Source organism: Mytilus galloprovincialis, chromosome 8 (assembly GCF_965363235.1).
Source record: "Mytilus galloprovincialis chromosome 8, xbMytGall1.hap1.1, whole genome shotgun sequence".
NCBI lineage: Eukaryota > Metazoa > Mollusca > Bivalvia > Mytilida > Mytilidae > Mytilus > Mytilus galloprovincialis.
Genome location: NC_134845.1, coordinates 34,142,393 through 34,286,571, shown reverse-complemented (window position 1 = coordinate 34,286,571; position 144,179 = coordinate 34,142,393). Strand labels below are relative to the sequence as shown.

General features: G+C 32.0%; 3 protein-coding genes across 3 annotated transcripts in view; 1 reads left to right on the top strand and 2 right to left on the bottom strand.

Moving 5' to 3' along the window:
* Positions 1-49,667, bottom strand: part of LOC143085626 (glutamate receptor 2-like) — a 50,757-nt gene extending 1,090 nt beyond the window's left edge. Inside the window, exons 1-18 of the mRNA XM_076262087.1 lie at positions 49,017-49,667; positions 47,519-47,668; positions 35,075-35,317; positions 25,485-25,690; positions 24,335-24,388; positions 19,554-19,715; positions 18,205-18,402; positions 17,594-17,701; positions 16,796-16,906; positions 16,258-16,333; positions 11,339-11,481; positions 9,376-9,725; positions 8,312-8,510; positions 3,932-4,179; positions 2,884-2,995; positions 2,085-2,219; positions 1,366-1,488; positions 1-607 (exon numbers count right to left, since the gene is read on the bottom strand). The exon at positions 1-607 is cut by the window's left edge and continues 1,090 nt beyond it. Of these exons, the coding sequence (XP_076118202.1) occupies positions 476-607; positions 1,366-1,488; positions 2,085-2,219; positions 2,884-2,995; positions 3,932-4,179; positions 8,312-8,510; positions 9,376-9,725; positions 11,339-11,481; positions 16,258-16,333; positions 16,796-16,906; positions 17,594-17,701; positions 18,205-18,402; positions 19,554-19,715; positions 24,335-24,388; positions 25,485-25,690; positions 35,075-35,317; positions 47,519-47,668; positions 49,017-49,125 (2,859 nt within the window). The 5' untranslated portion in view covers positions 49,126-49,667 and the 3' untranslated portion in view covers positions 1-475. The remainder of the gene's footprint in view (positions 608-1,365; positions 1,489-2,084; positions 2,220-2,883; positions 2,996-3,931; positions 4,180-8,311; positions 8,511-9,375; positions 9,726-11,338; positions 11,482-16,257; positions 16,334-16,795; positions 16,907-17,593; positions 17,702-18,204; positions 18,403-19,553; positions 19,716-24,334; positions 24,389-25,484; positions 25,691-35,074; positions 35,318-47,518; positions 47,669-49,016) is intronic.
* A 9,074-nt stretch (positions 49,668-58,741) lies between these two features.
* On the bottom strand, positions 58,742-94,606 carry LOC143085624 (glutamate receptor 2-like). The gene is made up of 17 exons (XM_076262085.1): positions 94,004-94,606; positions 77,089-77,277; positions 76,226-76,468; positions 75,197-75,417; positions 74,277-74,330; positions 72,850-72,996; positions 71,937-72,110; positions 70,710-70,820; positions 70,228-70,350; positions 69,639-69,884; positions 67,503-67,852; positions 65,194-65,392; positions 63,612-63,862; positions 63,226-63,331; positions 61,733-61,867; positions 61,185-61,283; positions 58,742-59,717 (listed from the first exon to the last, which is right to left on the bottom strand). The coding sequence occupies exons 1-17, from the start codon at positions 94,149-94,151 to the stop codon at positions 59,625-59,627; spliced, it is 2,889 nt and encodes a 962-aa protein (XP_076118200.1). The 5' UTR covers positions 94,152-94,606; the 3' UTR covers positions 58,742-59,624.
* LOC143085625 (glutamate receptor-like) lies at positions 94,463-137,502 on the top strand. The gene is made up of 17 exons (XM_076262086.1): positions 94,463-94,834; positions 98,123-98,269; positions 112,443-112,688; positions 113,052-113,248; positions 116,245-116,298; positions 117,495-117,608; positions 118,460-118,630; positions 119,434-119,550; positions 120,529-120,642; positions 121,738-121,950; positions 123,867-124,213; positions 124,845-125,043; positions 126,502-126,746; positions 127,100-127,211; positions 128,172-128,309; positions 128,750-128,863; positions 135,073-137,502. The coding sequence occupies exons 1-17, from the start codon at positions 94,687-94,689 to the stop codon at positions 135,145-135,147; spliced, it is 2,751 nt and encodes a 916-aa protein (XP_076118201.1). The 5' UTR covers positions 94,463-94,686; the 3' UTR covers positions 135,148-137,502.
* The last annotated feature ends 6,677 nt before the right edge of the window (positions 137,503-144,179 follow it).

The following is a 144,179-nucleotide window of genomic DNA, read 5'->3' as shown; positions in this document are numbered from 1 at the left end:
CTAAACTCAATTAACGACAGTAAAATCTACGTTTTACGAAGGACAAGCTTAAAATACAATACAGTTATCTCCTAATTAATCTATCAAAATCGCTACAAAAACAACACCTTTAAAAAAATCAATATAAATATAAGAGTGTATTATGAAAAATCTGCTAAAAGCTAGTCGAGACAACAAGTATCTTTGTTCTTAATTTTTACACGAAGACATCAGCTGCAGTACTTCAAAAATATTTTTCTTACTGCAGCTTCATAGATATATACATGCAGCATAACAAAGTAATTTATTGTAAATGTTCGTTTCATCTAAAAAATTCAACATCTTGTTAGATGGAAAATGTCATACATTTGTATACAATGAACACAACTCAAATGCTTTAGCACCACCAGACTACCATAATCCTCAAACCATATCAGACTGTGTGTTTAAAGTGTGTATGTTTTCACTCCCATACTATCACGTGACCTCTATAGCTTCATGACTTTTTCTTGGCAGATAATCGTTGTACAGGCTCGTGTCTGTTTCTGTGCACAGAATTATCTATTGATTGACACACGTGATGATCCAGGTTAGGTACTCCGATTTCGTCATTTTCATGCCAACCTGCCTAAATAATAATATTAAAATCATCGTAGATACTAGGCTTATAATTCATACACTATCTAATGTTTAAAGCACCTGGGACAACACGAGTGTTTCGTCTGTAAAAGCGAATTACACAAAATCATCCAAAATGAATACAATTTTTCAGCGAATACTTAATAGATATAAGAAGATGCCGATGAGACAACTCTCTATTCAAGTCACAATTTGTAAAAGAAAAACCTTTATCGGTCAAAATACGGTCTTCAACGCGGAGCCTCGGCTCACATCGAACAGAAAGCTATAAAGGGCCCCCAAAAATTACTATACAGTAGTGTAAAACTATTCAAACGGGAAATAAGCTTATAAGCTATAGAAACAAATAAGATAATTTAATATTAACCCTATGGTCTTTACAAGTGAATCTGAATTTAAGACTATTCCAAAATTTGGGTTCCTAATTTTTAAGGAAAGTAGTGATTTGGTCCAGCTGAATAAGGTTAAAAATTAGCACTTCAGAAGCTGTCAAAAGATTTCAAGACGCCCTAAACATAAAATTGTCCATATTTTGAGTTAGAGCCGACGAAGTTTTTTATAATTTTGATATAATTTGTCCCAAAAGTTGTACAACACACTGTAAAAATTTCATTGAGAAAACGCAGGTGGGATTTTTTTTAATTTTCATTTATGTTCTAAAAGAAATGAACTACGATATAATTCTGGTATCGGACCAATACCATTAATGAGATAGTGATATGATTCATATATATATATATTATATACCTGTGGTTTTTCTCCATTTGAACGACCGTTTGTTACGACACGCCCATTCGTGCTCTCAGTTGGACATCGTGTATACTCAATGTTAGCTGTACATTTCATGTCATTTCCGAAGAAATATAAACCCTGCAAATTTAAAATAATTGCATTATATTGTATAATGATAATTTCCTTTCTCGGCACAGTAGAGTGGTATGAAAGGTTATCGCTAGAAATTAAGTTCGTTGTCAATGAAATTAACAAAGTCGTCACAGGTTAAATAGCGATAAACAGATTATCATTGGTCATCTCAACGATATCATAACTCTATAGACAGGACATTATTTTAAAGATATAATTTGGTTTGAAATATTAAAAGTTGAATAATGTATGTCCGTGCAGTGGTAAAGATGTCAGAACAGATGAAAACAAGACAGACTGTATGACGATATACGGTAATATTTGATACCCGGTAGGTAAAACTAAATCCCAAAAGAAACGTGAAACATTGTGCGCTATTGTGTGTATTGAAGTGAAAGTGTGTACGTGTCAATCTGGCTCAAGAGTTCCAATGTCCCCCACGTTGCACATATTTTATCTATCCAAGGTACAAGGTCAATAACTAAATGCTACACTTTTTTTTGTAGCGCTAACAAGGATATTTTCCATGTTACGTACAAACAGACGCGTTACTTGGGGGACAAAAACGATGTATAAAAGTTATACTAATATGTTAAACTTACGCCTAACTTTTGAACTTTGGTCTTTGTTTTATGGAAATGAATGACACCAACAACAATTGCAAACACAAGTCCACCAATGAGAATGAAAAAAACTCCTGCAACTTTATTTAACGATAGTGATCGTTTCTTAGACTTCTAGAAAAAAAAGGAAAAAAGTATAAAAATCAAAGAATTACATGTATTACAATCAGGTCACGGTATAATTTATATATTAAATGGACATATATATGTACAAAATTCTATGTAAAGAGTTAATATAATATATGGAAAAATGGAAATATACAAAACTCCTTTTTTTAAGTTTGTATTTCCTCGTGTTTGCAGCATTGCTAAGGAAGTATCATATAACATACAATTACAAATACCAAAGATAATTTGAGGGAAAACAATTGGCCTTTTGAAAATAAATTTTATCATCTGCTCGTTAATTAGATACCGAAAGTTAAAGATGAGGAGCAATAAAACGAAAATATCACACAACACAGACGATTAGAAGAATTTTAGAAACATGTATGGGTTAGAATAGCAATTGTGTGTAGCATTCACTGCTTGATTTAATTTCTTTTGTATTACTGTGGATTTGTTACTATTCGTTGGATACCAATTTTCGTGGATTTCGTGGTTACCCAGAAACCACGAATTCCAATGTACAACAAATTACAATTTTTTTAATAGAATGTATGCAGACCTTGACAAAACCACGAAATCAAATATCCACGAAAATGCAAGTTCTTCCCAAACCACGAAAATAGGTATTCAAGAAAATATATGAATCCACAGTATCAATTTATTACGTTACCGAATGTGTTTCCTGGACTCCACATCCACCCTTTTCAATCCACCATTGGTTTTTCAATTTAATCAACATCCCATTCTCTTTAAGTTTCAGGACAGCTATTGATATCTGATCCCTGTAAAATATTTTCATTACGACGTAAAATGATTTACAACACAATATTTAACATGTGGTGAGGTTCAAATAATGAACAAATAGTCCAGGAGCTTCCAGATTTAAATACCAACTAGAACACACCCGTTTCACATTTAGAGCTTGTTTCAAAGTATGTTAACTGTTGTAGGATGAATTTTTTTTGTAAAAGATTACATGCATAGGCGGATTTAGAGGGTTTTTCAGGGGCTCGGACCCACCCCCTCTCCCCTTTGTGGGAACAATTTGTTGATTAAATAGGAAACCAATGATGCATGACTGGAGCGGGACCCTTCGTAGGCAGTCAGAAATGCAAATGGTATTGAAATATTTTCTACCTATATATACTCTAAGTCGCCGATAGCTTTTCCGTATGCATTAAACTTTCCATTACAATATCATTTAAAATTCGGCAATCGCACAGCGGATGTGCGAAGAGAAAACCCACGTTAAAAGACAAAATACAACCGTGGAAAGAAGATATATTGCTGACCTATTCTGACAGAAATCATTAAATACAACAAATAATTTAACAACTGTAATGACAAAGCGTACATAGGAAATGGAAATGCATTGCAAATAATTATATGAAAAAAAAACTTTGCTCTATCATCTCACATACTGTTTTATCAATGTCAGGAGGAGTGAACATCGACAAAAAAAAAAAACCAGGTATTTATTTAAGCAGCCAGAGATAATTGACAGCATAAAAAAACCTACACATGATACTTAATTATTATACATAATAAGTTCTTGTGCAAGTATCCAATATTTTCTTTATAATCATAATCACAAGAAAATCGATTTAATATAATTTTAAGGGTGAAACCTTTATTTTTCAGTAGAAATGTTTTCAGTGTTACTATCAGCATTTTTTTTCAAATCCTGGACTATTTAAAAGGGGGAACATTATGATTACCTTAACCCAGAGCGTTTCCACGTGGCGATGCCATAACCTTTTGAATTAAGATTAGGTCCAACTTGCATGGTATCGCATGGTTCTTGATGATTGAAGTATTCATTATAAACGGATTCCATTAGGAAAGCATATTTTCCTTTCATATTACGAACACGTTCTACACCTTCTTTCGATGAATCGACAAATCCCGTTGGTTGGGCAGAAGTCATGTAATTCCACATCGCTTGGTATACAGGCACCTCGGAATTCTATAATAAAATATTAAATTAAAATGATGCTACGTACTTGTATATACGGTTAGTAGTAGTGTTGCGTCCCTTTATAAAAACAAAACGGTACTGAGAAAAATTCTTAGAGGTTTTAACAGACGGAAAAATTGATGATTATAGTCCATCAGCTGGTAAGGCAAAATTTCAGTTCTGTGTTACACCCCAGGGTACCGCAATTTTTTGGTATAAGTCTAAAGAGTAATGTCTGAAGAATATTTTAAGAGGTGTTAGACTTTTGAAAAAGTGTCCAAAAGGGGTTAAAAGGGGTCTTATTTAAGAGTATATCAAAAATTTTGTTTCACACATATATACAGAAAAAATAAAAAATAACCAAGTATTCGGTACAATTACTCTGATTAAATTGAACAAATCATATCTTATTAATACGGAGGCTAATTTTTATTTAATTTTTAAATCGTATAGGACCAAGAAAAAAAGGGGGAGGGTATTATCCAAAATTCATGATGTTGAATGAACCAAAGCATATATACTAGTTTTCTTGATAAAAAAGGTATATTTTTTACATTGAAACATAGAGCATCAAGTAACTAAAGGCAGTTGAACAAAATTCAAAGGTAAGAAAGGAAAAAAAAACATGGAATCAATGACAAACACAAACATAAGCAATGTACATCGATCACAGTCATTGAAAACACACATAGTACTAAAAAAATAAAAGAACTGTCAGGGTTTCAAGATCTATATCAAAGTTATTTTAACAACAGAATCACCACTTTTTAAGGTCATGAAGAAGGCCAATCCATAGAATCATCTTCATTTTCGTCAACGCCATCTACCGAATCATCATCACCATCATCTTCATCATCTTCGTCGTCATCGTCATCCATATCAACGATTTGATTATTCTTGTTGCTACAATCACTTGTATATTTGCAGCCATCTGTACAGGATAAACCTTGTCGAATACATGAACATCTTTTGGTGGCACAACCAGCGCAGCTATACATGGACAGCTTATCAGTATCAATAAAGCATCTAACGCTGGCGGTTGGTCTAGCCAATTGATGCTGATCAAATCGTTCTTAACAATCCAATCATGGTTGTTTGGCGATGGAACAGTGTTGTGTTATAGAGTAGATTTCCAAATCTTTGCCTGAATGTTGAATCGTTTGATGTGCTTTAACATTGCATCTTTTGTTGGGTCAGTAGATGACAATGAATGTTTTTTGCATTGTAAAAAAAATTTGAAATTCATTGATGTTATTATAATCGTATTCATATATAGCACACAAAAACCTCTCGAGTGGTTTTGACATTTCTTCGCCTAATTCTTTAAAATTTTCACCAAGACGGGATAGACCTTCTGAAAACTCCACAGAACGATTCAAAACGCCAAATGCTTTGCTTTTTCCCTTACCAGACAAAGCACTAACTGAATCACAACCACTAAAGGCGTGAAATCCTGTCAGTGCTCTACAAACATTCTCCCCAAATTTTGCGCACATTGATTGCACATTTAATAATCTGCATTTGGAAGACGTACCTACCAGAAGAATAATATTTGAACTGATGCGATTCTGAAAAAAGCAGGCCAATACTTCCACATCAGATTGATTTTATTACAATGGAATCGTAACCTTTGTCAGCTGCGTGTTTTGCATGAAGAAACATTTTTGTGTCGGCTTCTTCCTGTTTGCTTAGAAGCTCAGTGCGTTTTACACTTGTCACTATTTCATTTTCAACAGTGATACAAATAAATCAATTCCTTCAAATGTATAAAATCTATAGGATTGTTTACTCCATTCCGACACAAGAATTTAACAACAGCAACTTTTTTTCTACCAACTGACAACAATTTCTTCCTTTGCCGAGGACACGATTGTGATGGTCTTGAAATTATTGTTATGATTTGCCCTCCCAAGGACCTGCGATCCCGTTCTAATTTTTTTTATGGATATTGTGGGATACTGATCAGTGACAAAATCAATGCGGGGAGCTCTTTTTGAAACTGAAAGGATGGTTTTAAAAACAACATTTGCCAAATCAGAAAAAGTACTTGGTATCCTTGTGATAGATTCAATGACTGTCATGCCATTAAATATCCACATGCTTTCCTCAGGAATAGCCTGCATTTGTTCAACGCCCTTTTCTAAAAGACCAGCAAGAACAGATTTATTTGTCTTTACTAGTGTACCATCAACGTTTGCAAAAGACTATGGAAGAGGACATAATTCAAACTTGAGGACCTCTCGCATATCCAACTGTCTTGTCTGGGCTATTAAAATAATAGTGAAGCAATATATCCAATCAAAAAGGAAAGAAAAATGATAAAAAGCACTATCAAATGAGGAACAATGTATATATTACGAAAAGCAAAAAAATAATAACCAGATGGTATGTCAAATCGACATAATTGTGTGCCAAAGAAAGTAAAAAGTCTTAACAAATTCCCCAACTGACTATTTGACCTACGTTCAAAGCAATGTTTGTCGATTGAATGACTTAACAATCTTAACTCAATCACCATATAGCTAAAACACAAAATGTAAACAAGCACACCTTTATTGAGTTCGATAGAGTGCACCTTTTCAAAATGCAAAAAATTAACTTTAATTTGTAATTTTTTCATAAATATTTTGTTACACATTTACTTTATAAAATAATTTGTCTCACAAAAACAACATAATCGACAATTAAATGTTTGTTTTCAGTTGCAAATTAATGAACTTAAAGTATGTATGTGTGCACTCAGGTATGAATATATTGTCGTCTGAATCGAAGACGGTAATTTGATGATTTCCGGTATTTTACGAGGATTTGCACGTACATATGTTTTATTGAATAATTCATATTTTAGACGATATATGCATACTGCAAATAGTTTAAACATTGCATACTGGTCAAGTTTAAAGTTTAATTCACAAAAACGGACAAATTTATTACGAATTTCTTCATGAAATGAGAAAATATGCCTTAATTTTAACCCCAAAAAATCGGATTGTTTGTAATATAAATACACACTTTTTTAAAACAAAAAATCTTTAGTTTTACATTAAATATGATAGTTTTATATCTGTTTTAGTTGTTTTAACCTATACTTTATTTTTTTTCAATCGCTTTATATTAAAAATTTTAATTAAAAATTACTTAGTCGTGATAGCTAAATAAGGGGACCATTGTAAGGGACGTTTTTAAACCTCTTTTGGACACTTTTTATTGGGTCTAACACCTTGCATTTTATTAATAAGATACTGAAGTTGAATTCTATCAAACAAAATCGCGGTACCCTGGGGTGTAACACAAACTCCTTAACTAGAGCGCTTTTGAAAACTAGCTGATGGACTATTAAGATGGAAATGAATTCATAAAACACATTTAAACCTAACAAGTTGTTATTGTTTGCATCTGTTTTTGTAGGATAAATGGAAGTAGTTTCTTAATGCTGACAGTATGGAAGACTGGCTTGCTCATTTTGATAGGTAACTAGTCTAAATTTCACACTAAAGATAGTCAGTAAGATAAATTCGTTACATAGTGTACTAGTGACCTAATACGGTATATATGGGGTCAGTAAATTCCGTGTGGGGATTCGAGCTTCGTTCGCTCTCACCCCATATGGAATTTACTGACCCCCATATATACCGTATTTGGTCACTAGCACACTATATAACTAATATTATATGTCTGAATATGTCGCTCACCTTCTCAGCAAAGTAGGAAAATCTCTTAATCTACATTTAATATATAACCTGCATACGCATAAAATAAGAATGCAGTCAAAGTGAGCAAACTTTTGCTATTGAAGGTTTTTTTTTCTGAGAGAGACATGCCCAGTTATGTGCATTTACAATGTGCAATAAGTTTCAGAAGAGTTACATTCCCGTATTCGTCATTTGTCTTTATAATTTAACCATTGATGAGAATGTAAAAAGCAAAATTGTATAGACCAACTGGCTATTAAAGAATGTTATGTTTGGAAAAAAAAAATATCATAGTGGACTTTAAAGGAGGAAGAGAACGGACATGTATGCATGTGTTTATTAATAGCTGTTAACTAGGTTAACACTTTCTTTGTCAGTTTAATTGATTTCAGAACAATAAATAATGGTAATAAAAAAGACAAACAATTTTAAATGAAATACCAACTGACACGGAAAAAATCCTGTGTTGATCCTGATGCCAGTGTTCCATATGCGATTTCTGTTTGCTTTGCCAAATCGTCGACGCCTTCGATAGGGGTAAGTAACTTTTCTATGGTCAGAAATGCCGCTAGATTTGCTGTATAAGATGAAATTGTAATCAGCACAACAAACCACCAAGCTCCACCAACTATTCTTCCAGCATTTGATCTTAAAATTAGTAGAAAAACATATATTTACATATAAGGCACATTTTATAATCTCTTAATATGCAGTGATTTCCTTATTTACATGCTCACTTCTATAGATGAGATGGCAGGCCATGAGTTCGGCTTATCTCCTATAATGGATTATCTCAAGGTGTGAAAAATTTCAAATGTTTTGCTGTTATTAACCTTCTTCAAATAATACTTTTTAAGCTGTCATGTTTTTGCGAATACTTCAACAGTCAGAGGTCAACGTGTAGATTGCATGATTAATTGATTGATTGGCGTCACTTTGACTATATCGTAAAGTCGGTTATTATTGGTGGAGCAAGCCAGAGTGCCCGGAAAGAATCACTGACCTTCGGTATGAAAACGCACAAACCTTATCAACTAAAAATGGAGTTGTAGAGTTATGTAAGGTTTGTTTGACACAATGATCGTAGTTGTTGCTCAGTTTTTAGTTTTTTGATGAGCCATGATGTTGTCGTTTTCTCTTCAACTTATGTATTTTGATTCAGATCTGTCTGGTATCTTCAGCGTTAAATCCGATGCCACGTGAAGAAAGGATACCGCGATTTCTGGACGTTAAGAACACTTGTAAACCTCTTGCGTGGTCCATAGGTAGCCTATTACAAGGCAGAATATCCGTCCCTATCAAATTTACCCTCATTTTCCAAGTGGCAGTCTTAATTTCCCGACCTTTATTCTGGACGGCCTCTATTTTAGGACCTTCCTATTGTTTTTTTTTATTTGCTTACGCACGGAACATGCATAGAATATTTGCCACTGCACGTTAAACAATCAGGCCAATATCTTTAGCCTCTTTTTTTTTATAACTATCTCTACATCCCAGATACATATTCACCTACCTTGGACAAGTGTCTGATCCCTGCAACATCATAGATCCCATGGTAAACCAAAACGAACTCGCTAAATTAAATTTATTATTTCCGAGTTTAAAAGGTTTTGACCATTCCCATTCAGATGGACTAAATCTTCCAACTAGAAATATTCCAACACTGACGACAAAGTATGATATTACGATACATAACCACAAAAATATAGAGAAAGGTTGCATAAACGCAAATACTCCGGGTTTCTGAATATCTGGTTTCTTTATCATAATGCTGATACCAGTATTCATAAATGGTTCTGAAAAGTCTACATACTCTTCTCTATGTCGTGTAATCGTCAAAGGAGCGATTGATATATCAACTTCCTGCAACATAATAAAAATAATAAATAATAATAATAAAAACAAGAATGTGTCCCCAGTATACGGATGACCCATCCGCACTTTTATTTTCCAAGTTCAGTGGACCGTGAAAATGGGGGGAAATCTCTATTTTGACATTAAAATTAGAAAGATCATATCAAAGGGAACATGTGTACTAAAAAATGGAAAACAACACGTTTAATAATTGCATGCGTCCGAACTGTTTTTCTGGATTTACCTTCATCAGGAACGCTCAAAGCCAAACATTTGAAATCCGAAGATGTACAAGTACCGAACCCGTTGAAAAGTTATATAACAAAAAATACCTAAAAATATATAGCCAAATTCAACTAAAGTCAACTTTGCCTGAGGGATTTGGAACCTTAGTTTCTTAATAATTTCAAAATTTATAACTTTCAAGTTGATTGGACTTTAACTTTATCAAAAAATACCTCGACCAAAAACTTTAATCTGAAGCGGGTAAGACGCACGGGCGTACGGACGGACGGACATACAGACCAGAAAACATAATGCCCATAAATGGGGCATAATAATTATAATAAAATTGATAAGAATAATAAGAATAATGAGCATGATTGATTGTCCAAATATTGAATGCACCGAATGAACGTTTTATAACACATGGTGTTTCATGTCTTTCTGTAATTTCAAATATAACTGTTCAATATATCTTGCGTTTCTATATACCGGTAGTACTTGTGATTTATGTATATAACGGAGGTTCTACTACTGCTATATATTGTCACAAACAGATATTTTAATATGAATTACAATACTGCGCTTTTAATGGAACAATATAGATATGATAGAAAGTCACGAGCCAGTAAAAGACTGATAAAAGGATGATGCAACCATATTAGGGTAATTGACTTTTAGGTCTACTATCATTTTAAATTGTGTATGTCTACATCCTTCGATACATTGGTTGTTCCCTACATTCCTTTTCTATTTGATTTATGTTTTATTGATACGAATTTATGTGTATACTAGATAGTTGTGGAAATGAACAAGACAAAATCTACAAACACGAGATATTATCGTTTATGCAATAATCATAAATAAGAAGATGTGGTATGAGTGCCAATTCTACATCCAAGTCACAATGTATAAAACATTAAACTTTATAAGACTCATTAGTTCAATTTGGAAAATATTCTGCGCAAACAATTAACTGCTTCGATAGGCTCCCTACTTAGTATATCTCATTTTAGCCAATAGAACCATATATACCATCTTATAAGGCAACCAATCAGAATATTTTTTTTGTTAAGTTATAATTTCAAGATGGTATGCATACCTGTCCACTTTTCAAAATGCCCATGTGGGTTTTACGTCCAAGATGGCTCGTTTAGTTCTACAAAACCTTCATGGGGCCTTTAAATGTCTTTTAATGTTGTCTTTTAGCTTCTCTATACTTTTACAAGGTTATAGCCATTGTAATATAATAATTGTTTTTTTTAAATTGTGAACAAAATTGCTTATTCAAAATTTCCATTTGGGAGCCTCAATGGGGGAAATCACCCGCAAAAGGTGACAGTTGGCAGGTATGGGTATGAATATCGAATAAAACGTTGTACACAAACATGCTTCATTACCTTCCTTATGATTCGACCAATTAATCCATTCCATGATTTGTTTTCGTTTAGATATGTTCCGTAAACTCCGTCAGTACTATGCTTTAACTTGTATTTAAAATCTGCAATGCTTGCAACTTCACGTATCAACTCTACGGAAAAACCTGTGAATAAAACATAACAGTAAAAGGTAAAAGGCAAAAAATAAATACTACTTAAATAATTTAAAATTACAATATTCACATATTGTTTTTCATCAATGACATGATAATTTTAACGCAATTTATATTTTTTTTTTGTTACAATGTCATGTACACTGACCGAACTGTATCAAGATTGACCATTGAGAGGAGGATAATATAACGGAAAAGTTGTGTAGAAAAGTTTAACATTTTTCCTGAATATTTCCTGCAATTCGAACTTTCTATTTCAAAAATACCAATCAATGACTCATCAGGAACAATAAAATCTTCCCGTGTTCCCGTTTTTGCATTAAAATCTCCAATAAGAGAGACATATGCATAAATTTATCAGCAAATGTCAATAATTCATTTTCAATTTCTTCTAATGCATCAGTATTTGTATATTTAGAATTTGCCAGGGGTTTAAAAACAGCACCAAATAAAACATCTTTTTCACAGTTTAGTAGACATTTTTGAAATTTAAACCACTGTACATACTGACCTTCACTTTCAATAAAACTGATGTACTGTTTCAAAATATATATTGCTATTCCACCTGAATTTTTAGTTACACCCTTTCTATTCTTTGTTACATATGAAAAACCGTCAGGAAGATCAATTATATCTAAATCATCTAATTTAATTTCAACAAAAACCAATACATCATATGTTTGAAAGATATTTGAAAATTCAGTAAATTTTAGTTTTTACTGTAAACTACATACATTAAGATAATAAACATTCAATCCAGATAAGTGTTTATTTTGATTCAATACAATATTGTTCCGTTCCCTTTGTCCTCTTGTACGCCTGTCCTAGTGTCCTGTGGTATTCTGTGGTGGTGAAGACTCTATAAGATTCTTCGGCATGGTCCTGTTGTTGTTCTCAGGTACAGACATCGGAGTGTGTTGGTCAGATGGTGGCTGTTGAGCTCCATGATCAGTTGATGGGGTTCTTGTTGATGCTGTAGGTTAATCTCAGGCACAAATTGGCGTTGAACGAAACGCTTTTTGTCAATAAACAATTTATCCTCTACTAGGACTGCTTTATGTCCTTTTTTCACGAGCATCTTTCAGAATTGGGATTAGTTCACGCCTCCTTTCTATTTCTGTTCATGTACATAGTATTGAGGTTTTTGTTTAAGTTTGTTTATAGCTGCCTCCAAAACTCTATTTCTGTCTTTTCCCCTTTCAAATTTTGCAATTATATTGCGTGGATCTCTGTCCTGTCTGGGCATAAGCCTGTGCACAACATAAAAATTCATTTCTTTACTTTCAAGTCCCAGTTCTCTGTTAATAAAGTCTGTTTCTGTTTCTTCTGTGTTTTCAGCAGAAATGCCTTTAAATATAAAATTGTCTCTCATCGACCTTTTTTGTTGATCAATGATTTTTTTCCTGTAGATTATAATTTTCATCAGTTAATGATATATTGTGTGTTTCTATTTCTTGTAATTTCAAGTGTAACCACCAAGACCCTTGTCCAATGACACATGGTCTTTTAACTCAGTTTTAATGCCACAAATTTCACTGTCCAGCTTATTCCAATGTTCTTCCATATCAACTAGCCTTAAGAGTATATCTTCCAAAATGTCAAGTTTTTGTAATATTTCTCTGACTACATGCATTAACAGTATTAAATCAGGATAAGGCGGGGTTGATATAGGGTGCATAGGAATTGGCATTGAAGGTGTCTGATGTCCCATTGAGCTGGTGTTGTACATGTATGTGGGACTTTCAGGTGATATGGGATGAATGCATAGCCATTGTCTGCTCCATACAGTACTTTTCTAGATGAGGAAATACCATTACTTGACAGCGGAGTATCATTTAAGTTCGGTGTATACTATGTAGGATATTGATTTAGACATGGTTGCATTAGTGTTGGAGGTAAAGAGTACTGTTTTGAACCTGAGTCGTTCAGGTCAGCCATCTTGAAGATGGCTGACCTGAACGACTCAGGTTCAAATTTTTGAAGATGGCTGACCTGAACGACTCAGGTTCAAAACAGTACTCATTCTTGTTTAGTGTGTTTGGAGAAGGAGTATCTGTTGTTTTTCGTTTATTATTATTCATACTTCATAAAATTCTTCATAATGCAGTTAGAACATCAGTTCGATTAATGTTCTCACAAAATAACTAATCATTGTGCTATAAAACCACTTATAACTTCATGATAATACTTTAAGTCTCTGCACAATTTTTCATGACTCCTACTCCTGCCGCCATTTGTTTTTAGCTAGTCTTCTTCTTCCTCCATATTCAGTTCAGACCACCATCTAGTGTATTTTTGAACTAATGAGTGGTGTAGACAAACCAATATTTACAGTGCTGTTAAAAATACTATATACAATTAAAATCGTGAACAGTTTTTAACACACAACTTTTTCTTCTACAAATCACACTTAAATGTGTTAACTGGGTTGCAGGCTTCAGTAGTTGATGGCAGGCTGTTCCATGATCTGATGGTGTCTGGGAAGATCGAGTGCTGGTATAGCTGCCTTCTAGCAAATGGAACAAGAAATCTTTAGTTGTGTCCTCTTAAAAGGTTGCTGTTGTTGGAATTAGGCAAGATGTTAGTATTGCAACCAGGTGGATAACTATGCGGCACATCATTATGACGTTGTTCATAGCTCTGCGCTCTTGTAGGATTGGCCATTGCAGCTGGTTTTATAGGTTTGTTACACTGGTAGTTCGATGGTAGTCACCAGTAACAAATCTTGCAGTCCTACGTTGTACCATTTCTAGGTTATGAGTGTATATTATACATTAGTATATATATATATTTCTCTGCAAAAAAAGCCCTATTGTTGTTGGCTTTTCTTACTACTTGGTCTATGTGAGTAGTCCAGTTCAGTTTGTTGTGGATGTTGGCTCCCAGATATTTTGCGGATTCCACTTCCTCTAAGACGTGGCAATGGATGTTATAAGGCTGTCTTACAGGTTTTTGTCTTGTTGTTAATGTGACTGACTTGACATTTGTTGCGATGGAATTTCATGAGCCAATCATTCTTCCATTTCGTAGGGTCTCTAGATCTTTATATAGTAGTGCTGCGTCTGTGCTGTTTTTTTTTATTTCACTGTACAAGGCTGATTTCCTAATAAGATAGGTGCAGTGTTGGATCTTCCATTTTCGAGGACGACGTGCTGTGTTTTTTCGTTTAGAAAGTATTTAATCCAGATATGGAGACTATACCGTATTCCATAGTTATGTAATTTATGCATGATTCATCCATGTGGTACCTTGTCAGTGAGTACTATTCAAAGAACATAACATATAAATCGAAAGAGGTTATTAAGATGGTCTTTTAAGTATAGAAATTTGAAAAACCTGTTTTGTCTTACTCATGCCAACCATGTAATACAAGTTAGGCCGTGTTCCCATTGACCTAAACTCGGTGTTGTGTAAGTGTAACTCACACGTAAACTAAACAAAATTACGTTCCCATTGATAAAACTCAATTTTTACATGTAGTGTAAATCATGTTTTGTCTACATGCAGTCGATACTCGATGTAGGTCTTGTGTAGATTCAGTGTACATAAAACTAGGCATTTAAAACATTAGTTTCACCGTGAATATTTAAAGAAGAAACGATTTTTGAATAAAATTGATATTTATAGCAATTATATTAATAAAGCTACGTTAAGTTTTATTTCTAAACAAAACAAATTAATAAAAGTTCTTTACAGAAATATATTTGTCTAAACTTGATATATTAATTTGTTTTGTTTAGAAATAAAACTTAACGTAGCTTTATTAAGCCCTTATCAAGACTCAAAGCAGCATCGTTGCCGAACACATAATTCATTTGAAAATTAAGGTATTTCCGAATAAACTTGACTTACACAGAAATATTTGCCACTGGTCTTTACTCAAACAACGATTCACTCATAAATGCATTACTTAAAAAGTGTGAGGTAAATGTATTGTTTGTGCAGTATCTCGGATCCGTGAAATTACACTTAAAAAGTCAAAAAAAAAAGAAAAAACATTACCCCCCCCCTTTTGCCAAATACTTCTTGGAGAAGAGTACCATTTGAACAAACAGAAAAGATAGAAATGATCCCTAATATATCAATCCTTCTTCTTCGTCTGTAAGCACGCTGTTGCAGCCTACGTTTTCTAAAGCTTAATCGAGACATCTTTAGTATATTTAAACTACTGCAAATCATCAAAATGGCTTTCATAAAGAAGCAACCACTTAACTTCAAAAAAAGGGGGGTATTTTTTTTATTTATCTGAGTCAGAATTATTTCCGCGCAAACGTTTTACGTTTTTTTTTTTTTTTTTTTGATGCTGGTAATCAAATTTGTTTTCTTCAATATTTAACACTATAATGTATGGGGAAACTCTTGATTCAGAATATTTTTTATCATCTATAGAACCAGAATTGTTTTCTTTATCCAATTGGGGTTTGGAATATTTCCATCCCCCCTATTCAGAGTCAAATGGTCGTTCCCTTACTGCTAGAAAAGTTGTCCGAAAACTTTTCATTCGATTCTACGTAATGAACATTTAAATGACATAGAGTTTACAAGTGTGAACGACTCTTATGTACAGGTAATTAAACAAGAACAAATATAATGTGAAACCAATGTCAAATACATTAAACTAATTGTAAACAAGTTTACTGTACATGGAGTTTGGTGTGAACACGGCCTTAGACTCTGTGCACAAACAAACATGTATTCACAAACAATGTCGGCTTATCAGAAATACACGGTTGCAAAATTATATGTATGGAAAAAGTGACAACATACCTTCATATCGATCGTTTCCTGTCCATGCTGATCCATTTTTCTGAGGTTCTGATTTAAGCATAAAGAACGGTTTTTCCTTCAAATAGAAACGCACTCATCATATGCATGTTTATTGAAAACTGTTATTTTAACCGTGCTAACTTAATCGAGACGGTCATGTATTCATGATCTAAACCAAATCGACAAATCAGAAGAGCAAAATATGTGTTAACCGTTTCCGAACAGAAACACTAAATACAATATACATGTATGTGCATAAAAATGCGTAGCATATTTTTAATGGTATATTTTTGGTATTTGGACCTCAGATACAATCACAATGTGTCGTCGTTAATAATACTTACATGCTAAATTGAATGATATTTTTCTGTTTGTTTTTGGCGTTTGCTTTGTTGATGGTATTTATAAGAATTTCATCCTTAAATTTGAAAACTGATCATCCTTTATTAAATCGTTCACAAATATTGTTAATTGTGTATTTCCTAAGTGTGATTTTATGTAGGCAGATGCAAATTTTTGAATATATGTCAGTACTAACCAGCACACTTATCACAATTTTGATATCTCTGTCAATGTTATCTATCTTTTCTTCATACTTCTCCTCTTGTCCTTTCCATGTGAAACCATTGACGGAATGCCAATCACCTATCTGAAAGAAAGTGGTCTTTATTATAATACATAGTTGGAGGAATGCAAATACTTATTTAGGTTATTAATACATGTAATAAATGTATAGAATTGTCTATATATAATTTTCGAAACTTAATTTAGAAAAAAATCAATCAACTATCTAATAATGCAATCTCTGGTTCGAAGATGTCAGCACATGTTGGACGGGAAACCTATTTTTGACTAATTTCGCGTTATTTGTCTAGATTAAGTTAACTTAATGTGAAAAGGCTTTTTTGTCATTTTAATAACCCAAAAATAATAACAACATTATAATTGAAGTCTGTCGTTTTAAAATCAGATACAGTTATTATAGATCTATATATCACATAACATAACTATACTACATGAACAGAAATATCTTTATTCTAGTAAAATATAAAGTACATATAGGTCCCTATGGAATTATTTGATGCGTACCAATTGATAGGTTAGTACATGATAGCTGATGGTCTTGTGTTTATCATACCAAAGCAGTGTGTGCCATGAAGTCTGTGTCAGCTATAATTTGGTCCGTTAATTTGCAATAGATTTACTCGGTAAATTGCAATTAAAACTTGTGGATTTCAGTTTCCAGTACACGATATCGATCTCCGTATCGAAATTCATAACGGAGAATTTTAAATGAATAAAAAAGTAAATATTGCAAAGATGAAGAAATCAGTACCTTTGTAGGCCCAAAATCAAGGGACACTTGATAAACTCCCAAATTAAAATGTCTGCGCATACCATTTTTGTCAAAAGTTACCCTTCCTGTTAAACCATCAAAGTCCATCTAAAATACAAATCAATATTACACATCAACATATTTTATGTAGCCAACTTTTCTGCAACTGATCAATTCTATTTTGAATGAGGGAAAACCTACTTTGACAATAATTTTTTTCGCAATGATGAAAAGTAGGAGACACGTTGTTTTTTCTCAAGAGCCTGAAAGCAATACTAATTTCAATGCCTTACCCAGGTTAAGATAATTCATGGGATAATAACTTTACCAATGATTGAACAAGTGTAAATACTAAATGATAGATAATTTATTAATTTTTAGGACATATATATCACTGGTTTGTTGGTATATCAATCGTGAAATTATTACATGATATTTAAGTTTATGATGAAACGTGTTGCGTATATTTTTCATTCTCTTTTATGTTAATCTTTTTTTTTTTTTAAATAAAGCTACATGTAATTTCAAATCTCCTATTTATTCACATAAAAAAGCAATGAAATGTATGGGTTAATTTAAAAAAAAAAAAGTTATTCATGCACTGTACGTACCGATTTCATCCTTCTCATTATTTCTTGGCCATGCATCCAAGGCCTGCCACCGGAACAAGGAATTCCTTTGGTCGTATTAAAGTTGTAAATATCAGCACGTCTAAATGTGGTTTTAAATACATTAGGGTCACTTTCAAGCATTCCTTTAATCGTTTCCTGTAGTATCGTTGCTGCATCAATAGAAAGAGCTGCACCAACCTATTGTATTTGTAAAACTATCTAAAGTTAAGTGTTGATGTCAGATGATAAACCTTGTTAAAAATTATTAAAAAAAATATACATGTATGTGAATAAATCGCAAAGTAAATATATTGCTGTTTTCATTTGTTTTAAAAATAGGTCGGAATTAACGTGGTTTTTTTAACTTTAGCAGTACATGTTTATGTTTGTGTCCAACAGCAAATCAGTTTATTGTTTGTAATGCTGCTTTCGACTTCAACATATAAAACAAGCATTAGCCTTTCAAAAAGGGCTAGTCGACTCTTAGCTGATGAAAATGGAAAGTGCTCTCGCTTTGTAGATTAATTCATTTACTAGAATAGCCACGTGCATCAATCAACAAATTTTACCACACACGTGAGGTCACACGTTATGAAGTAGTATAACTCCAGAAGATTCGGCTATTTATAAATAAAAGTTACCTGTGTACCAATATCATAAATATGCATGATTAATGACCAGGCAAAATCTAATTGCTAAAATAGAGAGGACAAATCCGATACTCTACGGGATTGAAGGACATTTACTTTGTTTGGATTGTCCTAACCAATCAATAAACTTTGATTATTCACGTCTCGTATTATCTTCCAATCAGGTAGCAAGAAAAATTCACGCACTAACTGTCCATCGTTCAATTCTTAATATCGACTCATAGGAGTCGATAATTATTCTAGACGACCTCTTTAATAATATGTTCTATCTTATCTCCTTCGAACGCGTATTTAATTTTTATGAATTGGTTTAAGGGAAAATTTATGTGATCGTTCGGAATTATTTGTTTAGTATAAAACCAATATCTTTTCATGAATGTGACCTACCGAATAAGACTATTTACCGGCTTTGTAATAACATGAGCAACACGACAGGTGCCACATGTGGAGAGAAATCTGCTTACCCTTCCAGAACACCTGAGATTACCCCTAGTTTTTGTTTCGTGTTGCTCAGTATTTAGTTTTCTATGTTTTTTTTTTTTTTTGTGTACTATTATTTGTTTGTTTGTCTTTTTCATTTCTGCCATGTCGTTGTCAGTTTATTTTCGATCTATGAGTTTGACTGTCCCTCTGGTATCTTTCGCCTCTCTTTTTGTATCTCCACTACAGTCTCAGAGAATTTTTATCAATGCTACTTACACTTATTCTGTTACCCCCTGCTCCGGGCCACAAAGATGTTGATAGTGTTTTCCATTGCCCTATAAACCGATGTACTTTGTATGTTGAATAATCTACCAGCTGAAATCCTGTGATCTTTACACCACCATGGCGAAACTTTTCTACTGGCAGACTCACAATGTCCTAATAAATATCACAGATGATATATTTGATGTGCAATTCAGCAAAGTGTTTCGGATGCACGAAATTTACAAATTGTTATTTTTTCATTAACAAATCATTATGGTTTTAATGTCAGATATTTGTTTCTTTTAATTTATTCACAACTGATATACGATCCGACGCTTTAGATCTTAATATATTTCACAAGCAACTGTCTCTATTGTTGCAGATTGTTTGCTGATCTCAAGATATTGCATGGTTACTTTTGTCGATTGGTTGCTGTCGTCTTGACGTTTACTTCTCCCCCTCCCACCTCCTTTAAATTTTAGTCATATTATTAATGATAAAGGGGAATGTGGTAAGGATTGGTGTCACGGTGGGTATGGTTGTCCTGCGAGAGAACGTTCTGTGCTGGTGATTCGGTCCTGACGGGTGCTGGTGATCAATGAAAAAATGTAAACAAAGACGAAAATGATAATTTTTGACGTTTTCACTCATAAAAAATGGAAGAAAACAGTTGGATTTTTTTCAATTTTGTTTCTTATGGGTTCATATGTAAACCATTAAAAAGTTGACCCTCTAAACTGTTTCAGTAAGCGTAACACAAAAATGCTCATTTTCAGAAAATCTAGAACTGAAAAAATAAAACAAAAATGCTCATAGAGTCCGCTTTCTATACCACAATCAACACGACAAAACTATTTTGTGAAAAAACATTGCAATTTATTAAAATTTATCATTTTCTCAATTTATTCATGTCCTGATACTGTGCTGGTGGGTCCTGTCATTGTGCTGGTGGGTCCTGATACGGTGCTGGTGATTTTGGATAAGAAGTTGGTCATATTTGAAACAAATGTTACAAAATCAATAAAATTGGGCAGATAATTGTTGTCAATAAGATCTATGACTCCTATTTTAGCTCTTGTGCATCCATTTGGCTGTTTAATATGTGTTTTCAAATGATCGTAAACTTGTATTACATAATTACATAAAAGGGCAACATCTTTCGTCCAATATCAGATAGCAATCTTAAATTGCTAATAAATGTTGCTGGACCCAGTTTCGTTATCTGATCTGAATTTTCTGAAATGTGCAAGGTAGATAGACATTGGCCTTTTGAATTTTTTTTACTCGGTAAGTTTTGTCCTAATTGCTTGAACTTTTGCAATATAAAAGCCGATTTCAATGAGTGTGTAGACAAAGGGAATATCTTTGGTTATCTTGCTTGCTGAACAGAAAAGTCATTGTTAGGTTATGTTAACTACCCTACTTTAAGAGTCGACTAGTCCGACAAATGACACATCTTTCTGTCTGTAGGACCAGGCTACTTCGAGGGTAGTATACCTTACCTAACAATGACTTCACGGTTTAGCTAACAAGCAAGCTAACCAAAGATATTACCTTTGCCTACATACTCAATGGAATCGGCTGTAACTATTATTATTACACATTTGATTTGTATTCATAAAAATATTTAAATATAGAAAAGAAGGACACATTGTTCACTTCCTCCCCCGTAATTCTTTATCAAAAATATTTATTTATTTTGGAATTTTGAAATGAAAAAGCTAAGAAATCTTAGTTTTGTTAGTGTTCTCTAGGTTATCTCGTCTTCATTCTCTGACATATTCTAGTCTGCCCTTTCATAAAATAGTGATTTTTTTTGTAGTGTTCTATCGAACTTTCGAAAAAAAATACCTGATATAAACCGTTCAGACAAAAAAATTATGTTGAAAAAATCTTACAGATACAGTAAGTGATTCTTAATAGCTATAAGATACATTTTTCTTTTAAAATACAACTTTTAAATCTTACGGGAAACTATTCCAAGCTTAAAACTTTCACTGTAACCTCGCTCTAACAAATCCCCCCCCTCCCCCAAAAAAAAAACAACCCAAACAAACAAACCCGCAATACTATTGTCATTCTTATAGTCAGCACTAAATTGTTCACAAACAATTGTGTTTTAAGCTGCTAAAGACATATGATTCAAACGCTCAGAAAGTCCTTTGTTCTATATTTTTGCTCTCCATTTTTATGCAAAACTTTTTACATTTTTATTTTATGGGTTATTGTTGAAGGTCGTACGATGATGTATGGTTGTTAACACATACTTCCTTTGGTTTCTTATGGAAATTTGTCCATTGACAACAAACATACCACATCATCTACTTTATATAAGTATTGTATAAATTACAACGTATTTTGGTGATCTTGCAAAATGATCGTAATCCCGAAAATCGTAAACATATTTTCTTATCTTAAAAGGGGGCAAGAAGGGTTCCATTAACAGGCCAATAAATAAGATTACAGTTAATTTAAAAAAAAAATTAAAAAAATAGGGGTATTTTTTCTCTCATAATAACAGTAAACAGATTCACAAGTCAATTTCAAGAAAGCAGACAACAATCAATTAGTCAATAACAGTACAGCATCAATGATCTTGAATATATGCCACTTTTAACAAAAATATAAAGGCACAGAACCAGGACATAGGAGCACAGAACCAGGACCGTTTTTCTTATCACCAGCACAGCGTCAGGACAATTCCATTTAACGAACTTGCACGACTTTTGCAATATAATATTGTTGTAATATACTTTGCGTGGTACTTATGACACATCAGAGAAAAATTAAGCAACAAAACAGTCGTTTTATTGCCGTTCTGATACAATGTAAACAAACCCACCAGCACAGAATCAGGACCCACCAGCACATGACAGGACCAAATCACCAGCACAGAACGTTCTCTCGCAGGACAACCATACCCACCGTGGGTGTGGGACAACTATCCATACGTATCCAAGGACAAAGGATGGGAATATTTAAAATTTCATTTGTATAAGACCAAATAAAATACATGACAGTGTTGTTCCAGTTACCCTATCTACATGGGTCGAAATTGGCGCTGGTCCGGTGGTCCGAGACCAGTAGAATTTGTGTCGGACCAGTAGATTTTGTCAGCGGGTGGTCCGGCGGACCAGTTGAAATTTTTCGTTAAAATCAATGATTGCATCTGTATCTCGGTTTGTTTTAAAAAAAAAATAAACCTGAGAAATTATTTTTAGGGTATTGGAGTGCTATTTTTGGAATAAAGAAGAGGAAAGCAGCTGAGAAAAATAAAACTAAACATCTGTCATATCTTTTAGTGGTTATCAAATGAATTTCATTTTTGCAGGACCAGTAAATTTTGAGCCGGACGAGTAGATCTAAAGTCCACTGGTCCGGCTGGCCAGTACACTAAAAAGCTTAAATTCGACCCCTGCCTATCTACCCTACTTTTCAGTCTTAATAATATTGAGCCTACCCTTAACAGTTGTTTGTCATGTTTAATTCAGCACTGCTAAAGTCAGAACGTAGCTTTCATAGACTCAGTGTTAAAAAAATATATAAAAAACCTACCTACCTACCTTAACTTTTTTTTATGTAACTTGAACCACAAATTCTATTTTATTTGCCCTAAGACGGGACCAATATTTTGCAAAACGTTTAATCTAATATACATGACCGACTCATAATACATGTAAATATTGCAGAATTTAATTATTCGTCAATAAAGGATTTTTAATTCAAAAGTGTAAAATAATCATTTTTAGATTACCAATAACATTTTAATTGAAGACCTAAATTATCCTAATGGTTAAGATAAATGAAGGAATTGATTATATCATATTGTTTGGTAAATACAAATTAACATTATGAAATGATTGCCACACGCACGGTTTAAAGTAATTCGTTTTTTTTTAATCTTGCTTCACTTTCTATTATAAATAAGATATTCAGGTTTAAAGAAGAAGAAGGTATAATTACTCTAAAGAGTGTTTGACAACCTGAACAAACTAAAAACGCTTGTGATGCTTGTGGTGTTAGTTTTTTCTTTTCGTGTCTAAAACAAGACTGAAAAAACAAAAGATTGTTTTAAAATCAAGGAAATTTTGTAGAATGAAGCAATTGTTTTCTCTTTAAATTACGATTTGAATTTTTCTATATTGGTTGGTTTATGTCATCAGCATGTAAAACCATGTGTTTTTGTGTGCGGGATGTATAAATACATAACCACGTCCAGTCAGACTGAGGACGTAAAACCCTATGTCTCTTGTAGAGAGTGTACCACGCATTTCGTACGGCAAGAACTCTTGCAACAATCATTTTGAGGAGTCCGTTGCAAGGCTAAATCTCTGTCCCTATATAGTATACCTTATTTTTCAGCGGCATTCGAGATATTCTGCTGTTTATCTCTGTAGACAACTAATACAGTACCTACCCTAAGCATCATACATGAAATATTTGCAACTGAACGTAAGGCAACCAAACAACAAGCAATCCTTATAATTTTTTTAGGTAATTGTAATGTGTTTTTGTTGGATGTATTTAATAATGAAATGAGTGTGCCGCTTGGCATTGTAAGCATTGCATAAATCATGTAAATGTATTATGAGCGTTTATGTTACAAGTCCTGATTTTTATTTGTCAAAACGTTCATCGTGTATCAGTGTATCAATTGTTTTGTGAAATAATGTATTTCCAACATGCATGTATTATAATACAATATAGTGTTTGTTTATTAAACGTAGTTCTATGACTGGTGTTTTACTGTCAATTCATCTGGCTTAATTTACAATTTTAGATGTCTCTCTTACCTGCGTTGCTAAAATGTATGAATAGTTTTGTTTATTCATTCCAACTTCTCGTATCTACAAGAAACAACAACAGTGATATAAAGAGAAGTAAACATATTCAAATCATCATTTTCACATATCAACTTAAGAAATATAATAATGGTTTGCTTTTACAAATTGTGACTTGTATGGAGAGTTGTCTCATTTGCACTCATACCACATCTTCTTATATCTAATTAAGATCATTCTTTGGTTGTATTTAAATGTATTTACCATGTATAGTTATAAGGTATTTATTGCACACATGAACCCATGCATCGCATCTCGAGTCGTGTTCTCGTATTTATTCCACACATAAACCCATGCATCGCATCTCGAGTCGTGTTCTCTTGACTGTTATATCATTATGTTCCCCAAATACTAATATTTGCTATCCATTTAGCCATTTCCTTGACGTCTAATTAACATATTTTCTTGTATCGTGTAATCAAGCATAAGAAAAAGTGGACACCAAGTTTAATTACACTAAAATGGTTTACTTTTTACAAATTCTGACTTGGATTGGGAGTCGTATCTTGTTATATGTATTCATGACTTCTCTTTTTTTTTTTATTTGAAAGTTTTTATTATTCAAAAAAGCGCTATGGCAAAACACATGTATCCAGTATTATTTTCATTTTAATAAGACTCACAAGTGTTTGTACGTATATGTTATTGTGCGCACTACACAGTTCTACAGTTTATTTCCCTTACACACGTGAATTATTTAACGTCAAGATATATTCAAGAAGATACATTATTTTGCTTCTTTTTTGATAATAGTGCTGTCAAATGTACATTAAATTTAGTGATTTATCCCCTTTGATGCAACGACGATGTCTTGATGAAGTATTCATTTCAACTCAAGACCCAAAAGAATGTATGCCCAAATTAATCAATACACACAAAAAAAAACCCAGAGTAACTGATCACAATGTTATCATTACAGATATTGTTCATTACTGAATGGTTTTGACTTATGATGATCTAAAGCTCGTACAATCAAAGGTTGACTGATGCAAGACACAATAACATTCTTAAATCGCTAAAATAAATCAACTATTGTTCAGAAAGAAAAAAAAAAAAAAAGAAAAAAAAAAAATGGTCACACACTTTATTTATAGCTACATACCTGCTGCAGAATTACAGCATATGATTCCTCAGACTCCAGATCAATTAAAATCTGTTTTGTTGTAGACCTTAATTCTTGTGAATCTAGAGATTTGAGGTCGTCATGTGCTTGTTTTATGTTCTGTATTCGTCGTATTTTTATGTAAACAGCATGGTCAGTATTGTTCTGTAAGAGTAGTTCTCTTAATTCTTGATAACGCATTAATCCTTCAAATATATATATTAATAGTTTATAATTAACTGAATATTTGAAAATGCGTTTCTAGCGAAAAAATGGAAATAGGATTTGTCTATAATTACTGTTTCGGTGTGAATTAGTCTAAGGACTAAATCTTACTTTTGACGTGATATTGCAATTTTTGTACCAAGAACTTGTACCGCTGTTTATATTTGTACCGCTGTTTATATTTTTTGTCTATCAGTGTTGTATTGCGATCTGGTTGTGTTTCATGAAAAGAGGATGAGGGAAAATATGTTTTTAGTAGGCCATTTATTTATTATACTTCCGCTCCTAAAATGATATGTGTGAATCTAATAATCATTGTTAATATAAAAATGTTATGATAAGTACGAAATAAACGCATATTATCATAAATGCAATGTACTACACAGCTACTTTTGCATAGGTACTATTTCTGTACTTAAAATCTGTAGTACCGGAAATTTACTTTTAATATTTAGTATTATTTCTTTACTTTAAAATTATTGTAAAATTTAGGTCTTTGTATTTTCCAGTACTTGATTTGTACTTAAAATATTTGTACAAAAATAATACCAACAATGATCACAGTATTCCATGTTGGAATATCATATCTTTATGAGATTTGAAAAAGGCAAACTTTCAAAATGCTGAAAATGTAACCGTGTACCAAAAATTCTGTAGTACCTAAATTTCAAGTACAAATCAAGTACTGTAAAGGTACCTAAATATTACAATAATTTTAAAGAAACAAAATAGTACTGAATATTAAAGTAGATATCCAGTACTTCAGATTTTTGGTACAGAAATAATACCTATGCAAAAGTAGCTGTGTAGGATTACAATTGTGTACATCATATGCGGGCTTCGTCTTTATAAGACGCATCAGTGACGCTCGAATAAAAAGTTAAAAGATCAAATAAAGTTTGAAGTTGAAGAGCATTGAAGAACTTAAAGCATTGAAGAACTTAAAGCATTCAAGAACTTAAAGTTTTGACGACATCTTATGAAGGTAATCTATTCCCAAAAGCTATTGCAATTTTTCATAGTAAGAACTCTTAGACCCCTCCTGCTTACAATCCTTGATAAAAATGTAAATAATTTTGCTTGTTGTATATTGGCTAATTATGGGCCGAATACCTTACTGCATTCGACATTCTCCAGATATAGTTTTATGTGTACCTGACGATGATGATTATTATGGAGACACGACTATCCCCACTGTGTTATACCTTTATACCACATAACTTGTCGTTCTGTTATTCCGGAATCCCGTATCGGCTGCATAACGTTTGTGATTCCATTCATTTTTGCTAAGCATCAAGTACATGGCAACAATTTTACGTATATTTTTCGGCCACGAAACACTTAACAATCTATCTAACAGGTTAGTAGTTCTATATAGTTGTAAAGGTTAGACATGCAGACTGGCATTTTTAAATAAATGTATATTCAATAAGGCAAAACGTTTGCCTTGCCACAAACCACATATAAACCCATCATTGTTACAAGTCTTAAGAGTTTTTAATTTTCGAGACCGCTGCTTATATGCTGCATGAGAATAGAATTTAACTACCCATCTGACCGGACACATCTACATATTTATACACCACACGCAGTCAAACTGACGCCAACTCTCAGGCATTAGATAGACTAAAGCTAGCCATGGTAGAATTCCACATATTAATACTTTTCTTTATCCCTAAACTTTTCAGGATACACAAAGAAGAAAAAAACGTTTAATGATTACTAATGAGACAACTATCCAACAGAGTTCAAAGGATGTTTATAGATGAAATTATAGGTAACCTTGCGACCTTCAACAATTAAAAGAAAACATAGAGTACAATTGGCTATAAAAGGCACCGACATAAAAAAAAAAAATGACTCAATTAATTCGATTGATAAAACTAACAACCTAATATATGCCACACCAATTTACGAAAGAATGAAATGAAACATGAACATATGACAACCATTAAATAAGAGGCCCCCGACTTGGGGCAGGCACATACATAATTTGTCGGGATTATACATGTTTGTGAACGCCCAACGCTCTCCATACCAGGGATAGTGATGCAAAAGCTCAACAAACAATAAAACTCAGACGAAGAGGACTTAAATCATCAGGTCAATACAAAGCAGACACACAAGTTACCAAAACACAGATCAGACGTTACAAGGTATTATAGTACATCATCACAACAAAACGAAGACACTTAGTATAGATCTTAGATTACCAGCATATATAATGACAGCTACATGTAGTTCAAAGCCAATAACAACATATAAACTAGAGGCTCTCAAGAGCCTGTGTCGCTCACCTTGGTCTATGTGCATATTAAACAATGGACACAGATAAATTCATGACCAAATTGTGTTTTGATGATCATGATGTGTTTGTAGATCTTACTTTACTGGAAATTCTACTTGCTATAATTATCTCTATCTATAATGAACTTGGCCAAGTAATTACAGTGGAAAATATATTCTAAAAACTTACAAAAATTCATGAAAATTGTTAAAAAATTACTATAAAGGGCAATAACTCCTTAATGGATCAACTGACAATTTTGCTCATGTTGACTTATTTGTAGATCTTACCTTGCTGAACATTATTGCTGTTTACAGTTTATCGCTATCTATTATAATATTCAAGATAATAACCAAAAACTGCAAAATTTCCTTAAAATTACTAGTTCTGGGGCAGCAACCCAACAACAGGTTGTCTGTTTTGTCTGAAAATTTCAGGGCAGATAGATCTTGACCTGATAAACAATTTATCCCCTGTCAGATTTGTTCTAAATGCTTTGGTTTCAGAGATATAAGCCAAAATCTACATTTCGCCCCTATGTACTATTTTTAGCCATGGCGGCCATCTTGGTTGGTTGGCAGGGTCACGCCACACATTTTTAAAACTAGATACCCAAATGATGATTGTGGCCAAGTTTGGTTAAATTTGGCCCAGTAGTTTCAGAGGAGAAGATTTTCTAAAAGAATACTAAAATTTTAGAAAAATGGTTAAAAATTGACTGTAAAGGGCAATAACTCCTTAATGGGTCAACTGACAATTTTGGTCATGTAGACTTATTTGTAGATCTTACTTTGCTGAACATTATTGCTGTTTACAGTTTATCTCTATCTATAATAATATTCAAGATAATAAGCAAAAACTGCAAAATTTCCTTAAAATTACTAATTCAGGGGCAGCAACCCAACAACAGGTTGTCCGATTTGTCTGAAAATTTCAGGGCAGATAGATCCTGACCTAATAGATTATTTTACCCCATATCAGATTTGCTCTAAATGCTTTGGTTTTGGAGTTATAAGCCAAAATCTACATTTTACCCCTATGTTCTATTTTTAGCCATGGCGGCCATCTTGGTTGGTTGGCAGGGTCACGCCACACATTTTTTAAACTAGATACACCAATGATGATTGTGGCCAAGTTTGGATTAATTTGGCCCAGTAGTTTCAGAGGAGAAGATTTTTGTAAAAGATTACTAAGATTTACGAAAAATGGTTAAAAATTGACTATAAAGGGCAATAACTCCTAAAGAGGTCAACTGACCATTTCGGTCATGTTGACTCATTTGTAAATCTTACTTTGCTGACCATTATTGCTGTTTAAAGTTTATCTCTATCTTAATAATATTCAAGATAATAACCAAAAACAGTAAAATGTCGTTTAAATTACCAATTTAGGGGCAGCAACCCAACAACGGGTTGTCCGATTCATCTGAAAATTTCAGGGAAGATAGATCTTGACCTGATAAACAATTTTACCCCCCTGTCAGATTTGCTCTAAATGCTTTGGTTTTTGAGTTATAAGCCAAAAACTGCATTTTACCCCTATGTTCTATTTTTAGACGTGGCGGCCATCTTGGTTAGTTGGCCGGATCACCGGACACATTTTTAAAACTAAATACCCCAATGATGATTGTGGCCAAGTTTGGTTTAATTTGGCCCAGTAGTTTCAGAGGAGAAGATTTTTGTAAAAGTTAACGACGCAGGACGACGACGGACGACGACGGACGACGGACTCCGGACGCAAAGTGATGGGAAAAGCTCACTTGGCCCTTTGGGCCAGGTGAGCTAAAAAGTCATGTATTTCATATGCAATGAAATAAGTCTTTATGTCCTCATACAATTCCGCGAGATTTGACTTTTGATAATAACCTTTTCCAAATGAGAATACTATAACTGTATTAGTTAAAAGTACGTTTAATCAGTAACGTGAACTGAGATTGAAACATGTGCATTTAGTATAGTAATGTGTTGTCTATATCCACGTACTATAGTCTCAGCAGCTGAATACATGTAGTTGTCTCTTCGGTAATTATTCCGGGATTTCTTATTTTACATTTAAATAGGGCAGGTCAGGTTCCTATTGTGGAAGTCAGTAGACAAAGGAGCATTTTCTATAACTAAATGCTACAAAAATGGTATCGAAATAGCTTAGCACATACGTTGTATATAAGTCAGACATAAATAGTACAGATGACGTGAATTACTATAATATGCTATTTTATAACTTAAATACTAGTATACCTAGACAAATAAAACCGAACAAACAGATTTATCTAAACCAGAGAGTTTTATAAAACATTTACACTCCCTTGATACTTTCTCATGATTATAATAATGATTTGAAAGACGAATTAAAGAAAGGGTTTCGACGTATTGAACTCGTTGATTGTTTTTGTAAAACAAACGAATATACTGCACTGAGAAAGATGGTATTGAATTCAACAATAGAATAAATCGTGATTGAAAATTTAATAACTATCGGTATATATATTTTCTAATGAATTAGGTGTCTATTTTGAAACACCAAATAAATGCCAATATTTTTTTATGGGTTTTGAATTAAGATCATATGACTTTTTATACATTTTGATTGATTGACAGACTTGAAGGGAGTAATTTCCTAGTTTATAATAATTGTATTATTTAATGATGAATTCTGTCATTTTGATAGTTGCATACCGATTTCCTTAGGCAACGAAAAGGCAATCACAATGTGTAGCTGTACTTGCCATAAAAATAGCGTTACACTATATTAGTCAACGTAATGTTACATTGTTCGTTTTGGGCAATTACTCTGATTGAGTCGAAGTTAATATACGTGCAATTGAAGCAATGCTTTAATTGATTTCTATAAAATTGATTTGGTTGAAGGGCTTAAAGTTTACAATAGAAAATAATTTTGATTAGAAGTTATAAAAGCCAAGATAGCTTTGCTCAAACATTGAAAGCAAATAAAACACTAAATGCTCGATAACCTATTACAATTCGTACTTTTCACATGTGTTTCATTCTAATCTCTGTAGGATGTTTAATATCTGTTTTAATCTTGTCCTTTGGGAATAGACTCATGTAAGCTTCAATGAATTTGGAATTTCCTGCTTTTAACCAGAAATGAAAATACAAGAAATTTTATGGTTTGCTATACAACAACTATACAATTAAACCGTAAAACTTTAACATGGAGGAAACAAATGACAAGTTTGAAGTCGTTAATTTTCAATTTGTTAGCAGTCGTTATCTCACTTATCTGAAGTTAACTTAGCATTGAGAATGGTTTCACACCGCATGATCTCATCGAGAATGATTATCACAATTTCCGCAGCAAATTTTCTTTGTATAATACGCAATGGATTCTAAATAAAACTAAATCTTTAGAATGTTTGGTCTCCTCTTTACACATTTATTTTGTTTAATCGTCTTATGTGGAAGTCATTACAGAACCAATATATTGTGACATTTTCCCGGACGAATTAATCTCGTTCAAATTACAGTAAATGGAAGACTTCACAATAGAATGGTTTTTAGAAAGCTTTAGTTCTGCTTCATATTATTGTATTTACCTAAACATTTAAGTGACACATCGATTTGGTCTGAAATAATAGGGTTTCAGCATGATATCTTTTAAGAAAGGGACACCTTAATTAAAGACAACATCAGGTTTATAGAAGATGTATTAGGTTTTATTAGGAAAAGTCTGACGTTTTGTCAGAATGATCCCACGGATTATTAAAGAAACTTAATAGTCTTAGGATTGTCAAGGAACGACACTAGAAAAGTATTTTGTTTCTACACAATCTCCTCGCAACGACAAGTTGCTTAATTGCATTATTAAGAGATCAGAAATGGAGGGTAAACGAGGGAAGTGTATAATTACAAAGATAAAAGATTGTTTAAGAGCAAGAACTGTTCTGAAATAATTATTGTCCATAAGAACTACCAAGTCTGTTAAAAATGTCAACTACGACGCGACCTGAAAGATTTCAGAAATGATTAGAGGGGATTTTTTTCTTTTTAATTTTCGAATGATTTTTATTGAGTTTCAGTTTTTATAAAAAAAAAAAAAAAAATGACTCGAAGTTCAATCTTAAAGAAACAGAAAAGAATAGAAAGATAGCGCCATTCGTTTTGAGGATTGCGAATGTGTAATTGTCAAAGGAAATTATAATTATAAAAGATTAAAAAAACTAGTATTCATTTGACAAAACATTCTCCTTAATTAGACTGACAAGATACTGTTAATGTTGAAATATTATTACTCTTTCCAAGAAATAGTTTTGTATCAAGTACAAATGTAGAAGTCAATTTATATAACATTCTTTGATATGAAAATAACGTGAGAAGTACATGTATGTTTCAGAGTTAATATTCGAAAAAGCATTGACAATCAAAAATGTGTTTTTAAATTTTACAACCACTGACAAAACTGCATCTGCAGGTTTTAAAGGAAAATACTAACTCTTTCCATGACGAAGAGCGAAAAAATATCATAAAATAACAACTCGTCCGTATTCAAGATCTCCGAATGACTTTTGTTTCAGTGGTAGCTCCTCCAAATGACTTTTGATTTGGTTCCACATGTGACACCCGCCATGTTACAATAGTTGATAACAAAAATTGTACTGATTTGTTATAGTCTGTGACATATATATATTGAGAAAGAAAGGAAGAAACAGTTAACTCGGCTGAAATTACGTTGTCTATAAGATATATGTATAGCACTGGCACCATGCATATCATAACCATAGTTAATCGTCCTTTAAAAACAGGTCACGAACCGAAATAGTTACCGACGGCGTCAGTTAAAAAAAAAAAAAAAAAAATGTGTGTTGTATGCATGGGAAATAGCCAAATTACGTTTGGAGAAGCATCAAAGATAAATTATAATCTAAATACCCACAATATGATCTTTTTACTCTTAAACTTATTTGACCCGAAAACTTGTTATTTTTATTTTTTATTGATTCATGGACAACAAGGCCATGTTCAATACAGAATAATGATTTATGATTTTTTAGGGTGTGTTAAAGTTGGTTAATTTGGCAGTCTAGTCGAATCTGTTTTTTTAATTAGATCTATAAAAGATGCAGATGCCAATTTTTAGATGGATACTTGAGGAAATAACTAGAAAGGAATAATCGTTCGAGAGAAGACGTAAGCATCATATTTCATTAATATTCCCTACTTGCAATAGTATAAGTACTGCAATAATGAATCATTCCCATACATGAAGCTGTAGATCCAATTAAAAAATCTTATAAAATCTTATTTATGTATTTATATTTTTCTATATAGCTGGTAAAGTATCCCCAAACATGAATGTCTGTTAACGGTAGTCTATTCATACACCAATAAAACGTGAATTATGTGGATGAGAATTTTAACCTTAAATTGCATAAGAAATAGGACTAGAGCATGACATTACGACGAAACCAATAAATAACGTGGTACAACACACTCAAAACTAAAACATTACAAACTTTTACATGCCAAGTCAATTATGAAACAGAGGTAAAGATATAAAACTTCCTGTAATTTACACGATTGCTTTAAAATTCATTGTGTTTTTTATATCACAAAATGTCATCAAGTAGAAAAGAAAACCATTCCATTGAAGGATTATCATATGGTATGGTGTTACCTGTGATTATGTTTCCTCATCCGTATCAGAAGTAAGCGTGATTTATTGCCATGGGGTCGATTATTCACTTGACAAGAATAATACTTTACTAAAAAATACTTTCGAAATATATTTTGGTTCATAATTTGAAGATATATGTTTAATGCCTCAAATTGGAAGTATGGGGGTGAAATTACATTGTAAAAAGATTTGTTTCCAGAATTTTAAAGGAAAGTAGTGATTTGATCCAGCTGCAAAAGGTTAAAAATTAGCACTTCGGAAGCTGTCAAAAGATTTCAAGACACCCTTAACATAAAATTGTCCATATTTTGAGTTAGAGCCGATGAAGTTTTCTATAATTTTGATATAATTTGTCCCAAAAGTAGTACAACACACTGTAAAAATTTCATTGAGAAAGCGCAGGTGGGATTTTTTTAATTTTCATTTATGTTCTAAAAGAAATGCACTACAAATTAATTGTGGTCTCGGACCGATTTCAGGTGTTTTCGTGCTCAGAACAACCCTATATATGAGTTGTATTAAAACTGTATGCATTAATATATGAATTGGGGTCACATTCCAGCTTCACTTCCTTTTTACTCATTTTTAACTGAAACCCGAAGTAATCCACTATCCTTTACGGTATACTTTTTGCTATGCAGACCATTATACGTACAGACAAAGCTGAAATGATGACGACACGTAATTTGTTTTTGTTAATTTGCTAATCATTTACCCAAAATATATTTCGAAACATGCTCCGCTCCGCAGATCAATATTTTTGCACCCCCTTCCACTAACATTAAATCATAGATTGGCACCTGATTTATGGTATTTCCGTCCTCAGACCCCCCCCCCCCCCCCCATCCCCCTCATTTACGAGTTAGGTGAACATTTTATGCATTAATATATGGATGGGGGTGGGTCACATTCCAACAGCACTTCGGTACCCATTTTAATCGAAAACTGAAGTAATCCCCGCACCCTTTTAATGTTGAATTGGAAGGAAAAGCTCTTGACGTGTAAAAATTAAAAATCTGTTGTTAAATTGCTGATAGCGTCAAGGGAATGTGTATCACACAGTGTTTCGGTGTATAAAAAAATATTTATCGTATCTGATACGAAATACAATCTAATTTTGCCAGGCAGACTTTCAATGACGGAAATTATTTCTATACTCAACTCCTCAGTTCTTCAGACAGTGGAGGAAAGATACAGAGCAGCAGCAACAACAACAACAACAAACAAACAAACAAACAAACAAACAAACAAACAAACAACAAGCAACAAACAACAACAACAACAACAACGATGGCACGTAAATTTCAGAACCGAACGTCGTGAAGGACGGTCGAACTGTTTTTTTTTCGATTTTAACTCCCAAATACTCCCAAAACGAGCATACACTAATACTTTAAATGCGCCAAGTAAACAATACCAATACTAACAAAACTAGTATGCTTACCTGCATCGGAATCATAAACATAGAACATGTTCTTCCACTTTTTGGCAAAGATCAAATCTCGCAAGATACGTGTTAATGGTGGCTTCATGTGGACTTCATACTTCCCTTGCATGCTTTCCAAAATAGAGCTGATTGTAATATATGGCATATGGAATTTGTCAGAGTATGACGTCAGGATATCTTGCGAACGGTAAGATTTCGTACCAAATAACGCAAACACACCATTCGACATCGATGTGCATACTGAAATAAAGATATTTCAGATAAATGTTCATGTATGAAGTTCAGAAGTAACTTAGAAAGCTGAATTACTTTTATAAATGAAACGATATACAAATTGTGAAATAGTTAAAGATAAAGTCACATTAACGTTATTGTACATTTAGTAACTTTATATAGTATGTAGCAATTTGCTGGTAATCGTACTTTTTAGCGAAGCAAACAGGGAAGAAGTTTGGTATCATAGATATTGTCAAGCTTTGTCCTTCAAACGATTAAGAAAAATATGCTAGAGCGAGTTTTGAAAACCTTTGATTATTAAACCTACTAGTATTTTGTATGTTGCTCACATAACCCATTAACGTTATTTTTTGTTTAACATGTCTTAAATCGTATCACAATCTTTTTTACTGAACTCACTGGAATTAAAGTCATTAAATGGAACCGTAGTTACTTTACTGTGTAGCTTTCTAATTGAAATAATTTATCGTGGCAGAAAAGCGCTGTTCGTTTGATTCGTTTGTGGTCACAATAAGCTATTGATAAGCTACTTTTAAACGAGAATGATAATTCTACTAGATACGTATTTCAGTGTACTAACATATATCTTGTATATTAATATAATCGGCTCTAAGGACTTATAACTGAATACGAAACGCGAGAATTCCAAATAAGCAACCGGAACAAATTTATTTATATCGTCAATAATTATACATGGAATGATTTCGGTTTCACTCCAATGTTGCATAATTTGAATAGCACGATAGGAATGTCAATTTATTTGGTATGGTATAAAACTGTTAATTCGAAGAAATAAATTTGGCATATAAGACTAATTTTTAAATGATAACCACTCCATCCGTTACTTTAAAGATACGCTTGTAAATAAAGTTCATTAAATTATTGAGCTCTTATATAATAAGTGCTACTGACAACCAATCTTAGATTTTATGACTGCTATTTTTGCTGTCGACATTAAACTGTATTTCAAAATATTTATAGAATTGTGCTACGTCAGCAAAAGCTTGCTTGGGAATACAAGATTAGATTGAAGTTAAACTTTGTGACAATATAAAGTAGCATTTTTTAATCAAAAATAGATTACCTAGTAATTTCAATGAAAACGAAAAGGTTATGTATATATCAAAAAGTAATCTATGATGTAAAATCCGTAGTATGTTCATCTGAGTTCTAGAAATCATAAATAAAAACAAGTTTATAGTGTTTCATTGGAAACAATAGGTTTATGTTACTATTCAATAAGTGTAGTGTCGCTATGTATTACAAAAACACGCCTTGTTGGTGATAATTTGGTAGTAAAATGGTAAAATGCATAAAAAACAAAATAAGAGAAAAAAAAAAAAGAGTACAGCATATTAATTCATAATTTCATTTACTAGTTTTGCTATTTTTAGAAGACAGTGATTTTATAACTATAGACAGTTATTCTGGAAAAAAAGAAAGGAATTTGTTCATATTTGTTAATGTTCTTGATACCAATCATTGCATTAAAAAAATATCAAATAAAATGACAATATTCATGACACTTTTTCCTGTTTGTGCCTTCATCATCGATTCCAAAATGTTTAAAGTATATCAGATGTCAATATTACGTTTTTTCTTCTTTCCTTTATCATGTTCATGGTAGTTAACATACGATCATAATGATCTCATTAAAACATGTCGTCAATTATGGTGCTGCCAGAAGTTACTTTTTTGTCGACTGAAATAGCATCGCTAATAATTACACAAAACCTCACAGGAACAGGTTGATTAAGTCTGTAATGCATTACGAAGGGCTGTTTCTAAATAGAGACAAGAAGATTTGGTATGTTTGCCAATTAGGCAAATCTCAAACCAGAGACCAAAATAACGTAGAAGTGAACATAATTTTATAGGTTATCGAACAGCCTTCAACAATGAGCAAAACCAATAACGCGATATAACTACGAACCATGTGTTGTACATTACCGTCACTCTACACGAAATTCACAATGCAGAAGTCCAAACGATATTCCACCCTACAAGGACACATTAATCTGACTCTGAGTCAACCCGTATTTTCTCCGACTCCTTATTGCTATGTGCTGGCGGAAAAGCAGCAATTATCAATTGTATAAAGCTTTGATTTGATCTGACCGGAAATCGAACCCACGACTTTCTGAAATGGATCCGCGCATGCTATCACGAGACCATCATGAGTCCACCGAGACCGTATATATATATATATATATATATATATATATATATATATATATATATATATATAATCATTGGGTTCTGGATATTGATACCATAGATCTTCGAGTCGACAAAGATTCTTTATTTATAAAAATCTGTACCGAACATGGACATACGTGAGATAACTATAATAGTTGATAATGATTTATAAACCACACGAAAAGAAAAGTAATATTAGATTTAAAATCTATACACACTTAGTCCGGAAGGATGTTTTGGTCAATAACAGTACAGCCACTTGTCTAATAACGACTTATCATGATAAACGAGCATCATTAGGAACCTAATCGCAGGAAAATGTTCTTTAATAACCGTATGATATAAGTCGGGTCTTAATTTTCTCCTTTAATGTCTAGAACTCATGTTTTATTCATTTTAGACTTAATAGAATGACACTGTATTGCCTTTGGGACTGTCGAATTAACTCACGACTAGAAACACAACTTATCGCATCTATGCGTACAAATGGCGCCTATTATCCATTTTAACAACTACTGATCAAATAAACTACAACGAATCTCCATTGTCAAAATGTTACTTCAAGAGATGATATTTTCTGTTGATCAACAATGCTGCAAGCTTTAAAATCCCCTTTCAATATAACTAATCAGTTCTACTCATGCGTCTTTGAAGCAACACGTAAGGAAAGAAACATTGACGTAGAATTGTTTTCAGTTTTAGTTTGACATGCAGAACGGAAGCAGCTATCAAATACATTTAGCTGCATCTTTCTGAAAATTGTTATTCTGGATTTTGTCATACAGTCTTGCTTTTTAATCGAAATAAAATTGACTTTGATAAAATTATTATGTCACCGTTATGTTCTATGCTAGATAATATGATATTTATTTTGAATGTGTAACTTAATCATCCCATTCTTGTAATCCATCTATTTTTTCTCATTAAAGCAATTGCATGTATTCTCAAAATTCATTATAAAAGTAATCTTTTATCCATTCTTCGCTATCAAAATGTCAATTCAGGCAAAGTTAAATTTTAATTTAAAAGTCAAATTGACAATTAGCTATAAATGTTTTGGTATAAAGTGAATTATTCAGCCAACTTTGTAATTGAAAATTGATTTGCATTTTTTTCAGTTTGGCACAATAATAAAAGAGGGGCGAAAGAAAAATCAAACTCAAAGATCGAAAACAAACTGACAATGCCATGGCTAACAAAGAAAAAAGACAAACAAACTAATAAAGTTGCAATTGGTACAATAAAGATAAACAAGTTTAGAAAGAATGTTTTTACCTACAGAAAAGAAGCATCATATCATTTTGGACTCTGTAAGTAATTTTATTACACCTTTTAAATAGAATACAATGTCCGATAGTTTTCGCATTTCTAAATAATGGGCGAATTTAACCATTAGGAAAATAAAAACGAACCGATACAGAAAAGAATAAAATTATTTGTTGGAGTTAAAAACTTTAACAACAGTCAACATCACCATTTTCGTATGATAAACCAGCGTCATTTAAAGACGCATAATAGTCTTGCAAAAAACATTTCAGAACTAAATGATTAAAAGATGCTTATTCTCATGTGACTATTTTTATATTTTTTAACGGAAAGAAAATAATTACGATAGCTTAAACACAGAGAATATGCAAATTAAGTCTCAGGATCTGTTTTGATTAGTTATTGCCTTTGGACTAGCTGTCAGGAACTGAGAGTACTTTCAGATCTGTACTTAGTTTATTTTCTATTTTAGGTATATCTACATACTCTTCCATATCCGGTCTGTAATTTGGTACATTAATTTTGTAAGTGTTGTCGTTAGTTGCTGTATGAAAAAATTGTATTTCGTTCATTAAATTTTTTTAAAATCAGGCCGTTACTTTTCTCGTTTGAATAGATTTACATTTGATAGTTCATAGCCTTTTAAAGTTGACTATGAGGTATAGGTTTTACTCACTGTTGATCGCCGTACGGTGACCTATATTTGTTACTTTCTAAATCATTTGGTCTCTGTGGTGGGTTATTTTATTGGCAGTTATATGTTGTTCTGTCCTATATGTTCTCCTATTTATTTGTATTGTAGGCCTGTCATGTAATGTTGTCATTTTAATGTTATATTTAACATTGCCATAAAAGCGGGAGGATGGGCATGCCACAAAACCAGTTTCAACCCACCATTTATTTTCTTAAAATATCCTGTACCAAGTCAGGAAAATAACCATTGTTATATATAATTATAGTTCGTTTCTGTGTGTGTTACATTTCTGTTGTGTCGTTGTTCTTTTCTTATATTTGATGCCTTTCCCTCAGTTTTAGTTTGTAACCCGGATTTGTTTTTTATCAATCGATTTATGAGTTTCGAACAGCGGTATACTACTGTTGTCTTTATTTATACAACATTTTCTTACTTTATAAAGTGGAACTATATGAGTGTCTTTCATTAATATGCCGATGCACTTTTCTTTTCTCTTTGTGATATTGTGGTAACTGAACGAGATGCATTGGAAAATAAAATTTTATAATACTAATGGTCCAAATAGTCTAACCATTGTATTGAAATTTTGTGTTTCTTATGATGGTTAGTATATCAAACTCATAGTAATACGCAGCGTAAAAAAATCTACGTTGTTGCATAATATCTTAAGATAATGCAATAGTTGTTGTATGTTTAAACAATGGTTATTAATTATTGATGTATTGTGATGAGATATCCTTGTTTCTATGTCCTACTTCCGATTATACTAACAATGTTAAATTGTTACATGTCAAGTGCAACAACTAATAACAAATGACACATGAGTTTCCGTCTAGTTTATGTCTAGTTTACATGGTTATGGAAACAAAACTCTTAAATTTAATGAAAACTAAAAGTTGTTTTCTTCCACAATATTGAGCTGAAATTTCTTTCCGTAATGTTAATTGACAAATAAAACATACATTTTCAATATGGAATTATTTTTATTTGGATTTTGAATAAAAACTAATTTACTATTTGAAGTATTTCAACCAAAATTTGTTCCTCTTTTTATTAGTATCGTATCGCATAAAATATGTATGGTAACAATCCATATAAAAAACTTGAACTACATGTAGTCGTTTTTTGAAGTTGCAAAATTACGGCGGGTTAAACAGTCTTTTTGAGATTTCACCCCCCATACCTCTAGCCAATGTAGAAAAACAAACACACAACAATACGCACAGTAAAACTCAGTTTAAGAGAAGTCCGAGTCACATGTCAGAATATTAAACATTTTTCAACTGATTATTATTAAGTTTGTTCCAATGTTGTGCTGTTACATCACTATTCCAGGTTACGAGGAAGGTTGGGCTCCTGTAAACACGTTTAACCAGCCAAAGTTTATATGTGCCTGTCCCAAGTCATGAACTTGGAATTTAGTGGTTGCTGTTTGCTGCTGTATTTGGTTTTCGTTCATACAAATCAGGCAATTATTTTCCGTGTTTGAATTGTATTTCATTTGTCATTTCGGAAACTTATATAGCTTGACGTGAGTTTTTTTTCTCATTGTTGGAGGCCATACAGTGACCAAGTGTTGCTATCGTCTACTTCATTCTCTCTGGGAAAGTTTTAAATTGAATTAAGGGTCAATATAAAAGTACAGTGTAACTGCCTAATCCGACATCTGAGTATTCCAACATCCTGCTTTAACCGGCACATTTTCATGGTATCAAAATATGCCTATCCTTGAAGAAAATGCCTTAGTATTTCGACACCCTGCTTAATTCGACATTTTGTTGTGATCCCCTCGGATTACACAAGCTACAATGTAATATTACTGACGGCCAGAAAAACACGTAGTAACAGAACGATTTCCACTGAATTTTGTTAAACGAATGAGGCTGTGACCTTTTAACCTAATAACAGAATAACACAGAACACACCGACTATTACTTAATGTTATCGAACGAATTTGTTGTTGGGTGTCCTAATATCAGACGGAGACAATTACACAGAACACAGTGACAGACCGACTATAACTGAATGAAAGCCAACAACATGGCTAGGTTTGAAGACAAAAAACTTTGCTCAGTGCTCAGAGCACAACAAGCATGCTCGAAACATGAATTCCGACATGTTGGTTGGTCAATTTTGGAGTACGAGTACAAAAAACAGACTCGAAAGTTTTATGACTTCAAGGCCTGTCTTAATAACGGAAAACGCAAAAGAACTTTAGATAATCCGTAATTCACGGACAAGTCGTGTCTAAAGCAAAAACTGTTAATTGAAAAATAGTAAAGCGAGAGGGTTGTAATTTGTTTAATCGCACGTTTTGAAACCTTTAGAGATTACAATCGTACAATTAATATCATTTCAATTCTCGATGCTCTATGCGATAATTCACTTAAATGATTTTTCTACTATATGCGTGAAGAACAAAACGTATTCGATTAATTTTTGAAGAGATTTTAATGTCGGTTTATTTCTTTGTTTTGAGTTATGACAGCTGAATTGGTAATGAAATTTATATCTGAAGGCAGAAACAAAATGTTGCCTGCACACTCTACTCTATCGGAATTTAAAGTCAAGTTGTACTTTTATATAATCTTTAACCGTTTTTACATGTATTTGCTTTAATTTTGTTGTAAGTCTTTTTTTTTATAATTAATATCATTATATGTTAGGTGAGTGTAAGTATCAGAAACATGACAAGAAAAACGCATTGCTTTCAGTATTTTGTTTGGGTTAGCAAGAACGTTTTGAAAGTGATACACAATAGATCGTACAAGAACTGAATCGAGTGCACTCAAAACATAAATAGTTGAAGCATGAACTTGTGTATTACCTTTTGAAATATGTGTTATACAAATGTAATATATATGCAGTAATACAACTATTTATAGTTACTTTAAAACACTTGAAATTTTATAGTTCCATGTATTAGATAATTTCTACTCATTCTGTCATCTGTAATTATAATATATTATGTATAAGTGATGTTCCAGTAGCGAAGTTACTGCGTCTGAGTTTGTTGAATAAAAGTCTAAAAAGTTTTAAGTTAAATCTCCGAATCAAACGAGCACTTGCTTTCTGTCGCATAGGAAACACTCAAACGGAAATTCATGTACTAACAACATATAGTTTTTTTTAAGAAATATCTTTGGAGTAGAAATTTAAGATTTTATAATTTTAGACAAATTTAAGAACGATTTTAGCAATATTCATTTTTTTTTAAAATAATTCGTACAGTGTTATTTCAGACAAGAAAATAGAGTTATTCTTTCCGATTTTCATAAATTTTTCAATAATTTTTTCATAAACTCTTGCTTTTTAATCGAAATAAAATTGACTTTGATAAAATTATTATGTCATCTTTATTTTTCATGTTAGATAATGTAATATTTATTTTGAATGTGTAACTAAATCATCTCATTCTTGTAATCGATCTATTTTTTCTCATTAAAGCAATTGCATGTGTGCTCAAAATTCATTATAAAAGTTATCTTTAACCAATTCTTCGCAATCAAAATGTCAAGTCAGGTGAAATTCAGTTTTGGTTTAAAAGTCAAATTGAAAATTAGCTATAAATGTTTTGGTCTAAATTGAATTATTCATTCAATTTTGAAATTGAAAATTGATTGTCTTTTTTTTTTTTTTAGAGTTTGGCACAATAATAAAAGAGTGGCGAAATATACCAGAGGGACAGTCAAACTCATTATCTTATTATAAAAATAAACTGACAATACAATGGCTAACAAAGAAAAAGACAAACAAACAAATAAAGTCGAAATTGGTACAATAAAGATACACAAATTTAGGAAGATATTTTTTATCTATAGAAAAGAAGCATCATATCATTTTGGACTGTAATATTATAACACCTGTTGCTTGGAATACAATGTCCGATAGTTTTCGCATTTCTAAATAATAGACGGATTTAACCATAAGGAAAATAAAAACTATCCTAGACAAAATCAAAATTATAAAATTTAGTAAACCCTTCTATTGAAATTACTAAGGAGTTTAACAACAGCATCATTATATGTTCGTATGACAAACCATTGAGAATGGAAATGGGATATTTGTGTCAAAGAGACAACAACCCGACCATAGAGTAGACAACGGCACAAGGTCACCAACAGGTCTTCAATGCAACGAGAAATTCTCCGACCCGGAGCCGTCCTTCAGCTGGCCCCTAAACAAATATATACTGGTTCAGTGATAATGAACACCATACTAAACTCCAAATTGTACACAAGAAACTAAAAGTTAAAATAATACAAGACTAACAAAGGCCAGAGGCTCCTGACTTGGGACAGGTGCAAAAATGCGGCGGGGTTAAACATGTTTGTGAGATGTCAACTCTCCCCCTATACCTCTAGCCAATGCAGAAAAGTAAACGCATAACAATACGCACATTAAAATTCAGCTCAAGAGAAGTCCGAGTCTGATGTCATACGTCATTTAAAGACGTATTTTAGTCTTGCAAAAAGAAATTTCCAACTAAAATGATTAAAAGATGCTTATTCTGATGTGAATATTTTTATATTTTTAAACGGAAAGAAAATAATTACGATAGCTTAAACACAGAGAATATGCAACTTAAGTCTTATATACAGGCTTTGTTATTGCCTTTGGACTAGTTGTCAGGAACTTAGAGTACTCTCAGATCTGTACTTAGTGTATTTTCTATTTTAGCTATGTCTATTTCGGGTCTGTCATTTTGTACATTAATTTTGTAAGTGTTGTTAGTTGCTGTATATCAATTTTGTATTTCGTTCATTGTATTTTACAAAAATCAGGCCGTTTGTTTTCTCGTTTGAATAGTTGTACATTAGTCATTAGATTTTCATTGCCTTTTAAATATAAAAAAAAGAAGATTTGGTATGATTGCCAATAAGACAACTGTCCACAAGAGACCAAAATAACACAGAAATTAACAACTATAGGTCACCATACGTCCTTCAACATTCACAAAGCCCATACCGCATAGTCAGCTATAAACGGCCAAGGTATGACAATGTAAAACAATTCAAACGAGAAAACTAACAGCCTTATTTATATAAATAGAAATGAACGAAAAACAAATATGTAACACATAAACAAACGACAACCACTAAATTACAGGTTCCTGACTTGGGACAGGCACATACATAAATAAATTTGACTATGATGTATAGGTTATACTCGTTCTAGATCGCCGTACGGTGATCTAGATTTATTAACTTCTAAATCATTTGGTATCTGGTGGAGAGTTGTTTCATTGGCAGTTATAAAACATATTCTTACTTTTATAAAACTATAGGAGTGTCTACCATAAAAGTTGCGGACATTTTTTTCTTTTCTCTTTGTGATATTGTGGTTACTGAACGAGAATCATGGCTAAAATTTCCGTCCATGTTTTTTTTTATAATAGTAATGGTCCAAAAAGTCTTACCATTGTATTGAAATTTTCCGTTTGCGTTTGTTATGATGGTTAGTATATCAAACAGCGTATAAAATCTTTGTTGTTGCATAATATCTTGAGATAATGCAATAGTTGGTGTATGTTTACACAATGGTTATTAATTATTGATGTATTCCGATGAAATATCCTTGTTTCTATGTCCCACTTCCGATTATACTAACATGTAAATTGTGTACATGTCAAGTGCAACAACTAATAACAAATGACATACGGGTTTCCTTCTAGTTTATGTCTAGTTTTAACTGATTATGGAAACAAAACTTTAAAATTTGATGAAAACTAAAGGTTTTTTTCTTCCACAATATTGAGCTGAAATTTGTGTCCTTAATGTTTATTGGCAAATATAACATGGATATTCAATATGAAATTATTTTAATTTGGGTTTTAAATGTATTAAACTAATTTACTCTTTGAAGATTGTCAACCAAATAGTTTTCCTCTTATCGTATCGAAAACATGTAGAAATCAATATAAAAATATTTAAAAGAAAACTTGAACTGGTTGTTTTTGTAGTTGCTTTTGTGCCTTGTTTTGTCTGATCGATGGGTTAAACACTTTTCAACTGTTTTTTTTAAAGTTAGTTCTTATGTTGTGATGTTACATCACTATCCCACGTACCGAGGAAGGTTGAGCTCCTTTAAACATATTTAACCCCTCAACATTTTGTATATGCCTGTCTCAAGACATGAGCTTGTAATTCAATGGTTGCCGTTTGTTGCTGTATACCATTTGTTTCTCGAAAATTGTCTTTAAACAATCAGGCAATTAGTTTTCGCGTTTGAATTATTTCTTTTTTAAAGCTCGATTTTCGGTATTAGTTTTTGTACTTTGTTGAAGGCTATATGATGACCTAGTGTTGCTATCGTCTGCCTCATTCTCTGTGTGGTGCCCTCATATCTGACGAACAGAACAGAACAGAACACAGTGACAGTCCACAGTGACAGACCGACTATAACTGAATGTAAGCAAACAAAATGGCTGGTCTCTTAATAACCGAAAACGTAAACGAATTTTAGCTAATCCGTTATTCACTGACAAGTTGTTTCTAAAGCAAAAACTGTTAATTGAAAAATAGTAAAGCAAGAGGATGGTAATTTGTTTAATCGCACGTTTTGAAACCTTTGGAGATTACAATCGTACAATTAATATCATTTCAATTCTCGATGCTCTATGCTCTATGCGATAATTCACTTAAATGATTTTTCTATTATATGCGTGAAGAACAAAACGTATTCGATTAATTTTTGAAGAGATTTTAATGTCGGTTTATTTCTTTATTTTGAGTTATCACAGCTCAATTGGTAATGAAATTTATATCTGAAGGCAGAAACAAAATGTTGCCTGCACACTCTACTCTATCGGTATTTAAAGTCAAGTTGTACTTTTATATAATCTTTAACCGTTTTTACATGTATTTGCTTTTATTTTGTTGTACATGTAAGTCTTTTTTATATAATTAAGTAAACCTGGTACTTTTGGTAACTATTATATAATTAATATCATTACAAGTTAGGTCAGTGTAAGTATCAGAAACATGACATTGCTTTCAGTATTTTGTTTACTTTAGCAAGAACTTTTTGGAAGTGATACACAAAAGTACGGTTGAATTTCTGAATCAAACGAGCACTTGCTTCCTTTCGCATAGGAAACACTAAGACGGAAATTCATATACTAACAATATATAGTTTTTTTTAAGAAATATCTATGGAGTAGAAATTTAAGATTTATAATTTTAGACAAATTTTAGAACGTTTTTCGCTTATTGTATGTGCTTTCTATATAAATATTCACCTTTTATTTTTACATAATTCGTTCAGTACTATTTCAGACAATAAAAGAGATAAATACATTATTTTTTCGATTTTTCAGTAATGTTTCAACCAACAAAGGTTGTATGCAAAATTAAAACAAAATTTGTGACATAGCCCATTTACTGTTTCGTGATCTTAAGTTGCCTTAGTGCGTATCATAATAATTATATTCACAGGATATTAGCTTGAACTACCAAATATATTGTAAAAAATGAAAAAAGAAGGGCTTTTTTTAGTTACTTTCACCTGCAACGCTGCCGGACTTTCGGTTTTGAATTTTCCTCGGAGTTCAGTACTTTTGTTATTTTACTTTTCACCAGCAACGCTTAAAGCAGAGTATTTGATGCCAAGGACGTATATATAAAACAGTTGAACAGCTATATATATATATATATAATGAAAGAAAATGACTAAAAAATCATAGCCAAATCGTTCTTATGTCAGCTTTGCCTGAGTTTAAACTATAGTTTCTTTATAATTTCAAAATTTATAAACGGGCAAATTTAGTAAGGTTTGTTATTAATCATTAAAAATACGACAAATCACACACACAAACAACAACTCCCAGGCCCTTTAAGCACACAAAGAAAAGCAGTAAACAATAACAAATAGTCCAGAAAACAAACATGTAAGGCACCATCGTGGGTTAAACCAGTTTTATGGGCGCACAGAATTGCACAGAAACCTGCACAATAAAGATACGACAGAAAGACCCCTATTGTTTACTATGAATTAAAGACGACATATAGTTTTAAAAAAGGGTAAACAATGACTAAGAATCTTACTTGCTTGAGCCAGTTTATAACTGTCCGACTTGTCGACATATTCAACAGGAGTATGTAGCTCGAATGTCTGTGATGGAATTTGTTTTAACATTTGTACACTATAGTAAAACCCTGTAAACGTCACTTCGTCTCGTCTGTCCTGGATTATACCTGGAAAAGAAGGCATTTCATATGGCAAATGTATGAATCATCTTTAAATACTAGGTATTTCAAGTGTTTCTCATAAAATTCCACCATACACTTGGGATTCAGAAATCTTATTGAGTTACGGTAATTGTTCTTTAAACATACATTGTGCACAAGGGGAATATCAGTATTTCCATTGAAAAGGTGCATATATATACATGGATATAGTTGTTTATTAAGATTTTCATAGCTCCTGTTCATAATTTATTGCCGTGACCTATACCATTAGAAATAGTAATGAAAGTCCTAAAAATGTAATAAAAAAAAAACCTTTAGAGACCATAAACCAATTATACTTAAACTAATCAGCTGAAAATGTTAAGGTTAAGTTTTTCTATTGACAATGACATGTTTGCTTAAGTATAATTCTAAAATATATACTGAAATCAATTTTTAAGCTAATATATTTATAATGTTAGTAGCCTCAATATTGTTTTTAACCCCAAGTTATGGACAAAAATGCTTAGATGTCCATCGAAGTACATACATTTATTGAGATAATACATGTGTGTACAAAAATAAATTGTGACCATCTTCTATCATATAATGTTATATTTCAATGCATTTGTTAATATGTTATTAATTTCGAAATTTAAAATTAAACAACTCAATTTATTTTTGACGTATACTGCAATTTGGAAACACAACTGTACGACTATTGCATAAGTATGATCATGTCTACAAAAATTGGGTAAGGCCGCACAATAGTTATTGTCAAATAATAGGTTTTATGCGTTATAATTTTTTTAATGAAAGGGTATTATTTATAAAAAATATGAAAAGTACAAATTGTAAATCTTAACTTTATGCATCAGGATTTTTCAAAAATTCATAGAATGGAACATTTGAAATAACCTGTTGTAAGAACATATCTGTCTTGCACCTCTCTAATCTAACAATTGCAAACATACAAATGAATATAAATCATATAAATGGTAATGTGATTTTAAAAATTAATCCCTTTTATGTGTTTGCCATGATACTACGTCCTATCCTTTTGTTAAACAGAGATCTGGAGTTTACATGTATTTACAATATCTACATACATATATATAGAAAGTACCTTCAAGTTTACAATAGAGCAAACATTAAAATGCTTATGTATAAACTTATGCAATCCTTACTTATTTCCAAAGTGCATCGTTTGAACACACGTTCATGCGATCACATTTTTATAATACTAAGTACATGTACGTGTACGTGCTAAACAAAAACTTGGTTACAATAAGAGATATAAATAACACAACTGATATAAAAAAAATTAATACAAACTGAAATACATTTTGAGGGATAAGAAATGCTTATTACTTACCTATAGGTATCTGCCATTGGATATTTCTATCACGAAGTTCGGCTATGATGAAATGTTGGAATAAAAGGACAAGTGCGATCCTTGTCACCATACTTTGGCTATCCATCATAATAATTGTAGAATTGTCCGTTTATTTCCGCGTACTGTTAGACAATCACCATTAACAGTTATGTCTTCATTATTGCACTCGATGTCATCTGCACCTGATCAGCACTTGCGGGGCAATCCCTTGTGCCATTAAAATTAATTTGCTCCAGAAAAAGCATGTAAATTATCTCTAATGCCTTATTTATTGTCAGCATACGAAACAGAGATCATTAATAAAGACAAACGGGATTTATTTTCAATCCGAGCAAATCTCTGCACTGAATTAAAACAACATCATATTTTCAAAATAATGCCTTTGTGATGCATGAAGATAAAATCACTCTATTGAAATTTTCTTCTGTTCATAAATCGTTATCTGTCTTTTATTCAAGTCTATTGTAGTCAGTTTCTCTAATGTTCTTGTTTATTGATTCTGATCAATCACTCCTGATTGTTCCTCATAGTATTGTACAGAGTCCAAAAATATAGAATCTTTCTTTTTTTTCTGCTTCAAAAACGATTTAATTTTTCATCATTCATCACAAATCTGTCATTTTTAACATCTATAGAAATGACTTCTGTGTCATACGCGATAGTCAATTATAGTACAAAACGTTTTAAAAAAGCAATTATTTTAGTTTTTTATATGTCTTTTATCCATTACGCAATTCCATTTTCTTTAGGAAACATTGCTGGCATTTCCTCTTTATTGTAGATTTTTCTATTGACATGGCACTGTCTTAAGACATTACTATTGTCAACAAGCTGTCACCGGCTCTAAAGAAAAATAATTACACGGATGTTGTTAGCAGGGGAAAATGATGGATTCCAAAGTTCTATCCCTTTGCTTATTAAATCAAAAACGATCTTGTAAGACACCGATGAAGATTATCTCATAAATCATAGAAAATTGTCTGTGGAAATGCCGATCCCTGATTAATTTGAGCAAACATACTGGTATCAAGTAGAGAGAAAAAAGATTTTTTAAGTTTACAAATCAAATAAGAAAAGGAAAGCGTTGTTGCGAGGTGAGAATTTTCTAAGAAATTGAATCAATTATATGTAATTATTGTAAATTTCTGCCGATGACATCCGTTTTGTCAAATTATTGATGACACTAATTAATGATTTAAGAACCAGAGTTTCTCGGAAATATTGTAAAGTATATTATATGAAATAACTGTGGGCAATTTATCTACTGCCAAATAAGCGTAAGAAACCAATGCATCATAATGTACGTCGTCTATTTTGAACTGGAAATAGCGATAACACTACTAATAGTGTAATTATATCTGAATTCTTGAGATTTTTTTAAAGTACGAAAAAGACATCTATAATATCTAATAAATTGTTGTTGTCTTTTATTCAAATTGTATCATTAATAAGTGTTTTGAATAGATTTTAAAGTGTGTGTACCTTATGTTTTTCAAACCAACCAAATTAAGAAAAAACAGTTTTTAAAAGAAAAAAAGTGATACCTTCAATTCGCCATATGTAGATTTTCACGTCAAGCCAAGAACCGAATTCGTCAACGATTGCCTTTAGTTATATCTATATAATTATCAAAGGTACCAGGATTATAATTTAGTACGCCAGACGCGCCTTTCGTCTACATAAGACTCATCAGTGTCGCTCATATCAAAATATTTAAAAAGCCAAACAAGTACAAAGTTGAAGAGCATTGAGGATCCAAAATTCCAAAATTCGGCTACGGTAATCTTTGCTTAGGATAATCCATGCCTTTGTCCTAAAATTCTGTGATTTCCATAATTCTCCGTTGAAAAGTCAAAATAATATGAAAAAAAAAAACATAGGTCAAGACTCCATCGGAAAAGTTCACCATAACTGGATGCATATGATTCGGAGATCGACATTTTTGTTATTTGACTTTTCTTTGTTTGTTCCTTTTGTTTATATGACCCACACTTTTTACAAAGTATTAACATCAATGGCTTTCAAATGTTGATGTTTCAGAGATTCTGGTGAAGATAAATCTGAAAAGTGATTCGGACGCATTGAAAGTAAAATCACAAAATTACTGAACTCCGAGAAAAATTCAAAACGGAAAGTTCCGAATCAAATGGCAAAACCAAAAGCTCAAACACATCAAACGAATGGATAACAACCGTCATTTTCCTGACTTTGTACAGGCATTTTCTTACATAGAATGGAGGATTGAACCTGGTTTTATAGCTAGCAAAACTGTCACTTGTATGAAAGTCGCATCAAATTACATAATATTGACAACGATGTTAAATTTAGTTTTCATTATCAAATAGTAAATCTCGATTCTTCTACATTACAATATCAAATGTAAGAAAACGCACTTATGTTGTTACTTTATTGCTAGAAACGTATACTAAGTTTTACTCACAACTTTTCGAAAATACTTTGTATTTAATTAGATGGAAGCATACAAAATATAGCAATAAAAAAACATAAATCACACACAAACACTGTCTGCTATTCTTAGGAATATTTAAATTACAGTTACCGAAAAGAGATATTTTACCTCTTCCATTTTGATCACCTCTTTATAAAATCAGGAGACACCAAAAATGACACCCGAATTTCATTTGACACGGTCCTTTAAATTACATTTACATACTGTATACTGGGGAATACCGTATTGTAGTGTAGAAGTCTTTTATCTTTCTTTTGTTCGTTTCCATCAATACAATTACGTATGTATACGAATTGATATTTCTTATTAGTATGATAAAAGATGAATTATTTTAGTTTGGACCAGTGATTTTAAAAGCTCGAGGGTTACGATTGTGGTTATACTGAGAGTAAATACATGTCGTAAAAACCACCACATTTGTCAATTCCTTATGACGAACCTTTCGAACAGCTACGTTTTCACATGACTGTCCCATATTTTCTTTATGTAAATTTCATTTGTTTTTCTTGTAGTGAGGTGACCAATATATAATGTTAAAAATGATATCAAATTTATCAGCGAAACTTCGTGCTTCCTGAATAAAAATATTCTGTTTTTAGTACTAGTATATAAACTTTTTTGACAAAAATCACCATTTCTATTTTTACTATTGGTATTACAATTGTGTTGATTCAAAGTAATCATCAACATTTTATAAAGAATATTTTATATAGTTACATATTGACAAGTTGAGACTGTTTTCATATTTAGAAATGTTTCATCAATTCTAGATTAAAGCATTTTACTGTTAGAATATAACAGTATTAAACGAATTTTACGAACGCAGTAAAATTAATAAGTTTTGATTACGAAAGAACGATATCAATTCTGAGTTTCAGTTTATAAAATATAAAATATTGTACGCAATTTTAGAAATTTTAAGACTAAAATCTGCAAAATTATTTGGTAAACTAAAACTCATTTTAAAATTGTAAAATGCCATCGTTCAATATCGGAACATGCAGATCAGATTCATAAAGTTGTAACAAATGTCTAATTGTAAAATCATCGTGGTACAAAAGAGAGGCGCTGAGGATACCAGAGGAACATTGAAAGTCAGAAACATACTGTCAACGCCATGGCCAAAAATAGAAAAAAGACAAACAGACAAATAAAAGTACACAAATCACAACATAGAAAATAAAGAATAAGAAACACAAATTCCTCTCAACACGGGGGTTGATCCCACGTGCTCCGGAAGGGAAAGCAGATCCTGCTCAACATGTGGCAGCTATCCAACGTGCTCCGGAAGGGTAAGCAGATCCTGCTCAACATGTGGCAGCTACTACAACTGCCACATGTTGAGCAGGATCTGCTTTCCCATCCGGAGCACGTGGGATCAACCCTTTACAACTTAAAGGTCTTTTATTTCTTTCATATAAAAAAGATAGACTAAGAAACAAGTTCAACTGACTTTTATTAAAATTATTATGTAAGAGTCTTTTCCAATGATCATACATGGTACCTAAATTCATCCCATATGTCATGTTCTTATCTTTTATTTTGATGTTTAGTACAGCGCAAACCGTAGGACATCAGTATTTGATTTAATGCTTGAGGTATTCTAAAATCAAATGATTTTTTTCCATAGAATTGACAGGTTTGTGCGATACCTACAATGTAACATTTTCTATAATTTTTTGGTATCTTAGGTTATCAAGTTTTATTTTCATATAAACATCGGTTTAAAAAAAAAAAAAATAAATAAAAACAGTCAGACGTGCTGTGTTATTGTGCAAATGTATGTTTACATATTTCTTTGTTTTTATGGAGATTAAGATAATATTACAATGTTGCCTCCTGTATCCATATTTTTGACATTTTTACCTATTATGACTGTTTGTTTTGTTCACACATCGTTGTCAAATAATAGAATTTAATGCGACTTTAAACAAGTCAGACGTAAAGCTAGCTATAAAACCAGGTTTAATTACCCATTTTCTACTATAGTGATTAAGATAATAACATAATATTGACTGCTGTATTCCTATTTTTGACATTTTTACCTATTATGGCTTTTTGTTTTGTTCACACATCGTTGTCAATATAATATAATTTAATGCGACTGTTAAACAAGTCAGACGTAAAGCTAGCTATAAAACCAGGTTTAATTACCCATTTTCCACTTTGAAAATGCTTGTACCAAGTCAGGAATATGACAGTTGTCCATTCGTTTGGTGTGTTTGATGTTTTTGAACTTTTGATTTTACCATTTAATAAGGGATTTTCCGTTTTGAATTGTCCTCGGAGTTCAGTATTTTTGTGATTTTACTTTTTTCAGAACGTGCAAATATATCAATATTGTGTATAACATCAACGATACCAATTACACAGCACCATTAATTGCACATTATGACAACAATTGTATCTCCAGTATTGCTCGGAGCCAACACATTTGAAAATCGAAATCTTGATAAAACCGTAAAGGGTAGCAAATATAACATTTTAGATTTGCAGGAGACTGAGTTCCATTAAGTTCTTTCGAACTAAATACCCATGATTTGCTTTGTTAGGGAATAGTCTGCTGTAGAACGAAATAAATGGAGAACATGGCCATGGGACACAGATGATGCCCAAACTTGCATATATAAAAACTCAAGAACATCAAAAGTGATGCCACCCAAATTCAAACTTGATCTGAGATTTGTGAAGACAAACTTAGCTAAGAAAACGAAAACCAATTTCGGGACATACGCACAGACGGACGGACGGACAGAAGGACAAGGGTAACACTAAAGCCCCCTTCGCTGCGGTAAGGTCATATAAAAAAACTAAAGTCATCATGGCGATTAGTGCTGCAGGAATTTTCACTGGCCAGTATGATATTAAATTATCAATATTCGGGATCAGCAAATATTCCTCTTATCTAAGTTTTAGCTGTCTGTTAGATTGCGTGTCTACAGCTTTTTTTCTAGAATTTACTGTTTTATTCCAAGTTTTAAATTGGGTATTGAAGTTAAAAGTTAAACTAATTTCATTGAGTTATTATCAGGACTTTACTTAACAATTCTGTCGCCTTAATTCTACAATACAATAATTCACTAGTAAATCAATTTAGTGCCTGGTTATTAGAGTATAAACACCTGGTTATTAACCGAACAACATGACAGATATTGCCACCGGCTAACTCTATTACCCTCACTCATCCCTGTTACTACAAGAGCCATCATTAAAACATCACAAAAGATTTAAACGGCAGAAACGGAGGGGAAGCAAATTAGAAAATCGATAGCTTCTTCTAAGATGTTAAGCCTACGTGCTTAAGCCGCAAAATGTAATGAGTTTTCTTTTTCTGATAAAGTCGGAAAATAACGTTATCCATTGATGGAGACAGTAGGTTGTAAGGCTTGGTTTTCAATCATAGTCTTAATTTTTCATATTACTCCATTATAGTGAATTATGACGGCGAGGTCGGATCCTGGGTTTGTTATTGGAATCTGTCGATGAATTGCAGTATATCATTAGAATCGTTTTAGATCATCTACGAATAGACAGAGGTCCTACATGGGTTTCACAGGGAAAGTTATCACCTAAAAAATCTAGCGTAACTGAAAATATTCAGAATACCAATTTTTTTTCAGCCTTTATTGTAATCATTTCTAAAAGGTTTATATTTTTGATTAATACGATAACAATCTACAAAACCTAAAGCTAATATGCACATAAAATAAACAGATCTTTTTATACTTAGAAAGACTTAAACAAACCTTTGTACCTTATTTTAGCTAAGGACTAACATGAAGCTCGTGATGCTTTGTAAGGAAATTGATTTAAGTAAATACATGCTTTCCACTTCTGCGTAATTTTGCAAATAGTATACAATGAGTTAATGTAATAAACACATGTTTTACTAGACACATACAAGATGCCATACATAAGAAGTACGTTCAGACGTATTGTTTAACTGTTGGCTGCATGCAGACTGCCTATTTGTGATGGCAATGTCTGAAATGATCCATTGATTATTTATCGATTTTCCACAAAAAATGGTAAATGATCGTTATATTCTAATAATTGCAGTATGTACATTTGTCTACTCTTTGATAAATATGAAAATTTAGTACTACAAGAAGATAAGAACTCGCGAAAAGGCTTCCAAAACAATATACATATAATTCTTTGAAGTTCTGGAAATAACTGTTTTCTGAAAATGTATATGAAACGCAGGGAAAAATTATGATCATTTCACAATTAATGAAAGTATAATTTGGAAATGGGGATATTATTTTCAAATTTTCTCTAGATAGAAATAAACGTTGAACTATAACTTTAAATGTATTACTTTAAATTTATTAAGTCTCCTGGTACTACATCCTGTAAACGCCCCCTTTTACACTCACTTAGTTGGATGTGAAATGACTAATATCTCTAGTCTAAGAAAGATGATTTATTCAATAGTTTCATTGGATGTGAATTAGCTTTCAGTAAAAAGTAAAATAACAAGAACTCCGAGGAAAGTCCCTAATCAAATGGCAAAACCAAAAGCTTACACACATTAAACGAATGCATAGCAACTGTTCCAGACTTTTACAGATCTACACAAAACCTGGTTTTATAGCTAGCTAAACCGCTCACTTGTATGACAGTCTCATAAAATCCAATTTTCCAGTAAATGCGTGTATACTTTAACTTCTAAGATCGGTACATTTAGTCTTTTTTAGTGGTTCGTGCCGATATACTTACTGAAGTAACTTCGAATTGAGTTTTACATATTGTTCTTATGTTGTGCCTTCAGATGATCTATAATTGCCTAAATCCACTTCTTTTAGTATACTGTGGATAATTGATTAATTACATCTTATATAGATATAAAATATTTGGTATGAGTGCCAATGAGACAACTCTCCATCCAAGTCACAATTTATGAAATTAAACTATTATATGTCAAAGTACGGTCTTCGACACGGAGCCTTTGCTCATACCGAACAGCAAGCTATAAAAATTACAAAATTACTAGACTAAGTGTTAAAAACGAAAAACACTTATAAACCACATCAACAAACGACAACTACTGAACATCAGATTCCGGACTTCGTTCAGGTACAAACAATTGCAGCGGGTTTAAGGTTGCATTTCTGTAAATATTGACAATACAATTTCCTATAGGAACTCCTTTTACGGCTAAAACTGTACCACTTTTACTATGAAGTTTTGAAAAAACCTTATCCTAGAATTGAAAGTTCATATGCACTACAATTTTATTCAAAGGTCAAAATATAGTGCTGGGCGGCATATTTCCAACGTTGATATACCCTGAACTTTTCAGAGTTTAAACTAACACCAATTTTCTTTACTACCCCTACCTCGAATAAATGGTTACCAAAGATTTCAATGTAAACAATCTGCACATGTATATTTACTGGTAACATTCCCAAGATATGTATATATGCGATGGAACACAGAGAGCATAAATGGGAATCAGTATGTAAACAAAATCAATTTTCTATGAATTTCCTAAATCTCCCCAAAAGAGGCGTGGTTTGAGAAACAGCTGTATTTACAAAGTGCAACCTTAAATGTCAAAATGATACCATATCTACAAATGAACATTTTTATTTTTTTCACATTTTAAGGTAATCCATGGTTTTATCGATATTTATCATATTTTATTTGTTTTACAATCTAGTGTTTTCTTTTAGACTTTTTAGACTTATGAGGTGTTTTGTTCTATCAATATATGTATGCGTCTTTTTTTGTAAGAAAACCCTTAATAAACCTATAAATAATTATAACAATCGACCGGACTCAAACTTCCTCTAAAATAAGTTTTACTGTGCGTATTGCTGTTGGTTTCTATATTCTACATTAAATAAATGTATAGGGCAGTGTAGAAATCTCGCAAAACATATCTAACTTCGCTTCATTTTTGCTCCTGTCCCAAGTCAGAAGCCTCTGGCCTTTGTGAGTCTTGAATGTTTTTTTAATTAAAGTGCATACTTAATGAGTTCAGTATGACGTCAATTTTCATTGAACTGGTATCAATTTTTATTTAGAGTACAGCTGAGGCCCAACTCCGGATGCAGGATTTTCTCGCTGCGTTGAAGACTCATTGGTTGTCTTCGGCTGGTGTCTGCTCATTGGTCTGGTGGCTGTCTCTTTGACATATTCCAAATTTCCATTCTCAATTTTAATATTGATGTTGCATATATTACATTTTAGAAAGAGAAGAAAGCTTTTTAAACACACCTTCTGGATCTGGATAAAGGATCTGACAACGCTCCATTACATTTTAAGACCAAGTACAAGATCCTATAGTTTTTGTAATATTACTTATCGTTAATAAAATAGACTTTTTCATTGCCTTGTAAAATAATTACCTGAAAAGAAAGTAAAACAGAATGTTGTAAGATCCTAGTGTTGCAAACCGAAACTGTATTTTGATTTATTTAACGTTTGTAAGAATGAACAAATCTCATTTACAAATAAAAATGAGAAGAATGCTAGGAATTGTGGATATTGAAAGCAGTATGTAGACAGGGGAGAAAGCATCACATTTAAGTTGTAAATTAGGTTTTAACATACGACAATCTGATTTTTATAGAGTAAACGCCAGAATAAAAATGAACATAAAAGCATTATATGTGGTCTTGTGTTTAGAATATAAAGCAGGGTAATTCTTTAGAACTGGACGAAAAGTTAACCTTGTTTTAACTTAAGACTATCCGCACATAAACAAAAATTGTAAATCTCAAATCTTTCGCCAAAACGGTCAAAAGATAAAATCATAATGAACACGTGAACTGGCTTATGCGACAGCAACTTCATGGTGTACCAAATTCAAAGATGTGACCGCAAAGACGTGGTTTACTAGTTGATGTGACAACTTCAATGGTAAATTAGATGTAACAGTAGTACCGATGTTGAAATGTAATAAATGCAATAGTTATATACTAATCAAGGTTAAAATAAAAAAGGCAAGAGAAGATAAGTTGAAAACTATAACCCCTATCCTAACCTATATAGCTACTTGCAAACAGATGAACAGATAGACAGACAGAAAAGTACGGACAAGAAAACATAATGTCTACTACTATCGTAGTTGCGCATAACAACCCAAAGACAGGCTAAATTTACCAATATAAGGAATGTTCGTAAAACCAAACTATTAAGGTAAGTACTAAATTGCAAAAATATAGGGGTTTCTAGACCTACGCAATAAGAATTTGAATACAAAAAAGACGAGAAAAAACAAATGTACAGGAACGAAATTTTACTCAAATCATCACTCTCGTCTACATATGTTGGTACCAGTTTCATTATACAAAATGTAATGAGCAAATATTATACGAAAGCATGTTTCATTTTAATGACGACAATATAAAGAGATCTTTCACATAGGGACTGCTAAATCCGTTTGTCTCTATAAATTCAAGTTGATTGACATTTAGGCAGAAGAAATAAAACCGTTCTTATTATAAAATCGATTTTTAATTCCTTTGTTTACGTAAACGCTCAGTCAAGACATTTTACGATTGTACATAAAACAGAAACGCAGAAGTGATGAAAATTACATGTCTGTTAGTAAAACTAATTACAAAATGATAAAATGTTCTAGTTAAATCACAAAGGCCAACTCCATTGGAAACTTCGTTTTATTATGAAAAATTCTCCTGATATGTAACTTGTTATCTGTGTACATGCATCATTTAGTATAAAACCTTAGTCTTTTAATTAATAAAAATATCGATGAATTAAAGGATTAGCACATAATCTGTAATATAGATATATTAACGAAATATTAATTGACTTGAACACATGATAGTTGTCTCAAGTATTTAGCATATCCTTTTTAAAAACTACCTATAACTATTTCTTTTTGCGTCTCTTAAGAGTATTATATTTACATTGACATATTAATATATGACTATGCCCTCTTTTTTTAAAATGAAAATATGCATACACTTTGCATTTCAAATAGAACTATTGTATGTACGTTTTCAGCTATAAGTGTTATTTATATATTGTATACGATTGAAAGGAAAAAAATAACAAATATGCAAACAGCATGCAACTGTTGTTTGAAGTTGATATACGAAAACATTTTAAACAAATCTCCCGTCCTGCAAAATAATCATAATTCAAGAAAATAATGCTTCGTCCCCTTCAGATCTGTACGTTGCTCCATCGCTGAACGTCTTTAGATGATCATAATCAGGTGGTCCTTGGGCATACTGAAATAAAAATTAAACCCATCCTGTCTGATTAAAACATATCTATGCTAATTTTCTGTGACATTTCTGTTCCTACGCATGATCACATCGCACGAACAATCAATAAATGATGACTTTAAAACTGGCTTTTTCCAGATTCATAGTTTTATGATTTATTCGAATACTTATTAGGTTCTATATCAAAATCTTGGAGAGACATATTTAAAAGCCTGATAAGATCAAGGCCAAACATTTATTCACTGTCAACTCAGCCCAACATGTACATTAACCTGAGATCGCCCCCAGTTTTTGCTGGAGTTTTTGTTGATTATTCTTTAGTTTTTTTCTGTGTATTGTGTACTATTATTGTCTGTTTATATTTTAGCCTTGGCGTTGTCAGTTTATTTTCGATCAATGAGTTTGACTGTACATAATTGATTAATGAAAATAACTTTATATGGTATCAAATTGACTGCACCAGTTTCTTTTTTCGACAAATGATTTCCCTTTATTGATTCACCCGGCTTTGATGTTAAAAAAATTCAAAACAACACACAAGCATTGAAGATCAAATATATATCAAAGGACCAAAAGTAGAGCCAAACCAGTAAAGAACTGAGAAGTGTGCCTGAAGTAGTCAAATTCCTTAATTTCAAAATCATTTTCATACCTGTTGGAGCACATTTAACAACACATATTTCCAAGCACAAAGTTTATTTTAAATCATGCCATAATGAAGCACTTGTACTAAATTAAGTACCAGTAGACTGTATGTTAAAATTTTGAAAATTGATGTAAAAGAGATAAATCAAGAAATCAAACAAAAAATAAGGGAATCGCTAGCAGGGCGATACTTATCTAGTCGACAGGACAATCGTCTCTTCTTATGCGGATAATACATTCTGTAAAACAAGTAGTAACGGGGCTCTAATATTCACGTCCTCAAATGGGTTACAAGTTTACGACAAAATCACTTTAAATTAAGGAATGCATTTTTATCATGCATAGCACGGATTCCTTGTTCTTGTTTCGATTTACGCTTGGTCCTTATATGTTTATCAGCTTTACAAGATTTTGACATTTTCAAATATTTTAGCCTTGAACGACTGAAAATATTTCAACTGCCTACATGCGCTTCTTTAGCACCAACATTTATATTGTGCATGTTTTAGGAAGATGTTTTTGTACTACCTGTGCAATTGTAATCATCATTCATTGGTTTCAAGTCGACAACACCACATAGGTTAACAAGTTAATTGTATGGGCAACATATACACAAGGTATTTCTCTATTTGTAGTCACTACAAGTCAACAGAACATCATTGCAAGAGCCATTATTTGTTTTAGTTTTTTCTTCTTTTTTACGATGGTGTTTAGCTTCTTTTGATTAATTGATCGCCGACTTTGTTTCTTCAAAACCTTTTTACACAATCATTTTCTAAATCTTAATCAATAAATAAATTTAGTTTTTTATTCATTTGAACTTACCCCTGAATTATCAATTTCTGAGTACCCTGCAGCCTTTAAAACTTCCAGTGGATTTTTCTTCTCTATTTTAACTGTCGATTTTACTGTAGATTTGTATCTCTAAAAAAATATCTAAACACATGAAGCAGTTATGATATCATTTGAAAATCAAAAAACCAAATTAAGCATGCATGTACATTGTAATTAGAATGTTTATTCTAAATACATGCATATTAAACAAAATATATAGAATTTAAAAATAAATGTACATGAGAACTATTCCAAGTTGCTATGGCTATTATGTAAAAGTAAATGCTGTAGAGTTCATCTGTACGAACAGAAGAGAAAAGTCGTGAAATTGTATTTATCAATTGCAATTGCATTGCATGTTAATATAAGAAGCTATCACCCACATTCTACAAAATGGAAATGTTTGACGTAAAGATGAGGCAAACTTGTTAAATAATTTAAATACATGTATTTTCACAATCTAATGTATAAGGTTTTTCAAACAGTCATTATGAAACTTTAATCACATTATTGTGAACTAAAATATGACAAGAACTCACTTGTTTATGTTTCTTTCTAATGCTGTGAATAATAAACTCAAATAGAGCAACACACATTGATATTACTAATCCACCAATTAGGATATGGAATATACCAGACACATTACTCAAAGTCAATGCGCTTTTCGTATTATCCTAAAATATATAGGTTTATTTACTTCATCAGTTTAAACAGTATTTCTACCCAAAAAAATTCAATTGGATTTGGCAACAAGCAAAACCTATGTTAGCCCTCTATTTAAAATAAGGCACAAAATACTACAATCAAACAAACAATACATACACAAACAAAATGACAAAAAAAATTTATTTTTCAAAAATACCTCATAACTGACTGGAGGATGCCTCAAGTAGTTAACTCATTAGTGATATTCTATGAATGTTTCAAATAGTTAACTCAGACATTTTTCATTAATATTCTAAGTCATAAACTCTAATATTGATAAAGAGGCGTTACGTTAAATTAATCTGTCTCCAGTTAGCTGTTCAATTTTGTTACTATTTTGAAAACTCCTTTTTTCAAATTGTATTTTGTGATTGATATCATGCACATGACTGAGTACTTATTTTACTGATTTATTGTGAAGAATAACGACAGTTAGTAAATAAACCTATTGATACAATACAGAATCTTAAATAATATAAAAAATAGACAAAGAATATTCAAAAGATGATTTGAATGATATAGAAAATAGAAGTGCGTTTATTATTTTTTTTTTAGTTTAATAATATCATTTATTGTCAGCCGTTTGGGGTCTTAAAAGTTGGACACAGAATAAAATACAGACATACAAAGTAAAAAGTGTATTTACTTCATTAAATCAAGTTAGCAGTCATTACTACGTATTTTCAGTTAAAAAAAACCTGAGAGGGATTGAATCATTTCCCCTGACAGTTGTTTCCATTCGTTTGATTTGTTTGAGCTTTTGATTTTGTCATATGATTAGGGACTTTCAGTTTTATATATCACTCAAAATTTTGGTACTTTTGTGATTTTACTTTTTTCTATACATTGGGAATTTCTCAATTCCGTTACCTCAAAAAGTAAACATCATCATTAAGTAAATGCTGTCTTAGTACCGGTAATTCTGAAATTATTCGTTATTTCCCAATATGGTAAAGTAGATTGTAATTATCTCCCTTACACATGGTTTCATAAATAAATGCAAAACATTACAGCATATTTGGTTATGGAATAAATACAAATAGTGACTCGGTCTTACAATTATGGTTGGAAATATTCATAACAAAATTTGAGAAAAGAAATTCTTACAATATCTATAAATGCATTTTTTATGTAACTCAATTGATATACACAAAAAGACAGTCTGATTAGTAGGCCTACAAACGCAAGTGAATAGTAGGGGCTGATTTCAATCAGACTGACACACGGATAAACAGTTTTTTAAGCAATACGACAAATGGCTGCATATAACCCTATTTTAAGAATAGAAGTACGTTGACCTGAAATTAAACTTCCACTTCTGACATACCTTTGTATCTGAGCCACATTCACCTTTGTCATACCACCAACGTTGTTCCAATCTGTACATCACGCCTTCTTGATTCAACTTTAATATGACCAAAGTCAGATTCTTTCTGAAGTTAATAATGTGAAGATAATCATATAATGTTTAGTCTTACAACAGTGTGTTTAAATTGCTCGATCTCAATTTCAAACGATAGAGAGCGAGAAAAAAACTTAGATAACGTAACAAAATAACCTAACAAAATAATTGTATGTTTCTATAAAAACTTATTTTAAATTTCAATAATTTGTCTCAGTAAAAACAATACTTATATAAATACGTGCTTTGGAAGTATCTATCTGGATTGATCTTAATAGTAACAAAAATGACAACAAAGAAATTATAAAAACCTGAGTTCGGAAAGTTCAAATTGTGTAGCTATCCCATATCCTTTGTTGACCAAGTTTTCTCCAACCTTCATTGTATTGCACGGTTTCTTCTGGTTTTCATACTGATTCCTTGGTGATTCTAACAGGTAGGCATAGTCGTGTTTTGAATCTCTTACTTTTTGAACACCTACTTCATCCTTGTCTACCATTACACTGTCGTAGTTAGCAAGCATGTATGTCCACATATTAGAAAAGGTTGTAACTTTTGATTGCTGAAAAAATATATAATCACAAATTCGTTTCCATGTATGTTGTATTGTCTGTTGTTGTTTTTTTTTTTTGCACTTCAATGTTTCTGTTATTTTCCTATTATAGTTGATGTGTACAGTAGTTGTCGTTTGTTTATGTAATTTATACGTGTTTCTCGTTTCTCGTTTTTTTTAAATTCTATATAGATTAGACCGTTGGTTTTCCCGTTTGAATGGTTTTACACTAGTAATTTTGGGGCTTGTTGTTCGGTGTGAGCCAAGGCTCCGTGTTGAAAGCCGTGCATTGACCTATAATGGTTTACTTTTTTTTTAAATGTTATTTGCATAGATAGGCACTCGCACCACATCTTCCTATATCTATTTACCTCAGTTATAGTTTGTGACCCAGTTTTGTTTTCTCTAAATCGATTTATGACTTTTGAACAGCGGTCTACTACTATCATGACTATTGTCCTTATTTTTTTATAGTTATCAATTTCAATGAAATTCAGTTAAACGAGATTTTTACTCTCACATTTAATACAAGGAGAACATTCGTTCCGACAGAAAACAAACAAGATATTACAGAGATAACAATACAGTGTAAAACATGTAAAAAGTCAAAAGATAACAATACAAAAATAATTTTACCAAAAAATGTAATGAAAGGCAACATTATTAAAGGAACAATAAATATTCACAAGTCGGAGAGCACCATACAATGTCATGGCAAAATTATGACGAAAAGACAAACGAAGGGCTTCTTATCCATCGACTAATGACCAATCACTAAGCATTACGAAACTTCTACACAAAAAAGATAAGTTGCCTAAAGGTGACTCTACCTAGATATTATAAATCTAAGCCCTGGATTATCAAACCAAATGGGACTATATATAGAGAGAGTAAAAATTAACATGGGAAAGCTGAAATCATTTTATTTACCGGAAGGCTCTATTCTACACCAACTAGAACTGGTAATTTCTAGATGTTAGTCAATATTTAAGGCCGACTTAATCGTGTATGTAGTACCTATTATTTGAAAGTCGCTGCGATAAATACGTTCAACAATGTTAGTACAATAGTTATTAAAGGTACCAGGATTATAATTTAGTACAACATGTTATTGATTTAAAACCGACGAAACGTGAACACAAATCCCTTCTTTCGAATATCTATACCGTAAGCCTGTACAATTTAAGACAAAACAAAGGTAATATAACTTGGTACAGACACACTATGGTTTATGTTAGCACATATCCTTACCACTTTCCAACAGTTGTTCTCTATACATAAATTATTAACATTATTCATTTTGATATATGCCAAGCAAAATCATAGTTAAAGATTCATACCTCAAAGAATTTCTCAGTAGCACCACCTTTGTATGCACCATACTTTATTTTAGTCTGACCTACTAAATCATCAGCACCTCGAATAGGTGTCAGTAATCGTTCAATAGTTAGAAAAGCTGCTAAATTAGCAGTGTATGAAGATATAAGAATAAGTGTAAAAAACCACCATGCACTTCCAACTACTCGACCGGAAATGGACCTGCAACACAGAAATAAAAAAAAAATTAGGCATTTACATACATGTAAACATTTTCCCTCATAGTACAATGATATAAGTTAAGTTAAAGATGCAAGAATGTTCGAAAGAAACTAAAGTCCTTCAAAAATACTTAGTCTATTGAACAGCATGTATAGTATTTAAAACTAAACCATATCTTTACATTAAACATGCATGGTTCAAATGAGGGTCCAAATGGGGTTAACAGAATCGAACATAATGGACCAAGAGATAGGAAATATTACGAAAGAACAGAGTAAAATAGACCAAAAACAAAGAATAAAGAATAAAGTGGTACTAAATTATGAAGCAATAGAGTATTATGGGCACACAAAAAAGGAAGAGGAAAAAAAACAGAAAAAATAAAAATGAAGACCATCCCGGTAACCTCTTTATAACTGTTAACATAATACTTACCATGTTATTGTGTCGTTTAAACACGAACAGAAATAAGTGTTTGCATTATTCGTTATGATATGCATCCAGACTTTGATATTTGCCCAAGGTTGGTTTTATTTGGCAAAGGCAAGATCAATATCTTAGATACAGTTTTAAAAGGTTCTGGTTGTGTAGTGCTGCCGGGTTATTTATAGCATCACTGATTAAACATTTATTGTTTATAATAGTTTATTTTAAACCAAAAGCAATACAGCTTATAGGTATATCATAAATATGTACATGTATATCATAACATTGTAGACATCCTTTATGAGCAAAATGATCTCATTCAAAATGAGGAAAACATTTAGTTTATCTTTAAAGAAAATTTAATATTATCATGGATAGGATAAATTCTCAAAAAACATATTGTTCGAAGTATTTTAGTTAAATATAATCTCATTTGTTTTTTAAAACCGGAGTCCAGATTCTATTTTAAAAGGGTTTTCAATTTCTTCGTTTAATGCAAACACCACACGTAGAATTGCTTCTTTTAATTAGCTAATGAAATATTTTGCAAAATATGCATTTTAATAAATACAAAAATCATCACACAGATTCATATTTTATCAGGGAATTTATTATTCTCTTCAAGAATTTGAAGAAGACTTCAAAGGCTTCAAATCTTGGATATTAGATTTTTCATATGAACTTATCTAACATGTATTTTTTACATAGTTATTGTGTTTGATTAATGGGTCTCTTTGTATACAAATACAATGTCAGTATATTTCTTGAGTAAGAATATAAAGTCATATTCAGCTATTAGTGTTATCCGAATAAAAATGCACTAGGGATACCATTGGCTTACATGGGAGAAGAGGGGTTAATTGGTGAATAGAGAGGTTCAACCCTGCCTTTTTTGCCTTTAATTATACATCCATGTTGTCTATTAGGATGAGATTGCGGTGTTGGGAATTATTAAACTTGATAAAAAGTGTATGTGATTAACAGTTAAAATGTGCAATAAAAAGTGCATGGAAATTGTTGGAGGTGATGTAAAAATTTAGAGGTCTACAAAAGATGATTGCATACCACTTGTGCATCTTACCTTATTCTGGAAAATAAAATGTGAAATCAATAACCATCCCTTTTACTGTGTGTAGTAAACACCAGATTCATACACATGCAACATACATAATTTAATTAGAAGTAAAGAATTGCAAAACTTTAAATTTAACGTGAAAATAAGTCTTGCACAAAATTTCAAATGTATGTACAGTTAGTGTTTTTTTTTATCAAGCTTTTAATATCAAAATGACAAAAACATGCAATTCTGGTGAAATGTATGAGATTTAAAAAGTGATTCATTGAACGGCTTATTGAACAAAAATAATTCATACAGAATTCGAAGTGATTTATGCTACATATTACTGAAAAAAACTGTAGAAATAGTTAAATAACATTATTCAAAAAGATAGTTTTCATCAAGAGCATCAATACATGCATATAAAACGACAATAATCTCAAATATAAAAGATAATGACATTCATGTCATGCTTTGTTACAACAACATAATTAAGAGTGATATGTTAAAAAGGGAAGACATATATAAACATATTCATATTTATATGCATCTATTTTATATATACAGACAATATGGAGCTGATTATGTTTATACGCGTGTATAACCATCTGGTATATCGAGACCAACCTTGGGAATATATCAGATCCCTGCTGCATTAATGCCCCCAAAGCAAACCATAAAGTGTTAGAAAAAGTAAATGCATTCGATTGATCTCTTGAATTTAGCATTTCTCTCCATTCATATGGGCTCCATCGTCCGACAAAGAATAAAACAAGACTGACTGCAAGGAAGCCAACCATCACACATATCCATACTTTAACATCTAATGGATCCATGAAAGAGAACACGCCTGGCTTTTGTTTATCTGGTTTCTTAATCATTATACTAATGCCCATTTGCATAAAAGGAGTTGTAAAATCAACAACTCTTTGTCTCTCTTCTGTGATTGTGAGTGATGACAAGGCTAAGTCTGTTTCCTAAAATGGAAAGAGATAATTTCTACTTATGACATTAGGGATACAATATCAGGATGGTAACGCTACATGTTAAACATGTTACATATGACATTGAAATTACAAAAAAGAAGAAGTGAAAACAAATCATTGATAGACAAATATAATAAGATCATCAACACGTAAATGAACAATCTGAAACCATTTTGATTATTGACTTTCCAAATTGATTTTCCTCTAAGTTCAGTATTTTTGTGATTTTACTTTTTGACAATAAACAGTTATACACTTAGAACATTGCACCACTAAAACAGACCAGCTGCCTTTAAGAACCTGACGACTATTAAGTGAGTAAGTCTTAAAGAAGATATATTAGTATAAATTAGTGTTACATGCATGACTTCTGTGACTTAACAGGTTGTTGACTCTTCCGAAGGATTTGAAACACATTTGGCTTATCGTTCTCTTCTTGTTACTCAGTCTTTAGTATTTTCTACGAAGTGTTGTATAGGCTGTTGTTTGTATTTTTGTCATTTTAATTTGTTTTGAAACGGCATTTTGATTTGTTTGTCTTAGAGTTGTGCATTTGAATAATATATCCATTTGGTATTTTCCTCCTCTCTTCTATGACAATTAAAAAGCATTTGTGTTATCTGTGTTGATTATTAATAATTATTTTCAATTTCCGAGCGGGAAACCTCTCTTCCTTTTCCGTTTTGGGAACAACTTCTATAAGATCATGATCATGATTGATGTTTAATAGAGCATCACAGAGTTCCATCTCAGTTTGTACGGGGAATTGTCTTGTAAAATTTTAACTTTTTACGTATAATATTTTGTAGACTATTTAACATTTTTGTCTTATTTCGACGTGCTAGAATGTTGTGTAATATTAATGAAATTAAAACTGTTTGTTTATTGCTTGCTTGTAGTGTCTCTGTCGTATTTTGTGGAACTTTTCGCGACAGACTGACATTGCTACATTTCTTATACTATATACAGCTAGTACAATGTATCTAACTTATAAATTGGTTGATAACTGTATTTGAATCGATATCCACTAATCAGATTTGTAGACAAAACGCATCTATGAAATAAATTATATGCCTTGTATAATAGATGAGTATTAAATCGGCACGATGCAACTTGATGGTAGACGTTTCATACACGAGCTTGGTTGTTTGCTCTGGTCCTGACTTGACATATAATTAATATGTTCATTTTCTGTAAATCTATGTTAGAAAACTATTGAAATATTAGAAAGACTATAGTTTTCTGTACCCAGGCGAAACTTAATAATAAGTCGGATGTTACTTGATTTATTTCACTTGACTGGACTTGGCTTAACCAGTTCGCTTATTTAAGACTAGTCCATCTATAGCCAGGTGTGTCGGGATAAACTCATCAATGTAGTGTCCATATATTCGTCCCATATCATGCATTCAGTTCATTTGTATCTGTTCGGTGACACTGATAGGTGATTAGAAATCATATTAATTATAACGGCCATCATCTTTATCACACACATCTTCAAATAGATTGTCATTATGCAAACTGAAACGTAAGCTCCGCCCGATCAGATGAAATAACATTGGTAATATCGTTGATGAGTTTGGACAACTTTTATTTTCAGTGTGCAGATTGTTACAAACCATGAAGTTTAACAAGGACCTCTAAATTCATTGTTGAAAAAGTCCTTTAGCTTCAATAAGCAGACTGCCATTATTTATATGATAGCACGAATTTCATTGAAGTACGTCAACTAACTGTCAACTTAAATTAATCCAAAAGCTATCATACTTTTACTTACATTTCGAATCAATTCACCGACCATACCATTCCATATAAAATCTTTCTGGCATTTTCCAAATTCATTGTCTTTCACAAAATGAAACTTGAAATTAAAGTCGGTTTTGTGTTCTTTTAGGTATCGTTCCTTTACTTGTTGTATTAGTTCTATACAGTATCCCTCGTATAATTTACCATCAATCTCTATGACGCCATCTGTACGTTTATCTGTATGAGGTGAGGTCACATCTTGGACAAATGGTTTTGACTAAAAGGGGATAATTTTTATATATTCAGTATTTATATTCTGATAAGAAGACTGGAGTTTGATAGGAAAATTCAAAATAAAAAAAAAAAAAAAAAAAAAATAAGATTGTTTTAATTTGATCGTGAAATGTAAATTGGATCTCAAGTATACATGTCACTATGGCTTCAAAAGCGTTCCATATTTTACAAATCTTTTTCTTAAACCAATTTTCTCTTTTCAATATATGTTTACCAATTATTGTCTTTTCTCTAAACCCCAACCTGACCCTTCTATAACTTCAACAACCAAACTGTAATCGACTTACATGTAATACATTAGGCATTATATAATTAATTGTACGTACTATCTTGGTTGCAATTCTCCATGTTCTATTTGCATGAGTCAAAGATCTGTCCATTGGCATTCGGGAAGGAATATTTGTCTCAAATCTTTTCCCCGAAGGTCTATTAGGTGACCAATCACCAATCTTTAATAAAAATGTGTAAATTGATAAATATGTCTTTCTCACTGCCTTCCATTTATCAATTTAATTATTTAACATGCAATTATGTATGCAGTAGTTGTTTCTTAACTCATACAATGTATATGAAATAAGCTTTTTTTTTAAAGTAAATTGAAGACTGATTAATGTATTTTATTTTAATACTAAAGGTTTCATGTGTTTTTTTTTTTGTTGTAATTTTGTTTATAATCTTTTTTTTCCTAACTTCTACTACCATTTGATGGATTTTTGTAAGACTAGGAAGCTTGAGATAATTATTCATTTCGAAATTACTACGCTACTTTCCTTCTCATTTAAACACAAATGAAGGGAAATGTCTGCACCTTCGTCAATTTAGACTTGTATCCCATTTGATGAACTTCTAAAGTGTAATCTTTTCGCAGCCCATTTGAATCGAACGCAACTTTCCCCGTTAGGCCTGCCGGTAGTTCAACCTGGAAAATAGTATTAACAGCTGACTGAGTAAAAAAGTAAAATTACAAATATACTGAACTCTGAGGAAAATTCAAAATGGAAAGTCCCTTATCAAATGGTAAAATCAAAAGCTCAAATACATCAAACGAATGGATATGCAATGTATCTCCGAACTTTAATACAAAAATCAAGTGTGATTAACCTATAGAAAATAAACAGACAAGTAACAATTATCTTAAAGGTTAATAATATATACAATATTTCGTAAAAAGTACTAAATATTTTGTTCCAGAAATTTGATAAACTCTAATTAATAAATATAACATGCACTTTATAAAATTCGTGCGTATAAAGCTTTTTTTTCTGGATTTCTTCAACAGGAGTGCTCAATCGCAAACATTTGAAAACCATGGATCTTTCTGTGTTGTAATTTTACACTACTGTCACATGCTAGGTTGAAGGTTTGCGCCTGTTAAAACGTTTAATCCCGTTGCATATGTATGCATTTTTCCTAATCAGGAGCGTGTTGTTCTATAGTTGCCGTTTGTTGTTGTGGTTCATAGGTGTTTCTCGTTTATCCTATTTTAATTAGTACATCAGAAGGTTAGATTTTCTGTTTTAATTGTTTGTACTAGTCATTTTTGGGCCCTTTATAGCTTCTTGTTCGGTGTTAGCCAATGCTCCGTGTTGAAGGCCGTACTTCGACTTTGATTTTTTATATACCTTATGACTTAGACGCAGAATGTCTCGTTACTACTTATAACACATCTTCATATTTATAAGAGCTCGTCACGCGAAAAGCTATAATTCCTATATGCCCAAACGGGACCTTCATTGAAATTCATGTAAGGTCAACTTTTACTGACGGAGCTAGAATCTTAGTTTCATAGTATTTTTTAAATCTATCATTGGAGAATTTAATAACAGTTTGTTATTGTCATGTAAGTACCCAAGCACTGACATCTGATTTGAATATACCCTCGTGTTTAGTTGTATTGCATCAATTCAAACGTGTATGCACTATAAAACAAACGATTATTACTTGTACATACCATTCGGCAATCCTCGGTAGAATCCGCTACTCTCGTTAGATGAGGGTACGGAATCGGCCGAGTTGAGACGAATGTTGTACATACCTGTTTCATTGATTTGGCAATTAGACTTCCACGAGAAGGTGTATCTTTTAAATCTTTTTTGTAATCTTTATTACACGTCGCTCCTTTAAATGAATATGACGAAGAATCAGCCAAGTACTTATCTATTCCTTTGCCAATAAATCTCACAGCATCTATCATCATGGCTTTATCAATCTGAATCAAAAATCATTATTCTAAATACATAAGGATTATCAAAACGTTAAGACTAAACAAATGGTAAGTCATGATAGAGAGAAAGAGAACAAACATTTCTGAAAAAAGATATGCACCAAATTAATTGCACGTAAAAAGCTTTTCTGGACTACATTAACCGTTCTCTTTATGTTTTTGAATTTATAGGAATAATTTTGTAAATCCATCAAATATATCGCAAGCAAATAAATAAATCATAAAAAACTAAATTAAATGTTTCATACATCTAAAAAGTCCATTTCAGCTAATGAATAGACACATTCAAATGCATGATTCTATTCCAGCAACTGCTTTGTATAAGTTCACAAATAAACCATCGTTTTAAATATATCAAATTTGTACTTGTGATCTAAATTGTCAAAGTAAGCAAGACAGGTACTTTTTTGTCTTTTCTGGTTTAAAAGTTTACAACACATTGTGTAATGATATTCATCCTCAATGTCAGCTAAGTTACAAAGCTGACAAAATCTGTCATTTCTTGCCATTTTTGCCATCTTTAATTTCGTTGCAACTGGCATTTATTAACGCCTCTATTTTTCGAGTAAGACTTATAGTGGTTTACTTTTATAAATTGTGACTTTGACGGAGAGTTGTATCATAGGCACTCAAATCACATCTTCCTATATCTATTTAGTGTGTGATTGTCTATGTTTTCTTCTCATTCCTTTCTTTATTTAATATTCAATGACTATACACTTACCGTCAGTGGATTTAGATTTTGGTAAACTTTTCTATTCATATCTGAATCTATTTCTTTAAAAGTTGCTGAGTGAGCGTTTAGCATCGAAAAGCCAGTGATGTTGACGCCACCATACGCAAAAGCACTAAGGTCAAGTTCTTGTATTCCCTGGGAATATTTAAAATAAAATAATATATTATTATATACTTATCTAAGAAAAGGTAAAAAAGAAATATGTTTAATCCCGTCACTTTCCTAGTCCAAGGTCTGGAGCATGTAATGCAGTGGTTGTCGTTGGTTCATGTCTACCATACTTGTTTTAATTGTATTGTATTAATAAGGCAGTTTGTTTACTCGTTCGAATTGTTGCATATTTTTCATCATGGCGGGGCCTTTTATAGCTGACTGTACTGTATGGGTTTTATTCATTGTAAAAGACAGTACGGTGACAAATAATTCTTTTTTTTTTGTTCTTCGACATTTGAACAGTGCAATTTATTTTAAAAACAATTGTCTTTCAGAACGTCCAATTTTGTATTTGTTTACAAAATGAACATGCAATGCGTACCAGTCCTAATTCAGTTTAATTGAAAGTAAAAAAAAAACTAATGTAAATATTGATGCTTTTTCATTAAGGAATTCGCTGGGGAGTTTCAATATAGTGATAACATTTGACATCGGCTTTTCGCTGCTTAGTTTATAAAGCAAAGGATTCCAAATTATTCATTAGACCTTGAAGATATTTGCTGAATAATTTGAGCGATAGAATGTCCATAAAATTAATTAAAATATTCTTGATTATTTTTTATGATATTACTTTTTTTTTAATTTGGAAAATAACAGTGTTCTCTTTATTTTTAATTACGCGTGTATTTGGATGCTTTCACTGTTAAATAAAAATCAAAACCTTCACAATATTTTCCAGGAATGTAATTTTTTATATATGGGAAGAAATTAAAAAAAATGTGGCAAAATTTTCTGATTACTTTGAAAATGATGAGGAGGTCAAATACTAAAAGCAAGAGGAACCGTCATGTTGAACTTGTCAGAATAATTACTTGTAGGAAGCAACAGATTTGTTAATGACAGAAAAGCTATCTCTTATTAAGATGATGAATCGATAATGTTTTGGCCTATACTAAACGTCATGTGACAAATATTACAAGCAGATGAGGACGAGAGCATGTTATCCTTATTAGAAAATTAACCCTACTTTGTATTAATCCTACATACTGAGCCGACATTTGATATCCCAGTATACACGGTTAGGTCCACGGGAGTATAAGACAGGCTCCCCAGACACACTATTCCGATACAGAGTCTAACAGTCTCTGCAGAGAATCTTGCATACAATCTATTATCAACAGATAAATGACTTCTTTTTAAAGATTGGAGATAACTAAAACAAAGTATATCTTAGTACAAAATAACAAAACAATTAAACTTACTAGTCCTCCCAGAATGTAGTGATATTCATCTCTGTTCATACCAACATTGATTATCTAGATAAAAAGTAAAATAGAAATGATTAAAAATTATGATCTCTGACTGAAATATACAGACTAGACCACCTAATTTTTAGAGTGATGTTGCTAATAGAACCCGTAAACTTGCATACAATCAATGTAAACTCTTTTGGATAAACTTATTTTTGAAGATATCAATTTAGCAAGGTAGTAAAATATTTAAGTATCGTTTTATCGGTACTAACATTGATTCTCTATTTAAACAAGAATGTGTCAATACTACACGGATGCCCCATCCGCACTATCATTTTCTATGTTCAATAGACCGTGAAAATGGGGGAGAATCTCTATTTTGGTATTGGAATTAGAAAACTCATATCATAGGGAACATGTGTTCTAAGTTTCAAGTTGATTGGACTTCAACTTCATCAAAAACTACCATGACCAAAAACTTTAACATGAAGCGGGACGGACGAACGGACGGAAGAACGAACGAACGAACAAACAAACGAACGCGCAGACCAGAAAAAACATAATTCCCATAAATTGGACATAAAAATAAATATGCTATACATGTATATGTTTAGTTATGAGTGCTCATGATAACACATCCTGTTGATACTGTTTACTTATATTTTGGAATTGTACATAATAAAACGTTGTTAAACTGGTAAAGTAGAAGCCCTAGAGCAAGACCTTGAATTAACAGGAATCAGATCTAGCATATGCATGAGAAACATACATTCCTAGATTTCCAAAATTTTACAACAGCATTTATCGGTATTTTCTTTCCATAATAGACGTTCTGGCTACTGGTCTTTGTGATACCATCGGGGACTAACAGGTATCGACTCAGTGATAGTTAAATAATGAAAAGCTCGATCTTAAATGAGTTGAGTCACCTGTTCTAATGTGAGATTGAAAGCTTCCTTAGTAGACAGGTCTAGAATTATTCTCATATTACAGGCAAACTGCATATCGCTATCACAATATCTATGTTTGTCAACCGATCGTAAAACTGCATAAGAATCACTGATGTTGACAATCCGTTTAGGTCTGAGGGAAAATGATCTTGTTCCTAAACTTTTCTGCGCTCGGTAGATTTCTTGAATTCTATGTAGACCTACAAGTAAAAAAATGCATTTATATCTTGCTGTTTATTAGCAAACATAATGTGTTTATTAAAAACTGTATAATTTAAATTCGTACGTTGGTGTACATTCGGACATGTGACCAAATTATATAATTTAATGCTTAATAGTGGTCCAAAACTGCAATGTTGACAGACAAGATTTGGTAAATATCAAGCACTTATTTTATATTTACAAGAGGAGTTGGTGTTTCCTCTTTCAGAGGGACAGAAAACGAATACAAATATAATTCGTTAAGTCAAATGAAAATAGCACTTAGTAAAATATTATTTGATTGTCCCGAACCACTATTGTTAGATTAACATTCTTTAAGAATGCTCAAATTAAAAAAAAAATTAAAACTGAAAACTAAGGATGTATTATATAGATATATATTGATATAAGAAAATGTTGAATGAGTGCCAATGAGACAACTCTCCAACCAAGTCATAATTTGTAAATACTATTTGATTACGTTAGAAACTATACAATCAAATCCTTCCCAAAAGGAAAGGTCTAAGCATTACACGAATTGTGTGGAAATTTAAGTATTGGCAAGAGACTGTACGAAGACTTTTAACATTTACATTTTATGTGTTTTGTTTTGTTTTTTTTTGTTTCCTTTTCTTACTCTACTTCTACTGTCTGTGTTTTTTTTTAAATTTTATACACTAGAATTTAATCGGTATATCCTTGCCTGATCTTAGTAAATTCGGCATAAAAAAAACTGTAAAGTCATCTGCATAAAGTTTAAAACTTAAGCTGAGTTGCTTAGTATGTTCAACAGTTTGTATTACTCACTTTCTTCAGAGTCGTAGACATAATACACAACTTTCCAACCAAAATACTGTATATAATCGATAATAGCCCCAATAAATGAAGGCGTCATATCAAAAACATATTCCGAGGTGTGATTGTACCCGGGTCCTCTTGGTAAGACTATTGGAATTTCCAGGTTACTCGACATCGACTCGTAGACTTCCATAGATTGCTGCGATGAATCCGCAATAAACAGTATGATATTCTTTGGTAGTAAATGACATACTGAAAGATATAAGACTGAGTATGAGATAAACTTAAATATCTAAATTATCTCCAACTTATATTTCTTTAAACTGAAGATAGTAATAGTAATAAATTGGTTGTAGGGTTTGCACAGACAAAAAAGGTTGATTAAAAGAAATAGAAAAATAAATGACACATTAGGAATTTTTATCAAAAGTCTCATTTATTTGTGTTCAATTAAAGAAAATGAGCATTTTTCTTCTTGTGCCATTTTTTTTTTTTTTTTTTTTCACTAAATCATACATGAAGTATAGAGTATAAGTGCCAAATAATTTTTACATGTACATAACATTGTTATATTTATTTACCAATTTACCTTTCTATATAGTTTAGAAACATGTTTTTCGATTATTCTTTGTGATAGTTGATCTGTGAAGCGCAAGGACGAAAAGTATATAGTAAAAACATGACTGTGTATTTTTATATAAGCACACAGAAAGAGAAAGAAGTCATCAAAAAGATGCAGTACCTGATAAACACGAATTACAAGCAAGAGTATACAAGTCGAGCTGGTATACAGTGACATATAACATTTACATATTGAATGCATTCTATACATAACCTATACTGTTTAATAAAAATAAAAAGTCTATCATTACTTTGCCTTGTAAGCTGGTAGCTGTTGTCTATGTCGGTGACATTATGTCCTTTACTCTTTAAGATCACACTACTGATATCCTGTCTTAAGCTTTGGTCATTGTTGAAGGTTTTAATTGCATAGTTGAATGCATCATCCATTCCTTGTCGGTCAAGGTAGTGCAGAGTGGAATCTTGTATCAGTCCTATGTCTAACGTAAAAAAAAGCATGAATTACTATTTTGAATGAATTGTCGGTTGTGCTTTTTATTGTATTATACTTTATTTATTGTATATATGCTCTTATATAGATATTAGAAAATGTGGTATGAGTGCCAATGGGACAACTCTCAAACCAAGTCATAATTTATAAATTTAAGGTAATATACCATTATATATCAAAGTACGGTCTTCAACACGGAGCCTTGGCTCACGCCGAACAGCAAGCTATAAAGGGACCCAAAAATTAATTGAACACATTTTTCTAGGTACCCTGTCTGCAAATGCCGCCATTTTATAACGGGGTATTTTCTTGATAAAAATTATATACTATCATAAATACATGAAATAAAGATAACATATAATGGTCAAGTAATCTGTTGTAGAATTGTCATTTTTATTGATGGAATTTGCTGGTATAGATATCATGTTTTGTTGAAAGCTTTCAGACTCTGTTTAATGGATCATTAACTTCAAACTACGCAACGACTTAATAAAATACAGATACACCAAGTAATAAGGCCACTTAGGGAATTAGAAGGCATACGTGTGAGATAGCCTAAAAACATCAATTTACAAACACGTTATCAAAATATATTTATTTCCCACACCCAGTTTCAACATGTACAATGGTAAGAAAGTAAAGACCATCAGAGAATGCTTGCATACGTATCGAAAGAAGAGAAGACAACTTATATATTGTATATTTAAAATTGAAATTTAAAAACAATTTCAAAATATATACACACAAATATCAGCTATAGAAAGTTCCCATGCTTGCAACGCTTCACTTTTCAACAAAGGCATAGCTTTTGTTTATACTTTGAAATCTTCAAGACTTCTGATAACCATTCGTATAGATAAGAGTTTCGAATAATACGATATATTAACAACATACAGTGAAACCTGGGTAAACCGAACCCTGATAAAACCGAATTTCAGTTTAAACCGAACAATTTTCAAAGTCCCACAAAATTTCCCTTTCAATTAACGTTAATTTAACCTGAAAAAACCGAACCCTGTCAACACCGAATTCCGAACGCTTTTTGAAGGCTCGTTAGAAAATGTGTATCTAAAAATTACCTGTCAAAATCGATCAATACCAATCAAAACAATAAAATATAATTAATTATTTGCATGATTTAATTAAACAAACACAGGATGGCAGAGTATTCCCAAAGGTATTTGAGGTTTAATGAACTTGTGAGTTGTTATTACAAACTAATTAGCATGTCTGTGTCCATGTATAAAGTTATTTTTTTGTAAAGAAACGTAAAACTGGTCAGCTACCCCCATCGCCGATAATGACAAGAAAGGAACTTTCCCTCAGATCAATTAAATGCACCTTACTCAAATAATTACGGCCACAAAATCGAAACTGCCATTCTGTAGCTAAACTGTTTAATTAAATAATAGTTTTAAAGCCTTTCACCGGATTAAGAAGTCGTGCAACACAACAAGGTCAATTGATTTCGATTGCTGGATTCCCTTTAGAGGCCCTATATATTTGATTCGAATTCTCCCGAAGACTTCCGTTAGCTATTTAGCAACGATAAAGTGCGAGAATAAACTGGACCCCTGCTGTTGTTTCACTGTTATCGTTTGCCGAAGTATCAATCAGCGGGTGACCAGTTTAGTCCGAGAACTCGTGTGTACAATGACATTCCCGATTCAACTACGGAATCGTCATATGACAGTGACTGTGAATCTGAATTGGTCAGTGAATTAACGGATGAGAAAATAATTATAAAAAGCAAAATCGCTCCACGTCGGACATCTCCCAACGACGACCGTGATTGACGGAGTGGCGTTTGATTTATAAACAAAAATGTAGCAAAACGTCTATCTTTTATCTTTTTTTTACATTTACATCTAAATCAACACAAAAATAAACTGTCGGCTGTTGTGTCACCTATTATTGCTGCCAAAATTATTTTGGTGTCGACTTCCGTCTACCTCTACAATCCGAACACCTGTGAAAACCGAACAAAACGCAAAGTCCCGTGGGTGTTCGGTTTGGACAGGTTTCACTGTATATGAAAGAAACATGGATTATATACATTGTAGTTCCGCTACCATGTTGTCAGAATATTATTCTGCAATATTAAGATGTATCGATATCAAGCAATACTTTTGAATTTTAGGAATTTAGCAAGAATGTGTTTATTAGCAAGAATATGTTTATAAAGAGATCCGTGTTCCCAATCATTTATTTGCTACCTTAATTTTTTTCCAAATAAAACAAATGATTCAAAACAGATCGAAAATTGGTTTAACTTCCGTTTTATATATTGGTATGCTGCATGCGGGATCGATCTATTTTTTCTATGTTGAGCAAACAGGAAGGTTTACTGCACCATTCTGTAAAGATGGCGACTTTATAGGAAATTAAAAAGCAAGTCTTTTGAATGAAAACGGTGAAACAGAAAGAAACATGTTAAAGTTATTAGAGTAAATAGAATCCTTGCATTAACACTAACAAATCTGCAGTCGTGGCGACCTATTTAATTGTAACTAAATTTTACAAATGAACGATTTTTCCATTTGGTGAATTTACATGCATTCCATTTAGCTTGATTGAACATCATAATTATGGAATTCGATTTTTCAAATTCTTTTATAATGAAAATGTTGTTTTATTTTGGAGGAATTGTGTAACATTGTGTAACATGCCACTCAATTTGGTCGAAACTGGTAACGCTAGCGCCGATAGATAATAATAAATTCCAAAGAACATTTTATTTTCATTAGCTGACTGTTTACAAATGACAAGAATCAATTAATAGGGGGTATAGTTCGAGTGCAAAATAACATTTTACGTAATATATTTCTATCTTTTTAAAAAATCTGTTTCAGATTTCTATAAAAAAGAAAAAATTCCATTAGAACATTTCAAAGTAAATTCAAATGATCAATAGCCTAACAAAATCTGATAAATTTGAATTAAATAAATCCATTAGGTATTTGATTTCGAAAATGAAGTATTGAAACAATATAAACGGATAGATTCCATTAAGATTATGCTACTCCGAAAATAAAATATGGAGAGATTTATTTTCTATATCGAATAAGTTTGAAAAATGGATCTTTTAAAGTAATAAATTTTTTGTAATAAACAATATTATAGTGTTACAACATTTATGAGACAATTTGTACATAAACATTCTAATACATATGAACTGAACATATGCAAAAGAGTTTAATTAAGCCAAATCCATTTATTTATTTTTTCATCATGTTTACGTTTTAACGATGCTTTAAGTTGACTAAAAGCGGCATTTTTTAAACATTTTGGCAAAAAATGAGATTTTAAAAGAGACATTATCTGACCCACAACCATATATTTTAATCGTATTAACATGTCTTGTAGCAAAAAAAGGGGGTTCATACCATTTGGTTATGGACATTAGTTGGTGTGAAATTTTGTTTAAACATGTTCTCTTTGCAATAGTGTGTCAAAACACGTGTACAACAGCTGCAATATAAGATTGATCGCTGTCTGACTAATTATTTGATTATGTGAACACAGTTTTGTTAGTATACCATTGCTAAATAATGTTCAAATATATCAATTATATAAAGACACTTTAGCTGAAACATTTCAATTCCATCAACCTTCTAATTTTATTCAAATAGGACAAAATAGTCATAGAACAGAGAATGGAAACGGGGAATGTATCAATGAGACAACAGCTCGACAAAAGAGCACAACCCGTCAAAGGCCACCAATGACAAAAGGGCAGAACCCGTCAGAGGCCACCAATGAATCTCCCACGCATCGACAAAATCTAGCACACGGAGACAGATTATGGTGACCCTTTATAGTAATAAAAGATTTGGCAACCTCTAATTACAAATTGCTTCATTTTGTACTATTATTTTGAAGAAAAAAACTTATAAGTGTATTCATATGGATTATTAACTACGATATATTGATTTTATACTGAGTCTTTAACAAAACTTTCTTCTCTAGAAACTTTCCGTTCACAATAAAGATTTTTAATCTGCATGTCTTACAAATAATGCCTAAATAAAGTACAAGTTTAGAGAATTCAATAAAAAATCTAAAAGAATTGTTAATAAAGGCAGAATATCATTAAATTTCATTTTGAATAGCCGTTTTTGCTAATAGTCAATAATGATTTTAGGATTATAATGTTATATGTTACATTTGTACAAACAAAGATTTATTGGAAATGAGAAGGAACAACAACAATACTATACAAATAATTAGTCAGAGATTAAGGGTTGAATCACAGGTTTCCAATTTAGAGATTTAATGTACGAAAGGAAGAGAAAAAAATAACGATTAGAAATGTTTAATACTTAAAAAAAGAAATACAAAATAATTGGAGGGATTTATTGTTGTTTCAAATTAATACAAACAATCTTAAATAAAAAAACAAATTCTTGTAAATGCAAGTTGTTTCAAGTAAATTAAATATAAAAAAAAGGAGATGTGGTATGATTGCAAATGAGACAACTCTCCACAAGAGACCAAAATAACACAGAAATTAATAACTATAGGTCACCATACGACCTTCAACAATGAGCAAAGCACTTACCGCCTATAATCAGAGATAAAAGGCCCCGAAATGAAAAGGTAAAACAATTCAAACGAGAAAACTAACGACCTAACTTAATATGTAAAATTTGAACAAAAAACAAATAAGTTGATTGGCATTAAATAGCAACATGTAAAAATGATTTAAGAAGTTCTTAATAGCAAACATGATTCATACTACTATGTAGTACATGTATGTCAACCAACCAACTGTCTCCAACTGACTTAGACGTAAACATATAAATTCCACAACTGCAACAAGTGTATTACGATATTTCTCCACTCGAGACAGTTAAATCTTAATATTTAAAGCGCGAGTCTTGCCGAGCTTTTTAAATAATTTAAATTTAACTGTTGAGAGTGGAGAAAACTATTTCTCACATACGACTATCTACAAATGATGAGCAAAACCTATACTGAATAGTTAGCTATAGAATACTATTACATAATATGAAACCGTCGGGAAAACCAACGATTTATTAAAGAAATCATATGCAAAATAATAAAATTGTGGTAGTTCAACATATTTGTAAGAGCTCAACCTTTCCCTAACCTGGGACTTTGAGGGTACAGTAACAGTCGAATTTGGAGCAAAAATACGAGTAAGAAATGGCTTGTCTCATCAATTCTTTAAGACAAATTAACAACAACTAAAATATAGACAACAGGTACATATAACTGATCCAAGATTACTCGAAGTAACTAAACAAATTTCAGAGCCAACTACAACTGATAAATAAATCATGTTCTCCCAGACTAAAAATATCTTAATAATACAAACTTACTTAATAAGAAACCTTATCACTACCGGTATATTACGTTTAGAATATCTATTATGGACAACGGTTTCATACAAATTCTTGAAATTTCAAATGAATTCTAACTACCAACATAACTTAGGCACATCCGATGTCTCCTTTAATCAAATAATTAAGACATTTAAAAAAAAAAAAAAAAAAAAAAAAGAACAGACAACCGCCGAAGTCCATCGATGGGTTTTCAACGCACCCAGGTGCCTCAGCTAGCCCCTTAATAAAAATGTGTACAGTCTAGTTCAGTGAATATGGACTTCATACTAAGTTCCAAAACATATAAATGAACTAAAATTAAAAAAAAAACATACAAGACTAACAAATACCAGGCTCCCGGACAGGCGCAAAAATGCGGCGGGGTTAACCATGTTTAAGTTTAACATAAATGTCGGTCTAGCATCATAAACTATTTGTCGGTCTAGCATCATAATTTATTTGTCGGTCAACATCATAAACTATTTGTCGGTCTAGCTAACATCATTTGTACATCACCAGACACGTACATGCTGCTTTATATACTAGTTTGATTAAGAAATAAATAAATCTATAATTTCTAGACAATTTTGACAAATACTTGATCTGTGATCGATTACATTAACCACAATGTTTAAATAACTGATATTAATTAATGTAAGTTGTCCTGGTGTTCTTAATGACCATAATCGTCATAATCATCATCATCAGAACCACCATAATCGTCCTCGTCAACGTCGTCATCAAAAGTGTCACCCAATAATAATAATAATTTATAATAATAATAATAATAATAATAGTAATAATAATAATAATAATAATAATAATAATAATAATAATAATAATAATAATTATAATTTTAACTATAACAATAATTATACACACGCACACAATACTCTAATGTTGAAAGTTGCAAGTGTTGATACCGATTTTCTTGTTGAAGGATTGTACTACCAGCTGTGTCAAATAAAATATGTTTTGGGTACATTATGGAAGTATTGTTTCTGTTGTATCCGGTATTCTAAGTGCAATGTAATTTTCATTTACACAAAGATGTAAGGATTATCGAGTCACAGAAACAATCTTACTGGTCTTCATCAAAATATAAGTTATGTCTCAAGAGTAATGTATAACGATGTACACAAGCCATCGGGTATATGCACCAGCATGCTTCCAGGGAAATTGATCAAGGATAACAACAAAATCATCCCCTTCCCCACTTCCCCTCCCTCCAAAGCATACCAATAAGATACACGTAAATTATATGACTAAAGGGACAAATAATTCATCTTAATTTTCAGCCTTTTAACATTTTTCAGCTTAAACGTAAAACTTAAATAATGTGTATTTTAGCATGAAATAATCACAAATCTAGAAACATACATACATCAATTTTAATGTTTTATCAATTTAGATTATTGAAATCCTATCATCTATTTGTAAAATATTGCAATGTATTTAATAAGTTTAGAGCAGAATCAATGTTAATTACTGGTCAAATTGCCATTAAGACTTGCACAATTATTATATAAAGCGCAAATAGTTGATGTGAAGAATCTATTTCCAAGTACAAGATAATCGATAAGAGAACTTGGAAAAGTATAGTGAACATATAGGATAAGACGTAAATTTCTTCAGACAGAATAGTCAATAGAAGATTCTGGGAAATGTATCATTTATTTAATAACAGGGGAGTAACGTTGATACCAGACACCATAATAAAATGATACCTCACGTCAGTTAATCATAGCTTGATGAAAGGATGAAAACAAACATTGAAGTTAATAATTTGAAAAGTAGTATCATATGTAAAACAAAAGTCATAATTATTTTTTGTTGAGTAATCTGATCGAAGTTTTCATGTATAATAATGCAGCTTAGTTGAACATTTTATTTCCAGCAAACAGTTAAAGATCAATTCAATTTAAATGTCCCATCCTCAAAAATAACCTATCACTGGCGATTTCTTTAAAACGCTAAACTAATGAGGTCAAGATTTACATTGAATTTCATTATGTTTCACGTTCTGAATTAGCATAAAACAATTGGCCACTGGACGTTAGGTCAATTTGAATTAATCATCATCTATGTGGAATAAAAAATACTAACCGTGTAGGAGAAAAGCGAATAGATTAAATAGACTTATAATATGACATCCGAACTAACCTTGTTCTAGTGTAAGTATTTTATTTTAGCTGTTCATTAGCACTGTTAGTGTGTGGGTGAATAAAAAATGTGGATAATGATACAGAACCCCTCATATATTTTACAAATGGCATCAATAGTTCAATAAATATAAGGCATTTAACAATAGATAAAAACATATGACATATATCAAGTATAGATACAGGAAGATATTGGGCACACGCCAATGAGACATAAAAGGTTTTACGCTTACGTTCTATTGCATTCTCTTAAGCTAAATGTAGGTTCACACTGCCGATCAGACCAACTCGATCAATCTCGATCAATACAAATTAAACGATCAGGAGACTGGTCTGTCTCAATCGACAAGAATGTTCGGGGTGGTCTACCTTGATCGTCATCGATCTGACTTTCTACCCGAGAGTTTTTGACATGTCAAAAACATTCGAGTTAGGATCGAGAAGCCAGTTACTCGAAAAGAGATCGAGAATTCGTCGAGTAGCGGTTGAATTGATCGGGAAAGGATCGTGTAGAGATCGAGTTTGGTCGGAATAAAAATAGTTTACCGATCAGTACTCGATCATTTCGAGCTTTGCTCGACTAATATCAGGTCAATTCCCGACCAACGACAACCTGTAAGATATGTGGTAAAGATTAACTCGACTAATGCCCGATCGCTTCATGATCACTACGACTTCTAAATATTCTTCATCCCAGATCAACTCGACCAATACTCGATCTCTACACGACCACATTCGACCACTTTTCGATCTCTACTCGGCCATACACGAGTATACATGACTGCTACACGATTCTCTTAAAATGTGTGCAGCTCTGATTAACTCTCATAACTTTGCTTCTGCAAAAATATCTTGTCACTATTTATTTTTAACTTTACACAAATTCCTCCATATACAGTACGCGTCTGTACTTTTGCAAGGAGGTGTAAAGGTTTAAAAGAGAGAACACAGATACCAAAGGAACAATCAAACCCAAAGCTCAAACCGACACAGACATAGCGAAAAACGAAAGCCGACGAGAAGACAAACAGAAGAGAACATAACACAACACACAAAAAAAATAAAAACATAGCAACACGAAACCCAATTAAACCTGGGATGATATCAGGTGTTTTGGGAGGGAAGTAAATTCTGCATTTTGGCCCCAGAGGATTTTTCAAAATATGAAAGAACTTGTGCATTAAAATTCATTATTAGACAGCTGATGACTAATTTAACCTTCGAAGTTAATTTTTGGGTTAATGGGCTCTTTTTGTTTGACTGTCTCTATTTTCCGTATGTCCAGACATTTTTGTAGTAAAAAAATAAGAAGATGTGGTATAGTTGCCAATGAGATAACTCTCCACAGGACACCAAATGACACAGAAATTAACAACTATATATGTCACCGTACGGTCGAATGTTTACAAACACTTCTTTTCCATACGCTTTTTGAAACAATTTTATCAAAAAAAAAATGAGACGAAAGGTAAATGATTTTTATTTGAATTCGTGAAAGATATATGTAAACTGTTTCAGAAAGGGTATCCTGAAGGGGATTGAAATTCTATTTTTGGTCAAATTTTGGGAAAATATGTGACATCTTTGCCCCCTTTTTGCAATATTCTTAGTAAAAAAAGGCAGATTGTTGCAAAGGATTCACCTAAAATAAATATCTTGAACCCTTCAACTACTGGGTATTAGATCTATGGAAAATGCTGATTGCATACATATCACATATATGACACAAACAGTAGGCTTAATTTGCAAGAAAGCAAGGAAAAGGGGATGATAATATTAATGTATATTGCTACCTTACATCAGTACTTATCCAGTGACAAATCTCATTTTGAAGAAAAAAGCAGTAAAACAATAACAAATCAGCGTCCCACTCTACTTTCAGGAAGTTTTTATAACCATTGGGGTCCTCTTTGTTCAGCTCCTGCAAGTCTCTCATACTTATGATTTTGCTATTTGATTAGGGACTTTCCATTTTAAATTTTTCCTCGGAGTTCAGTATTTTTGTGATTACTTTTAATATTGCCCACACAGTGGTCGCCTTGTCAGCCACTGAATATCTAGATTTGTCGACACCCTTTGCTGTCTACCCTTTTTGATTGTTTTCTACACTCTCTTTAAGCTCCGTCACAGCAATTAACCTGTCTATCTGAGCTCTAACCACCTTGCCAAACAATCCAACTGCACGGACGGACAGGGGTAACACTTAATGCCCCCTCCGCTGCAGTACCCGGGGTGATATAAAACAAATTTAGATTTTTTTATACTGAAATTGTACATACCAGACCAATGGCCGACTATCCCTACGACCCCTATACGATCAAGTCGATTTAGTCTGGCCGAGATCAGGCTGAGATCGAGTATAGTCGATTTGGTCGAGTAAAGATCGTGTAGAGATCGTAAATTGGTCGGAATTGTCGAATATGCATTCAATTAGTGGTCGGATTTGAGTCGTAATGGAGTCGTTAAGGGGTCGTGAATGGTCGGATTAAGGTCGTGTATAGTCGGATAGCAGTCGGGTAGAAGTCGTAAACAGGCCCGATTAAGAATTTTGTCACGCTTGGTCGTGGAAATTTGGACAATTGGGATCATCGAGTTGGTCTGATTGGCAGTGTGAACCTAGCTTACTGCTTACCTAGATCTCACTTGATCTCAATAAACGATTGATAAAAAATAACGTTTTTTGTAACGTAGATGAAAAAGTACGCCTATGTAGACATATGATATTTGATCTGTAAGTTCGTTTAACCATGCAGTTAGCTGATATTAAATAAATGTTTGTATCGGAATGTCCATTTAAAGAACTGAAAGCTAAATCAAACATTAATTTTAAATACTTAAAATCATATGTATCTAACTGCTTGTTCAATTACATAACTGACATGAACAAATAACCTTCAAATTGCATTTGGTAACTGTAGAAGAGACTAGATATTAATGATTTCCTAATAGAAAAACAATGTAATGTCAAAGTTTATTATCAAACTAATCTATTCTGAAAGAAAAGCAACCATAAAATGAAACATAATTTATCTGTAAACTGGTTAGTGAGACAGGAAAATCGATAATGTTTATTTAACTTTGTATCAAAGGGCATGTGAAATCATATACTGCTCTAAAGCACTACAGACAAAAGATTGACAAGTTTATCAAGTAACGGGAGAAATCATCGTTTTCCTTTAAAGTACCTCTCTAAGGAACTAAATCGACAAGTTGTTCTTTTTGCAGGTAATGTAACTTTCGTTTAAATGTATAATCTTACATAGAAAGATTTAAAACATGTGAATGAAAATGATTTAAAAAACAAAAAAAACAAAAAAACAATGATTGAATAAAACCGTACAAAGTGAAAGTTCAATTAACACACGAACATGCAGCCACACAACGCCTTTCAATCCATACAAATACAGGCTAAACAAGACATTTCGTTATATTATAAACAATTAATATAAACACATTATGTCCAATATTGTATTTCTGTTTCATATGTCTTGACAGTTTACCTCGGTCATTTTTCATGACATGTATTGCAAATGGTTTTTAAAAAAACCCACCTGGTTTGCACATAAATTTAATGACAATAAGTTGAAATATTTAAAAAAAAAAATAAAATGTTACAAAATCTTTTAAACACAATAACAATAGAAAAAAGGGTCCTTGCTCCAAGCGGCTCATGTGTTTCCCAGATTTTTATAATAGTTAATGTGATTGTGATCTAATTTTTGATTTATGTATTGAAATATAGAATAATTGATAATAATTATGTCTACAGTTCAATAATGTATTAGAGATATGGACTGCAAGAACTTCAGACCACAGGGGCTAGTTTAGTTAATTAAGATGAGGTTTTAGTGTCAATGACATGGTGGTCGAGATCCTAAGGTATTTGGACAGTCGTCTGCCTCTACTAAACGAGCCCATGTGTCATGTCTTAATTTAATTATTTAGATAAATTGATATTAATATAATGATTCACTTGTAGTTTTAAATAAAATGGGCTAGGTCAAAACTTAATTGTTGAACTTGTCGTGTTATATCATCGGATAAAAGCCAGTGTCACTGCTGTAAAACCGTGTCCTCTGTTTTATATGAGATGTGTCATGCTGTTGCATTGTGTATTGGGTGTAGGTTTATAATAATAAATACAATAAATAAATCAGAACCAGTTTGTATAAATAAGATTTTTCTTTTACATGTAGAGGGCAAATACCTATCAACATCAATACTGTTAAACAATTAAACCTTACCGAAAAGAAAGAAAAAAATAATAATGGCATACTTAGAAAACAGTTGACAAATGATAACTATACTATTAAGATGGTATATATCTAAGTTGTATAAGTATGAACCAATAGTTTAATTTGTAAGACAAGCAGAAACTTAAAAGCCTAGCATCCATCATTGTTGGGTTACTTCTTAAAAAATTACTCACGCAATCGAACCTTAAGATTATTATTTTTTTCTTTTATCTTTAATAGAAATATTTAGACAAAAGGTAACAGTTAAGAGCCTTAAATCTGAATCCTTTCTTCGGATCTCCGTCCGAACTCGGATTTAATATGTAATCGTTAATTTCAATGACTGTTTTTTTTTCATTTCTTTGTTTATAAAATAATTGTTGTTCGTTTAACGTCGGTGGCAAGTATCTCATGACTGAGAACAAATAAACAATAAATACAACAGGTAGGTCTAGTAATAATTGTTAACCAAGATGAAGTCCCAGGAAAGATGGACTGTCTGTGAAAAGTGTGGTTATATTATATCGGAACTGAAATGTAACCTTGCAAAACATAACCTACTGATACTTAAAGGAGTTGTATCGATGGTTTTCACTTGATAGAACATGGCAGTTGTCCAAACCTTTTCTTGATATGACTGCATGCTATCTAAATTTAGTTATTGCCTCATTATTGTAGTACTACACTTATAAACTACAGATCCAGTCGTACAATAATTACTTACAGATCGAGTTGTACAATGATAACGTACAGATCGAGTTGTACAATGATAACTTGCAGATCTAGTTGTACAGTGATGACTAACAAATCAAGTTGTACAATGATAACGTACAGATCGAGTTGTACATTGATGACTAACAAATCAAGTTGTACAATGATGATTTACAGATAGAGCTGTACAATGATAACTTACAAATAGAGCTGTACATGTACAATGATAACTTACAGATAGAGTTATACAGTGATGACTAACAAATAAAGTTGTACAATGATAACTTACAGATCCAGTTGTACAGTGATGACTGATGACTTACAGATATTGTTGTACAGTGATGACTTACAAATCGAGTTGTACAATGATAACCGGCAGATCAAGTTGTACAATGATGTTTTACAGATCGAGTTGTACAATGATAACTTACAGATCTAGTTGTAGAATGATAACTTACAGATCGAGTTGTACAATGATAACTTATAGATCTAGTTGTAAAATGATAACTTACAGATCGAGTTGGACAATGATGACTTACTATACTATTAAGATGGTATATATCTAAGTTGTATAAGTATGAACCAATAGTTTAATTTGTAAGACAAGCAGAAACTTAAAAGCCTAGCATCCATCATTGTTGGGTTACTTCTTAAAAAATTACTCACGCAATCGAACCTTAAGATTATTATTTTTTTCTTTTATCTTTAATAGAAATATTTAGACAAAAGGTAACAGTTAAGAGCCTTAAATCTGAATCCTTTCTTCGGATCTCCGTCCGAACTCGGATGTAATATGTAATCGTTAATTTCAATGACTGTTTTTTTTCATTTCTTTGTTTATAAAATAATTGTTGTTCGTTTAACGTCGGTGGCAAGTATCTCATGACTGAGAACAAATAAACAATAAATACAACAGGTAGGTCTAGTAATAATTGTTAACCAAGATGAAGTCCCATGAAAGATGGACTGTCTGTGAAAAGTGTGGTTATATTATATCGGAACTGAAATGTAACCTTGCAAAACATAACCTACTGATACTTAAAGGAGTTGTATCGATGGTTTTCACTTGATAGAACATGGCAGTTGTCCAAACCTTTTCTTGATATGACTGCATGATATCTAAATTTAGTTATTGCCTCATTATTGTAGTACTACACTTATAAACTATAGATCCAGTCGTACAATGATTACTTACAGATCGAGTTGTACAATGATAACGTACAGATCCAGTTGTACAATGATGACTTACAGATAGAGTTGTACAGTGGTGACTATCAAATTGAGTTGTACAATAATGACTTACAGATAGAGTTGTACAATGATGATTTACAGATCGAGTTCTACAATGATAGCTTAGAGATCTAGTTATAAAATAATAACTTACAGATCTAGTTATAAAATAATAACTTACAGATCGATTTGGAAAATGATAACTTACAGATCGAGTTGAACCGTGATGACTAATAAATCGAGCTGTACAATGATAACTTACAGATTGAGTTGTACAGTTGTGACTAACAAATAAAGTTGTACAATGATGATTTACAGGTAGAGCTGTACAATGATGACTTACAGATAGAGCAGTACATGTACAATGATAACTTACAGATAGAGTTGTACATTGATGACTAACAAATCAAGTTGTACAATGATAACTTACAGATCGAGTTGTACAGTGATTACTGATGACTTATAGATAGAGTTGTATAGTGATGACTTACAAATCGATTTACACAATGATAACTTGCAGATCAAGTTGTACAATGATTATTTACAAATTCAGTTGTACAATAATAACTTGCAGATCAAGTTGTACAATGATGTTTTACAGATCGAGTTGTACAATGATAACTTACAGGTCTAGTTTTAAAATAATAACTTACAGATCGAGTTGGACAATGATAACTTACATATAGAGTTGTACCGTGATGACTAATAAATCGCGTTGTCAGTGATAACTAACAGATCCAATTGTACAGTGATGACTAACAAATCAAGTTGTACAATGATGACTTACAGATAGAGTTGTAAAGTGATGACTTACAAATTGAGTTGTACAATGATAACTTGCAGATCAAGTTGTACAATAATGATTTACAAATCCAGTTGTACAAAAATTACTTGCAGATCAAGTTGGACAATGATAACTTACAGATCGAATTGTACAGTGATGGCTAATAAATCGAGTTGTACAATTGTGATTTACAGATTGAGTTGTACAATTATAACTTACAGATCTAGTTGTACAGTGATAATTAACAAATCGAGTTGTACAATGATAAACTACAGATCTAGTTGTATAGTGATGGCTTACAGATCTAGTTGTACAATGATGACTAACAAATTGAGTTGTATGATAATGACTTGCAGATTAGGTTGTTCAATGCTGAATTACAGATCAAGTTGTACAAGGATGACTTACAGATCCAGTTGTACAGTGGTGACTATCAAATTGAGTTGTACAATAATGACTTACAGATAGAGTTGAACAATGATAAATTACAGATGTAGTTGTATAGTGATGGCTTACAGATCTAGTTGTACAATGATGACTAACAAATTGAGTTGTATGATAATGACTTGCAGATCAAGTTGTACAATGATGACACACTACAGATTCAGCTGTACAATGATGATTGACAGATTGAGTTGTACAATGATGACTTTCAGATAGAGTTGTATAGTGATTACTTGAAGATTGAGTTGTACAGTGATAACTTACAGATTTAGTTGTACAAATATGACTGACGTACTGGGTGACCTACAGATGGAGTTGTACAATGATAAATTACAGATTGAGTTGTACAATTATGAATGACGTATTGGGTGACCTACAGATGGAGTTGTACAATGATAAATTACATTTGTTGTACAATTATGACTTACAGATTCGGTCGTACAATGACGACCTACAGATTGGGTTGTACAATGACTATCTACAGATTGGGCTGTACAATGATGAATTACAGATTGAGTTAGTCAATGGTGAATTACAGATTGAGTTGTACAATTATGACTTTGAATTATGGTGGTATAACAATGACTTGCAGATGGGTGACGTCTTGTAATTGGTTAACGAAACAAGCAACTTTCATTGGTATTTTATAGTGTGTCTTTCTTGTGATGTTACGGTTCTGTTTCATGTTAGGTTGAACGATGGCGCCTGTTAAAACATTTAAACCCGCAGCATTTGTTTGCAATTGTCCTAGTCAGGAACCTTATGTTCAGTGGTTGTCGTTTGTTAATGCTGTTCATAAGTGTTTCTCGTTTTTTGTTTTTTACATAGATTAGACAGTTGGTTTTTCTCTTTGAATTGTTTAATAGTAGTTATTTTGGGGCCCATTACAGCTTGCTGTTCGGTGTGAGCCAAGGTTCCGTGTTGAAGGCCGTAGCTTTGACCTGTAATGGTTAACTTTTTACAAATGGAGACTTGGATGGAGAATTGTCTCATTGGCACTCATGCTGCCTCATATTATATCAATTCATAAATCTTTGCATAAATAAACCTACACATGTGTATAGTTTCCCATGATCGTAGACTACATCATATTATGCAATAATTCAGATACTATACTGTTTTGTTGTTGTTCATTGAAAAGTCATCTTTTGTATATTTCTTTTCTAAATGTTATTATCTATATGCCCAATTTAGTCAACATAGAAGCAAAAACAGTTTCAAAATCGTTTTTTATTAATTAGAAAATTTAAAATCATGAAAAGTTACTACTTAGTTGTGACCATTATAGGGATGTACATTTTCTAACATGTATGACTTATTAAAATACGCATTTTTCTACATAATATATAACATGGTACGCAAAAGAAACAATCAATATTGAATCAAACAAGACCAAACAACACCATGGACAGCAGAGAAAAATGCATATACTGTACAACTAATGGTGTACATACCAACACTGTTGAACTAAACATAAAGATGAAGCAATGCATAGCCCACCTAAACTGGGTGATTGGAGATAGTTATTCTGTATCCACATGCAGTCTATGTCATGTAGGTTCGTGATGATTAATCGTCACCACCCCGCCCCCTTAATCCCCTTAAAGAAAAAATGACTGCATTGGTAATTTGGAAATTCAAGTAACTCTTACAAAACTGTGGATTTAAAAGAGACTCATCTCGTTTGAACGTTAAATTGTCTGAGACTTCAATATAAAGAATGACGCTTTGTTTACCATCGAATACACTTTGTATCAGCTTTTGATAGACAAGAAAAAATCTAAATAATTAAAATACTTACCCCCATATATATCTATTCCGTCCGAAGTTCTGCTAAGTACCGAAATGACGAGGAACCAAATCAGCATGGCACCACCCATATTGAAAACTAAACCAGTTCTACGCACAACGAAAACACTATTGTTGTTTTTCTTTAGAATACTCTTCATTAACTTGTTTAAAGATCATATTGTTTTATGCTTCATGCTAAGTTTTTTCAACACTTTTGCAAAGCTCTTATAGAAACCCATCATTAAACACTTAAATCACAGTTTCAAATACAATCAAAATGTCATTTATTTCACCCAGATTGGGTCTGCTTTTTACAGTGTCTCCGTAATAGATTTACAATCCAATAATACAGATAAATGAAATTAGTGAAAATAACATGGTACGAACCGGACAAATCGACCAATAAACATGATAAATAAAATTGACATTAACCAATTATACACATTTACCCTTTGCATTCACGACAAAGAGGCTTAGAACTTCACACAGCATCTTTTAGTTAATGTTTTAAATCTATAAGTGTGCTGTCATCATCCCTAGAGAAAGTAATTAGATTGCATACAACGAGCTTACACCATCAATAAAGAAGCAAGGGTGGTATTGACATCAATTTAAACTCCATCTTGAAGAGCCCTCAGTTATAGATATTCGAAGCTGACATGCGCATACAAATTACTGCGTTATAGAGGAAAAATGAAGCATCTTTGCCTAATGGAGATTTTTAGTAAAAAGTACACAATGAAACAACAAGTGAAGATGAAGATATATCTATTAGTATCTTTTTATTATGTTTTTACAACGATAGATGCGCAAGATTCAAGTAATAAAAGACGTAAAATTGGTAAGTTAATTTTTTAAAGTATATTTGCCTGCATGATCGTTTATTTAATTGAAATGTACCATTAATATCTTAATCTATTATTACAATTGATTTTTGATCTAAGATTGCCGTCATTTATAAATTTCTAGTCGTTTATCGGAATGAAATGTAGATATGTTTATTCTTAAGTCACTTTGTGTATGTATTTGTGTCATACTCTTTTATTTCAATCATTTCTTAAGAGACAAGATATCGACCATGTAAACTGTATAACTTGTGTACCCCTGGGGAGTTATAAGTGATTATTGGACTGACCAGTATCTCATTCGTTTTATTTAATTATGTCCTTAGACAGAGGATATTCTATTTATGTAATTAATTTTTTGGTTATCACAGCACCTCCTATGGGATAACTTCATCAAATTACTGAATATGATAGCCAATTATTGGAAATCTGAATCTTTCAGATATTATTTCGACTGCAAAATTTGTTAACAATTTTGGGGTATCAATTAGTGATTATAAATTTTTTTTGTTGTATTTCTAAGTTTTATAGATCTTGGAATATAACAGTATACATTTCTATTGATACATGTATCTAATTGGTTGACTAATTTCAAAATATCCCCAATACACTATTGTCATATCAAGAACTACAATGTATGCATCTATGTTATAATAATGTAACATAGATTAAAAGAAAAGCAGTTATGTGTAAAAATTAAAAACAATTTAATAAAATGATCTTTGTGAAAAAGAAAACACAGTCGTTCAGTAAGCATATCTATTAGACTTTTTCAATGAAATTTACGTACGTGTATGCACCATAGGAATAACACAAATGACTGAAGAGCCTTTTTGTGCGGGATTTTTGACGAAAAGGGAGAGCTAGAGTGTTCAAAATGATGAAACGTTTTATGTATATTAAATCCAAACATTTTGAAGGTTATCCCAGATACACATTACCAACAGTGTAACACTTTGGTAGGAAGTGTAAAGGAATGTTACAGTTACCACCCTTTTCAGAAACAGTAAAACAAAAACGTAAAACCCATTCAAACAAGGAGTACAGTAAAATCAAACTAAATGCAAAATTCTGTAGATTTTTTTCCGACATACAAATCGATACGAATAGTTTAACAATTTGACAATACATAGTTTTACCCAAATTATCAAACTTTTTACCACCATACTAATTGTTTAATAGTTTAACAATTTGACAATACATAGTTTTACCCAAATTATCAAACCTTTTACCACCATACTAATTGTTTAATAGTTTAACAATTTGACAATACATAGTTTTACCCAAATTATCAAACCTTTAACCACCATACTAATTGTTTAATAGTTTAACAATTTGACAATACATAGTTTTACCCAAATTATCAAACCTTTAACCACCATACTAATTGCATAAATGCAGTGTTAAGCTCAGAATAAGAGAATTGCATACATTATGAAAAAATCTGTTGCTTATATATGAGATTAAAATTGTAAATTCTTTTTTCTTCATCATAATCAAACATAAAAACTGTAGTACAATAGTTTGGTCGGTCGACTCCTATAATAGTGGAACGGTAGACAGCTAGTGTATATCTCCAGAGCCATGTGAATAATAATAGCATGACTAGGGTTTTCACCTCTTTCCAACGCTGACCAGAACCTTCATACAAAGTTAACTAAAGTATTCTTCATTATAATAATCAGAAATAAATTTGAATATATATGATGACCGTTTACTTTTTCTTCTATCTTTATACATGTACATCAAAGGTTACGAGTCCTTTGATGCCTTTTATCATGCAATGTATAACGTGACACTTTAAAAAAATCTTCATGCATGCAAAATCATTTTATATTTTCCTTCTCCTTATTCATCCCTCAGCTTGAGAAACTATACGCAGATAATGCTGTACCTTTTGTCCAATCACAGTCTTCCGATCCATTGACCTCAATAGGTTACACAAAACAGTGGCCTCGTTCTAGGAAAGTAAATATTGCAATTACACGTGCACCTTACTTTGGCTGTCAAAATCAGTGTTGGGGTTTGAAATTAGTTTTCTACTTAATCGTTTTTTCCATTTCAGGCTATTAAAAAAAAAAAATAATTTATACATTTATAGCATCTACTTTAATGTAAATAAAAGAAGTGCAAACGTCAAATTAAAGATATGTCATGTCACTGAACTTGCAACGTCTGTCAATGAGGTACATCATAATATGAAAGAATAATTTACTTGAAGACATGCAGAGTCAGTAAATTAGTCACAAAAGTAAACAATGATTGAATTGTGCAGGGATTAGAATTATATGAAATCGCTCCATTAATAATAATAGAAATGCTCCGAATATTATAGGTTTAAAAAAACAAATATTTTAATGTTGAGATCCGTTTGTTTTGTTGATTGAAACATTGCACAAAAGTAAACTTGTGGGAGAGAAATATTAATTGAATTATCAAATGGGATTTATGTTAATTGTAATAGATAATACAATTATTCTGTATGATTTAATCTATTATCATGTTTAAAACTTATCTAGGAAATGTAATACATGTGGGTAGTAATGCCCTTTAAAGTCAGGCGTCAAACAGTCATTTTCGGCTACAGTTAGCGTCAAATTGGTTAAAATTTTACAGTGATTCGTCAAAATATCCTTATCGTGATTCGTCAGAGGTCTCAAATAATGATCGATACCGTCATTTTTGCAAAAAAATAAAGTCATTCGTCAGTCGATGTTTTGATCGTCTAAAACAATTTTTTTGTTTTATCGTCATACAACAAAAATGACCTTTAACGTTATTTGGCAAGAATTTTTATCGTTATTCGTCATAATGTACCCCCATTACGACCCTCATACATGTATCCGTGATTTTTTATTTAAAACCTGTCTCAAGAATGCTAATGTTACAATAACGACATTGGACTTGGACCCTGTGTGTCGTAGGACTATTGATGCAACAACAGTGAAATTGGACTGGTTTGTTGTTAGTCGTCTGCAGGAATGACCTCTTTTGCGCCTGTCCCAAGTCAGGAGCCTCTTGCCTTTGTTAGTCTTGTATGATTTTTAATATTAGTTTCTTGTGTATAATTCGGAGTTTAGTATGGCGTTCATTATCACTGAACTAGTATACATATTTGTTCAATGGCCAGCTGAAGGACGCCTCTGGGCGAGTTTCTCGCTACATTGAAGACCCATTTGTGGCCTTCGGCTGTTGTCTGCTCTATGGTCGGGTTGTTGTCGCTTTGACACATTTCCCATTTCCATTCTCAATTTTATCTTGCATTCACTTTGCTTTTTTTGCAGGTGCCATATTTGATCGTAAATCAGAACATTTAGCCAAGACATTTGAGTTTGAAGTTCGGAGGTTGTCGAATTCAGACAAGGATATACATTTGGAGCAAACACACGAGATTGTCGAATGTCAAGATAGTTTTCATGTTAGTAATGCAAGTAAGTACAATGCATTCATTACAATAAATGCGATTATAAGATCAATTATAATACATTAACATGCGCAATGAAGATGTATTTTACCATGGAAGTAAAATATAATACTCTCATGGTTTTACTTACTACATTGTATGTGGGTTTTAAACTATTTCTCAATTTCGTCAGTGTCAGTAGGATAATAATCTGAATTTCAGGTACAACCGTTATTAACAAAGAATGATAAGAACTACCAAACTGTTTAAATTATTTAAGGTTGTACTTCTGTAAATAAAGACAACGCAATTTCCCATAGAAACTCCCTTTACGGCCAACTTTTTGCCACTTTTTAAAAACAGTTTTGTAAAAAAAATATATCATAGAATGGAAAGTTGTTATGCACTTCAATTTTATTCAAAGGTCGAAAGAAAGGGCTGTGTGGCATATTCCTATACTTATATGCCCATCACTCCTAAGAGTCTAAACTTATACTTAAAGTATATACTACCCCTTCTTTAACTTTAGGTCCTCCTCAGATTTCAAGTTCTCCTCTATCCATGTGTACTTATAAGGGTAAAAGTCCCAAGTAATGTCCCTATGAGATGAAACATAGACGTCATATCTGGGAACCAGTATGTAAGCAAAACAAAATATTTATGAATATTATATATCTCCCCAAAATAGGCGTGTTTTGTGAAACAGCAGTATTTACAAAGTGCAACATCTACACACAACCTATTAACGTTTTATTTAGAAATATAACTCGTTAAAAATGTACAAGTATTTCAATACTAAAAGTTTAAACACCCCCCCCCCCCTTTTTCAAAAAAAAAAAAGAAAAAGAAAAGACGGTAGTGCTCATTATAGATTTGTTCACTTTGTTTGTATTTGTATTTATTTTTCATCTTTCTATTATTGTTCTGTACCATTAACCACAAAATGCAATATGTTAAACTGACACTATCGAATGCTATATTGATTGTACTCGAGAAAAGACAACCATTTGCTGCATTAATCTGTACCATTCACTATTTCCAAAGCTTTATAGTCAAATGTTCTGAGGCATAACAGTTCTTCTTACAGGTTTCAACGTTTAGGAACTATGATAATAGGAAAATTATTTCACGCAGTATTTTTAAGTAATGCGTCACACACCTAAAAGACAATACGACATTCCTCAAATGGTGTATTCTGCATTCATTATTCTTCTTTCAAATTAAATTTTATTGACCTAAGTAAACCATAACTTTAATTAAATTGAATATAATTTATTGAAATGAAAAAAAAGAAGAAAACTCAGTTTTTCAATTTTTAAGATGTGAATAAGTAATTTTAGTAAATTTTTGTAACGTGAATTTCGAAAAGCAGCACATTCAAGGAACAAAGCCAGATTATACGCTTGACAGGTCAATATATGATATGTAACAAAAAGCTCATACTATGTGACAAACTCTAATCCGCCATTTATATTGGCTAGATATGAAGGAGTATATATAACTTTTAGTTGGTACGATATTCCAGAGTGTTTCCTATATTGATTTCCTTAAGAAAGGGTTTCTGTCTACGTGAAACATGTTGAACCAACTGAGGGATTCACAAAAGTGAAGTTTTCCTGTTCGTCGTTTGTCGTGTTTTTGCCATCATTTGTCAGTCTTTTCAAATAATAAGTTTGAGTTTCCCTTCGGTATACTCCACGTCTTTTAAATGATTACAAGACCAGTGATTTACAGTTACATCAAAATAGATTTTAAAGCATACATGTAGAAGCCAACTTTTAATTTATACACATAAACAAAGCGTCAAATCTTAACGATACCCGTTGATATTTTAAATTGTCACAAGCACACAAAGCAGTGCACGAAGACCCGATTTTCCTCATTTACATAGACCGCTGCATCCTTTCTTACATCCATAATGTACAAGCTCCTCATAAGATGATGAGGACTCAGAAAAAGTTTGTTGAAAGGGTTCCCATGGATCCTCTTTGTCCCTTTCCATCCACTACGGCTTGAACTGGGAAGCATAAGAGCCAATTCCAAGCTCGACCCCTTAACAGCCGCCTTAGAATATTTTGCAAGTTGCATCACAAACGAAACGATTTCAGCTTCTCAATTGTGGACTTTCCTTTTCTATGTAGCAACATTCCAGCAGCGCCTTCATACAGCGTATATATCTCCTAATTGAGACGATATTCCCGCACTTGCATTTCCTATCATGATTTCTTACGTTGTTCCCTTTTCATGAATGTGACCTACCGAATCAGACTATTTACTGGGTTTGTAATAACATGAGCAACACGACGAGTGCCACATGTGGAGCAGGATCTGCTTACCCTTCAGGAGCACCTGATATCATCCCCAGTTTTTGATGGGGTTCGTGTTGCCCAGTCTTTATGTTGTTTCTTGTATACTATTATAAAGATATAGGAAGATGTGGTGTGAGTGCCAATGAGACAACTCTCCATCCAAATAACAATTTATAGAAGTAAATCATTATAGGTCAATGTACGGCCTTCAACACGGAGTCTTGTCTGTTTGTTCTTCTCATATTTAGCCATGGCCATGCAGACTAGACCAAGTTGAGGGAATCGCCCCAATTAACCTTCCCTTTATTTATCTACCCCATTTGATAAGTTTGTGCGATCTTACAGTAAAACATTTAGGCTGAATAATCATCATTTTTAATGTTAAAGTCACATATTCAAATGCCATCAATGTCTCCCACGCAGTCTTTCCTTTTCAAGCAAATAGAGAACCGTATCAAAACCGGTAAATGCATGGATTACAGGAAGCGTGTGTGGTCACTCATTGTCTAATGCATTTGAAAGGTCGTGGATAGATATGTATCTAAAGCTTTTTGCCCTTTTGACACACACCATAGTTCGTCTACCCCTATTTCACGGAATAGTGAAACAATAATGACAGCGTCACAATTAACGGATGTTCGAATCATGACTCGTTAAAGTCCGTGTTTCACTGCATAAAATACATATACACGATTGTCTTGATGTATAGATTCTGCGTACTGATGTTGTTTATCATCTCAACAACGTGTTTTATAGTTCTTTCATTTGTCTTTGTATTATTAATATTACTTTTACTGTTGAATGGTTTTATGTGATATCCGTTTGACGTGGCTCGGTACTTATACATCTCGTCAATGTTTTTGTATTGTCTTTTATTTTTTGGTGGCGTGCTTTGTATATGCGACTTTTTGTATTTCTTTGGTTTTTATAACGTGACTCTGTACTTTAAAAGATCCCGTCAGTATGATATTGTTCTAGTTTATGTCATTATAATATATTTCTATTATGAATTACAAAATACGTTGAACCATAAACGTCAAAATCATTCAATCGCGTAGTGGAATTAACTTTTTGTGGATTCTTATAAATTCTATAAATAACTTTTGGACTATTTTCAATCTCGGTCTATTTCTGAAATTTATTCTTACATACTTTTGAATTTTTAACCCTATATGCTAACATTGCCTATATAAATTTTAAAATTGTCTGTATGTACATTGAACGACAAGTTTATGTGACGTATAAAGTTTTCTGACGTCAGACACACAAATCAATGAATGTGTTTGTAGATAGATGTTTTTGTGTTCTGTTAAATTGTTCCTTTTAGAATTGTTATACGATCATGACTGATGTACCCATATTTTGACTGTTTTATTTATTGTGTCTGTTTAGTTTAAACGCATCAATGTAAATATAACGGACTGTCACTAAAGTGAGAGGGTTAGGGCTATAGAACCAGGTTTAAGCCACCATTTTCTACATTTGGAAATGCCTGTACCAAGTCAGGAATATGACAGTTCTTGTCCATTCGTTTTTGATGCGTTTTGTTTTTTGATTTCGCCATGTGATTATGGACTTTCCGAATTGATGTTCCTCTAAGTTTAGTATTTTATTGTGATTTTACTTTTTATACCATGATTCTAGTGTCAGTCTCTGAATGTGAAAATGGGGATAATCTTGAAACATCATCATGTGGTGGATAAGATAGAACATCCTAGGCATTTGTTGCTACAACTACCATATACATCCAAGACTTCGTCATCTTGTAAGAGTTTCAAGGGGTTTCTTAGGGTAAGGACATAATACCAAATCTGCATACTCGTTCGGAAACACCGTGAAAGTGTAACATCAGTGGATGTAGTCTCGGATGCGTACATAGACAATAGTTTGAAGGCTGCTACAAGAAGCAAGAGCTAGGGGAAAGGGAATACATAGACGAGTCCAGGTACAAAACAAATGCCACAAAATTAGTAAAGTTTTCTAAGAAATGACGACAATAAGAAAGAACTGTAAAGTTTTCATTCACAGCAGCTTTCTCAATAAATATTTGAGGAAAAGGTAGATGTAGCAACAAATGCTCAGGATGCTCTGTGTTATCCACCACATGATGATCAAGTTGAGCACCATGTTCACATGTAGAGCTGACACTAGACTCAAAATGCATGTTTCTGATGCAAATGAGTCTTGATTCGAGCAGTCGATACTAATGTTGCTGTCGTTGCTGTTTCGCTATTCCGTGATATAGGAGCAGACGGACTTTGGCTTGTGTTTGGGAGTGGGAAAAGCTATATATATATATATATATATATATATATATATATATATATAGCTATATATATATATATATATATCCTATCTTTCAAATTCACCACGCATTGAGCGATTACACGCTTGCTAGAAAAGGAAAAAAAAAAAAGACTACGTTGGTGACATGGATGGCGTTTGAAGATGTTACTTTAGAATTTAGAAAGATGATTGATCAGCCAACATCACCAGATATGGATTTGATAATGTCATTGAAAGAACAATATATGGTTTTACTGTGAGATCAAATAAACTTATCAGATGGGATAAACGAAGCAAGAAAACATCTGTGTTTGGAAGAGGAAAGACTTATTGAGGCTATTCCCGGCCCACGACTCAGTCTAGTCTTTTCCAGCATACAAAACGTACAATATACCATGGCGGGTGTGAATGAGTAACAAACATGGAATTTTCTTGCCATGGTCTGTGTAAATGTGGAAGATCATGTCTCCAGTGCACTGCTTTAAGTGGTGATTGTAAATAAACATGTATTTGCGGCCATACATTATTAATTCTAAAAATGTTTGAGTACTTTAGTGACCTTATTTTGTTTAATCAATCTATCTAAAACTGTACATCATCTCTGAATTGGACGTCATTTCGTATTTTTACTGGAAGTATAAACTTTGTATTAAAAAAATAATAAACATTATAGTAAATAAGTAGTTTGAAGATAACTTCAAGCCTAAAGTGTAGTTACCTGCACAAAAAACACTTTTTTTACATTTTGAAAAAAAAAGTTGAATATTAAAATTAAAAGTTGATATTTTTATGTCCGCTATATTGGATATAACCGGAAGAAGAGGTTTGAAAGTGATATGTCCTATATGATTTATCCATGAGGAGATCCAAAGAAAAGTTCCTGTGCAATATACTGATAGTAGCAATACATTAAAACACATTTCAAGTACCCTCCCACAAAAATACGCTTGTTTAAGTACAATGTTCGCAATGTTGGATTAAACCGGAAGTAGTTTTTTAAAGTCATATAATCCATAAAATATATCCAAAAATAGCACATAACAAAGGTTGGTGCCAAATATAATGATAGTAGCATCATTATAACACCTTTTCAAATATCAGCCTTTGATATTGCGCTGATTTAAGTATAATGTCCGACATATTGAATTTTACCGAAAGTGGTGCATTTTTTCAAGTGCCTCCCTATCTGAAATCAAAGAGTAATACTAGATGAAGTTTTGTGCCAAATTTCATGCTTGTAGCAGGATGTGTACAATTTTTCACGAAGCCGCCGTACTATAATATAGGATGCATGACACTTAAGTTAAAATATTTAACAAAAATACCAAGCTTCAAATTGTCAATATAATACTTTATGAGCTGACACACATGTTCAAAGTTTCGAAAATAGGACATCAAGGGACCAAATTACGCACATGCGTTCAACAATGCCTCTAGCTGTTATTGCAATAGAAGCTAGATAGATGTCGTTATATATTGTTTTTTGTTAACTAAACTACTGTATTTGATTATGATGCCCCCATAAGTATTAAACAGATGCCTTAGAGGGGAAATAATAAATTCTCGGGCATGTCAATACCGCGATCTGTAAGGTCAGTTTGAAATTACCCAAAATGTTAATACACGAGTACTATCGTATTGCTAGATGATAAACACTGTATCTGATAAATATTTTATACCTATGTTATTTTATCTTCACACATAACTACATGTACATGTATCAGAACTAAACGAACGCATCTCGATGTATCTTGAACTGTATGATAGAACCTTATTTAATGCGCAGAGATGACTTTCCCAGTCTGAATTGATTAGTTCTTTTCATGTACATCGAACAATATTTTGACAAAAGGAATTTATCATATAAATTTTTGTACTATAGTACGGGAAACAAAACTATTATCAATCTTAAAATGTTTTGTAATTACATTGCAGCCATTTTTTTTTTTTAACTCTAAAGGCCTTTGAAATGTTCTTTGAATATATTAATATTGACATTTAAGCTCTTCTGATTTCTGTTTGTTCTCCGAAAAATGCTTCTTCTCATACAAAATGATCTTTCACGGACAATATTAAAGTATAAACATCACATGTTAAAGGCAAAAATCCTTTAGGACATTATACACCGGACTTTTAATATCAAATGTTAGTTTTCTTGAAATTTCCCATCTGAAGTTAACTTTGACAGACAGTTTATGATTGCTTTATTAATAACATCAAATATTTCTTGCACTTTTCCCAATGTTTTACCATTTATCTCGGGGTATAAACCTACCGGAGAAAGATTTTCTCTTTGTAACTGATCCGACTGTCCATTTGATATCATTGTATTACTGGTAACACGCGACATTTTCACTAGGATATAATGACTTCAGTATAGAATGAGACATGCATATATTTACATTATTATAGTTTAGAAAGGTCAGCTTACATGTAAGTCCGCCCCTGGTGCGAGATTTTTTCACTGTGTTGAAGAACCATCCCCATTGGTGGCCTTTGTTTTCTGCCTTTTTGTCAGGTTGGTTTCTCTTTGAAACATTTTCTGCTTCCGTTTTCAGTTTCATATAATAAATATTATGTTTCATATACTGTGAGCTTATTCCGTTTATACTGTAAATATGGATATTTTGGAGGGTTGTTCTTTTGCAATTTCAATATACATAATCTTACGCATCTTAGATACATCCGTTCTACATATCACTGGTGCTTCTGCCAACACTATTATTTGCGTGTGGGTAATTTAGAGCAAATTACGGGGTTGTGAACTAATTGAATGAAAGAACTCCTACATGAAAAATTTCCATGTGTATGATTTTTCTTGTAACATATGATTTTTTATGATATTTTAACTTCTTAACTATTTTAAATTCATATGCAAGGATGATCAGTTTTTTTAACAATTAAAAGTTAAATAAAAATGTCGGTGTTGATAAAAAAAAAAAAAAAAAACATATATGACTATGCGAAGACAAGGAGGTGAGGAATTTTGAATGATAATGAGAACACTGTCCACCAAAGTTGAAATGCAGTGGATGTTAGCAAATATAATAGCTATATAGTCAACCGTACGACCTTCAACAATGATACGTAATATCATAAATACTGATTCCCTGTAGTTTAATGATTTTTACAGGAATTAAAAACAACTTTCCTTCAGTTTATACATGTATATACATATAACTTATTTGTTACCAAGTAGATACGCATATATAGCTTAATCTATTAATAGTATGGTCAATGACTGACCCCATACATGTATGTCGTCTGTGCCACGGTAAATAGGGTGATCACGACTACTACAGCTATAAGAAACAATTACAATTACAATTACTTGGCGTTTTAACACATTTTTAGTTATTTATATTGCTCACATAATATACATATTTCTTCTTTCTTATGGTGACTTCTTGTTCCAATCCCACAAGTTAATTAGACTTTGAAAATTATTAACTCATATCTTCTAGTATAATTTTGTAATGAATTAAATGAGACATTTTGTCTAAACATATCGGTTCATAAAATTATAGATTAACTCGTATCTTCTAGTGTATGTTTTTTGGTATGAATCAAATAAGACACGTTGTCTGAAATGATCAAGATCATCATGCATTACTGTTTTTGCTGAAATATTGCGCACGTCGCAATACTTCCATAACATTTGTTGAACAAGACTGCAACACATGAAGCTGTAATAATACCTTGATGTACACCAAACATTTTTAACGTTCAAGAATATTTAACTTTTTCTTTTTTAATATAAAGAGCTCAATACGAAAGAACACTAAAATATGAAAATCTACAAAGAAAAAATTAGAGCATCGAAACATATATCCCAATACCTGCTCCACAGGTGGTCCCGTCATGTTATTGATAACATGGAAAAGGGTAAATTAATTGTCTTTGGTTATCAGTTACATGACTATTTTACTATTTACTTTTAAAATGATGATTTATTAATTTTGTTTTGATTTCCGTTTAATAGAAAAAGGAAGTGAATTGGGTATCCATATATGACTGAAAATCAGTACATGCACAACAGAAGCAAATTTCTCTATTTTCATACAAAATTTAGAAACCAAAGTTTAAGTTGTTTGTTTCCTCTGTCATATACCTATCCCCTTTTCTACGTGTATTCATATCTATTATTGTAAAAAAAAACCAACCCCTATACTGGGATACTGAGTTAATTTATACACATACCTGTGATTGATTACACCCCTTTCATTTGAACTTTAGTCTGTTAGTGGATAGTTGTTTCAATGGCAATCATCCCACATCGCCTTATTTTACTATATAATTTCTTGAATACAAATATTAAATAAATCAAAGTAATACATTTGAGATGTCGTCTTTGAACTAAATATTTCTGGAAGAATCAAATGTCATAAATTGTTTAAATTCATTTAATTTTGTATAAATAAATATTTCAGATTTTTTTTAAAATCCGTACATGCAACTTCTAAACTTAAAGTCAAATTATATTGTAAAATATATCTACTGGAAATTACTTTTACTCTTCATGTTGTCTTACTACTTTCTTGTTTTATAATTACATTAGATGTATGTTTCATAATACTACGTTATTCTGATTGGCTAACTGCACATCACGTGTTATTCCGTCAGCAATTGCATCACACAATAAAACTTATTATTCATGCTAACACGAGGTCCCACAATAAAGTTCACAGGTAAATTAAATAAAAACTTAATAAAATTCATGTGCCCATGCTCCTAGCTAAAACATGTAATTATAAGTATTGAATGCTTCTTTTTGTAACTTCATAGGGTTGTAAAAGCGTTGACCGTGCGCACATTTTTAGAATAAAGCGCTTCCGCGCTTCATACAAAATTTACTTCGGTCAACCCTTTTACACCCCAATAAAGTTACAAAAAGAAGCATTCAATTCTCAAATATTTTCATTCTTCTATTTTGAATACTAACTGTATGCATTAAATGACATACATTCGCAGTCTCCAACATTATAATATCAGATATTGTGATATCTGTAAATTTATTTGCTGTCAATTCCTCTTTCTCCCGGGATATTTTGACCGGATGTTGATTTGCATGACGGATGATGCATGTATAGCAGGAGAAACTTAGACTGTCGACGAACACTGTCTTAGGAAGGTCAGGACTTTCTATAGTAACTTGTTAGTATAGAAAGTCCCTGGGAAGGTGTACATGCTAAAATTGAGAATGGAAATGGAGAATGTGTCAAAATGATAACAACCATACCAAAGATTAAACAACAGCCATTTTATCATGGATGTGCTATATATTACTACTATATAAGTATTCTCCCCTGCTGACATTTATAAACAGTAGTTGTGGATTAATCTTGTTGCCATAAAAAAAAAAAAAAAATGGCAGAATGAATTAAAAAAAAAAATTATTAACATTTGAAACTGGAACTATTACCAAATTGCAATTTGTTTTTGTATCATATAACAACTTTTAATTGGCATAACATGGTCAATTATACAAAGAATTCCTAACAATTCCAAACTTAACCGCGTTATTTTCCCACTAATTGGGAGAAGTCGATATTTTGATAAATATTTAAGAGAAACCGGTGAATTTGAAGACGCACGACAGAGGATTTACACTTTGCGTGTCAAATCAATTTTGCACATTTCTACTCCTTTTCATTTTAGTTACTATGGAAACGAATTATTTAATTCCCTGAGCGAAAGATTTATTTTGTTTCAGAGGATAATGGATTTGTACAAGTTTGGTGGAAGTCATTTGTCGAATGATGCTTTCAGAAAGTGTTTGTAGATAGTGATATCGACTATATAACAGATATCATATAGATGTATATTTCGTTTTGACAAGTCTAGTTCATTTGTCGTAATTGCTTTATGATATTATGGCTTTCCTGATCTTGTTTTGATAGGAGAATCTTTTAAAAGGGAAGAGAGTCTTGCTCCCGTATCAAGTCTTTTTTCGCGCTCATCTATATAAAAAAAAATAAAAACTACAAGAAATCATTTAATTTGGTGTTTAAATACCAGTCTGCCTAAGATTCAGACATGAATTTATATTAAAATTATATAATAGTGCACGAATATAACGAATGTGAATGTTACATTAATTCACCATTATACAATTTGAACATAAATTAATGTCAACCTGAGTAGGTTTTTGTTTGTCATGTTTTCACCACTGCCTGAATCTTAGACAGATTGGTAATTATACACTAATGCATCCTTGTAGTTTATATTTTTTATTTAAGAATTGAATGCATCTTTTTGTAACTTCATTGGTGTGTAAAAGCGTTGACCGAAGTTCATTTTGTATGAACCGCGGAAGCGGAAGCGCTTCATTCTAAAAATGTGCGCACAGTCAACGCGTTTAAAACCCGATTTTATCACTCTTTTTTTATTCAATTCACCTGTGCACTTTATTGTGGGATCTCGTGTTATCATGAATGATAAGTTTTATTGTGTAATGCAATTGCTTAAGGAATACCGCATGGTGATCAGTTAGCCAATCAGAAGAACGTAATTCTATTATACTGAAACATACATCTAATTTAATTATATTAATATAACATTGGTGTTCTTTCTAGTTATAATTTGGTTGATATGTAATAGAAATAAACAATTAATGGGAGCTAACTGCGTAATTTGCTATCATTTTTACCAAAAGTTATCTAGAGATTTCTCGACTTACCAGACACACAGAAACGAAAGACCTACAATTTTTAACTCATGACGAAGGTAACATCAGAAAAAGATGGTTAGGTTAGTGTTTTGTTTGTGTTTTTGGATGTTTTGGCATTCATGGTCTGATACCTTTTGAGCAATTGTCATCTTTTTGCGTTTTTCGTCCATTGATATTTATTCAAACATAGATAACCAAGTTTATACATATTTCTGTATACATAAAGGCAACAGTAGTATACCGCTGTTCAAAACTCATAAATCCATGGACAAAAAACAAAATCGGGGTAACAAACTAAAACCGAGGGAAACGCGTTAAATATAAGAGGAGAACAACGACACAACACTAAAATGTAACACACACAGAAACGGACCAAGCATCAGACAAAATCGCACGAGAATAGCAAATATAACATCAAAACCAAATACATGAATTTGGGATAGACAAGTACCGTGACACATCTTATCGCAATGTGAAATTACACTAAAAAATAATGTATTAACTTGGTTTTAAAATAAACTAATTGAGAAGGGAACTAAGGATGCTTCGATGGTTGTTAAGTTTCATCATTACCCTAATTTTGGATTACATCACAAAATCTATTAAAAAAAATCAGCGACCTTCCTTCTTCCTGTTTGTTTCAGAGAAAGCTGAAAGAAATCATTTAAAGCCTTGTACAAACATGTTTCATTTGAATTATTATGGCAATGCAAATTTCATGTTAATGAACTTAATTCAAAACTGTACACTTAAAGCATAAAACCGTATAACAGTTTTCAAAACTCATGTTTAAATCATTGCAGAAAACATTGTGTGTTTATACTGTCTGCTTTGTTTGACCGAGTAACATATAAAAACATTATGGCCATTTATTTTGTTACATTGTTCGATTCTTTATTCTTTTTTTTACTGATCGTATATGCTTGTTTTTCAAAAGCTACTAAACTAAATGTTGATACCGAACATAAAAAAACACACTATGTGGTATTTGGCCTTTTTGTTTTCACAATGTACTTAACTGATTCTGTCCAATATAGTACTTATATTACAAATATATATAATAATAAATATCAAATAAATGTTCAACAGCAAATATGTTTGTTCTTAGGCTGTATCAAAAAATGTTGAAAAAAAAGTTACCTTTAGTTCTTAAAAGGTGTCACATGACCAATGTACACACTAATATTATTAGAACCTAACCAAACTCTAACAAAGGAGAGAGAAAGATACCAGAGGGAGAGTCAAACTCATAGATAGAAAATAAACTGACAACATAGACAACGCCATGGTTAAAAATAAAAATGATTTATTTTGAGTTATCACTTCGAAAAAAAAAAAAGAAATCAGACTCAAAGATTTATAAACAAAAAGGTAGTCTAGAGTCTAAAGTCTTCAGCAAATAATAATCTATTTGTGTTAAAGTTAAGTACATATTATTGGAATTGATTTATAATTTATAACAATTAAGAAAACTTGCTGCAATGTATTAACTTCATTTGCTGTTCTCCCTAACAACAAGATTTCGTGCAAAAATGCTTTTTATCATCGTTATCTTTAAGCATCGGTTATTTCGTTAGACGGTCATTCTTAATATCTTTCGCAATGTGCCATGTGAAACGAGGTAAAGAAAATTATTAAATTCTCATTTCTCTAGGGACAAATATAACTAAGAAATCGATCTCGTTTCCACCATGCTTTTCGACAATAAAACAGAAATTTGATTATGGAAGAACTACCGTTCATCTTTACCCTACTGTGTACGTTCTAATCGATTGCGGGCGCTGAGACTTTTGCTTTCAAATATCTGAAATAAAAACAACGTCAAGTTAGGTTATCAATTATATCAACTTTACTACTAAAGTACGATTTATTCTGTGGTATCAGTGTTTCCATTCAATGCATTTCGTCGCACAAGTTAAAAGCGATTAGTTTGAATGTTTTTATGGGTATTATTTTCTAAAAATCATTATTCCCCAGACGATCTGATAGGTTTGTTATGGGCACATTTCAGTTCTTGAAATCGCGATTGACAGACTGAAGAGCTTTAACATAAACACATTTCTCGTTATGATATTTGTTTACCCTTTTATCACACTTGAATGATACAATAGTGCTTGCTATCGTTAGTAAATGGTGTTATATTTTCTATGGAGTATTGAAATAAACTATTGAGATGGTCTATAAACCTGTCTTTCTTACAAGTTATTGTTTGCTTGGTAACTCGTCATTTGAGTCTTATAGTGTTGAATGTCAACTTTTGATAAAAATGGAGATTCAATTCCATTCTATTCAACTCAAAATTTTATTTAAAGTCGATATTCAATAAACTACATAAACACAAGCTCTAATGAGTTTTTCAAATTGATGGAATAACAAAATATAAACACAAATACAAAAAAGTCATGAAAACTACACAGCATACAGTGCAGAGTAGGATACAATAGATGACATTCAAAAGTTAAAAGCAAAGTATAAAAAAATATATATCGATCAGCGGTATACTACTGTTGGCTCTATTTAAAACATAACACAAGTTAATAATTGTAGTTCTATTGAGTTCGTATAATTATTTTTAACTGTTTTAATTGTTCATTGATATCAAAGTAACTTTCATAATACAATTGTAATGCAAAAGAGCGGACATATACCAACTTAAACACATAAACAAAACCAAAAGAATAAATAACAGTCAACAAATACAACATAGAAAATTAATGACTTTGCAACATGAACCCCACATAAAATAGTGGTGATATCACGCCCTCCTTTGTCGTGCATTTAAATCATGCATATCTGATAATAGCTGATGACGAAAATAAATGTTGTAGGGGAACAATAACAATGCCGAAATCTAATTAAATGTGTTTAAAAAGAAATGTTGTATAGTTACACAAACAAGGAGGAAAACTAATAACGTTCTTCGTTTTGTCTTGTAGTTTGTAATTTATTGGAACATAATGTCTATGGAATCCTTGGAGCATTTCAGTCATGTGCCTTATCAACAATCCAGTCGTATACGGACACATTTAAAGTTCCATTTATTTCTCTTAGTATGCCACAGCAGTCATCTTCTCCAGACCCGTACCAGCTTTATATAAGACCTGCCTATATAAAAGGACTACTTGATGTGGTACAGTTAAAACAATGGAACAAAATATTCTACATTTATGAAACAGACGATGGCATGTATTTTATGAATTTTGTACTTGGCGCGTAAATATATATATCTAAACAAAATTTTATGTGAAATTACAATTTGATTTGAAATATCCAACTTCGAAAATCTTAATAACAAATACAATCAAAATACGATGGTGTAGATTCTATTTACGTTTGTTTCAGTGTAAATTGTTCGCTATTATTTCAGTTACAAATTTTGAATATGATCAACCAATTCAAAAACTGACTTGAAAAGCATTTTAAGTAAGTGTTCTTAATTAATTTTGAAGAAGAAATGGTCAGTACCAATTCTGGTATTCCACATATCTCATCTTGGCCTCAAATAAAAGAATGCATGATATCACAACAATGCGCATTTTTTTCAGGATTAGTAAGACTACAACAACTATACCAAGACATCAATTTTAGGGAAATAGACCTAGATATAATTGTTAAGCGTATAGTGTCGGTACAAAGCTGCCACCAGATGTTACGGGATATTTATAATGAAATTACAAAGGAACCGTTGAGAGTATTTCTAGACCTTACTTCTGACCAATCACAGGAAGTTATAACAGCCATAGTAGGTATCAAAGATATTTTGTTTCGTTTATTCAAATTTCACCTTAAATGTTTCTCAACAATAATGTTGTTTTCAAATATATTTCTACTTATCAGGTTGATGGTTTTAATTAATTATATAGCATGAATACACGATTTCCAAAGAGCGAAAAGATATTAAAAAGGTAATAAAACACGTCAAAGAACATGGTATACCCATGACCAAAGCAAATACAAAACAAAAGCAAATTGCACAAAACACTACACTGAAAACTAAAGAATAATTAGGCAATACAAACTCTTTCAAAAACCAAGTTAAACTTGTGTGATATGGAAGGATAAGAATCCACATAGGCTATTGCCTCACTGACTATTACCTTCCAAATTGTTATCCTGAGAAACAAAAAAAACAAAAAAACAAAAAAAACCCGGGTGTTACAATAACAGCTGATTCTTCTGTTTTAACGGTCTTGTACTTTGTAGTCAATGTTTGTCTTGCTGAACATTTGTTTAAATTCCATGATGTCTTTCATCGTCTAGATTATCTTAATTGCCCCCTTGATGTTTTCTTATACTTTAGTTTGAAATATATAATTTCCCCTGTGCAACAGAAAATAACACATTGACACTTGTTTTGCAGTTAGACATAGCTTATAAAATTAAGTATACCATTGACAGCTTCGTTGTGATTAACGGATATACGTAACACGAAGTATAAAATTAAATACGAAATTTACATCTTTATTGTAGTCGAATTTATTTTTGTATTTTCTTTTTATACTTAAGCAATATATCAACATAAATGTCTAAAAAAATTCCCACGACTATTCTTTTTAATTTATATTTTGCTTGCGCGAAATCAATATTAATTTATAAAATGATAATAAATTAAAAACAATCGTGTTTAAATAATGTTAGTACTGATGCACCGACTGCTGCGCTGATGGTACCATCGGTGACTAAAATTTAACAAGCGGATTTACAAGTAAAATGTAGCTACCAAATATTAGAAAATAATAATACAACTTAATACATTTGTTACATTCAAAGCACTTTTCTGGCTTTAGTCTCTCCGAAAGTTTCCCTATATTTTAGACAGTGCAACTTTTGGTTCTCATGTTTGAACACTTGTTTAATGATTCCGATTTATTACGATTTAATTCACATCGTCTAGAATTAATATTCCACTGATATAATTTAACATAGGATCTGTTAAAAAAAATTTGGTTGTAGTCTACACAGGTTTTTCCGTTGATGTGATAAGTTTACTATGTGGGTAACATTGTATTGATTAAATAAACAAAACTGAACAGAGATGAACAGAGATGAATTGAATTTACAGATCAGATTCAACAACAAATAGTTTTATTTCTGTTATTATGTATTGTAAAATATCAATTTTGTTTTTGCGTTTAATGACTGTTTTAAGATGGTGGGTTTGTGTTATTATGCAGCAACAACAACATAAAACAAACAAAAAACAAAAACAAAACAAACAAATACAGGTAGTGTGCAATATAAAATCTTCAATAATTGACGTGTAAACTGAATACACAAAATAGAACTGATAATAAAAAAAATGGTTAAAATTAGGGCAACAGTAGTTTTCTGATGTTCAAATATAATAAGTCAATTAAGATGAACAATTAAAGATAACAAACAAAAACTTAGACAAATGCATCAACTCCAAAACGAACAAGGTAGACCTGTGTGTTGACAGAATTATCTTACCCTGCTATGTTTGCATCATCCATTAACCATGCGCGATTTTGGTATCTGAGACTACAAAAATATGTCGCTAATGAGTTGAGACACATACCTTTCGTTATGTTTGTAATTGTTACCGTAACACTTGTGTATTGTCGATTTTATTAGTCCTTACTAACATCTCTGCTGCTTCTGTGCAAAGAGCCAACACCTGTAAATGAAGTCCGTATAATGTTATATGCACGAGCGTAATGTATCAATTAAGATATGTTATCGTCATACAATTGAAACAAATGGGAATTTTACAGCTGAAAAATATTGATGGTTGACAAAAGAAACGTTGAAATCTTAGATTCTAGTCAGTATAAAACACGAGTAAAAGATCAATATAAAACAGACATTCTAGCTTCGATAGTATCCCTCGCCTTTGCCATTTTGCAATAAGTTATAAAGATGGACGTGGTGTCTTGTGAAAAGTAATATTGATAAAGAATTAAACAAATGTTATACTGCGAAAGGTAAAAAAATTTCGAGCAGGATCAATTAAAAAAAAACAGTTCTTGTTATAATGAAGTATTGCAAAAAAAAAAACAAAAGGACATCAATAGTGAACTGACATCGAGAAAAGTTGGCAATGTTGAACCATTATGAACCGATTTTTTTAAAGACAAATGTAAGCAAGCATGTTTTTTTGGAATTGTTTACGATGGTGTAAACATGTATCTTCGGAAAGTATTATGCACAATACATTGTTTGAACACGGTTCCAGTTTACGCCAACTGGTATGTGACGTCATGAAAAGTTTGATTTCAGAACTCTTCCGGATTGGAATAAAACCAGATACATTCTATTGTAAATGATGTAATTTTGAAGCTATTTAGATCGATCCTTTATGTTTTCATTCTGTTTTTCTTTTGACAAATTACTGTTTTAGGCATCAAGAAACTTATGCTTATGAACAGCGTATACTATTTGTACGGAAAAGTGTGTTTCTCGTTGATTAATTAGGCGTTTGCCTAATTGTGTCGTCTGGGTTGGATAGATAACCGACTTAATCGACCGAAATGTTAACATTTGGTATCAGATGTTATGATAATATACAAAGAAACGAGGCACTTGAACCATAGTCAAGGTATTGAAATACGATATCAGGATTGGACTAATTTGTTTAATAACATCTACTTAGATAAAATTAAAAGTTAACTACGTGTGTTAAATAATTAAGACTAGGGTTCTTGTCTGATCAAATTTTTGCACTGTAGTGTAAGTATTTTATTGCAATTGAATTTACTATTGTCTTTATTTTTCCAGAAGCATGACCCAGACATAAGCAACAACAGATTTCATTTTCTTCTTGTTGACTTGGTTAGTATTATCAAATATTAACTCTATATATGTTTATAACAATGGTATCGACGATTAATTATTTGTTGTAGTGTAAGGTTTCAAAGTCAAATATACAAATCTTCGATTATTATATACATGTATGCTATATTACATATTTGACTGGTAGCGTATTCGTTCTGGAAGGTTTATGTATCAATATCATTAACCGAACTCGAAAAAGTGTTTTTAATATGTTATGTATAGCCTCGTTCAGACTTACAATTAATGCATCATAGGATTGGTTATGACAACAAGATATATTAGTATATTTCTAGTCCGTATTTAGAATTCTAGATAAAATATACGACAGTGCACATGATTGGAAGTTATTAAAGAGTTTACTTGAATAAACTCAACGGCCTAGTGTAAATCAACAAATTCTCCTGTGACCATATACTAGTATTCATATTGTTATATTTATTTTTACAAAAAGGCAGTCTCAACAATTTTTTAACCTCTCCTAATATATAGAATTTGAAACTAGTTTCCATAGATAAACCTTATATTTCAAAAAGGATGTACGATGTACTATATAAAAAAAATATGGAACTATAGATTAACGGTTATGAGGAGTATGATATGTGACAAATTAGTGATAAACTGGATGAAAATATAGGGGAAACAATAAGAATAAGAAATATTTTGTCAGAAGGGTTTTATGTCTATGGGGTTTTACAAAAATGGGAGAAATAAATTCAGGGTTTCCTGAAAAAATTCAAATGCAAAAATGAAGGCAAATGAACCATTAGAAAAAATATCAGTCCGGTTTCTCCGGTGGGATTTTGTAACGAAAATCATTTCAACATCGATACTGATAAACGGTTTCTCTTTTTCTTAGGACACTATTAGGTTAAGAAAAAATGCGTTGAAAATACACTAAAAACTGCTATAAATTTCACTGGTTTCGAGTGTGACATTTGATAACAGGTTTGCTGGTTATTATATTTATGATGTGTCATTCTTAATAGTGTGTTTGCTGAAAATCATGAATTTGTATTACTTTTTATGTGTGTACATGTGCAGTTTCATAAGTATGCATGCATGTAATGACATATGGCCAAAACGTATACCTTGAAAACCATTGACGTCACTAACCAATGCTTTTTGAAATGTATTTCAATACACAGAAAAATGAAAATTGATGAATGTAATCAATTTTACACACGATATTTTAGGGTATCAACGATATGAATGCTACAGTGTTATCTGCTGGAATGAACGTTTCTGGATTCAGTTTAAAAGTCCCTGAAGCAGAATCATGGAATACACAACCACGAAAAAAGAAAACAGTAAGTGCATACAAAATATCGATTTAACATCGTTAATAACATTGCGAACGTGCTTTTATTTTTACGCTGAAAATATGCTTATTTAAATGAAATACATTACACCATGAACTGTAAAAACATTTATCATCGTTACCTCGAAACTATCGCACACTTACATCAGAAAAAAGAAAAAAAGAACACAATTGCTTATTGGTAGTTATAGTAAACTGTTTGTATAAATTGGGTTTAGTTTTTCTGAAGGTAATGGAGTTGTCAGTTTTTGTTCACTTCATAATATGTTCTTGTCTCGCTAATATTCTTTGCTTTGTTCACAAATATACTGTAGAAAATCGGTCACGTCATATTAAATCAGATATCTGCCAGTATTTCTATTGTCATATACTCCAAAGTTAATCCGAAAAGGAAGTTCACAAAAACTCACAAAATGAAAAGTTATGAACGATCAAATGACATGAACAACAGTAACCAAACTATATGAAAACAATGAAAACGTCACTGAAATATTATGTTTTAAATGACGATACAGAAACGTCAGTGGATGTTCTTAACAGTTGATTTCGAAAATTTAATTTATTTTTTAGTAGGAATGCATTAAAATTATTATTTAAATTTACAAGTTAATTGTTTTTCTTCCAATTGTGAGAAACATTACCACTGAATAACATGGTAAAAAGTAAAATAACAAAAATACTGAACTCCGAAGAAAATTCAAACGGAAAGTCCTTAATCAAATGGCAAAATCAAATGATAAAAAACATCAAACGAATGAACAATAATTGTCATATTCCAGACTTGGTACAGGCATTGAATACGATCATATAAATATGTAGAAATTGACGTTATGATTTTAGTATGGGGACGTACTTGTTGAAGATGCAGTCATGGTTTTCCATAGAGCTTTGAAGAAACTAACGGATCCAGTCACCCAGATCCGTAATCCTGACGAAATGATTAAGTGTAGGGACAACGAACGCAGTATTTCATTTAGGCCAGGAAAACGAGTTTTGAATGCTATAAGAGAGGTACAAACCTATTATTTTATCTTCTTTAGTCACCCAGATCCGTAATCCTAACGGAATGATCAAGTGTAGGAACAATACACACAGTATTTCATTTAGGCCAGAAAAATGCTATAAAAGAGATACAAACCTATTATTTGATCTCTTTTAATCACCCAGATCCGTAATCGTTCATGGTGTTATTTATTTGAATACATGTTTGTTTCATGAAATTAGCTTCATTTGTTTCTCTTTCTTGAAGTAGACGATTCTTGTTGCAAGTAACTCATATAACTATGAGAACTGGAATAATTCAAAAAACGCGCTTTTTAAATGTTGTTATATATAAACTCCTTTACAAATAAAAGGGAATGAAGGAAAACTTCCATGCACAGCCACCAAACATACAAAAACGAAATCAAGAGATGACACCAAACAGTCCCAAATCAATAGACAGATGGTTCAGTTAGACTCTTAACTGTTTTAAGTGTATCAAAATTACGAGTAGATTTATGTCTGAACGTACGATTCATGTTAACATACTAACAACTTCAGTCGTAATATTCAAGGTAGAGTTGACATTTCAATAAATAAGTCTTATTGGTTTCGTTAAAAAGTATATAAACGAGATATGTACGTGACCTCTTACGTATTACTAGTGATCATAAGAGGTCTTGCTGTCGTCGATTAATGCGCAACACACCGTGCGTACTACGAATGATTGAATGCATTCTTTTAACATTTTCATGTCCAATATAATAACATCGCACATTGTGCTGAGTAATACATAAAACAGACGATTTGATTATTTTGTGATCTGTTTGTAGGGAGAGTATGATGGAAAAAGTGATAGTGAAAATCCTATAAAGTTTCAAGAAAATGGCTGGCGAAAGGAGTTCAAACTTCCACTTTTTGAAACTAGAATGAATATGCAGATAGCTAAGGTATGTCAATTTATTGTTACTATTCTCTTCTTTGATGATTTTTTTCCTTTGGTTTCTGCTTTAGCTATGACGTCACATATTTTAATTACTGTAATACATTTATATGAAACACATTTAAGACAAGAAAACAAAAACATTTTACAGTTTGACAATTTGGCACAAACTCTGATGAACATCTTAGGAATTCATTTGGATAGTATAATTCGACTTTACAAAGTCAAGTACAATATCATTCAGAATAGTTTTTCAAATCGAAAATGGTAAGAAAGCATTAATTTAAAATCATTCAAGTATTTGCCTTTAAATCTTGTTTTGTTTGTTATAAGGAGATGTAAAGTTAGTATGATTATAGTGAGACAACTGTCTGTCAGAGACTAAAAGACGTTGATGTAAGCAACTTTAGGTCACAAAACAACCTCAAACATTGAGAAGCATACACACTGTTTAAAAACCTACAAACTGCCTCAACATGACAAAATGTCGAACAGCAATATCAACGATTTATACATATTTATAATCATAATGTTGGTATCAAATGACAATTCTACATCTCGTTTGCTATTGATAGTAGTGAGCTGAATTATTAAAGTTTGAATCACAACTTAATATTTGTTCAAATTTTTGTGAGTATTGACGATTTGTAAAAATTCATTTGCATAAGAACGTGCGTAATTTAACGTATAAAGACATTGCGTTTAGGAATAAACTCTGTGAATACATATAATTTTTCTACAATTTAGAAATACCTTTTTAACAGTAAAGTGGCAAAATGAGCATCTTGATATCGCTACCTGATTCTTGTCCAAATCAATCCGCTGCTTTATTTGTTTTTGGGTTCATTTGTGATTCTTGAAAATTGTGTATGCTTATATTATCTTGGACCGATATTTTGCAGCAGTATCAAACTCGTTTAATTATCTCTTGAATATATAATATATTTGAGACGACCTTGTGTAATCATGTTTTCTTTTTTTGAAGGTTGGAGTTTTTAACCCACCAACACAACTACAGTTACACGAACCAGAGATACAATTACCTCCCAGACCAAATATAACAAATAGACAAATAGTTCGACGGATAACCACAGTCAAGGTGACAATTTATGCGTTTTAACAATAACAATACTATTATATACTCATGTAATCGAACAAGAATAGTCTTTCACTTGTTCGTTCATTCAAAAACTGTTACCGATGCGTCTTGCATTTGTAACTTGTAACAATTAAATATTTTTACTTTTGTTGGTATTTGTTATAGTTGTTGCTTGGTTATTTTCAAAGCGTGTAAAAATATACAGGTTTCATTGCAAAGTTAATAATTGAATTATGCACAATGGAATATGAGAACTATGTATTAACTGTATCTAATTCATTGTGAATTAACTAAATAAATTCCTAAACAATATATTGTTAATTTCATTCTCCAGTTAGCCACCGTATAAGAAGAACGGAACGTGGTGAAGATACCGCTTAGTGAAAATCATTTTGTAGATTCTTTTCAAATTTTAATGGAAATACTTTTAAACCAATTTACATCAAAACGACAAATAAAATTTATCAGCATCAACAAGAAATTATGTTTTTTATGTTTCATACGTAAAAACCAAACAATAAGTGCAAAAATAAGAGGACTAAAGACGGATAACAAAATGTCCGACAGACAAAGACAACAATACAAACAGTCAATAAAAAACACCATATAGATAGGTTTAGGTTGAGTATCACAAAAAGTCTTGTATGCATGAATGTCGAAGTTCAAATCAGTCGAAATCATTGCTTGATCCCGCTTTGAAATACAAAACAAGAGCTTGTTGAAACGCCGGATATTTGTCAAGTCCCGTATCATAAACCTTACAATATAAACAGAAATAGCCTGCTTGGAAGCCAAACAATTTTCAAATTTTCACCTGTTATTTTTATCAAGATACAAAACATAAATTAAATTGGTTGATTGATTGATTAATTGATTGGTTGTTATTAAACGCCACGTTTACCACTCTAAACTGTGATGTATGTAGAAAAAGTTAGCAAACTAGGTAAAAAAATATCTCCATGTCCAATAGAAGGTGGAACTGGATTTACGATTAAACATCAATGGAGTTATTATCGTACGATATTAACGTTGACAATTAAACAAAATGCAAACAGAAAAGTGGAATTTTCCATTAAAAATTAACACTTTTTACAGGAAGATCCTTATGTGATGTGGACTGAGCAAGGAGAACAAATAGGAGCTACATGTGGAAGAGAAAACTTCCAAGGTTATATAATAGATCTGATAGATAAAGTATCTGATTATCTTAAATTTAATTATACACTATGTATCGCTGGGGATGGAACATATGGCAAAAAACTGGAAAATGGCACATGGAATGGTGTGATCGGAGAATTAACCAGAGGGGTGAGTACGAGTCATACATGACTAAAAAAGAAACGCACACATATTCGACATAATGCACTAGCAAGGGAAACAACAAATACATTAAAAAAATATTAACAAATCACAGTGCCCATACTAGGGCAAAATGATTGCAGTTTATTTATTGCTACATGATAACATACACAACTTAACATGATCTGCATGATTAAGTTGGATATAAACATTGTAAACAATTAACAAATCTACATTTATTAAAGAAAACGGCACAAAATATACGGATTCCTCTAGAAACATAAAAAAAATATATACAATAATAAGGGGGAAGCACTAAAGTCAATTATTCATAATTGCATTTCTTTCCTTGGACAGTTGTTTTAAACGTGTACGAATCATATAAGTTATGTATGGGTCGTCATTAGTTTTGAAGCCAAATTACTTATTTTTCATCAGAAAGTTATTTATTATTATTTAATTGACCAAATAATGGTATGCGTTCTGTTGTACAGAAATTTAACTGAAAAAAGAAGTTTTTTTTTTATTTTCAACAGAAGTTATACTTCAAATACTTTTTCTTTTAATTATATCCAAGTTACACTTCTGAAGGTTGAAGATGTGCATGTGAGCTTTCTCTGAATTTTGTTAACAATCTTTTTCATTTTCTTACCACCTCTTTTTTAATTTTTTTCTAATGTGAGAATGTTTTAAAATCTAAGATATATTTTCCCAACTTTGAATGTAATGAATTATATTCAAATAGCCTTTTCAACCAAATCTGGTAAAACATAGTTATAGAGATCTTTTTACTTTTTATTTAAATAAAACTAGAGGAACTAGGCATATGGAATAAATAATCAGGTTTCAGATAAGACATAATATTTCTTATCAAGGGTTCCTTATGTTTCAGTATATCTTTTATATTATAAGAGTCTTAAAAAGTTTGATATAATATATTATTTTTGTCTAAAATATTTTTTTAGAACAATATTTAAGTATGCTATAAATGAACTCATCATAGATACCAGTATTACGCCATACGCGCGTTTCGTCTATAAAAGACTCATCAGTGACGCTCGAATTCAAAAAGTTAAAAAGGCCAAATAAAATACGAAGTAAAACATACACAATGATTAGATTAATTCCTTGTTCAACCTTCTGGCCAAGTTGGATGATTTTCATTTGCACATGTTCCCTATGATATGATCTTTCTAATTTTAATGCCAGATTAGAGTTTTTAACCCATTTTCACGGTCCACTGAACATAGAAAATGATAGTGCGGATGGGGCATCCGTGTACTTGGAACACATTCTTGTTAGTTATCATATATAATAACCTCGAACATATTAACAGAGACATTTATTGTTAAAATGAGAATCTGGTACATTGTAGATGGTATCATTAATGTTTGTAAACTTTATTTAAGAATTGAATGCTTCATTTTGTAACTTCATTGGGGTGTAAAAGCACATTTTGTATGAAGCGCGGAAGCGCTTCATCCTAAAAATGTGCGCACGGTCAACGCTTTTACAACCCTATGAAGTTACAAAAAGAAGCATTTAATACTTGTAATTACATTTGTTTAGTTATTATCATGAAAACACGAATTTTATTATTGTTTTATTTAATTCACCTGTGCACTTTATTGTGGGACCATGTGCTATCATGAATGAAAAGTTTTATTGAGCAATGCAATTGCTTACGGAATAACACGTGATGTGCAGTTAGCCAATCAGAATAAAGTATCATAATGAAACATACATCTAATGTTATTATTAACAGTTAATGCTTATCTTTATCTTAATAAAGATTGATCAGCTTTGTCTCTCTTTTAAAGCTAACAGTACACATAACTGTGAAAATTATTCATTATAAATTTTTATGGAGTTAATAATAGTATAGAGGATAATTGTAACCATAGCATAGCTTCTTTTCTTTTCAGATTGCTGATATTGCCTTTGCAGCAATGACAATATCATCAGAACGAGAAAGAGTTGTTGATTTTACAAAACCTTTTATGAGTTTAGGCATCAGTATCATGATAAAGAAACCAACGAATAAAAAAGCACACACCTTTTCATTTATGGACCCCTTGTCCTATGAAATTTGGATGTGCATTTTGTTTGCCTATGTTGGAGTTAGTGTAGTATTATTCCTTGTCAGTAGATTTAGTCCAACAGAATGGCATATAGAAGACGACAGGACAATACGAAATGACTTTACAATATCAAACAGTTTATGGTATTCGCTTGGTGCATTCATGCAACAAGGGTGTGATATCAGTCCAAAGTAAGTCATTTTATAAATTGTAAAACTTTATAAAAAATCATAAAACGACATCAATTTAAAAAACAGTTAATGAAAAAAATTCTAAGATAATGTATTGTTTAACATTTATGAAAATTTATGTCCAAGATTCTGTCGATATTTGTGTGTATGGATTGCATACAGTCATTCTTTCTCATACCATTTATGAAGTAATTATTATTATTTTTATGTGTAATCATTGATATGCTCGGAAGACATTGTGCACTCTTTATTATTATCTGAAAAAGGGATTATAACTTTTAGTTACTGTGAGTTCGCTTAAATCGTTACCTTGTGTCATTTGTTTACATTTTTTTCCATCTTTCCTATCTGATAGTCAACTCGAATTGATTTAACAGCTGTTTTATTATTATGTTGTGTGTCGGATACGAAAAGGGTTTATCACTCGCACACAGGTTTAACCACGCTACAATAAGTATGTGCCTTTCCTAATTCAAGATCCTGTTATTCAGTAGATATTAAACAAAAACTAATAGGGAAATTCCTTTCTTGAAATAGACACAAACGTTGTTGTATAACAAATCCCCAACAATGCATTGAACTTTGGTGTTGGTTTTTAATTACAAATATTTATTTTCTAATATGATTTCAGATCTGTTTCTGGTAGGATTGTCGGAAGTGTATGGTGGTTTTTCACTTTAATCATTATATCCTCATATACTGCAAACTTAGCTGCGTTTCTTACAGTGGAAAGAATGAACACACCCATTGAATCAGCAGAAGATCTGGCTAAGCAGACACAAATTCAGTATGGTGTATATGAGTATGGAACTACAGCTGACTTCTTTAGGGTAAATTGGAATTTGACTGTAGTTGTTTATTTCTTATCTTGTTATGCAATAAGGGGCACTTCGACGTTAGATTTTGACATTAAACAGTTTTCATGAACATGCAAATGCATGATTAATAATACAATAAAATGTCGAGGTCACGGTCATATGATGATTTAAGTAATTTAAAGAATGCATTTATTGGAATATATCATGCGAAAATGCAAATAATTGTACTTAATTAAGTTGGTATGGGAGTCTAACTAAAAATAATAAAATTTGTTCATACTTTGTCAAAATGTTGTACATATTGATATATGTTCAAAAATATAATAGAAATGATAGGTCACTGCGCATTTGTTCAAGCTACAGGTTGTAAAAAATGACACATTTCGTATGGATTATACAGGGGAAAAAAAAACATAATAATGTATATTCCTTCAGAAAATGCACTATTTCAGAGTTACATCTCCTTAAATGCCAATTTAAAAACACTAAAAATAAAGCAAAAAATATCTACACCTGAAAAAATATAAATATTTGCAATTTTTGATAGTATAAATTTGTTCGTTTAAATGCAAATTCACATTAGTTATCTTTATTCCTGCATCAAATTTTGCTAATATAAAAAAGAAGCTGTGGTATGATTGCCAATGAGACAACTATCCACAAGATACCAAAATGACACAGACATTAACAACTATAGATCACCGTACGGCCTTCAACAATGAGCAAAGCCCATACCGCAAAGTAAGCTATACCATTAAAATTTATGTTTAAAGTGACTTATAGACCCAAAGGGTCGGGTGTTCTAATTATTGTTTTTATATTTCACTGTATTATATAATATTTGGTGAAAAACATATGTCACTATGATAAACAATTTACTTACTTACCTATAAAAGGCCCCGATATGACAATGTAAAACAATTCAAACGAGAAAACGAACGGTTTTATTTGTATAAAAAAAAATTAATGAAAAACAAATATGTAACACATAAACAAACGAAAATAACTTGATTGAAAGTCTCGACCTGAAATTCTCTGTTTTGTACAATCCAAGATGGCGAAAGACACAGATACCACCTTAAATTAAGGGTTTTACTCCCCGATTAAAGTTATTTAAAGAAACAAAAGTTATTTACATTTGCTTCATTTACAACACGATTTATGTAAAAACAAATACATGGAGCTATTGGTCTCTTGTTGTTTAAGTAAAAGTTTCGAAAACAAGTCATAAGAAGAAAGTTTCCGTCTCCTTCCTGTTTGAAACAAATCTTCAATCTATGTTCGTAGCTTTCACAAATTCGCAGAAATGAAGTCAACCTCAATTTACATGATAGAGAGACAGCTACTTTTTCTTTATACTCGAATTGCCTTAAAAAAAATCATCAATAGATATATGTGTTTTTATACACAGTCATGTCTTGAATGTGTCGATAGTACATTTGTAATGTGATGAAATAATTTGCTTTATAGCTGTCAAAAGTGGCCATTTACGAACGTATGTGGGCCTATATGACTTCTGCACAAGATGTATTTGCAAAGACAACAAGTGAAGGTGTACAAAGAGTTCGAGATGAAAATGGCAAATATGCGTATTTGATTGAGTCGTCAACGAATGAATATAAAAATACAAGAAAACCATGCGATACAATGAAAGTAGGAAATAATTTGGATTCAAAGGGTTACGGAATCGCAACACCAATCGGATCCGATTTAAGGTATGTGAATACCTTTATTTATTGTTCAGTACTTGTTTGTGATATATTCCAATAGCGTTAAAAAAGAGGGACGATATATACCAGAGGGAGAGTCAAACTCATAAATAGAAAATAAACGCCATGGCTAAAAATAAAAGGTCAAACAGACAAATAATAGTACAGAAAACACAACATAGAAAACTAAAGACTTAGCAAGACGAACCCAACCAAAAACTTGTGGTGATCTCAGGTGCTCCGGATGCATGTCAAAATATTGCAAAACTAAACCTGTTTTAAAAATATTAGACGAAAACTCAAGTTCAGACAAATAAAACGAATGAGATGTATTCTTGATACACTACTTTACCTTACAGAGATTCATTAACGCTTGCAGTTCTCCACTTAAGAGAGAAAGGAGTATTACAGTCATTAAAGAAAAAGTGGTGGGATGAGAGATCAGAGTGTGGAAAACCATCAGCAGCTTTGGTAAGCAATTTGGCTTTGCTCATTGTTGAAGGCCGTACGGTGACCTTTAGTTATTAATGTCTGTGTCATTTTGGTCTCTTGTGGACAGTTGTGTCATTGGCAATCATACCACATCTTCTTGTTTTATATTTAGTTATAGGAACGTTATATTTAGATTAAATAAAATGATGCAACTCAAAATTCGTTAAGCTTAATTATTATTAGATAATTAAATTAAAGAGTAAAGATTTGATCAACACTTTTTCCATATCAGGTCATTCAATGGCTTGGAAAGCGAGGTAAGTTCGACTCGTTGTTGTTAGTCATACGTTAACTTATAGCTGCTAACCTCTCATTCATTTGGTGGATAGTTGTCCTATCGCCAATCATACCACATCTCTATATTAAATTGCAAATATCACTAAATGCATCTAAAAGATATACAAGTATTTAAATTTAATAAATGTAAAGACGATTTGACTTGTTTTGGTTCAATTTTACATGGAATGACTTTGTGGGCTTTCATTTTTATCACATTGATAGAGAAAACAGGTTCACACACTGTCACTTTTCAAAAATTGAAATGTTCGAATACAGTCTGACATTAATTTCCACTCTCATTATGCGATATTCACATCTCAGTCAATATACTGGTGCATTGTAGTAAGTGTAACAGTAGAATATATACAAGAGACACAATTGTGATTGACATAATAGGAGCGCAAAATATTGTTTTTAGTACAAATTGAAATGTTTGCTCCAAAGTTGAAACAAAAAAGTACATAGGTATCATTTCAGTTTCGTCATTCCGTTTTTCATCACTATGATATTTTATAGTACTTTGTAGTACATCCAAATCTGTATTATCTTTTTTTTCCCATTACATTAATTATGAAATTATGTCATCAAACGTTTGCCATATGCTTTATAATATATTATCTCATAACAAAATCCAATGCTGATGACTATTTTCGTTGACAGGATGGCAGCGAAGCAGAGTTGAAACTAAATAACGTAGCTGGTATTTTCTACATTTTGATTGGGGGTTTAAGCTTGTCGGTTATCATTGCTGGATTCGAATTCCTGTATAGGTCTATCGTGGATTCAAGAAAATCCGAGGTAAACATAAAGCAGACAAACTCTTATACTTAACATGAAAACAGAACACGTAATTCTTGCATAAATGTTTAAAAGCTGGCGAAATGTTTTTAATGAAAAAAATTATGAGAGTTATAAATAGTTTTTATACCAAGAGTTGTCATTCTTTCGAAATGTCTGACTTGTTTGTACACTTAAATACCGTTCACTTAAATTGTAGTAACGAACCGACGACATTGCAGGGCAGAATAATATATAGGGTACACAAACAGCTAGGTTCATTCACTTTATCTCACAGAGTAACACATTTGCATTATATTTCATAGAAATACTTACAAAGAAAAGAAATCATGTTGGTGTGTGTGTTTGATAAATCTTTATTTCAATTCTTTCATTGTCAAACATTATTTATAATGTAAAATATAACAAAACTGTCAATTTCTCTATTTATTTATGTGCAGCAAGGGTTTGGTACCATTGTCAGAAACAAAGCTCGCTTATCGTTCCGAGGATCTATGGATTCGGGTAATCCAGAATCAACAACTCCTTTGAAAAAATCTGGATCATCAGGAACAGTAAGTACTTATGATATGCCAGTTATAAATTCTATTTAAACATATTTATACTGCATCGTTTAATTAGTTGTTTGCACTGTTCCATTTTTTTATTTCCTCTTGTGATGCACGTGAAGAGTCATGATACCCTGACCATATGTTTTTATGCCCCATGTATGGGCATTATGTTTTGTGGTCTGTGCGGTCGTTCATCGATTCGTTCGTCCGTCTGTCCCGCTTCATGTTAAAGTTTTTGGTCAACGTAGTTTTGATGAAGTTTAATAGTCCCGCCGATTGGTGCAGATATAGAGCAGAATTGCTCACTTGATGAGGAAAGCATGAAACTTTGCATAGTAGTTCTTGGTTATATACCCTTTGATTTCAGCTATGGACCCACTCTGAAAAATCCAATATGGCTGCCATTTTCAAGATGGCGGAAAAACGGTATAAAATTCAAGATTGTCCTAAAGGTATTCTATATAATTTCGGAAATTAAAGTACTGATTCTTTAAAAATGGACTTTATGTTCTTGAATTTGTTATCAATTAATTCTAAAGTATAAAACAAATAATTTGGGTATTTCTATAACACATAAGTTGCAAATATAGCTGCATATACAAAAACAAATAGTGAAATTCAAAATGTTAATCAATATGTTACATGTTATTGTAATTGTTCTTTAAAGGCTTTCAGTTTTAATGGTTGGAATGAAATAGGTTGAAACGAGTCAATTGACGTTAATAAAGGTCGGTTGAAATGGTGGAATAGTAGGTAACTCATCTGAACTTTGAGGCAGTGCCGAGGGCACCTTGTCTCGTTTCTCTTCAATGCCACGTCTTACGTCACTTATCGCGTTTTCATCTGCCGTACCCACTACATCGTCAAATTATTCTATGTAATCAATAGGTGTACCTTTCTTCAGGCGAATTAGATGATTGGCATCATTTAAAATAGTTAAGGCACAACTATTTCCTTTTCCAACTACGTGCGTAACCAATTTGCAACATTTCAGCGAGCATGGTCTTAAAATGCACTCCTGGTCAGCACTTTTATTAGTTTTAATGGTAACAGTCATGTTTGAATTTGGTGAAACTGTGATGGTTCGTTTTATGCAAACTAGCTGAGTTAAAATCTCGTTACCACTATTAACAAATGGCGCATTTATCACTTTATTGTTGATGGTAATTGTGGGAGTACTCAGGTTTATCACTGCGATCAGTGTGTCCAAAATAACTAGCCTAAGTATAACATCGTCTGTTAATGGCTCTTTGAACACATCCCATTATATGTTTACTCTATTAATGTCGAGAGTCGTTCCTTTTAATCTTCCCAATAACAAGCTTTTAACCCAAACCACGTAGCGTTACGTTCTCCAAATCTCCATTTTCTGCCGGAATTAATTTCTCATTTACTAATATTATCATTGCAGCAGTGTCCACAATCATGTTCACATTCTGGTCATGTATAGTACCTCGTACTACTAAGCTCTTTCAAATGGTTTGTCTGATGACAATATTGAACGAGGCAGTGGGCCTCTGTTCGATTTTGTGATAAGGTGATGTTTCATGGCCAATAGACTTTGGAATCTGAGTTGTCCTACTGGCCCGACCCTTTGCTTCATTGTTGGGGGTTACACTTTGATTTGCTCCGTATCCTGGTGAAGGTGATCGTTGTCTAAAATATTCGGGATTTCTGGAGTTTGTCCGTGGAGATGCTAACCGTTGTCTTTAGGGACTATATGATCTCTAGCTTAGTAGGTTGTTGCTGATCGATAGGCATTAAGCTTGAGTGTACTTCTATCTGCTGATTTACCGCTATTGTATTGCTCAAGAGATCTTCCACGTATATATTGATCAGGTGATCTTCCATGAATTTCTTATCAGAAGAACCGAGATTATATTGATCGGCCAATCCAAAGTTATGCTGATTAGTTGAAAGCATAACATCAGCTAGTTTTGTGACAATTTGTGTGAGGTTATGCAACTCATAATCTAAAAGACTGCTCATATTTTCTTTATCGGTCGGTGATACTGCGCCATCAGCAAAGTAGACTTGTCGATGGTCATAATTGGCACTTTTTTATCCATATATCGCCATCTTGTTTGCTTTTGAGGTTTTCAATTGTTTTAACGCCTTGTTGGATGTTTCTGGGTTCCTCTCTATTACATGCCTTGAAGAATCTCTGTCTTTACATCCTCGACGGAATGTTTTGGTTCCAATCTGATTTGATCGTCTTTCTTGCTGAAGCGCTGCTCCAAATGAATGCTTTTTTAAGGCCTTGGAATCATCATCTGTGTTTACCACGCAAGTGTACTCAAAGCCAACATCGGCCTGGCAATCTGGGGCCTACACACATTTTTCCTGATTTCCCATTGTCTTCACCGGCAGTTCGTTCAAATTGGTAAATGAACGCCTCCCAAGTGATGGATCCTCTTCAATTGAGTTTTTGCATTTTTTGCAGCTGTGGGCTTCGGCTCCGGTCCCTTGCACACAGATTTTCTTGCCATTAGGTATATTCTCTCTCCAGTGAAGAGTCTGAAGATGAGGTATGGTCACTCTTTTTCCATCCTCTGCCCTTTCTTGGATCGGTCAATGGAGTCAACTTGCTGTTATGGGAAGCATATTAGAGCTCCAGAAGCGGACGAGGTTGTCATAATTGGAGTGTTAAATGTGGGATTTGCCATTGACTCGACGGAGATGATATCGTAAGTAGGCACTGCATTCAAGATTGGAGAAACTTGATAGAATCCACTTGCAGCCAATTGTTTCTGTAACGGTGGGCTGGTCTGAACCAAATATTATTAACTTATAGTAGATGGTTAGTGTGCGTTAGAAGACACATAAGCCTTTTGCTGGTATCCTTGATTAGTACTAGAGGTTTATGGTATGTTCTTAAATGGAGATTGTTGTTGAATATTTTGAACTGTCTCATGCAGGGCCAAGGGCCCTGACATAGGACGTTTGACTAAAGGTGAAGACACCTTCAACAGAGTTGGCGCGGTTTATAATTCATGCGAACTACAATTGGGGAAAGACCCACGACATGGATTTTGTTGTGTACTTTTGGTAAACTTGCGTTGTACTGGCTAATGTCAAATTTTGGCTTAGATGACGTGTCCATTGCAGAAATATTAACTTCTTTATTTCGATTGTCCACTGATTCATTTACAACAGAAGCCAATTGTTTGAAGGTACCCTGCTGTTCAAATGCACTTTTAAATAGAACTGTGTCTCTTTCCTCAGTTGTTGTCAGCTTGTTCATTCGTCTCACCACAACATTGAATATCTTATTGGTCTGATCATCAATTCCGCCAAGCAATTATTACTAGCCTTGTGGTCTATCCTGTCTTCAGTCTGCTGAAGTTGCTGAGATATTGCTTTCATCTGTTTGTTATTAATATTCATTGCCTCTTTCTGTTCAGCTTGAAACGTAATGAGACCAACACATATTTTATATATTCGCTCTTCGCTCTGTTTTATATTGCGTTAAATCTCAGCTGTTCTTTGAGCATTTGATTTTCTATCTGTTAAATATTCTTGGTACAATTGTTTAATAGTCATTTCTGAGCTGTCCTCTGTTAAAGCGTCTTCAGCTGTGGGTTTCTCCATATTCCCAAGTGATTCAGTTTCTGCCATTTCAATGTTCTTGTCCTTGTTGTCCTCAATTCCTGCCATTTCACTGATATGTGTTTAACTGATTCTCAATTCACAGTTTAATGTCTCAAATTGCAAAATATTGCGACCCAAGAGATAAGACAGGCACTGAATAATATCTTAAGGCAGATAAATCCCAAATCACAGCATTTATGTATGACTCAAGACAACAAATAATGCAGCTTTTAATGAAAGCTACTACTGCAGCTTTTTATGAAAGCTACTACTTTGTGTATGAAATGACAAGCAAGGCAAAATCAGAAAGGACAGAACTGGGACAGATACCAAATGACACTAAATAGTTATCAAAGGTACCAGGAACATCAATAAAATGCTTATATTCAGGTCAATTCTCAATAATGAATATTTGCTTATTTTTCAAGGCGGCCATTTTGAAAATAGCCGCCATTTTGTATTTCAAAAATAGATCAAAACAAAACCTTGCTAAGTACACCAAGTCATTCAAATATGTTGATTTTTGTGCACCCAGCATCAAATCCTCTGTGGTTTGTGCAATACTGGAAAATATTTTAGAACGTACGGCAGCCATCTTTAAATAAGCCGCCATATTGAATTTTTAGGGTGGGTCCATAGCTAATATTGCTCAGTACACAAAAATGTACCATCATGCAAAAATTGGTGCTTTCCTTATTATTTGAGCATTTTTTTCACCGATCGGCCGGACTATAAGTCCAATCAACTTGAAACTTGTCACACATGTTCCCTATGATATGATCTTTCTAAATTTTTCTTGTTATTTCCACTTGTTATACATGTGAAGAGTCGTGATACCTTGACCATGTGTTTTTTTAATTGTTGTTTATTGATTAGTTATATGTTTCGTTATTGTCAACGATTCATGTTTCCATTTTCATGTAAAACATATTATTCCACGAGTATTTACATATAGGTCACCAGTGTCTTCTATTTGTGTTTTCTTCTGTATTTTTCCTTCTTTATTGTTTTAATACTTAAAACCTCATTTTTCCTGTTTTTGGATTTGGATTAGTTTGAATTGTCTCTAATTAGATATAGGAAGATGTGGTATGAGTGCCAATGAGACAACTCTCCATCCAATAGATATAGGAAGATGTGGTGTGAGTGCCAATGAGACAACTCTCCATCCAATAGATATAGGAAGATGTGGTGTGAGTGCCAATGAGACAACTCTCCATCCAATAGATATAAGAAGATGTGGTGTGAATGCCAATGAACCAACTCTCCATCCAACAGATATAGGAAGATGTGGTATGAGTCCCAATGAGACAACTCTCCATCAAATAGATATAGGAAGATGTGGTGTGAGTCCCAATGAGATAACTCTCCATCCAAATAACAATTTATAAAAGTAAACCATTATAGGTCAATGTACGGCCTTCAACACGGAGCCTTGGCTCTCATCGAACATCAAGCTATAAAGGACCTTAAAATTACTAGTGTAAACACATCTATCAAATTCAAATAAAAACAGGAATATGTGGTACGTTTACAAATGAGACTAATTTCTAGACATATCATATGACGTAACAGGTAGTCACGATAGGTGACCGTACGGTCTTTAACAATGAGCAAAACTACTATTACTATAAAGTTTACACAGTTAGAATCAAACCAACGACGGAACAGAAACAAAACACCCAATAACTAGCATAAATTAAGTATTATTTTCAATACACACAATAGTACAATTTCATGGTCTTGAATCGAAAATGTAAATACATGTTTTTGAAATGTCATAATTGAAATGATGTTTATCATGTCGACAACCAAGCTGCGTTCCGTTTTGAACTATGTAATATTGACTGTTAAGGGGGCTCGTGGATATAAACCATTTTTTTTTTCTAATATAGGATTTCCCCATATTTTTCTATAAATGAACTATATCTTATACAAATACAAAAAAAGAATAAAAACATGGGGTCACCGTTCATTTAAGCTCACAATCTGCCTTCGAGAGAAGCATACATTTTTGTAAAATTACTTTTTCTGTTGAACTAATAGGAGAAATAAAGATAATATCGAAATAAAAAAAATTAATTTCAGAAATCACCCAAATTTTACAATAGTTTAGTTTAAGTACAGCTTATTTAAAAAAAATAATAAAAAATATAGGTCACCAATGAGTTAAAAAAAAGTTATTTCAATTTTAATGCAAAAAATGGCATTTTTTAACCAAAGAGATAATTTGGAGCTTTTTTAATGATATATGCATTTTGAAAGTCATCTAGGCCAAAACGAATTGACTTTTTGGAATGATTTTTGTTCCGTATGATAAAGTAACAACTAATAAAGTAATGATAACAAAAACACAAACAATTTTTTTCTGAGCCTCCATAAGTGTTAAACTGTATGCTACACGATATGGATACGGAAAATGTGCTATTTCAAAAATATCTTGTACAACGTTGATTAAGATATGTGTTCCTTTTCATCCGTGACCGTCACATTTGACAGATAAGGAAATAAAAAAGTGATAATGGGAAAAACATGCCTGTATGATACTCGAAGCAAAAAAAAACAAAAAAAACAATAACAATTAAAGTCAACATACAAATAATGCTTTTTTTCTTTTACAGTATACATATACAGGACCCACACAGCTTCCAGGGTTTGATCCTTATGTTGATACAAACACACATACTCAAGTATGACACCAAGCTGCAGAATCAAACTGATGATTGTGATATTGAGTTCTTTTTATATATATTTATGATATACGAGTAAAAGATGTTCAGCAAATTAAAGAGCACACTTGTGTATGTTCAATCTAAACAGATTTAAAATGATGTTCATTGTGTATCATCATCGACAATTACATTGCTTACATTTGGTATCTTTAATTACATTTGATTACAATTTTATTTATAACATAGTACTATGTGATTAAAAAGTTGTTAACGATATCATAATGTCATTATAAGATTTTGATGGTGTCAATGTATTATTTGTTTACCCTTCAACATGTTCAATGTTGAAAATTTAAATTATTATTATTAAATATCACCACACAGAGATATAGGATAGAGAGAAATACTGCAAAAGTAATATGTTGTTAAAATCAACAAATCCTTTGACATTAACATTCATTCCTTGCGATTTCTCCATTTGCATGGTCCACTATATATGAATATACTTATAATAGACTTAATAATTGAATATAAACAATAATGTAGAACAAACAAAAACAATTGCAGTCATGATAGCTAGCTATATAGATATAACATAGGACTCTTTTTCTTTTGTCGTATTATAGCTACCGATTGTAAATTTATAACTGTATTTTGCACCTTTGTTTTTTTTTTTTTGTTTTGTTGTTGCTTAAAATGGTTAATGCGAAATTGAACCTTTATATGTATGCAATTAATTCGAAATACTTTAACATGTATAATCACTGAATTGGAATGTAAGTTAAAATGGTTAATGCGAAATTTAAGCTTTATATGTATGCAATTAAAATACTTTTAAAATTAACATGTATAATCACTGAATTGGAATGTAAGTAGTATACACATATTAAGTTATTGTGCTTACTTAAAGATATATAACAAAAAGTACAATGGCTGTCCAAATATATATGAGATATGAGAAAGCCTAGGATCATTTAAAATTATTGCAGTCTTTCTTTATGTACCTTAAACAATCTGAATTGCGAGACATAATCTGCTATACTTTATAAATTTATATTTTTTCATTCCATAGATGGACATTTCTACGTGAAACAACTGATATGATTGTTTAAAACAAATGTAAAACAAAAAAACCCTGATATTTGTATTATTTTTGTGTGTTTTTGTTATATATAAGAAAATTGATGTACTTTAATTGACACATATCTAACTGTTGTTATATTTGTTTAGCTTAGACACTAGTAATGAAAGCTTAAGTAATTGAACGCAATTCAAGATTTAAAAAGAAACATTGACAGTGTCACCTTCCTGAAATCGTTTGCAATATGGAAACAAAACGACATTATATCATCTGTATCTGCTCATCTCATTAAAAAAATCGGATAACATTACAATGTACAAAAATATGCTATGATTTGTTTGTTAAATGTTATTATGGGAAATATAATTAATTGTAATATCCAATTGTTAAGATACTGAACATCCCCTTTTAATTCAAAACGTATCCTTTCGTGACAGGTCTAATGAGCATTCAGAATTAAACAATATACCTAACGAGACCGGTACAAAATTGTAGGCAACATCAAAATGCCGCGTGCAATGTTTATACAAGAGACACAAATCAACGTGTGGTTTATCAAAGTTCATTAAACTGGTTTGTTTGCCAACGGAATTAGGGAAATTGATTGCTACAGCTTCGAGATATCTGGACATACATTGTCAGTGTAAATATTTCACCCTTATTAATTTATTCGTATATTAGTTCCACATCATTCATGTAGTCATTTTGTACATATTTGTTAAATATTCTGCATACAAAAATATTATACACCCATTTGTATTTGTATTATTCTATTATATAACATAACCTTATTTGCACCAATTATAATATGTATTATATTTTATATTATAAAACGAAAGCTATTGTTTTATGTGTAATTTTGTTAAATGATGTCACAACCAGTTCATGAAATTTCAAGTGCAAAAGAAAACATTGTTTTAGGAGTTAATTGTACTGTTTATGTCTTTCAATAAAATCGAAATATTATTGCTTTTTTAAAAAGCTTGTTTGTATGCACACATAACGAAATGTTTAACATTGTCCATGTCAATTCAATCTTTGCAACACATACTATAAATGTGCATTGTTTTAGGATAATTATACAAAATCTCAATATTTACAAATTAAGTTAATCAGTCCATATCCTATTAAAATGTTTGTATTGGATAAATTTTTCAGAATGCATTTTAAAATACTTAATATGCTTTGAATTATTTTCAGATTGTAAGTTGAAGGGAATATGAAAGGAGTTTCATTTAATGTTAATGTTACTTAGATTAGTAAATTAAAGATTTTTTTATATACAATACTAATTCTTGTATGCAAGTCTTTTGTTTTAATAATTATTACGAGTCTATAGTGTATTATCGACAGATAATATTCATTCTGTAATTGTTGATCGAAAGCTAATTTTCTTTCGAGTTTGTTGTCAAAGTTTACTGGATTATGACATTGATATACAACCATCAAAGAGTACTTGAATCAAGTGACAAATAAGTGAACTGATAGTGCCATGATGTTGTTTTAATTATCTCTGCGTTTTTGTTTGTTTTACCAAGCTTTCCGAAACAGTTTTCAATGATAAGTTATTTTGTATGTGTTCTTTAAGAATCAGTTATAAATCTTTACCTTAGCTAACAGTGCACGTATCTTTACGTTCTTTCATATCATTACCGTTTGCACTTGGTACTTGCGCTTTGGGGTGGCCGAAGTTCTAACTGCATGCTGGAAAAATATCAGTAAATTAATTAACGGGAAGACACTTACTCTACTAAAATAAAATTCAGCTTTCAAACATTTTGGAGACAAAATTAAATACTTGCACTTTTCTTAATCCGATTCAAAACAAGGACTTTGATCGATAAGTTTAAGTTCCACAATACTTTTAACCACTTTGTCAATTACATCGTAAAAAGGAATATAAACATTTAATAAATAAACACATATATGTATAAAATTCATGCAAAGGAGACAGCAAACTTAATACACATGAAACAAAAAGACAAAACACAAGATATAAATCAACGACAATGCATATACCAAAATACATATATGTATCAAATCTATGCAATGGAGACAGCAAACTTAATACAAATGAAACGAAAAGACAAAACACAAGATATAAATCAACGACAATGCATATACAAACATACATATATGTATCAAATTCATGCAAAGGAGACAGCAAACTTAATACAAATGAAACGAAATGACAAAACACAAGATATAAATCAACGACAATGCATATACAAACATACATATATGTATCAAATTCATGCAAAGGAGACAGCAAAATTAATACAAATGAAACGAAAAGACAAAACACAAGATATAAATCAACGACAATGCATATACCAAAATACATATATGTATCAAATTCATGCAAAGGAGACAGCAAACGAAATACAAATGAAACGAAAAGACAAAACACAAGATATAAATCAACGACAATGCATATACAAACATACATATATGTATCAAATCTATGCAAAGGAGACGGCAAACTTAATACAAATGAAACGAAATGACAAAACACAAGATATAAATCAACGACAATGCATATACAAACATACATATATGTATCAAATTCATGCAAAGGAGACAGCAAACTTAATACAAATGAAACGAAATGACAAAACACAAGATATAAATCAACGACGATGCATATACAAACATACATATATGTATCAAATTCATGCAAAGGAGACAGCAAAATTAATACAAATGAAACGAAAAGACAAAACACAAGATATAAATCAACGACAATGCATATACCAAAATACATATATGTATCAAATCTATGCAAAGGAGACAGCAAACTTAATACAAATGAAACGAAAAGACAAAACACAAGATATAAATCAACGACAATGCATATACCAGCACACATAGCTCATTGAAGAATCATTCCCGACTCGATTCTAAACTATCAACGTAAGTGTGTGTACTAATGGCCTTAAGTCCGAAAAAAAACATTGTGCATTTATAAGTTGTTATTCGATGTTGAACTACCTTTTAAAAACTGAAGAGAACGTTCAATCGGTACTTGATGTCTTAAATATTATTGTTTTTTTTGTATTTATATGGATGTAATTAGTAAAGATCTTTACTACTGCTTTGCTTTATACGTTTTGTTTTTGTGTTCTGTAGAAAAACCACTGTTAAATGTAAGTCATATTAAAAACGGTATGTGCCTTTTTTAAGCCAAGGAACCAAACTTTTAATACACCAGTAGTTGTCGATCTTTAATCGTTTTTGGCTTCATTTGGCAGTAGTTCATTACTGTAATGTTAAAATTAAGCAGTTGGTTTCCTCTTTTGAATTGCTTCACATTTTGTCCATCTCCGCTAGCCAAGGGTTACGATCCAGTTTCCTCCTTTCCAACTTCGCCAGCTTAAGCCAACATAAGTGATTACAATGCTGCACCACCTAACGTACGGTAGATAGAAGTCGCGTCCATTTCGACTTCATCATTCTTGACCAATGGTAGCGCTTGAAGTCTTTTCAGTTCGAAGGTGTACACATTGTAGTATTTACAGAGCAGGAGCTAAAAATATACGTTGACATTCAAATATTTGCTCGAGAAACGTACCTACAAACTTTAGTTAGTTGATTGACAAAAATTGTCCTATGTTTTGGGAGTAAAGACTTTGTTGCACAATCTACACGTGGTCATTGTTTATCTATATCTTTCACATTTACACGTGATCATCTAGAAGGCACTTTTTGATTAGATGCAACCCGCAACAACTGCGATCTATGTAAATTATTACCCCGAGGACATTTTTTTTTTAAACATGTATATTTGTTATCATAATAATTTTTTTCAAGAGAAATCTTACATGAAGAATTTAAAATCTAAATTTAAAATTTAAAAATAACATGTCAAATTCAGAAGAACAATAATTACATAGTTATTTTTGTAATTGTGTGACACCAAATTCTTGATGTAGACTTTACGAACTTGTAATATTGAACAGATATACTAACATTGAGTTTAAATGTTTCCTATACGATATCCCTGTACGGCTGTAAGTTCGTGTTGCTATGTCTTTAGTTTTCCATGTTTTGTCTCCTGTACTATTATTTGTCTGTTTGTCTTTTTATTTTTAGCCATAGCGTTGTCAGTTTATTTTCAAACTATGAGTTTGACTGTCCCTCTGGTATCTTTCGTCCCTCCTTCGAGAAAAATGTTTCGTTAGTCATTCTAGGTTTTGTTTTGTTTGTTTGTTGCTTCTTTTTTTTTTTTTTTTATCACAGATGCCCTTCACGGTTCACCTCAAAGTAATTTTGAAGGAACAGATGTTGACTTAACCCGTTATTCATCGAATAAGAGTTGCTAAAACCTAATGACACTGAATACTGGAGAATGTTAAAGTTTGTTTTACAGCGTTTTAAACATTTTCCTCGTGTAGTTTTAGGTTCTGTTACAAAGAGTGGACATACTTCGTTAATATTTATGTTGTTTTATGATGCCCTTAACTTTAAACATATCTTTTACATATTACAAGTGGGATGTTTAGATAGCTATGAAACTATTTGTTTATACTTTTCATTGAAACCAACAAAGTTATCGACAAACCTTTTTTTATGAAATGAATATACAATTATTTACCGTTGATGGTAAGACACATTGTGAGAAATGTTTGCCTTACATTTATATGGACGTTGTGCTGAATATTTTCTTCAATTACTACATGAAGCTGGTTACTCTTAACTAATTTCATCGTCAGATGGGCTTATGTAGCAAGTGTCCTTTTTTGAACGACATACACTGTTACAGTTTGATTAACTGTACACCATTTAGAGAAGCATTTGGATTTCCTAATTATTTTCAAAAGAACAAACAAGTAAACAACACTATCACTACTACATATGTCCTTAATGGTTTAAGGTCAAAAGTATTCGACAATAAAGAAAGAAACAGGATGACAACAACCTTAATTGTTGTTCTTTACTAAGTTGAATTACGAAATAGATAATCACATTATCTTTGGCAAGGCTATAGACCCTATAAGCCTGCTTATATAAAAAAAAATAGTGCTGATATTGTTGAGAATAGCTTTTACAGGTTTAAAAAACCCATAAGAGTAAAATAAATTTTCAATGTTTGTTTAATTAACTCCTTGAATTAATGAATTACAAAATATGTTACGAGTGAATTATTATATGATCGATATATCTTCGAGGTAGCACGTCAACGCAACGGTTTTAAACGATTCATGTGTTTGATACAATACTGTAACTCTAAATTGACTTATGTGCGAAATATTAGAATACATTTGATAGAGAGTATCTAAAATATATGGAAACGACGGATATTGACAAAAGTTTCATTTAAGGTAACACAATACAAAGATTTTTTTACTTCCAATCACTAACCTTTGAAATGCTGTAACTTTCTTATGAATGCATAGAAAATAATAAAAGAGGTATATATAGATAGATAAAAGATTAATCTTTCAAATGAATGCAATATTTTTATTATGCAATCATTATGTAATCAATTATTATGTAATTAGTGGCAAAATCTGGGTAAGTTCCCTTGAATGAATTTAGCTCTATCATCTCTTTAACTATACAGAAAATTTTAACGAAATCTTAATCAACACATCATGGGCTTCAAAAGAGTGTCTCAGATTGTCTCTATAGTATTCCATTCTCTCATAAATCTCTAATTAGTGTAAACATCCTAACCACATACAAGAAGATAATGTTTAATTAGGTGTAAAATTTGTTCTATACATTCTATCTGAAATCTGAGACACCATTTTGTAGATAATGGCCATAGGAACAACATATAATAAAATCAACCCTCTAGGGATACCTATGCAGAAGCTAATTACATTTGAAAGTGGAAATTTGGTGAAAAATAAGGATCACTCTGATTCCAACAAAAAATTCTCTGAACAAGTATCTTGTCTTAGGGAGGGATAAATCCTACTTTGTAAAGGATCACTCTGATTCCAACAAAAAATTCTCTGAAACTGATATTATCAAGATGCTTGATTTCTTGATTGACAACATATTTGTTACGTTCGGAGGACGTGTTTTTCAACAGACTGTTGGCATTCCAATGGGAACAAACTGTGTCCCTCTACTTGCCGACTTGTTTCTTTATTATTATGAGGCTGACTTCATGCAGGAACTTCTTAGGAAGAAAGATAAGAAGTTAGCAATATCCTTTAACTCTACTTTTCGCTATAAAGACGATGTTCTTTCACTAAATAATTCAAAATTTGGTGACTATGTGGAACGCATCTATCCAATCGAGCTAGAGATAAAGGATACTACAGATACAGTTAAGTCGGCCTCATATCTTGACTTACATCTAGAAATTGACAATGAGGGTCGGTTGAAAACAAAACTTTACGACAAAAGAGATGATTTCAGCTTTCCAATTGTGAACTTTCCATTTCTAAGTAGCAACATTCCAGCAGCACCTGCATACGGGGTATATATCTCCCAATTGATACGATATTCCCGTGCTTGCATTTCCTATCATGATTTTCTTAATAGAGGGTTGCTGTTCACAAGGAAGCTATTAAACCAAGAGTTCCAAATGGTGAAGTTGAAATCATCCCTTCGTAAATTTTACGAACGCCATCACGAGTTGGTTGACCGTTATGGAATAACCGTTTCACAAATGATATCGGATATGTTCCTTACGTCGTAACTACAATCCCCTTCCCTTTCATGAATGTGACCTACCGAATTAGACTATTTACCGGATTTGTTATCACATAAGCAACACGACGGAGCACCTGAGATCACCCCTAGTTTTTTTGGTGGGGTTCGTGTTGTTTATTCTTTAGTTTTCTATGTTGTGTCGTGTGTGCTGTTGTTTGTTTGTCTTTTTCATTTTTAGCCATGGCGTTGTCAGTTTGTTTTAGATTTATGAGTTTGACTGTCCCTTTGGTATCTTTCGTCCCTTTTTTTATACACAGTTAATATCATATTGGTTACATAATTGTTGCATAATACTAACATTGCATTAATTTGAAAGAGTAATCTGTTAGCTATCCAAAACTACCACTTTTATAAATTGTCAAGCATTATTAAGGAAGTTACAGCATTTTTTAACTTGGGAGTTGGAGTTATAAAATCTTTGTATTGTGCTACCTTAAAATTAAATTCCTTATTAGATAATATTCAGATGTGTTTTTTGGTGTAATGTGTACAGTGGAGATCACATCTAACCTGCCATTAGAACTTGTAAAATAATAGAACTGTACTAGGGTAGAACTGTCAGGATCAGTTTTAGGGTAGAACTTTCAGGATCATTTCTAGGGTAGAACTGTCAGGATCAGTTCTAGGGTAGAACTGACAAAATTTGTTATAGGTAGAACTGTCAGGATCAGTTCTAGGGTAGAACTGTATAAAACTGTTCTATGGTAGAACTGTATAAAACTGTTCTAGGTTGAACTATCCAAATCAGTTTTAGTCGTAGAAATGTCAGCAGAACTGAACAAATCAGTTCTAACCGTAGAACTGTCATTCGAACCAATTAAATCAGTTCTAACCGGAGAACTGTCAACAGAACTGTCTAAAACTGTTCTATTCCTAGAACTGACCAATCCTGTCAGGATTGTAGAACAGTTCTACATGAATTTTTTAATATATATTATATTCTTTTAACTTATTTATATTTAAGACAAATAGTTCCTAAAACTGTTCTATGGATAGAACTGACTTAACCAATTCTTGCCGTATAACTTACCAAATCAGTTCTAATCTTAGAGTCTTTCTAGACTTAGAACTGTTCTAGCCGTATACTGTTCTAATCGTAGAACTGATCAAATGTTTTGTCATTTCTAGGTAGAACTGATCAAAGGTTTTGTCAGTTCTAGGTAGAACTGTCTAAAACTGTTCTAGGGTAGAACTGACAAAATCTATTATAGGTAGAACTGTCAGGATCAGTTCTAGGGTAGAACTGTATAAAACTGTCCTATGGTAGAACTGTATAAAACTGTTCTAGGTTGAACTATCCAAATCA

What these genes read in the sequence shown, in the direction of transcription:
- LOC143085624 (XM_076262085.1), bottom strand. Translation starts at nt 94,151, where the DNA reads ATGAAGAGTATTCTAAAGAAAAACAACAATAGTGTTTTCGTTGTGCGT. An exon ending in TCAATCTCACATTAGAACAG is followed by an intron (nt 74,331 to 75,196) that starts GTGACTCAACTC and finishes CTTTTTATCTAG; the next exon opens with ATAATCAATGTTGGTATGAA. An exon ending in CAGAAATTGATAATTCAGGG is followed by an intron (nt 59,718 to 61,184) that starts GTAAGTTCAAAT and finishes TTTTTATTTCAG; the next exon opens with TATGCCCAAGGACCACCTGA.
- LOC143085625 (XM_076262086.1), top strand. Translation starts at nt 94,687, where the DNA reads ATGAAGCATCTTTGCCTAATGGAGATTTTTAGTAAAAAGTACACAATG. An exon ending in TTTTCATGTTAGTAATGCAA is followed by an intron (nt 98,270 to 112,442) that starts GTAAGTACAATG and finishes TTTGTCTTGTAG; the next exon opens with TTTGTAATTTATTGGAACAT. An exon ending in TGGATTCAAGAAAATCCGAG is followed by an intron (nt 128,310 to 128,749) that starts GTAAACATAAAG and finishes ATTTATGTGCAG; the next exon opens with CAAGGGTTTGGTACCATTGT.